The sequence below is a fragment of the Mobula birostris genome, chromosome 3 (assembly GCF_030028105.1).
Source record: "Mobula birostris isolate sMobBir1 chromosome 3, sMobBir1.hap1, whole genome shotgun sequence".
Taxonomy (NCBI): Eukaryota; Metazoa; Chordata; class Chondrichthyes; order Myliobatiformes; family Myliobatidae; genus Mobula; species Mobula birostris.
The window spans coordinates 94,411,978-94,556,156 of NC_092372.1; the positions used below are offsets into that span (position 1 = coordinate 94,411,978).

General features: G+C 40.9%; 2 protein-coding genes across 5 annotated transcripts in view; one reads left to right on the top strand and one right to left on the bottom strand.

Annotated features, from left to right (window-relative positions):
• Positions 1–18,863, top strand: part of ccni (cyclin I) — a 48,573-nt gene extending 29,710 nt beyond the window's left edge. Inside the window, exons 3-7 of one of the 2 annotated variants that reach the window (XM_072253060.1) lie at positions 3,545–3,679; positions 8,762–8,836; positions 10,565–10,705; positions 16,377–16,604; positions 17,230–18,863. In XM_072253060.1, coding sequence (XP_072109161.1) covers positions 3,545–3,679; positions 8,762–8,836; positions 10,565–10,705; positions 16,377–16,604; positions 17,230–17,679 — 1,029 coding nt within the window. In that variant the 3' untranslated portion in view covers positions 17,680–18,863. The remainder of the gene's footprint in view (positions 1–3,544; positions 3,680–8,761; positions 8,837–10,564; positions 10,706–16,376; positions 16,605–17,229) is intronic. The other variant, XM_072253061.1, reaches the window with a different exon arrangement.
• A 13,915-nt stretch (positions 18,864–32,778) lies between these two features.
• Positions 32,779–118,780, bottom strand: LOC140195173 (septin-11). Of its 3 annotated transcripts, none has more exons than XM_072253057.1 (10): positions 118,681–118,780; positions 89,292–89,412; positions 75,266–75,461; positions 71,921–72,107; positions 56,986–57,147; positions 56,577–56,673; positions 50,665–50,833; positions 49,694–49,826; positions 47,583–47,761; positions 32,779–37,807 (listed from the first exon to the last, which is right to left on the bottom strand). In XM_072253057.1, exons 1-10 carry the CDS (start codon positions 118,738–118,740, stop codon positions 37,792–37,794), a joined length of 1,320 nt encoding a protein of 439 aa, XP_072109158.1. In that variant the 5' UTR covers positions 118,741–118,780; the 3' UTR covers positions 32,779–37,791. The 3 variants fall into 3 exon arrangements, with proteins under 3 accessions (XP_072109158.1, XP_072109159.1, XP_072109160.1); XM_072253058.1 differs by lacking the exon at positions 118,681–118,780 and adding an exon at positions 118,010–118,124; XM_072253059.1 differs by lacking the exons at positions 89,292–89,412; positions 118,681–118,780 and adding an exon at positions 118,010–118,269.
• Between the last annotated feature and the right edge of the window lie 25,399 nt (positions 118,781–144,179).

A 144,179-nucleotide genomic window follows, 5' to 3' on the forward strand; every position in this document is an offset into this window, starting at 1 on the left:
GGAGGCATTAGTAATGATCTTTCAATAATCACTACATCATGGAATGGTTCTGGAGGTCTGGAAAATTGCAGATGTCACCCCACTCTTCAAGAAGGGAGGGAGGCAGAAGAATGGAAATTATAGGATAGTTGTCTGACATCAGTGGTTGGGAAGATGTTGGGCGTCAATTATTAAGGATGAGATTTCGTGGTACTTGGAGGCACACAATAAAATTGGCCTATTTTGGTCAGCATAGTTTCCTTAAGGGAAAATCTTGCCTGACAAATCTTTTGGAATTCTTTGAGGAAATAATAAGCAGGATTGACAAAGGAAAGTCGGATGTTGTGTAATTGGATTTTCAAAAGGCCTTTGACAAGGAGCCACATACAAAGCTGCATAGCAAAATAAGAGCCCATGGTATTACAGGAAAGATACTAGCATGGATAGAGCACTGGCTGATTGGCAGGAGGCAAAGATTGGTAATAAAGGGAGCCTTTTCTGATTGGCTGTTGCTGATTAGGTGTGTTCTGTTCTGCAGGGGTTGGTGGTGGGACTGCTGCATTTCATGTTGCATGTCAGTGATGTGGATGCTGGAACTGATGGCTTTGTGGCCAAGTTTGGGGACGATATGAAGATAGGTGAAGGCACAGGTAGTGCTGAGGAAGCTTGGAGGCTGCAGAAGGACTTGGACAGATCAGGAGAATTGACAAAGTGGCAGATGGAATACAGTGTGGGGAAGTGTATAGTCATGCACTTTGGTAGAAGGAATAAAGGCATAGGCTATTTTCTAAATGGGGAGAAAATTCAAAAATCTGAGATGCTGGGAGTTATGTTAATTCAGGTTAATTTGTAGCTTGAGTTGGTGAGGAAGGCAAATGCAATGTTAGTTTTCTTTTTGAGAGGACTAGAATATAAAAGCAAGGATCTAATGCTGAGGTTTTGTAGATAGGATGTTTCCTATGGGGTGGGGGGGGAGAGTCTAGGACTAGAAGGTACAGCCTCACAATAGAGGGATGTCCTTTTAGAATGGAGATGAGGAAATTCTTTAGCCAGAATTTGGTGAATCTGTGGAACTTGTTGCCACAAGTGGCTGTGGAAAGCTGGTTATTAAGTGTGTTTAAGGTGGAGGTTCATAGATTCTTGATTGGTCAGGACATGAAAAGTTATGGGGAGAAGGGAGGAGATTGGGGTTCAGAGGGAAATGGATCAGCCATGTTGAAATGGTGGAGCAGACTTGATAGGCTAAGTGGCCTAATTTTGCTCCAGTGTTTTATGATCTTGCCTTACAATTTCCACCAATACCTACTTATTCCAGTTCTTGGAGCTCCTCCCTGCCCAGTCACAGGAGATGCTAAGTTTATTTATTTGTCTCCCTTCTTTCCACAGCCTTATTTCCTTAAACGTAAGGCAACAATTTATTGCGGTCTTAGTTTGTGATGCTGCATTTGCATTAACAATGTAATTTCCTGTGTCTTGCTTGGACATTTGGTGACCAATTTATGAAACACTTCTGCTGACAAAAGTGATCCCAAGTCTCCCTGTGGATTTTAATTCATCCACTCTGATCTACTTGCAATTTTAATGAATCTCAATGTTGGCTTCACCATTAGAGGAGCAATGTTTCATCTTCTAAAATAACATATTAGACTTTCAGCATTCCAGATAATTAGCATTTATGGCTGTTTTTATTTACCAAAATTCCTTCCACATTTTCTTTGTTATTTCATGTGATTCTGCACTAAAACCTTCTTTAGCCTTTTATCATCTTACACTACCATCAATTAATCATTTTGTCTTCCTTCCACCTTCTCATGGGATCTTTTTTTCTCTCCTCCCCGCTTGTAATCTTGAAAATTGTCAATGTGGATGCTGTTAAAAATGTATTTTTTTTTGTTGATTCACGTATTAAAAGAGAAGGTATACAGATGAATATATCTCATTTTGTTGGGGATATTGGGTAAGACAGAGAAGCACATACCAATCCTCACAGAGGGATCAGAAGTGGAGAAAGTGAGCAGTTTCAAGTTCCTGGGTGTTAAGATCTCTGAGGATCTAACCTGGTCCCAACATATTGATGTAGTTATAAAGAAGGCAAGAAAGTGACTATACTTCATTAGGAGTTTGAAGGGATTTGGTATGTCAACAAATACACTCAAAAACTTCTATAGTTATACCATGGAGAGCATTCAGACAGGCTGCATCACTGTATGGTGGTGGGGAGGGGCTACTACACAAGACCGAAAGAAGCTGTAGAAGGTTGTAAATTTAGTCGGCTCCATCTAGGGTACTAACCTACAAAGTACCCAGGACATCTTCAGGATCGGTGTCTCAGAAAGGCAGCGTCCATTATTAAAGACCTCCGGCACCAGGGCATGCCCTTTTCTCACTGTTACCATCAGGTAGAAGATACAGAAGCCTGAAGGCACACACTCTGTGATTCAGGAACAGCTTCTTCCCCTCTGCCATCCGATTCCTAAATGGACATTGAAGCTTTGGACACTACCTCACTTTTTAATATTCAGTATTTCTGGTTTTTGCGCATTTTTTAACATCTATTTAATACATGTAATTAATTTACTTGTTTATTATTGTTTTATTTATTACTATTTTCTCTCTCTGCTAGATTATGTATTGCATTGAACTGCTGCTGCTACGTGAACACATTTCACGTCATGCTGGTGATAATAAACCTGATTCTGATTCTGAATTTGAAAGTTGATGTTAGTGTTTTATCTTGTGCATTCCAGGGGACTTTTCTGTTATTTTGTTTAACCTTATGGGAAATTAGACATTATGGACTGAATGAGAACCCCTTGGTTAAACTTCTGTGATTCAAGACAAATATATAGTTTTTGAGGGATTTTTCAAATTCCATAATGTGCTATTCTGTAAAAATTGTATCTCAAAATAACTGCACGTCATAGTTACCATATTTGTCCTTCCTTTTTGTTTTAATTCTGATGAAACTTACTCAGGTGTTTGTGTTGGTAAAAAGATATTTGGAGAAAATGATTGTTCTATGGGAGATGCCATTCTTAACTAAATACTGAATACTTGTAATTTAGACTGTTCATTTTCAGCTCTGTTTTAAGTTTCAAATGAATAAGACCTAAGATATTAAAAATGGAAAACATTAAACATTCATTGCCTCAAATCCACTTGCCTGCTCCCCATATTCTCTGATTCCCGCCGTATCCAAAATTCTATCAGTCTTAATCTTCGCTATATTTTGAGCATCCACAGTCCGGTTTTAAATCCTTAAACTTAACCTACTCGCAGAGCTAGAAAATTCTTTGACAGTGCAATTGACAGGGATTATACTGACGCTGAATTTTACTCTTATCTAACATAATTTTTAGTTAAGTGCAGAACTCCTGTTCAGATTCTGGCAAAGTGTGTTCACTATTCCTAGTCTACGGTAGGATGTGTCGAGATCCAATGTTGTTTTATTCTCTTGTTTTATGTAAAATATGCTTTTAACTTCTAAGGAATTTAGTGAAAGCAAGATTATTGTGTAAGATTGCATCTATATGAATCTGAGAACCAGTTTCTTCTCCCATTGCAGGACACGGATGTCTCTCCAGCACAGCGGGATGAGGTGATTCAATGGCTGGCTGAACTGAACAGCACGTTTTATTTTTATCCAGAAACCCTTTCTCTTGCCATCACTATCTTGGACAGGTTTTTGGCTCTGATAAAGGTAAGGAACTTGTGTTAAATCTCAAGGGTTTTCATTTAATTTGTGTTAACAGATGCATTTAAAACAGTGCAAATTAAAGCATTAAGTGCACATCTCTGAATAACCTAATGCTTGTCTTGTGCTGAGTTATTCTGGGACAGTGCAGACACTTCTTTCCAACCAGGATTGGTACTTTCTGGCTTGCATAGATTTGGTTATTAATTGCTGAATGTGAAACCTGGCTCCTGTGAGCCAGGTTTTTAATCAATATGTGGATAGCCCAACGAGAGGAGGGGCCATACTGGATCTGGTGTTGGGTAATGAGCCTGACCAGGTGATTGACCTTTCAGTGGGTGAACAGTTAGGGAACAGTGACCACAACTCCTTATCATATCATTCAGGATAGCTACAGGTAAAGGATAGGTGAAGGTCATTGTGGGAGAGTTTTAAGTTGGAGTAGGGCCAATTATGAGGGCATTAGGCACGAACTAAGAAGTGTTAGTTGGGAACATCTTTTCTCTGGCAACTGCACATCAGACATGGAGGGTGTTTAAAGATCAATTGCACAGAGTACAGGCAAGGTATGTTCCTGTTAGAAGGAAGGATGGCGATGGAAAAGATAAGAGAACCTTGAATGTCCAGAGAGGTGATGAGTTTAGCCAAGAAGAGAAAGGAACAGTATGTAATGCATTGGAAGTCAGGATCAAATTAAGCACGAGTATAGAAAAAAGAACTAAAGAAAGGAATTAGGAAAGCCACAAGGGGTCATGATAAATCCTTGGCAAGTGGGATTAAGGTGTAATGCACGCTCTTGGGAACAAGGGCAGTGAACTAGGGCAGAGTATGATAAAAATGTCCGATACTAAAACATGACTTTCAGATGAACGGGAGTGGCAGCTCAACGTCCTTGGGAAAAGGGTTGTGAAATAGATAAAATAGGAGGAGCCACAGGATTTTTGGTTAAGGATTAATTACAGGTTTGAGTTAAAATATACTTGAAAGCTCAACAAACCGAATGAAGGAACTAAAAGCAGGGACGGTACCCTAGTATCCTACTTTCAGATGAAGCAAATAAATTGCCATATCTCTTAGATATGAAATGATAGTTGGGGATTTAAACCATCTTGAGAGCTGGGATTGCACCAAAGTAAAGAGTATAGAAAAAGCAAAATGCATTCAGCTTTATTGTCTAAAACAAAATCAACAAAAATAGGTGGCACTAAAATTGGGATACACTGTACCCGAGGCTGCTGCTTCTTGGCTCCAGTAAACTAGGCTTAATCCTATATGTGTGGAGTTTGCATGTTCTCTTTGACCACGTGCATTTCCTATAGGTGTTTCATTTTCCTCCCACATGCCAAAGGTAGGTTAATTGGCTCATCTAAGTTTCCCCTGGGGTCTATATGGGTGGTAGAATCTTGAGGAAATGAGTACAGCATAAAATGGGATTAGTGTAAATGGGTGCTTGATGGTTGCCAAGGATTTAGTGAGTCGAAGGGTTCCATTTCCTTGGTGTGTAACTCTTAAATCTTTCATTCATATGGTTTTGGGGAATTACCAGGACAAGTGGAAAAGGTAGCATTGGGATGGTGTATTTGGGTGGTGCAGTTTGGTGAAAGAACAATAATAGATTGTAGTAACAGTTCTAAATTGTGACAAGTCGGATCTTTACCAAGACATAGTAGATGGAAACAGCAACGTCAAAATAAATCAGTGACAGACAGAGTGAGGCATTGAGGGGGAGGTTCTGAATGGTACACTACCCATTACAGGAAATAGCAGACCTGAGGTAAATGTAGGTGGGATAAAGGGGAGACTTGTGACAAATGCCAAGAGTGGAACAGATCAGAAAGTTTGGAAGGATATAGAAGATGCACAGAAGTGAAGTTACAAAAGGAACGAGGACGATAAAGAATAGGTATGAAAAGTTATTGGCAGCTAAAATCAAGGAAAAGTGAAGATGTTCCCTAAATGCATGACGGTGTTAAGGATCATAAAGGATTGAGACCAAAATAGTAGTCTGAATCTGGAGGCTGAAAACAGACCAGGAGGAAGTTGCATGAACAGGGAACAAGTATCTGACTAAACTTTGTTAAATGAAAAGTGTTTTGACAATGTGAGAATTTTAGCAATGTGACAAAATTTTATGTTGCTGATTGATTAATAAAAACCCTTGCGATCTAAGGAAAAGTGGTAAGTTAAATATTGCAGGATGCAAGTGTAATATTTAGCTGTAATTTCAGTGACTGGATTGCAGTGAACAGTGGCATTCCACAGATTTTATTTAGGACTAAACCCCTTGTATATTTAAAGGGTTTGGTATTGATACCGGTATGGTGGTTGATGGAAAGGAGGTAAATTCTGGATTCTAGTTAGGTGGGCACAAAAGGTGGCAAATGGAGCAGCATTCCAGCAGTGTGGAGTCGTGTGCTCGCAAGGGACAAGGGACATGATAAATTAGAGTATGTTGCTGAATAACTTTCTAGATGAATTTGTGATTGCAGTGAACGATAAGGAAGGTGGTTTAGAATGCTTATAGCATAGTTACTATTTGCCATTATTGGCTGAGACAATATAGAAGAGTCAGAAGGTTCAGTATATAGCGGTACAAATATCTGCTAGGATGGAAGGTCAAAAATGAAACCGTGAAAGAGTCAGGCACTATTTACTAGATCACCAAATGAGAGGCTAACAAAAAGAAAAGAAGTCAAATGTTAGGAACATAATCGATAACATTTTTCTGGTTTTCTGGTTGCTCCTTTATTTGTTGCTAGTTTAGGTGATTTTTAATCTGGGTGGCCTATAGGCAATGAACACTGAAGTGAACTGAAATGTACCTTTTGATTTTCTTTATTTTGTGTTCTGTGTTCTTTTTTTTTGTTGCCATTTGCGCAATGTGTTTCTTTTGCACATGGAGGTTTGATTTTTTTTTAACTGGGTTCCATGGTTCTTTCGTTTGTGGCTGTCTGTGGGAAGACGGATTTCGGGGTTGGATACTGCATGCATACTCTGATAATAAGTGTACTGGATCTGACTCTGATCCAATTTTTCTTCTACTCCCTTTAGTTATTTAAGCAGAGTACAGTTTCACGTAACTCCAGAAGGAGGGGTTTCGAGTTTAGTATTGGGAAAAAAGAATCTGTTTTCTGCTTAGATAACTGTAAATGGGGTAGAAGAAAATGTGGATCAGAGTCAGATTTATATCACTGACATACAGTATGACATGAAATTTGTTTATTTGCAGCAGCAGTAGAGTGCAAATACAAAAATCTCTATATTACAAATATCGGCACGTGGCCAAGTGGTTGAGGCATTCATCTAGCGATCTGAAGGTCGTGAGTTCGAGCCTCAGCCGAGGCAGCAGGTTGTGTCCTTGAGCAAGGCACTTAACCACACATTGCTCTGCGACAACACTGGTGCCAAGCTGTATTGGCCCTTGCCCTTCCCTTGGACAACATCGGTCTCGTGGAGAGGGGAGACTTGCAGCATGGGCAACTGCCAGTCTTCCATACAACCTTGTCCAGGCCTGCGCCCTGGAGAGTGAAGACTTTCCAGGCGCAGATCCGTGGTCTCGCAAGACTAACAGATGCCTTTTATATTACAAATACTGTGCAAAAAAGAAATAACAAGGTAGTGTGCATGGATGATTCAGAAATCTGATGGTGGAGGGAAAGAAGTTGTCCCTAAATTGTTGACTGTGAGCCTTTGGGCACTGTACCTCCTCCCTGATTAGGAACAAGAAGAGGGCATGTTCGAGATGGTGAGGGACCTCAGTAATGGATACTGCTGCTTTGAGGCACAGCCTCTTAAAGATGCCTTCCATCTCAGTGAACTTAGAACAAAAGATTTAGTGCAGTTATTAAAACTACTGATATAAATTATTAAGGATGTTTTTTTGGGTGGGGGGGAAGGAGAGAAATACAAAGCACCCCTAGGGTTTGTTTTTAGAAGGAACAATTGGGGAAAAAATTGGTTATGTAAAATGTATTAAGTTTTAGTTGGACTACTGTTGCGATTCTGGACTTTTTAAATTGTGAAAACAGCTTGTCTGTGAACAAATGTTCATGTATGTTTCCTTGAATCACTTTAACAAAATCTGGTCTCCTATTATTCTGCACTTCATTCTCCCAGTTTTCTATCAATTCTATTTGGTGGCTGATGTGCTACAACTCTCATTAAGAAAATGCACGGGGATCTTCCACTTTCCAATTTAGTGGAAGCAAGTGAACTCCAAGATACTTTCTGAGAAGAGAAGGATGCTGTTATAAATGAAAAGTTAATGTGAAAATATGGGCCTGAAGAGCAGCAAATTTTTAAAAATTAAACAAGGCTTTGATAGAGTAGATGTTGAAATGCTTCCATTTATGATGGAAACTAAGCTGTTAGGAAATTCAAAAGAAACTATCTCGTGCAAATAATAAGAATTTGTATGTAGCTGGGCAAATGGAATAATGCACTTAAGGGAAGCATCATGTGAGGGAGAATGGATGATACCTATATAGGTGAGATAGATACAGAGAGCAAGCTCCAATGAAACATAATGCCTGCACAGACGTTAGATCAGGTGGTTTGCTGCTTTGCTGCACGTTCTTTAAAACCATTAACTTGCTAATTTTGGTACTTTTAGTTATAAGGGCAGCTGCATTAACAAACTTGCATACACTAGTGTCACAAGTAAAGTGTCATTACTAGTTCTCTAATATATTGTGGAACCATTCCATTGTATTCCTAGCTGCCACTTATTACTTGACATGCTGGAGATATTTCCCTTGAAGTGTACTTCAGTAAGCAGAAGAGTACATATTCAGAATCATGACATGGCCACATAACTGCAGTAGTTTCATTTTTTTTTTAAGTCATGCCATTACAGAAACAGGCCCTTGGGGCTGCTAAATCTGCACTCTCAGTCACCTATTTACACAAATTCTACATGTTTCTTGTAATGTTTCTATTCTTCCCTATTCATAGACAGGAAAAACAATTTTCAACTTTAATCAGTATAAAAAAAGGTACACTATGATAGATTACTTGGAATTAAACTACTTAAATATGTTGCTCAATTTAGTACTTTGATTAATTAACAATACACTGCCTTATTTTTAGGCCCGTCCAAAATATCTGCGTTGCATAGCCATCAGTTGTTTTTTCCTGGCAGCTAAAACTAACGAAGAAGATGAGGTAGGTAACTTACCTTTTATATGTCGAAAAACAATTTTGTTCCTTTGAGAACTTTGAAGAGTGGCTTTCAAGGCTGATGATGCTCTAAACAGTATCAATTTCGATTCGTTGTTATGAGATTTATCAGCTGTGTGAGTGGTACTGTGGGCTTCAGCTGTTGTTGCTGCCTCATAGTTTTAGCAACCTGGGTTTGACCTTCACTTTCAGTGCTGTTAGTACAGGTTTCCCCCGCTATCCGAAAGTAGAGCATTCCTATGAAACGGTTTGTAAGCTGGAATGTCGTAAAGTGAATAAGCAATTACCATTTATTAATATGGGAAAATTTTTGAGCGTTCCCAGACCCAAAAAAATAACCTACAAAATCATGCCAAATAACACACAAAACCTGAAATAACAGTAACATATAGTAAAAGCAGGAATGATATGATAAATACACAACCCGTGGAAATACTTTTCTGCAGCACTGTCTAGCGCAGCGAAAATCTAGTGGAAGCAGTCTCGGCAGAAACACTCTCTCCAGTAACCTTTAAGCTACGAAGCTGCCAAATCATAACAAATAACACATAAAAATACATAGCCTATATAAAGTAGAAATAATGTATGTACAGTGTAGTTTCACTTACCGGAATCGGGAAGACTCCAATAAATTGCAGTTTCGTCACAGTTAAACACTTGCTTATACAAATAACCACCTGACGTAATCGGCCATCGCTTCTGATCTGGGCCGACATCTGGGCAACATCTGGGCAGCACCTTATTAATTAGCTTGTTTATTTCAGCTTTTCTCTTAAAGATGTGCTGGGTGCATTCCGACTACCACTGCATCACTGCATTCTTCGCGGCAACGTATCGGTCCGCGGCCCGGAGGTTAGGGACCACTGCTTAAACTATGAAGCTGCCCTCACCTCAGAAACCGATCAATCCACCCATGACTACCTTTAAATTCCACTTTCGCAACACTTTCATTACCATTGTCCAGTGCTTTCTGTTTCAGCTTATTAAAAAGACTAATTTCTCCTTAAGTGTAAGAAAACTTAACGGAACACCACGCTTTGTACACCCATCAATCCACTCAAGCAATAGACTTTCCATTTTACCCGTTATTGGATGCCGACTAAGAGAGACCACTTTGCTATGAGCAGAACCAACAGTAACATCGGCAGCTTTCAAAATTCTTTCTCTCTACGTATAAACAGTGCAAATGGTGGATGCAGGCAAGTTCAACGTGCAGACAATGTCCTTACTTCGTTCACCTCAATCAAAACGCTTAATTATAGTTTTACGCTAAGTGTAACACCCTTACGAGCTCTTTTAGGCTTTTCTGATACCTTAGAACTCATCTTGCTAATGGTTGCACAAACTAAATCGAGATAAAGCACGTGCTTAAGCACTGCCGGCTAGAATGCATTTCTGGGGGAGGAACTTGGCTGTTCGGGCACGCGCTGCCTTTTTTCGTCAGTGAAAACACCTTCTGTTAGCGAAAACAGGTAACTAATGTAGGTCTGTAGGTGTTGTAAAGCGAACGTTTGGAACACGGGCTACCTATAAAAAGATTTTTACATTTTCCCCAATGGATTTATGGGTCATTGCGTGTTTTATGGTTTCCTCCAACCTTCCAAAGGTCATCAGAAATCAGGGCACAGAATAGGTAAGAGAATCAAAATGGAGATGGGAGAGAGAGATATATATATATGTATAAAACAACAGTTGTGTATTTCTCCTCTACAGATAATTCCATCTTTGAAGGATATAGTAAAGAATAGCAGCTGTGGTTGTTCGTCTGCAGATATTCTGCGAATGGAAAGGATTATACTGGATAAACTGAACTGGGATCTACATACAGTGACACCTTTGGATTTCCTTCACATTGTAAATGCGTTTTCTTTGAATTTTCTTGTGCTTTTAGCAAGTAGCATTAGAATATATTGCCTCATAGCTAAAGCTTGCTGAATTTTCTTACAATACATTGTGATTGATTAGCTCTAAATCTTATTTATAAAGAATACCATTCCCTAATACTCTTATAATGTGGGCACCACTGGGCAGTTAACATTTATTTGGGCCTCTAATTGCACTGAGGAAAGTAGTGGTAAATCCTGCCTTGCACTGCTGCAGCTGGGATGAATATGATGCCAAGGTTAGGATATGGCGGCAGTAAAGGAGCAATCAATCATCTGCAAACATCTCCATTTCTGGCTTGTTTTGTGGGAAGACCGTTAATAGAGCTGTTGTAGATGGTATTGTCCTGAGAAGTTGTGAGCATGAGATGGTTGGGGGCCTCAGCCATAATTGTGTACAAAATGTCACTTCATGTGGTCAAGAACTTTCCTCCATGATATGCCTTCTGTTTACAGGCCTCTTGACCAGATGCTATATTAATGTTAGTCATTTAGTGGTGACTTCATTCCCACAACTCCGATCTTTTGCTTGCATTTGGATCAAGACTGTAATGTGGTCTGGATCCTAGTTGTACTGCTCATCCTAAGCTGTTGTATGTAGGCAAGTTGTGAATAGGTGCCAGTCATAATCCTGGTGTCAGCCCTGTCACTTTGGTGATTGATAGCATGCCAATATTTTGAATCTGTTTCCACTGCATAAGGCGCTAATGTTGTAGAAATAGAGTGGAATCAGTTGACCAGTGATTGAGGTAGTCATAGTCATACTTTGTTGATCCCTGGGGAAATTGGTTTTCGTTACAGTTGCACCATAAATAATAAATAGTAATAAAACCATAACTAGTTAAATAGTAATATGTAAATTATGCCAGTAAATTATGAAATAAGTCCAGGACCAGCCTATCGGCACAGGGTGTCTGACCTTCCAAGGGAGGAGTTGTAAAGTTTGATGGCCACAGGCAGGAATGACTTCCTATGACGCTCTGTGCTGCATCTTGGAGGAATGAGTCTCTGGCTGAATGTACTCCTGTGTCCACCCAGTACATTATGTAATGGATGGGAGACATTGTCCAAGATGGCATGCAACTTAGACAGCATCCTCTTTTCAGACACCACCGTGAGAGAGTCCAGTTCCATCCCCACAACATCACTAGCCTTACAAATGAGTTTGTTGATTCTGTTGGTGTCTGCTACCCTCAGCCTGCTGCCCCAGCACACAACAGCAAACATGATAGCACTGGCCACCACAGCCTAGTAGAACATCCTCAGCATCGTCCGGCAGATGTTAAAGGACCTCAGTCTCCTCAGGAAATAGAGACGGCTCTGACTCTTCTTGTAGACAGCCTCAGTGTTCTTTGACCAGTCCAGTTTATTGTCAATACGTATCCCCAGGTATTTGTAATCCTCCACCATGTCCACACTGATATGATAGTAATTACTATGATGCGAGTAAGCCCTCATAAAACGGGAAATCCTCTTGCTCCTTATTTGGAGATTTTGAGAGAGATAGTTATGAATGGCAATCCTTTGGAACATTTAGATTTTGGAATAGTTTCAGTAGGTTAGAAAGAAGTAAATGTAATATCACTATTTAAGAAAAGAATGAGATTGTGATTTTTATGAAGGGAAAATTATATCTGATAAACCTATCAGTGTTTTGAGGAAATGCCTAACAGGAAAGATGAGGGTAAAAATAAAATCAAATACTGCAGATGTTGGAGATCCAAAATAAAAACACAATTCTGGAAGTACTGAGCAGGGTAGTCCACATCTATGTTAATGCTTCAGGCTTTTCTCAGTGCAGTTGCAGTTGAATTGAAGGAGGCCTCATGCGGGTCTGGGAGAGAGAGATTTTAAAAAGGAGCTCTAGCAGGGTTTCAGCAGGGCAATTGTGATTCATTAGCAAGGGCAAATAAAAAAAGGCAGGGACAAAGCAGAAAGGCCATCTTTTGGAATGGCTATTGTATGTGTGGATCGGGGTTAGAGTGGGGAGGCTTTAGCAGGCTGGGGCAAGGTATGTATCTGGTGAGTTTCTGGTTAGTGCATAGTTAGAGTTGTGAGGATGGGCCCAGGGGCTATGTTGTGAGATGTTGGAATTCTGGGAGCTTCCAGCCTCCCGGGTACCAGGTGCCCTGAGCTGCAGCTCCTCAGAGAACGTGTTGAGGAGCTGGAGCTGTGGCTGATACAGGAAACTGAGGGGGTGATAGATAAGAACTACAGGGAGGTAGTCACCTCTAAGTTGCAAGAGGGTGACTGTCAGGAGAGGGAAAGGAAATGGGCAGCCAGTGCAGAGTATACCTGTGGCTGTTCCCCTCAATAATAAGTATATCATTTTGGATATTGTTGAGGGGGATGACCTTCTGGGTGTGGGGGAGGGGGGGTGTGGGGAGCTGCACCGACCAGGTCTCTGACATTGAGTCTGGTTCTGTGGCTCAGAAGGGAAGGGGGGAGAAGATGACTGTGGTAATGATGGGGAATTCTTTAGTTAGAGAACTAGAAGAGATTCTGTGGATGTGATAGAGAAACCCAGATGGTGTTGCCTTCCAGGTGCCAGAGTCGGGACATCTCGGATTGGGCCCACGACATTCTAAAGGGGGAGGATAAGCAACTAGAAGTCTTGGTACATATTAACACCAATGACGTGTGTAGGAAAAGTGAGGAGGTTCTGAAGGGAACACTTAGGGAGATAGAAAGCTGAAAAGCAGGGCCTCTAGGGTGGCGATCTCTGGATTGCTGCCTGTGCCACGTGCCAGTGAGGGTAAGAATAGGATGATTTGGCAGATAAATGTGAGGCTGCAGGGGGCAGGGTTTCAGATTTCTGGATCATTGGGATCTCTTCTAAGGAAGGTACGCTGTCTACAATAGGGATGGGTTTTACATGAACCCGAGGGAGACTAATATCTTTGCAGGCAGGTTTGCTAGAGGTGTTGGGGAGAATTAAACTAATTTGGTAGTGGGTGGGAACCGGAATGATAGGGCTTTGGATAAGGCAGTTGGTTTACAAGCAGATGCAGTGGGTATGTATTAAGACTGAAAGGAAGATGATAGGGCAAAATTGCAGTTGATGGGATTAGTTGCAATGTAAAAGGGTGACAGATACAGGACTGAAGGTGTTATATTTGTATGCACACAGTATATGAAATAAGGCAGATGATGTAGCAGTTAAGAGATTGGCAGGTATGACGTACTGGGCATCACTGAGTTGTGGCTGAAAGAAAACTAAAGTTGGGAGCTTAACATCCAAGGGTGCACATTGTATCAAAAGGAAAGATTTTTGAATCATTGGGCTGTCTTCCAGGGAAGGTGGGACTTGTACAGAAGGGACAGTTTGCACCTGAACTGAAGGGAGACTAATATCCCAGTGGGAAGGTTTATTAATGCTGCACAATGGGGTTTAAACTAGAGTTGCAGTGGGATGGGAACCGGAGTGCCAGAACACTTATTGGAGAGGTTTTAGAGACAGATATTAGTAAGACTTCAGACAAAGTTAGGAATCAAAAGATTGAGCATGGTGCGACTAGTGTCCAAAGCTGCATATACTTCAAGAAGTATCATAGGAAAGGTGGATAATAGTGCTGAAGATTATGTAGCTGGTTTACAAACAGAGGTAATGTATAGTGAGGAGAGGCTGTTAATAGGGCAAAATTGCAGTCAACAGATTGAGTTGCAATGTAAAAGGCAGACAAGATTGAAAAGGGTGAATACAGGACTGAAGATGTTGTATTAGAATGCGTGCAGTATACAGAATAGGGTAGATGAACTTGTAGCACAGTTACAATTGGCAGTTATGAATCATGGCTGAAAGAACATTATAGCTGGGAGCTTAAGGTCACATTGTATCAAAAGGACAGACAGGAAGGCAGGGGGAGAGCATTGCTCTATTGTTTAAAAAAAAAATGAAATCAAATCATTAGAGAGAGGTGACATAGGGTCAGAAAGTGTTGAATCATTGTGAGCAGAGCTAAGGAACTGCAATGGTAATAAGACCCTGATGGGAGTTGTATACAGACCCCAAACAGTAGCAAGGATGTGGCCTACAAATTACAACAGGAGGTAGACAAAAGGACAATGTTACAGTAGTCATGGGGACTTCATGTGCAGGTAGATGGGTAAAATCAGGTTGGTGCTGGGTTCCAGGAGGGGGAATTTCTAGAGTACCTACGAGATTTCCTTTCAGAGCAGCTCGTGGCTGAGCCCACTGGAGGATCAGTCATTCTGGATTGGATGTTGTGCAATGAACCAGAACTGATTAAGAGAGCTTAAGGTAAAAGAACCCTAGGGACAAGTGATCATAATATGATCGAATTCAGCCTGTAGTTTGAAGCAAAGAAGCTGAACTCAAATGTATCAGTATAGCTTGGTCCGAAGAGCAGAGACACACTGCAGCATGGTGCAACTAAAGGATGAGGAACATGTCCTTAATGTATTCGCTTGAAATGAATACCCACCTAACTTCAAAGCACCAACCAAGAGGCAACCAAACGGGTTGTCCTTCCATACAAAAGAAGTATCTCGGAAATGATGGCCCGACTGCTTCAAGAACATAAAATTTTGGTTGAGCATAAGCGAACAGCAACATTGCACACCCAAAGAATGGACCAAGCTATTGGACAAGATCAATGTGGTCTACAAAATTCAATGCGGGGACTGCAGCAAATATTATGTCAGCCAAACTGGGAAAAAACTATCGACAAGGATCCATGAACATCAACTGGCTGTGAAGCAACATGACTAATTCTCCCTAGTCTCTACCCATGAGATCGAGAGAGGCACAAGTTCGACTGGGTATCAGTGAAAGCCATCGTGCAAGCAAACACGCGGTTGCTACAGAATCCTTAGAAGTATGTTTTTTTGTGAACAATTCTGTAAACAGACATGTAGACCTCAACCCTAAGTCTCCTTATTTAAGAAAGCATGTGTTGACATTGGAGAGGGTTCAGAGGAGGTTCACAAGAATGGTTCCAGGAATAAAAGGGTTATGAAAAGTCCTGAAGAAGGTTCTTGGCCCAAAATGTCGACTGTTTATTCTTTTCCATAGATGCTGCCTGACCTGCTGAATTCCTTCAGCATTTTGTGTGTGTTGATTTGAATTTCTAGCATCTGCAGACTTCTTCATGTTTGATAGTGCTGGGCCTGTACTTGCTAAAATTTAGAAGAATGAGGGGGGATATAATTGAAACGCATTGAATGTTGAAAGGCCTAGATAAAGTGGATGTGGAAAGGATGTTTCCTATGGTGGGGGAGTCTAGTACTAGAGGGCACAGCCTCAGAGTACAGGGATGTCCATTTAGTATGGAAATGAGTAATTTCTTTAGCCAGAGGGTGGTGAATCTGTGGAATTCATTGCCAGGTGCAGCTGTGGAGGCCAAGCCAGGTCATAGGATGTTTTTAAGGTGGCGATTTATGGGTTCTTGCTTAGTCTGAAAGGTTACGAGGAGAAGGCAGGCAACTGGGGTTGAGAGGTGGTGCAGACTCAGTGGGCCGAATGGCCTGATTTTGCTGCTAAGTCTTGTGATCAAAGATCCTTTGGCAGAAGTTCCAGTGTTAGGAGCTGAGGATTCTTTTAAGTTTTTTTTTACTCGAGTCTTTCATAAAACATTTTATCATTAATTGAAATAAATCTTTATTCTTTTCAAATGTTTTAGTTTCATGCAATGATGTCTAGCCGTCCCCAGTTACTCAGCAACCAGCTGAAGATGAACCCAACCCAACATATTGCACTCCTTATTAGGCAGCTACAGCAATGTGTGGCCTGTCACCAGCTTCTGCAATTCAAGGGCTCTGCACTTGCCTTGGCCATCATCAGCCTCAAGCTGGAAGCATCAATTCCTGATTGGCTAGCTCTCACTATTGACCTCATGAAAAAAGCAAAGGTATGTTCTCGTTGATTATCTGGGGATGCTCACTTTTAAAAAAAAATATATCTGTAATGTAAATCAAATGTTTTTAATGGTATTTAGGCTGGGAATCAGAATACCTTTACTCTCATTCACAGTGGGACTTGTAAATTTGTTACAGTAACTGCAGCAATATTATTTTTGATGGGTGCAGTTGAGCATTTCTTGTGGAAAAATAAGATTGAAGACCCAAGTTACTGCTAATTGCAACAGCCTCATATTTGTATTTTAGCATGACATAAGTTGTAAGTGCCACTGAGTACATTTTAAATACCCATTGAACAACTTTGGGTAATAGGATTGATTTTTCAAAAAAGTTATTTAAATGTGTGTATTCATTGCTTCAAATGCCAGATAGCAAATTTCTTAATTGTTTAAAAAGAGAACTTGAAGAGGCTGAATGTAGTGTTTACTTTTACACATATGTAACATTATTGTAATTATACTTTGCGAAGAGTAAAGATTTCGGATTGTATACATTCTGATTATTAAATCAAATTAACCCAACCACCACTGATCATCTTTAAATCAGAGTGGTCAGTCAATGCAATTTGCATGTTTATTTTACATGATCAATAACACTGCACTCCTCTGTTTTCAGATCGATAGCTTACAGTTAATTCGCTGTCGAGAACTTGTGGCTCGACACCTTTCCACATTTCCACCTTCCCTACCACCCAATGCAGTGTACATCTACAACCCCTGCAAGCAAACCATGGTTTCATGTGGTAGGGGAGTGCTTAGGCTTTATTCCTCCCCTACCACAGAGCCAGAGTTTATCAAGGACACCACCAAAAGAATTGGCAGTACAGCAGCACTGTACCGATGCCTGCCTGCGTCTTCCACCTGCAAGCAAGCCTCGGCAAAACGCAAAGTAGAAGAAATGGATGTGGATGACTTCTATGATGGGATAAAGCGTTTATATAATGAGGATAGCAGTCAAGAAGTTGTGGGGATGGATGCGGTAACCTCAGGTTGTAGCACAAATCTGCAGGTTAAAGAGGGCAGTATCTCCCCATGTCCTCCACTTCATCCTGTAACAGTCATCTAACTGGGCAAAATGATTAAGGTTTAAGGCTGAAGCTGCTGTGACATTGAAGCAGATTTGTTGAAGGGCATACCTTAGCAGGCTGAAATGAAGTGAGCCAAACACTTTCATGCTGCTAATTTTATTCTAACCATTTATTCAAGCACTCATTTAAAAAGCATAAAAAGAAAATTAAAAAAATTAAAAGACCCAAAAACTGGAACAAAAAAAGGTTGTAGCAATTTTAAAGTTTTCTCTCTAGTGTTGTCAGTATAATTGCATCCATTTCTAAATCTTAATCTGTTTTGTGCCATCTGTTTCTTCTGCAAGTCCACAATTAACTGTGAGACACTCAATTTTATAAACTAATTGTTGCTTCCTGTCTAATTTTTGACTTGTAGTTCCTTGTGCTTATAGATATGTTTGATGTGCATGTTGTCTTCTACATCCTGACCTTTGCTGAGGAGGATTTTGGAGAGGAGGGTTCATGGAGCACTTCAGGATATATGATGTTAAACAAAATTGTCAAGCAAATTTTCTTGGGTGGCCAAGCTGCTTGCAAAAGTGCTGCAAGAGTTAAAATTGTTGGGAGGTTTTTGTTATGCACAGGAAAGAAATTTTAATACTGAAAAGCCATGCAAATGTGTTTTATAATGGAAACAGCACTTTTGAGTTTTATTTCCTATGATTTGGAAAATGTATTTTTGATTTAATCAGAAGAATTTTTTTTAAAAAAAAGGATGTTGTTGATTTTATGTGAATTCTGTATTTTATAAATTACTGAAGTGGTGTACCACTTTTTAGAAGATGCCTATTTATTTGCCCTTTAATTGAGTTATGCCACAATGAACTTGCCACAAATGTGCATCAATTTTGCTTACACAGAAATCTGAGCTTTAAATGTTTTATATTGAAAAGCTGTAGACATAGTTCATATCACAGTGGATTTCATTATCAGGAATTCATATAAGATCAATAATGATTCTTTGACGGCATTTATTTAAAATTAAACTTTCTTTAGCTCCACCATGCATTAATTGATCCTGGAAAATAAGTGATTGGTATTTTTCCTACTTGTTTCTTGAATCATCTGACCTGGTGGGCACAGTGCTCCCTCCACAGTCTGAAAAAAGGTACTGCATACTTTGAAGAATTGCAGTTGTACTGCTGAGATGCTTCTGGCAGCAATAAAATTGTCCTTGACTGAATGTTTTAGCTTGTTCTTTACTAACTGGTTTCTTTCAAAGAAATGTACTAAAGTTGAACAATTATTAAATTAAGGTCTTTAAAATAGACCCAAAATTATACATTCAGCATGAATTGTCAAATTTGCTTTAGTGAAACCAAATTTTTTTTTTTGTAATTTGGGCCATAACTCTTGAAATTCAAATAGCAATTTTTACATGTCACTATTTTGTAATCTCGAAAGTTGTTTTACCACGTTACTTTCAAACATACCTCTGCTGAAGTAAGCCGGAGATACAGTAAACACAAAATACACAGTAGATGCTGGATCAAAGCAACACGCACAAAATGCTGGAGGAACTCAGCAGGTCGAGCAGCATCCGTGGAAACGAACAGTCAATGTTTCTGGCCGAGACCCTTTGTCAGGACTTGGCCCAAAACGTTGACTGTTCGTTTCCACGGATGCTGCCTGACCTGTTGAGTTCCTCCAGCGTTCTGTGCATGTTCCAGAGATACAGTACTGTGCAAAAGTCTTCGATGCAGGTTAAAAAAATCTAAAGTGAAGATGCTTTCAAAAGGTGAAATGAAAAGTTTCTAAATATCAAAAACTTACTATAAAGAGCTATAAATACTAAAAGAACTAAAATCAATATTGCAACTATCCTTTGCCTTTAAAACTGCATCAGTTCTCTTAAACTGTTGTGCAGTTTTATACAAAAATTGGCTAGTAGTTTGTTCCAAGCATCTTGGAGAACTTGCCTCAGTTTTTCTGCAGACTCTGGCTGTCTCGTTTGTTTCTGATGCACCAGGTAATAACAAAGCCTTGATCATGGCTCTGTGGAGGCTATGCCATCTGTTGCAGAATTCCATGTACTTCGGCCATGTTTGGTGTTATTGTCCTGCTGCAGAATGAAGTTGGGACCGATCAGATGCCTCCCTGATGGTACTGCGTGATGGATGAGAATCTGCTTGTACTTCTCAGTATTGAGGATTCAATTAATTCTGACCAGATCACCAGCTCAATTTACAGAAATGTAGCCCCAAAGCTGCAGGGAATCTCTGTCATACTTCGGTTGGCTGCAGACATTCATCCTTGTAGCATTCTCCAGGTCTTCTATAAACAAATAGCTTCCTCTTTGAGCCAAAATTTTCAAATTTTGACTTATCGGCCTAAGCACTTGCTGCCATCGTTCAGGACCCCAGTCCTTGTGTTTTTGTGTGTAGCTGAGTCTCCTGGCTTTGTTTCCATTTTGGAGGAATGGCTTTTTGACAGCAACTATTCCATGAAGACCACTTCTGGCAAGACTTCTCTGGATTGTAGAGGGGTATAGTTGAGTTCATGGTTTCTGGAAGTGGAGAGCTGATAGAAGTGCTGGACTTCCGATTTAGAAGGGGCGTCAGTTTGATGTATCTCTTGTCTGCTGCACTGTTTCTGTGGCCAACCGCTGCGTTTCTGGACTCCAACCTTGCCCTTCTCTGCTTCTTCAGAAGAGTTTGGACAACATATCTTGAAACTCCTATCTGCCGCTTGGGAGAGACCTTACTGATGCAGGAAGACCACCTTGTATCTTGTTGCTATGCTCACTCTAGCCATGGTGTAAGAATTGAGGATTAAACTGTCATATCTGCCACACCCTACGCTCACCTTTTAGTTTGGTTATTGAAGCCGCCTACACCTTTTCTGTTTCAGCTAATCAGATTAGTTCATTCAACTAATTGTCATTGAGCATTAGCACCTGTTTGTTATCTTTGTTTTATCATGCACTGGTCGACATACTTTATTGTCGTCAAACAATTGATACGAGAACGTACAATCATCACAGCGATATTTGATGCTGCGCTTTCCGCTCCCTGAATTACAAATATTAAATATTAAAAATAGTAAAAATTAGTATTAAATTTAAATTATAAATCATAAATAGAAAGTAGAAAAATGGAAAGTAAGGTAGTGCAAAAAAAATCGAGATGCAGGTCCAGATATTTGGAGGGTACGGTCCAGATCCGGGCCAGGATCCGTTCAGCAGTCTTATCACAGTTGGAAAGAAGTTGTACCCAAATCTGGCCGTACGAGTCTTCAAGCTCCTGAGCCTTCTCCCGGAGGGAAGAGGGACAAAAGGTGTGTTGGCTGGGTGGGTCGTGTGCTTGATTATCCTGGCAGCACTTCTCCGACAGCGTGCGGTGCAAAGTGAGTCCAAGGACGGAAGATTGGTTTGTGTGATGTGTTCACGATCTTCTGCAGCTTCTTTCGGTCTTGGATAGGACAACTTCCATACCAGGTTGTGATGCACCCTAGAAGGATGCTTTCTACGGTGCATCTATAAAAATTTGGTGAGGGTTTTAGGGGTTACATAGGTTTTACATACCTATAAAGTATCAAGGCTTTTATTTGAAAAGTGGTCTATTGCTTAATGTTACTTTCTTTAATGAACTTATAAACATTTAATTTTTAGAAAATGAATGGAAATATAAAATTTGCTCTTTTTACTGATACTAATGCAGATGAAAATGAAACATCTAAAACAAATTATATTTAAAAAATTTAGGGCGCCTTAGACTTTTGCACAGTAAATAGCATTTTATTGTTAACATTTACGTTGAATTAGTGGAACATCACAAACACCAAGTTTTACACTAATTTTGTAATCGATCACAAACTTGAAGCACAGGAACATCAGAGCCAGAGAAAGTACAAATAAAATACGGTCAGTCAGATTATCAAAGCTTAAAAATTTGTGTTGTGATTCAAAAGGAATCATTGAACAGCTGATTTGCTAGGGTCAGCGTGATGACTGATGTATAAAAGTGAGATTTTGGGAGATAAATTCCTATACTACAGCGTACTTGCTTTGGCAGGTAGTAATGAATGTATTTTAGCCATAGCTTCACATGTACACGAAACCATATGCTATATGCCAGGTGGAAGAACATTAGATATTCTGACTGGAATCTAACCTCTGACATCCGAGTAGAGATTCTGTATTATACCAGTGTAGAATGACCACATGAGCTGGAGTTTGGTCACGGTACTGAAAGAATTTGGGCTTTATTGGTAAAGCTCTGGCATATTAAACATTTTTGAGCCATATAGACATAGGAGATGGGCTTTTAGATGTGCATTCATATCATTACAAAAACCAACTTCACAGCTTAGGATATCTCTTGCTGTTGAGCATTACTTGCTTTCACTACATTTGGAGATTGTAAGTTAAGTTCTTATAAATCTGGGTAGTCTGTGTACATCAGGTGCCACAGAATTCACATACTTCAATCTTGTTCTAATGATAAGGAGATCCCAGGTCAATTGGCAATCAGGCTCTTCAGTAGAACTAATATTAACAGGCTCCAGTTCCTAGGATCAGACCTGTACACATTATTTTAAGTGAAATTTAACTAATATTTGATGCCATTTTTAAATCTGCTTTTGAATTCTTGCCCTCTCAAAACAAGAGAAAATACTGAGTGGATTGCTTGATCTATGTCACCTGAAGGAGACAACTTTGACAGTACAGTACTTCCTGCAAAGGGGTTTACATCTGGTTCAAGGCTGTTTGAATAGGACCAGCTGGGATACAGCTGCATTCAAACTGCTGATGTAACACAAATGTATAGTTTAAACTGGCTAAAGTAATGAGTGGACGTTGATTTAACTGCAAAACATCATACTGACAGTTTAAGGTTCAAGAAAACAAATGATCATTTTGCAATCAAATCTGTGGCTTACAGATTTAATTTGACTGCTTATTACAAATCTAAATATTCATTACATTATACTTTTGTTTTGGCAAATTAACTACACCTATGACTCCAGACTAACTTGTTTGGTTATTTAAAATCCATATACTTTGCCAATAGAGTCTGTGCTGCCATTCAATCATGGCTAATCCTTTCTTCCCCCTCCTCAGCCCCACTCCCTGTAACCTTTTGATGCCTTATAGAACATAGAATAGTACAGCACAGTAAAGGCCCTTTGGCCCACAATGTTGTGCCAAACCTCAAACCCTGCCTCCCATATAAGCCCCCACCTTAAATTCCTCCATATACCTGTCTGGTAGTCTCTTAAACTTCACTAGTGTATCTGCCTCCAGCACTGACTCAGGCAGTGCATTCCACGCACCAACCACTCTCTGAGTAAAAAACCTTCCTCTAATATCCTCCTTGAACTTCCCAACCCTTACCTTAAAGCCATGTCCTCTTGTATTGAGCAGTGGTGCCCTGGGGAAGAGGCACTGGCTATCCACTCTGTCTATTCCTCTTATTATCTTGTACACCTCTATCATGTCTCCTCTCATCCTCCTTCTCTCCAAAGAGTAAAGCCCTAGCTCCATTAATCTCTGGTCATAATGCATACTCTCTAAACCAGGCAGCATCCTGGTAAATCTCCTCTGTACCCATTCCAATGCTTCCACATCCTTCCTATAGTGAGGTGACCAGAACTGGACACAGTACTCCAAGTGTGGCCTAACCAGAGTTTTATCGAGCTGCATCATAACATCGCGACTCTTAAACTCTATCCCTCAACTTATGACAGCTAACACCCCATAAGCTTTCTTAACTACCCTATCCACCTGTGAGGCAACTTTCAGGGATCTGTGGACATGTACCCCTAGATCCCTCTGCTCCTCCACACTACCAAGTATCCTGCCACTTAATTTGTACTCTGCCTTGGAGTTTGTCCTTCCAAAGTGTACCACCTCACACTTCTCCGGGTTGAACTCCATCTGCCATTTCTCAGCCCACTTCTATCAATGTCTCTCTGCAATCTTTGACAATCCCCTACACTATCTACAACACCATCAACCTTTGTGACATCTGCAAACTTGCCAACCCATCCTTCTACCCCCACATCCGGGTCGTTAAATAAAAATCACAAAAAGTAGAGGTCCCAGAACAGATCCTTGTGGGACACCACTAGTCACAATCTTCCAATCTGAATGTACTCCCTCCACCACCACCCTCTGCCTTCTACAGGCAAGCCAATTCTGAATCCACCTGGCCAAACTTCCCTGGATCCCAAGCCTTCTAACTTTCTGAATAAGCCTACTGTGTGGAACCTTGTCAAATGCCTTACTAAAATCCATATAGATCACATCCACTGCACTACCCTCATCTATATGCCTGGTCACCTCCTCAAAGAACTCTATCAGGCTTGTTAGACATGATCTGCCCTTCACAAAACTATGCTGACTGTCCCTGATCAGACCATGATTCTCGAAGTGCCCAGAGATCCTCTCTCTAAGAATCTTTTCCAACAGCTTTCCCCCCACAGACGCAAGGCTCACTGGGTCTATAATTACCCGGACTATCCCTACTACCTTTTTTGAACAAGGGGACAACATTCACTTCCCTCCAATCCTCCAGTACCATTCCCGTGGACAACGAGGACATAAAGATCCTAGCCAGAAGCTTAGCAATCTCTTCCCTCGCCTCATGGAGCAGCCTGGGGAATATTCCATCAGGCCCTGGGGACCTATCTGTCCTAATGTATTTTAACAACTCCAACACCTCCTCTCCCTTAATATCAACATGCTCCAGAACATCAACCTCACTCACATTGTCCTCACCATCATCAAGTTCCCTCTCATTGGTGAATACTGAAGAGAAGTATTCATTGAGGACCTTGCTCACTTCCACAGCCTCCAGGCACATCTCCCCACCTTTATCTCTAATCGGTCCTACCTTCACTCCTGTCATCCTTTTGTTCTTCACATAATTGAAGAATGCTTTGGGGTTTTCCTTTACCCTACTCGTCAAGGCCTTCTCATGCCCCTTTCTTGCTCTTCTCAGCCCCTTCTTAAGCTCCTTTCTTGCTTCCCTATATTCCTCAATAGACCCATCTGATCCTTGCTTCCTAAACCTCATGTATGCTGCCTTCTTCCACCTGACTAGATTTTCCACCTCACTTGTCACCCATGGTTCCTTCACCCTACCATTCTTTATTTTCCTCACCGGGACAAATTTATCCCTAACATCCTGCAAGAGATCTCTAAACATCGACCACATGTCCATAGTACTTTTCCCTGCAAAAACATCATCCCAATTCACACCCGCAAGTTCTAGCCTTATAGCCTCATAATTTGCCCTTTCCCAATTAAAAAATTTCCTGTCCTCTCTGATTCTATCCTTTTCCATGATAATGCTAAAGGCCAGAGGGGGGAGGTCACTGTCCCCCAGATGCTCACCCACTGAGAGATCTGTGACCTGACCCAGTCCCCTACTATTTCTGGAAGATTATTTATGTCCTCCTGTCTTCACTAAGGAGGACATAAATAATCTTCCAGAAATAGTAGGGGACAGAGGGTCCAGTAAGATGGAGGAACTGAGCGAAATACATGTTAGTAGGGAAGTGGTGTTAGGTAAATTGAAGGGATTGAAGGCAGATAAATCCCCAGGGCCAGATGGTCTGCATCCCAGGGTGCTTAAGGAAGTAGCCCAAGAAATAGTGGATGCATTAGTGATAATTTTTCAAAACTCGTTAGATTCTGGACTAGTTCCTGAGGATTGGAGGGTGGCTAATGTAACTCCACTTTTTAAAAAAGGAGGGAGAGAGAAACCGGGGAATTATAGACCGGTAAGCCTAACGTCGGTGGTGGGGAAACTGCTGGAGTCAGTTATCAAGGATGTGATAACAGCACATTTGGAAAGCGGTGAAATCATCGGACAAAGTCAGCATGGATTTGTGAAAGGAAAATCATGTCTGACGAATCTCATAGAATTTTTTGAGGATGTAACTAGTAGAGTGGATAGGGGAGAACCAGTGGATGTGGTATATTTGGATTTTCAGAAGGCTTTTGACAAGGTCCCACACAGGAGATTAGTGTGCAAACTTAAAGCACACGGTATTGGGGGTAAGGTATTGGTGTGGGTGGAGAGTTGGTTAGCAGACAGGAAGCAAAGAGTGGGAATAAACGGGACCTTTTCAGAATGGCAGGCGGTGACTAGTGGGGTACCGCAAGGCTCAGTGCTGGGACCCTAGTTGTTTAAAATATATATTAATGACTTGGATGAGGGAATTAAATGCAGCATCTCCAAGTCTGCGGATGACACGAAGCTGGGTGGCAGTGTTAGCTGTGAGGAGGATGCTAAGAGGATGCAGGGTGACTTGGATAGGTTGGGTGAGTGGGCAAATTCATGGCAGATGCAATTTAATGTGGATAAATGTGAAGTTATCCACTTTGGTGGCAAAAATAGGAAAACAGATTATTATCTGAATGGTGGCCGATTAGGAAAAGGGGAGGTGCAACGAGACCTGGGTGTCATTATACACCAGTCATTGAAAGTGGGCATGCAGGTACAGCAGGTGGTGAAAAAGGCGAATGGTATGCTGGCATTTATAGCGAGAGGATTTGAGTACAGGAGCAGGGAGGTACTACTGCAGTTGTACAAGGCCTTGGTGAGACCACACCTGGAGTATTGTGTGCAGTTTTGGTCCCCTAATCTGAGGAAAGACATCCTTGCCATAGAGGGAGTACAGAGAAGGTTCACCAGATTGATTCCTGGGATGGCAGGACTTTCATATGAAGAAAGAATGGATGAACTGGGCTTGTACTCGTTGGAATTTAGAAGATTGAAGGGGGATCTGATTGAAACGTATAAGATCCTAAAGGGATTGGACAGGCTAGATGCAGGAAGATTGTTCCCGATGTTGGGGAAGTCCAGAACGAGGGGTCACAGTTTGAGGATAGAGGGGAAGCCTTTTAGGACCGAGATTAGGAAAAACTTCTTCACACAGAGAGTGGTGAATCTGTGGAATTCTCTGCCACAGGAAACGGTTGAGGCCAGTTCATTGGCTATATTTAAGAGGGAGTTAGATATGGCCCTTGTGGCTATGGGGGTCAGGGGGTATGGAGGGAAGGCTGGGGTGGTGTTCTGAGTTAGATAATCAGCCATGATCATAATAAATGGCGGTGCAGGCTCGAAGGGCCGAATGGCCTACTCCTGCACCTATTTTCTATGTTTCTATGTTTCTATTTCCAAGTACTTGATCTAGTATGGCAATTCCCCTAGTCAGCCTGTCCACATACTGTGACAGGAATCCATCCTGGACACACTTAACAAACTCTGCCCCATCTAAACCCTTGGAACTAATCAGGTGCCAATCAATATTAGGGAAATTGAAGTCACCCATGATAACAACCCTGTTATTTTTGCACCTTTCCAAAGTCTGCCTCCCAATCTGCTCCTCTGTATCTCTGCTGCTACCAGGGGGCCTACAGAATAGTCATAGTCATACTTTATTGATCCCGGGGGAAATTGGTTTTTGTTACAGTTGCACCATAAATAATTAAATAGTACTTAAACTATAAATAGTTGAATAGTAATATATAAATTATGCCAGGAAATAAGTCCAGGACCAGCCTATTGGCTCAGGGTGTCTGACCCTCCAAAGGAGAAGTTGTAAAGTTTGATGGCCACAGGCGGGAATGACTTCCTATGACGCTCTGTGTTGCATCTCGGTGGAATGAGTCTCTGGCTGAATGTACTCCTGTGCCCACCCAGTACATTATGTAGTGGATGGGAGACGTTGTCCAAGATGCCATGCAACTCTTTTCAGACACCACCGTCAGAGTCCAGTTCCATCCCCACAACATCACTGGCCTTATGAATGAGTTTGTTGATTCTGTTGGTGTCTGCTACCTCAGAATACCCCCAATAGAGTAACTGCTCCCTTCCTGTTCCTGACTTCCACCCATACTGACTCAAAAGAGGATCCTGCTACATTACCCACCCTTTCTGTAGCAGTAATAGTATCCCTGACCAGTAATGCCACCCCTCCTCCCGCCTCTCTATCCCTTTTAAAGCACTGAAATCCAGGAATATTGAGAATCCATTCCTGCCCTGCTGCCAGCCAAGTCTCTGTAATGGCCACTACATCATAATTCCATGTATGTATCCAAGCTCTCAGTTCATCATCTTTGTTCCTGATGCTTCTTGCATTGAGGTACACACATTTCAGCCCTTCTACCTTACTGTCTTATTCTGCTTCTCTTTCCTCAAAGCCTCTCTATATGTTAGATCTGGCTTTACTCCATGCACTTCTTTCACTCAAGAACAAATCAAACTCTGCCTTAAATACACCCAACGACTGGCCTCCACAGCTGCCAGTGGTGACACATTACACAAAATTCACCAACCTCTGGCTAAAGAAATTTCTCTGCATCTGTTTTAAATGGACACCCCTCTATTCTGAGGCTGTGCCCTCTTGTCCTAAACTCTTCCACCACTGGAAATATCCTTTCCACACCTGTGTGTAGGCCTTTCAACATTCAAAAGGTTTCATTGAGATCCCCCAGCCCCATCCTTCTAAATTCCAGTGAGTATAGACAGTGATCAAATGTTCCTTGTATGATAAACCTTTCATTCCATAAATCATCCGTGAACCTCCTCTGAGTCCTCTCCAATGCCAACACATCTTTTCTTAGATGAGAAGGCCAAAACTGTTCGCAATATTCAAGGTGAGACCTCACCCGTGCCTTATAAGGCCCCAGCAGCACATCCTGCTCTTGTATTCTAGACCTCTTGAAATGAATGCTAACAAATGACTTCTGAAAGTCCAAATATACGACATCCACTGCATCCCCTTAATCTATCCTACTTCTAATCTTGAAGAATTCCAACTGGCTCGTCAAGCAAGATTTTCCCTCAAGGAAACCACGCTGACTTTGTCCCATTTTGTCCTGTGTCAGCAAGTGCTCCATAATCTCATCCTTAGCAACTGACTCCAATATCTTCCCAACCACTGAGGTCAGGCTAACTGGTCTATAATTTCCTTTCTGCTGCCTTCCAACTTTCCAGTCCTCTAGCACAATGCCAGAGTCCAATGAATTTTGAAAGATCATTACTAATTCCTCCATAATCTCTAGAACCATAGAAACTACAGCACAGAAACAGGCCCTTTGGCCCTTCTTGGCTGTGCCGAACCATTTTCTGCCTAGTCCCACTGACCAGCACATGGACCATATCCCTCCATACACCTCCCATCCATGTATCTGTCCAATTTATTCTTAAATGTTAAAAAAGAACCCGCATTTACCACCTCGTCTGGCAGCTCATTCCATACTCCCACCACTCTCTGTGTGAAGAAGACCCCCCCTAATGTTCCCTTTAAACTTTTCCCCCCTCACCCTTAACCCATGTCCTCTGGTTTTTTTCTCCCCTTGCCTCAGTGGAAAAAGCCTGCTTGCATTCACTCTATCTATACCCATCATAATTTTATATACCTCTATCAAATCTCCCCTCATTCTTCTACGCTCCAGGGAATAAAGTCCTAACCTATTCAACCTTTCTCTGTAACTGAGTTTCTCAAGTCCCGGCAACATCCTTGTAAACCTCCTCTACACTCTTTCAACCTTATTTATATCCTTCCTGTAATTTGGTGACCAAAACTGAACACAATACTCCAGATTCGGCCTCACCAATGCCTTATACAACCTCATCATAACATTCCAGCTCTTCTACTCAATACTTCGATTAATAAAGGCCAATGTACCAAAAGCTCTCTTTACGACCCTATCTACCTGTGATGACACTTTTAGGGAATTTTGTATCTGTATTCCCAGATCCCTCTGTTCCACTGCACTCCTCAGTGCCTTACCATTAACCCTGTATGTTCTACGTTGGTTTGTCCTTCCAACGTGCAATACCTCACACTTGTCAGTATTAAACTCCATCTGCCATTTTTCAGCCCATTTTTCCAGCTGGTCCAAGTCCCTCTGCAGGCTCTGAAAACCTTCCTCACTGTCTACTACACCTCCAATCTTTGTACCATCAGCAAACTTGCTGATCCAATTTACCACATTATCATCCAGATCATTGATATAGATGACAAATAACAATAGACCCAGCACTGATCCCTGTGGCACACCACTAGTCACAGGCCTCCACTCAGAGAAGCAATTCTCTACCACCACTCTCTGGCTTCTTCCATCGAGCCAATGTCTAATCCAATTTACCACGTCTCCATGTATACCTAGCGACTGAATTTTCCTAACACCTCCCATGCGGGACCTTGCCAAAGGTCTTACTGAAGTCCATGTAGACAATATCCACTGCCTTCCCTTCATCCACTTTCCTGGTAACCTCCTCGAAAAACTCCAACAGATTGGTCAAACATGACCTACCACGCACAAAGCCATGTTGACTCTCCCTAATAAGCCCCTGTCTATCCAAATGCTTGTAGATTCTGTCTCTTAGTACTCCCTCCAATAACTTACCTACTACTGACGTTAAACTCACCAGCCTATAATTTCCCGGATTACTTTTCGATCCTTTTTTAAACAACGGAACAACTTGAGCCACTCTCCAATCCTCTGGCACTTCACCCATAGACAGCAACATTTTAAATACTTCTGCCAGGGCCCCCGCAATTTCAACACTAGTCTCCTTCAAGGTCCGAGGGAACACTCTGTCAGGTCCCGGGGATTTATCCACTTGAATTTTCCTCAAGACAGCAAGCACCTCCTCCTTTTCAATCTGTACAGTTTCCATGGTCTCACTACTTGATTCCCTCGATTCCATAGATTTCATGCCAGCTTCCTTAGTAAATACAGACGCAAAAAAACCTATTTAAGATCTCCCCCATTTCCTTTGGTTCCGCACAAAGCCGACCACTCTGATCTTCAAGAGGACCAATTTTATCCCTTACAATCCTTTTGCTCTTAATATACTTGTAAAAGCTCTTTGGATTATCCTTCACTTTGACTGCCAAGGCAACCTCATGTCTTCTTTTAGCCCTCCTGATTTCTTTCTTAAGTATTTTCTTGCACTTCTTATACTCCTCAAGCACCTGATTTACCCCCTGTTTCCTATACATTTCATACAACTCCCTCTTCTTCTTTATCAAGAGTTGCAATATCCCTTGAGAACCAAGGTTCCTTATTCCTATTCAATTTGCCTTTAATCCTGACAGGAACATACAAACTCTGCACTCTCAAAATTTCCCTTTTGAAGGCTTCCCACCTACCAATCACATCTTTGCCAGAGAACAACCTGTCCCAATCCACGCTTTTTAGATCCTTTCTCATTTCTTCAAATTTGGCCTTCTTCCAGTTCAGAACCTCAACCCTAGGACCAGATCTATCCTTGTCCATGATCAAATTGAAACTAATGGTGTTATGATCACTGGAACCAAAGTGCTCCCCTACACAGACTTCTGTCACTTGCCCTAATTCGTTTCCCAACAGGAGATCCAATATTGCATCCCCTCTAGTTGGTCCCTCTATATATTGATTTAGAAAACTTTCCTGAACACATTTTACAAACTCTAAACCATCTAGACCCCTAACAGTATGGGAGTCCCAATCAATGTATGGAAAATTAAAATCCCCTACCACCACAACTTTATGTTTCCTGCAGTTGCCTGCTATCTCTCTGCAGATTTGCTCTTCCAAGTCTCGTTGACTATTGGGTGGTCTGTAATACAATCCCACTAATGTGGCCATACCTTTCCTGTTTCTCAGCTCCACCCATAAGGACTCAGTAGACAAGCCCTCTAATCTGTCCTGCCTGAGCACTGCTGTAATATTTTCCCTAACAAGCAATGCTACTCCCCCACCTTTCATTCCTCTGCTTCGATCACATCTGAAACATCGGAACCCTGGAATATTAAGCTGCCAGTCCTGCCCCTCCTGTAGCCAAGTTTCACTAATTGCTGCATCATAATTCCAAGTGTCAATCCACGCCCTCAACTTATCCGCCTTCCTCGCAATACTCCTGGCATTGAAATATATACACCTCAGAAGATTTTTTACCACCACTCACAACCTTTCTATCAGCGGATTTGCTTAAACTTTCAACATCATTTATTTTCACCCCAGCCACACTGTCAGCTCTGGCACTCTGGTTCCCATCCCCCTGCAAATCTAGTTTAAAGCCTCCCCAATAGCACTAACAAACCTCCCTGAAAGGATATTGGTCCCCCTGTGGTTCAAGTGTAACCCATCTCTCTTGTACAGGTCCCACCTGCCCCAGAAGAGGTCCCAATGATCCTGATATCTGAAACCCAGCCCCCTACACCAGTTCCTCAGCCACTTGTTCCTCCTCCAGAGCATCCTATTCCTACCCTCACTGGCACCTAGCACAGGTAGCAATCCTGAGATTACCACCCTTGAGGTCCTGCTTTTCAACTTCCTACCAAGCTCTCTAAACTCACTGTCCAGGACCTCTTCACTCTTCCTTGCTATGTCATTGGTACCGATGTGCACCACGACATCTGGCTGGTCACCCTCCCACTTCTATCGCTATGTCTTTCAGGACCCTAGGGTGCAGTTCATCTGGGCTGGGTGACTTATGTAGCCTTAGGTCTTTCAGCTTCTTGAGCACCTTCTCCCTTTTAATAGTAACTGCACTCACTTCTCTTCCTAAAAGCAAATCTAGGTGGTTATTTGCATTTTGCTGTACTGTTTAAGCAATGCTCTAATTTTTTTAAAATTTTGGAAAACAAAAGGCCAATGAGACTTCTTTTGACAACTTTAGGTTTAGATGTTTTGTCCTTGCACAAAATGTGATGCTTCTAATGGCTTTGAAGCTTTAAGAGAATTACATACCAGTACGCTGCAACACATTGAGGGCAACTATTCTTAAATAGTTCCTTTTAGGATTTCCATCTCTCTATTTTAGACAAGAACAAACTTAATTTTGGAAGAAATGCTCCCCCTTAATTTTATTAAAATACTTACTTCAACAAAGGAGTAAAAAAAAAGGATACTGTAAAAACTTCACTGTCACCCAAAAGAGATGCATGATGGAGTTTTGGTCTAAAATACTTTTAAAGGTGCAGTGTGCCTATGTTTGGAAAAGTTATATGTAACAGAGTTAAAATGGATGCAAGGGTCATTAATTTTGCTTAAAAATTTGATTAATTTGCATTTCATAGTTTCAATGCATTTTTATTGTTGCTGCAGCACTAGTTTTGAAATCCAAGATCTGAATTGCAGTGAGCAAGCCAGGAGAATTAAAGTTACATCACGAGGTGAGGCCAACATCTTCCTTTTCTGACAATGTGCAATTTTGACAGACCTCCAGTATACATTGTTGTATGGAGAAACTTCCTAGGTTGGGGATGAAATAGTGATTTGATAGCAACTGCAAAACAAATATCAAAATTGCAGCTATACAGAACTTAATTTATCCAGCTTTTATTTAAATTCAAAAGAAGACATCAAGAATCAAAAAGTTAAAACATTAGTGCATGAAAGATGAAAGTAAACAAGAAACACATAACCTAGAGTGTTTATCACATGGAGAATTAGGGTGAAGCTGTGGTTTAAAAGTCACTTTATTTTGTTGTAAAATTTCACTTTTCACAGTCTCCAAACAAATGTTCAAATACAGGATATCTGTTACAGGAAAGCATACTCAACTAGATCAGAACACCGCACATCTGAAAAGCCAGTGTGGTTATACTGGAGCACAATTTTCATCCAATACCACATCAGGATTGCAGCCTTCATATCTTCATTATATTTACACTGGCCACTAAACTAGAATAAACGTTATTTGCACTTTACCTGTTGCAAAATATTTAATCTTTATTAATGTAGAAAGGTGCATTTGAAGAGTAGTGACCTACAGGGCCTCACACCCAATTAAGTGATATTTAAGCTTGGTAGCTCTATATAGTTGGCACAGAAAAGAGGGGTTAAATGGCCTTTCCCCCCTGCACCCTTCACCTTTAATAACAATTCTTGGAAATGATTTCAATTATTGACCAAATGTTACATAAGTAAACAAATGCAACTGCTTCACTGATGTCAAGTAGTTCAGATGATGTATAAAGTCCGGAGACACTAAAGGTGATATTTTTGCAAAAAAACAACTAAAAGCATTTCACTGGATGCAATATTAATAAAAAGGTCCTGATTTAACATATTAAAACTTGAGCAAAAAAGTTTAAAAATTCAGTTATAAGTTTATTTTTAAAAAAAACCTTGGCCGCCTTCAGTTTCCCCTCTGATATCTATGTGACAATAATTATCACGCGTCAACATTTTGAGAGTTGATCGGTCTTTTCCCACTAAATCAATTTAGCATACATGAGTCTGAAATGTGTAATCAACTAAAAAAAAAACATGTATTTCTTAGGTAGTCTTTATAAGTGGGTTTAGGCTTACTTACAGAGATGAATTGAAAAGTAAAAATTGTAAGGCTATCAAAAAACAGGCCTAAACAAAAAGATTACTGCATGTTATCAGAGGCACCATGGTCTCCAATACCACAATAAAATTTTATATTAGACAGACCCCAAACTGAAAAGGTTAGGTGCTTATAAATATTGCATTGTCTGGTCTTGGTTTTATCATGTAGAATATTTTAGGATTTTCCTCCATATGAAATGTATAAAATACATATCTATCATGCTACAGTACAAGAAATGTAACCAGCAAGGAGCAGAGATAAAATGATGACCAAAGAAAGAATTCTTCTGCGTGGTGTGTGAATATATTGTAGCTCTTCTAAAGCTTTGGGTATCTTGTCCAGTGGAGAAGGGGACAGGCAGCAGGACAACTAGATAAAGAAGCTACAGAGGAAAGTTAAAGAAAGAATATTGGTTAAACAGTGGAGAGAGGGGGAGGGTGGGTAAAAACAAAGAGGAACAGAATAAATCCGTCTAAACACACTTTCAAACCCCAAGGAGAAACTAGGAAAACTGTGCACAAACGGAATTTCTTGAAAAGGCAAGTTGTTAAAAAAAAAAGCAAACATGATGACAGTCAACCTTTATTATTACCTTTAGTGGTGCAATTCATTTGATGCTAGCTTCCTTCTAATAACTTGGCAGACTATTAATCTGTAGCAGACATCACTGTTAGACCCAATCCTGACCCAGATGTAAACCACATTTTTTTTCTTTTACGTAGATTGTATCCTACTTGGTGTAATCGCAGTACCCCACTTTAGACCCATGAAGCTTAATTATAAACCAATGTATTTTTCGTTTAAGACCTGGAAGCTAATATCTTTGTTTTAAACTGAAGATAAGTATATCCCAAAATATCCCTTATGAGCCATAAATTGGAATTGACATACAATGTACTTTTCTTTGTCCTGTGAAGAGACAGATTTTCTCCCACCTGTAATCATATAGAATAGTGAATGCCAGAGAAATCCACAACATCAGAAATCTCTACCTACAATTTCACAGTCAAAAGCGTTAGGAGAATGTGTAGGTATACAGAAACAGTACATAGACTTTTTTCTGCAAGCACATCTAGTAAGCTGCATACAATGAACAAGGAAGGTTACTAGTTTACACTGATGAAACAAGACCACAATACAACTTCTCAATTTAAAGAAAAAAACACAAAATACACATAAGCACAAGAAAGTCACACAGGATGTAAATTATGCAGGTTCTGGGCTTTCACTTCTAGGAGCCAATTGTATTAGTGTTACAAGCAGCTGTGATACAATTATCTCCAATGCATAGGGTTTTAGAGGAATATTGAAAACACTTCACACACCACACAGGGGTCATACAAAAACATCTATCTGAACAAAATGCATCAGTGCTGGCACCATTATATTTATATGTGCTCTACAATACACAAATTGTGGATATAACAAATAGCTTAGTATTTTATAACAGTATCCAAATGAACTACTGTTACTCATGATCACCTTAAAAACCACAACAATGATGAAAGCATAGCTTTTGAGATCTGAAATATTTTAAGGATTTACTAATTTCTTCTCTTCCACCTCACTTGCTTCCCAATAAATTCACATAAAGAAAGCAGGAAGCATAAAAGTACATTGTGTACACATAGTTCACCTCTTTAAGAACTGCACATAAGCAATGTAGAGACATCTGGTTTGGTACACATATGTATGTAATGGTGCATCGTAAAGAAATAATTATATTTAGCAACAAGCTCATTTAAGATGTTGTTCATATGAATGTATTAAAATTTATATGCTTAAAGATTACCAGAGTGTTTACCTCATTATATATGTGGAGCACAATGAATGCAAAATAAAATATGGCAGCGCTTAATGTGCAAGGCATTTTACAGATAAACAGAAAGAGGAAAGGAGTGGGAGGCAGCTGGTGCAAGATATTAGTTGTTCTGGAACTGCTCTGAACCAAACTAATAAAATTAGCTCAGAGTACAGACTAGCAATCATTTGGGCTATATGCTTCAATTCTGAACATTAAAACTTCAACTCCCGTACTTACATGCAAGGGTGAAAGTACAATCCAATTAGATTTGTGGGATATTAGTTATTCCGTGCAGAGCCAAGGATTACTGTGAAAACAAGGCAGAAGATATACAGAAACAAAATAAAACAGATGCCAGGGTAATCAGCCAATATCGTCCAGGAAGGGTATAGAGCTAAAAGCATTCTCCTTTGACAAGCCCTCAAAATTATAGTTGCAGGATTAATTTTTAAATTTTACTGTAAGGTCATTAGGAAAAAGTGTAGTTAAGGACTTCATTAATATTGCTCCTTCCTCCCCTTCTTTTGGAGTGGAGTAGGTTTTCAAGCCAAAATAAGATGGCCTTTAATACTTTCTGACAAGTATTAGTATTTCAGAAGGACAATTAGTTATGTTACTCTTTCTCTTTCCAAGAGTCAATAAACTACATCATTTTCAGGTGTTCTACCTAGCTCACAGCTGACATTGAGGAAAAGCTCTGTCCAAATGAAGCAGACTGAAGGACTTGGTGGAATTTGAACTGAAGGTCTACAGGGTTAATTAAACAGTTTTGTTGGCATTGAACTATCAAACTATGTAACGCCTTTACCAGTATCATTATTTTTAGAAAAAGGAGAAAAACTAGTAAAATTAATACACTGATAAGAATTCAACCCCAAGAAGAAATACAAATTTCAAGATTACCTTTATACAGATTTAAATGGCAATCTGCAGTAACAAAGTCTTTTTAAAGACAGTGCCTTCAAATTAGATTCCCTCTAAAAAAAAATGGCATGTACCATTCAATAGATTAGGTCCAATTTACCAAACAGTATAATTTCACATCTTATAACATGTAGAGTTTTAAAGTAACTGGCGTGTGGTTAAAAGTTTGTGACTGAAATGCGCATAGTTAAAATGGAGGGCATTGTTAGGACTATTCATGCATACCTCAAGGTAGGTACCACCTCTCCTTGTCCAGAGCCACATGTATTTAGACAAAACGGAAACCTACCACTGAAAAGTGTGAGTCTGCGAAAATGGCACAATAATTCTGATGCTTGTTTTAATAGCAGTGGAGGAGAGGCATTACCAAGCCAGAAGAAAACAGATCAGCATCAGTAACAGAAGCAAATTCACATCTGGCATGAGGGAATTAATCAACCACTTGGGAGAGGGTTCCAAAAGGGAAAATTTGTCCAAACGGAAACACAGCACCAAGTTAGAGCAGCTTTAGTGCGTACATATAAAAAAGTACAAATAATATTTTAAACTCCACCTTATTAATGACAGAAACACACGTACATCAGAAATATATTCGTGGAACTAGGAAAACATCAGATTCATACAAATGATCCAAAATAAAATTACGTTACTTCTGAACCAGCCCATTTCTTGTGGTAACAACAGTAAAATCTGTGAATTAGTTATCTGCAAATTATTATGTCTGGATCTGATTTCTGTAAGATTCCAAATGGGAAAGGATCTATATACATCAGTCCTTCCCTGCAGAGTGCCTTGCCCTAATTCCAGCATACAAAATGGAATATGACAACTAGCCTAATATGTTAACTACAGTTTGATTTCAATTCATTAGAAACTTTACTTTTCCCCGAGCACTCAGAAACAAGGTGCACTCCTTTTTTCATTTCATGGAATCCACACTAAAGGATTTTCCTATTTTCCTATATTAAAAGACAATTGTTAATATTCTTTTAATACTATTTCTGTAAAAAAGAATGGATGGACATTTTGATGGAAGATGCGTTACAGCTAAGCAGATGGATAGGGTGGTATCCTTGACTTGCCAGGGTTGCTTATGTGAAGCTTGCACTGCAATCAAACAAAAGGAAACAAAACAAAACAATTAGAAATCATATGCTATAAATTAATGTGTAGCATTCCAATACAATCCCATAAGCAGCGATTAAAAATACAAACCATATTTACAAACAGCTGCCTTTAATTACAACTACAAATAAATAGCCTGAGAAATATAGCAAATTATGTTTCAAATAAAAAAGCACAGCTTGAGCTGGTAAATTCACATATTTAACAAACTCATGCAAGAATTAAGAGTGCCACTCATAAAACCCACAACGTCTACCAGACTAATCAAAATATCTTAAATTTCTAAACCAAAATGATGTAATGATCTTTATGTAGTTTCAAATGACTCTTTTACAGGCAAGAGCATTGAAGAGTGATTTCTTTATGTAATTAAATTCAGTGCAATGTTTCCTCACATTTAGAACCACTTGAGGAATGACTCAGTTCTATACTCCCTGTTACCTTAATCTTTAATATGTGGAAATATAACAAGTTAGTTCAGTAAGTCAGCAGAAATTCAAAATTACTGGGTTTGTTTGATTAGGTTTTCGTTCTAATGTCACATACTCCCTAGCAACTGCCATTGTTAAAATTGTACGTCGTGCTGAAAAGCACTGGATTTGATGACAAAGTCATCATATTAGAACATTACACAGCTGCAGATTAAAAACAGGAAGGGTACATGTAAGACAAATGTTCAAAAAGAGCATAGATTTAAACTATGAATATTAAAAATATCAAATGAGAGAAAATTGAAAGAATTTAACTTGAGGTCAGTACTGTTGATGATACAAATAGTAAAAATTTGGCCTCAAATTTTGAGAGTCTTTAATACAAGATGTATTAGGTGGATAAAGTATGTGAATTAGTCATAATCCAAAAGGGTTGAGGAATGACTGGTGCAGCCCTGTTTCTTGTTATAAGTCAGGCATGAGTATTGTAAAGTGCTTGGGAGACATTCCAGGTCCTGCCCTCTCCTCTCATCATTCAGGATCTAAGTTTCCAAAACAGTTGGTTGGATTGTTATTGCAAAACATGACTTGGACTGCTGAAGATGGTTACAAGTCTTGTCCAGGTAATGGACAGACTGCACCCATGAAAGAGCGTTTGGGAAACTGGCAGAATGAATGGGGATAGATTTGTCACCTGCTGTGGCGCTGCAGGCATCTTCTGCAGAGCTGTGACAGAGCCTTCATCTCCCCAGAGAATAGAAAGGATACGGTAGCTTAAATGCTGCTCCCATCCTGTGTATGTCTTGGATTCTGGCAGATTTACAAGCATCTTGTGATCCACACACTTCCCCATCCCAGGCTTGTGATGCTCACTCAAAATGGTGTCTTTTAGTAATAAATTATTTTAAAGCTTAGAGCAGTAATTGGATAGAGATTTTTGCTGGTAATTTAGACCTGTATGTTCAGTCATTTGAAATGCAAGGAGTGCTAAAACAACACAACCTACTATAAAAGGCCAAAAGAAGTCATGGCTCATCATCATGACACTGGTCACAAGTTAAATGCTTAATCATTTGTTACATCATTTGTTATAATTATGTGGTTTTGTCAGTTTTAGTCTTGGTTTGTCCAGTGTTTTCTGTGATATCTTTCTGGGGGAACATTGTATCATTTTTTAATGCATGCATTTCTAAATGACAATAAACGAGGACTGAATGTCCTCATAATCTAATCTAATCTAAATTTTAGGTGTTGCCTATTGAAAAGTTCTTAAACAGCAGCTGATTTAGAGTTTGTATCACAGCCTTACTGCAGTCTGCTTCCCCATTAGAGCTCAACCAATTGAACCTACTGTATTTCCCATTTCAAGAGCCCAAATTGTGCACGCTAATTGATTGGGAGTGGTCTTCATAGCGAAGGCCAATTGTCACCTGACTGGGTGAGAGCAAATGGGCTTTCAGACAAAGTTCACTCTACAGCAATCCGGTGGCAATCATGCAGATGTTTCCACTCGTGAGTTACAGGATGCCAAGGTCAACTGCAGTATTTTTACTTGTATCCGAATTAAATAAGCTCACTCAAACTAGGCAGAGTGGAAAAAATAGTCAAAGAGCATCACTCCAGCCAAGATTTGAAATTATTTCAATAATCTAGAAATGTTTTTGGAACCTTTTACAGGAAAAGTTACGACAGAAACATGATTGCACAAATGAAAATTAAGTTGACATAAGTTATCTATAATTTGATCACAATCCAAATTATAAATGGCCATTTTGGCAGCATCTTAAAAATTTACTTATTAGATATTTTTACCATTTTTGCCACAAGAAGTGAAGATATCTAGCAATGATTGATACCTTCGAACATTCTACCTGAAAACACCAAATTGTTCCAAAACCAATTCTGTATTACTGAAAGAATTTTAAAACCAAGTTAATGGTGTGGTCTTTTAACCTTTTATTTTTAAATCCATCTAGTTAAAGTAAAGTTGATGATTCAGAACTTTGGAGAAAAATAAAGGACAAAAGCAACTATTACAATTGGATATGTTAAAAATCAATGAATGAGAATGAGGCCTCAAACTACCCCCCTCACCCCAAGAAAAACAAGGGAGGTGATGGTTGTGAAAAAGAATTCTTTAAAAAAAATCATAATATGAATTATATGGATATAAATATATAAATCATTACATGGACACATCAAAATAATTACATATAAAAATTCCACAAAAGAATTATGCTGGAAGTGTCTGCTCTCTGACATGAGGAAATTATTGGAGTTCTTCAGAGGAGGGTGCAATAGGGGGGAAAAAAGCAAATCTTTGGGGGGGGGGTCAGAAAAGAGAAAAAAATTATGCTGTAATACAGGGAGAGCTACTATTGCCAGAGCTCTTCAAAGGGTCGTGGAACCTGTGAACTGAGAGCACTTCTTTTGGGATTATGTATCCAGAACTCAGCAAACTTTTGAGTTAGTGCCACATGGGAAGACCATGCAAGGAATCACTGAACAGTTAATGAACTGGATCAGAAACTTGTTGCATTAAAAGCAGAGAGCAAATGTGCTGTGCATGGTGACCACTGTGGCTTCCCCAGGGACTGGGATCGTTGCCATTTATGCTGCCTAGCAGTGATTCAGAAGTGCTTTCATATGCAAACTTGTCAGAATTGTGTGGGCAGCACAGTAGCGTAATGGTTAGTGCAACACTATTACAGCTCACGGCATTCCGGAGTCCAGATCCCAACTCCAGAGCTACGTGCAGATCTGCTTAGCGTATAAGAAACGTCTATGTGACATCTGGCTGCAGGAAACTACGTATTCAGATTAAAGAAAACAGAACGTATCTAATCGGGATATTCAAAATCCTCAAGATACTGATCAGTTGAACCAAACTAAAATTGTCGTGGCAAACACAAACACACAGAACTTAAACTCCTATTTCATACTGCGTGAAAAGGGTTCAAGGGGGAGTGTCCATTGGGGAAACTGAATTTGAGAACTTCAAGAGTGAGTAAGGGAGACATTCTGTAAAACAGCTGAGCACCCTGAACATGATAGTAATTTACTTTTCAACTCTAGCCCAGAGCAAAACAATTTTGTACTTTGGTTGTCCTCAAATTTCACTACATTTCAATGTGACCAAACATTAATTTTTATACACAGTATTGCATAAAGTTAGGATGCTAAAAGATCCAAGAACCTATCAATACGAACATGTTGTAGGAAACATGCAACAGAACATACTCTGAATGCAGTGCAAGCCATACAATTTTAACAGTCCTCAACCGTTAATGGTACGTTAAATTAAGCAAACAGTGAAATAACTAAAACAGCAAAAACAATGGTGTGATTGTTTAATTAACAAAATACTTTGGCGTGGTGAAACCTGATAAGCATATACAGCTGGAGACTCAGCCACAGCTGCTGCAGACCACTCCTATGCACCACTACCCCACTATAATAACAACCCCATTTTCCCCATCCCATGCGTGAACTTTCGTCCAAATCAGAAAAAGAATGCTTAAAGAATGGCAAGGATACAAATTATGCTTTGTTTTATCTTAATGTCACTAGCTCTGAACATTAGCAAAAGCAACAGCACCCAGATAATTTCAAGTTATTTCCTGATTTACTTTGATGTTCCTGTCTCAGCTACATATTCCAGGTTTCATGCTAGTTACATTGGAGAATGATGACATGCTATTCAGTTAACTATTTTTTCCTATTACTGAAAGTTTCCATACAACCAATTATATAAGCATCATCCAAAAACTAAATACAGTGGGTTTTGGTTAATTGGGACACATCAGTACCAGTACCTTTTGGCTCAATTAAGCAGCTTCCCCAAATAGCCAAAGTTTCATGAAAATAGTTTAAAAAGTATAAAAAAGCCAAACTACCATTTAACTGAGTACAAATTATGTATTTCAATGAAGTACAGAAATTAAAAACACTACCAATAATACTGCAGTACTATAAAACTGTGCATTAGTTCCTAATACTGTATTTATTGACGGAGGAATTTATTCAGTGCATGCTTCTGTGTTCTTCTGATTGACTGTAGATGAACAAAACCAGCGCAGACACCTAGTGGAGGTAATGACTGCCTTATAGAATGTTTTTGATAACTGCATACTCCAAATCTTCACTTTCATTGTAACATTCAAGATGATTGTCGCTACCTTAAAATTCTTTGCAGGTTCATAACTTGCTGAAGTAGTGAAATCGTTTCATTATCACTTCTGGTCATTTCTGGCATCTCCAAGCCTGAATGCTTGAAGCCACAGTGGGTAAGAGAATCCTGAATTGCCTTACTGCATATTTTTCGCGAATTATCAGTGACAAAAATCACAGCTTTTGGAACACAAACACATGCTACTGACACCATTTGAAAACCGTCTGCTTTAAGCATGGCGTAGTGTCTAAAGGCCACACAAGTGCACACAACTGATGCTAGTTAGAAGCTGTTCAGCAACAGTCTCCTGTCCCAATTAGGTGCCACATTGTCCCAAATAAGTGGCTGTCCTAATGAACTGACAGCCCAATTAACCAAATCCACTATATTTAAAAAAGATACATAGCGAAGACATTCCCAAACACTGCAGTTGTGACAGTGCATCTGTTTTTCTATTAACAAGGCAAGGAAATGGAATATGCAAAGTTATGCACCATGATTTCTGTACCTGAATTATTTTTTCACTATTATTTAACCAATATTAACTTTGGGAATGTCACACTTGAAACTTACCATCTACCCCACCCACACTCAAATATTTTTTGCCAAACACTGTCACATCTTCCTTCTGACACTAATTCACGAGTGCCATGTTGAATGACCACCTTGATCATATTAAAATCAATTTGGTTCTGTACAGATAAATAATCTGAACTAGAAGCAAGTCTCAACAACATCTACTTGATAGTTTTACTTTCCCTATAAAGTCAAAACAAGATAAAAGATAACCGTGCAACCTACAAAAGAATTTAAAGATCTGTAGGAAGATCACACACACGGGGAGTACATTATTCCAACAGACCGATCTTCTAATAACATATTGCAGTAAAAACAACTATATTTCTGATGACATTTACCAGATGTCAGAATATTAAAGGAAATTTTTCCTGATAGTTAGTCATTTAAGAACAGGATAGAGCAGGAGACGAATATTCTGGTTGAAGACAGAACAGAGTTGCCAAGCAATTTCTTTTCACTCAAATGAACAGAGAAATTATTTTAAGGAAACTAAGGATTTTCAGTGTATAAAGACCATAGAAGCATTTACACATAAACAGCTAAAAGATTAAACTGACTGAAGTCCCAAGCATCTTTTTAGGTATTTTATTCTGTTATAGAAACAATTGCTTAAATAGCTTAACTAATGGCCTAAATGCAACCAAGAAACTAAATTAATTTGAACACTTAAAGTTAACCTGATTTGGATATCAAACCTACCAACATCTTGATCTCTGTACTTGAACTAGGATTCTTCACTATAATTTCACTAACAGATAATTTTAGAACTACTGTACGTTCAGCTTGTCAGCTTACCTAGATTAATTTTGTTTTCTTTTTGTGCTGACCTCTCCCAAGTCTTCCTTCTGACACTAATTTGCATTGGTATCCTTTTTCTAAAACAGCAATTGAGCAAAAAAGAGACAGTGCAAACTCCATAAAATATCTGACAAATCTCTTTTGTTTTGCCCTGAAGGGCTCCTTTTTTAGTACATAATGGGATATCATAATGGGGCATTGGATGTTGGCCTTTTATTTATTTTTACTACCTGTAAGCAAACAAATCTCATGGTAGTATAACTTGTACTTCTTTGATAATAAACATACTTTGAATCTTTGATATCTTTGGATGCTTATATAGATATCAGTGACCTGGATGAAAGAATAGAGTTATGCACCAGGAAATCAAGAAACGACAGAAGTATGGGAGGCAGAGCAAATAATGCATGTGGGAGCAAGAATTTACAAATTGAAATTGAAGAAGCAGGGGCAAAATCATAGCAAATGGGAAGTCAAATGTGCAGACGTAGGTGGTTTTCATTCTGGTTGCAAAGATGAGAAATTACAAATTGTGGGACAAGATTTCAAAGGGTGGTGTGCACAAATTACTCAAAGCTAATGGAGAAGCATAAGACATTTTAATAGAACATTTCTCTATATCCTAGGCTGCCTGAGATAAAATTATTTGATTTTCAGCCTTCTATATTGATATCTCATCACAGGTAGGATGAGAACAGAATCCACATACTAAGCTTTCACTGCCTAGCACACTATAATCATTCCATGTTATATTTAATATAATTTGGTGGTTAGAGTTAAAACTTCATTATGTTTGCATTCAGCCTGAAAGGATTTAAAGGATTAAAAAAAAAAGAGAGAAAACATGCATCTAATATCCCAAAGCACTGGCTAGGGCATTGGAGATGATTCTCTTTTTGGCTTTGAATAGTATCACAGAAAACTTCCGTGTCCACCTGACAGCATCTCTGCAGATCATCTTATCCAACAATGTAGCACCCTTCACTGGAAAGCCAGCCAGGATTAACCAGGAAGATGAAGAATTACTCTTTTCACATGCCAAGGTGTAACCAAGTATTGCAGAAATATAGAATGTAGAAGTGCTGAATCAATTTCCTCTTTTCACGATGGAGAAAAATCACAAGTGTGTACACCTCAGAATTCTGAGACTGATGTTGTAAACCAAGCAGCTGACATTGATTACCTCATCCCTTTTGACCCAAGGAATACAAAACAAAATAATACACACACACATACATGAAAATCTGCAGATGCTGGAAATCCAAACAACACTCACAAAATGCTGGAGGAACTCAGCAGGTCAGGCACCATATATGGAAAAGAGTAAACGTCGAGAATATACACATGTACATTTTCATCTCTCTTCCAAAAGATGCTGCAGCAAGATATGTAATTTCAGAAGATAGAATACCAATAGTAATGGAATGCCAAGTCCAATCTAGTCCTTACCTATTATCTACATGTATGCTTTAGTTTGATTATGGAAGAGACTTCATAACTGAATTGTATGACTACACTACCTGGCTTTGCAACACTCACTGCCATACTTTAAGGAATGCACTTATCCTGTACGTCTTCAAGCAACTCCAGTGGAATTATATATAAAAAACACGCTAATGTGGTAGAGGTTTGTGTGCAGCATGCTCACAATGCAAATGGTAAGACAACACAGGCTACTCCTGTTATCAACAAGTGTTTTGAGTGGCAATAACTTGCGCACACTACTCATCCAGTTTCCCCCAACAGTTCTATACACCGGCCACACCAATTCAGCCAACACAAAGAAGGTGATAGGCAAACTACCTATTTGTTAATGTGGGTTCCCTGACAGCCATCATTCCCTATCAACTTCGAACATACAGTCCACTTAGAGAGGGTCAAGCAGATAAACTAAAAAGGGTTGTAGTAAATTTATTACAGAAATAAACTAAACTAAATAGAGCTTAGTGAATTAAAACAATAAAAATTCAGTTGTAGTAACTCATGGTAAAATCACTCACCAACCTAGGAATGCAAAACTGTTTCGAGGATCAAGTTATTTTGCATCAACTCATTGGCCATGACATCCCACTCTCCGTACATTTTTCACTAAACTCAACTACATTTTCACATCTATATAAACGGGTAAAAATTGTAGGGTCGATTAATAGGTCGTCTGTAATTCTTTGGGCAATCTCTGCATTACCAGCATTTCTCCTATAATACATATTTCCATAATGCAAACTGGATACAACATCATTAGTGAATTAGGAAACAATATTTGTATTATGCAGGCTGAACTGCAATAATGCAATCTTGATTGCCATCTAGAGAACCACTTAAAAGTTAACAAGCAGTAAAAAAAAACCTGTTTCTTGGGAAAAAATCTGTTCACATCTAACCTCTCTGCAGTAATCAGATGCCATTTTCTATTAACACAGGCTGCTAAATTAATTGTGGGAGGCCAATGGAAATGAAGAAGCACTTGCTTCCACTGATACTCTATGAAACCAGCTGCCTTTAGTAAGCTAAATTTTCAGTGACAAAATAAACTTATGACTATTAACAACCTTCAGTTTTGAAAAAAAAAACTCTGGCAAAAATAACCTTATTTTGAGTCTGAAATTCTCTAGCTATTGTTTTGCAATGCTATTTTCTATAACAGGAGATTCTTAGGAATACAGAGCAACCTGTACTTCAATTCATTTAAACTATTTTCAAATGCTGCCAACAAGAGACAAGATGGTCCCAAAACCTTTTGGCAGAAGTGATCCAAGCTGAAAGATGATCAGGTTAAGCTGGGAACTCGACCTCAGAATCTACTAACTGGGCCACATCACCATTTGTAGGGATGGTTGTGGCGATGAGGTTGATTTCCACAACTCTGCAGGCCCAAACAAGTGTAACTGTTACAGTAGCAGGGGCAAAGAATGCAAACTGCAACAATATAAAACAGGTAATAAAGATTCACAAGTTTATTTTACAAGAGAATTTTAAAGTTGTAAATGGTCTAATTTGCTATAAATAAATACAGTATCACAAAAAAGCCTTGATTTAATGGAAATTTAAAGAGAAGTTCTAGCCTTTAATATGAAAACTCAAATATTAGAATGTAGAGAAAGTCAATTGTAAATTGATTTTTGACCCAGAAAATATTTCTTTACCATCCAAGTTTAAGCCACCCACAGAAAGATTTTGACGATGACAGAAGTGGTATCAGAGCATAATACTTCCCTGAAAACACTCTTCAGAACCAACAATACAACAAAACCTCATTAACACTGCACAAATTATGCAGTGTCATGAGATTAGTATTCTTACATTTCAAACACCTCAATGTATGGAGTAAAATTAATTCCACTATTTCTTTTATATTTCACATTTAATTCTTTTAGTTATTTAGGATTACCCAAACCTTAAAGAAAACAGACAAAACTCTGCAGTAAGTTCACATTCAGTCCAGCTCCTGTTAATATGATGGATACTTACCCTTTAGAAATGAACTTTATTTTTCATAGTAATTTTTAGGAAGTGCAAGCAACCTACAGGGACATTTCTGCGTAATCTGGTCTCTTCTCATCTAACAAGACATGATATCTGCTTGAGGGAAAAGGGGTTAACACAATTCTCTCATATTATTGCTGCCAGCCACTTGAGAAGCAGGTTTTGATTTGCTTCCACTCCCACCCTTACCCTCACACCACTCTTCCTTTTGAGCTTTAAAGTCGGTTTAGGAGATCTTTGCAGTAAGTTGCAAAGATAAACCAGAAGCTTACAAATATACTGAAAATCGACATACTTTTTCTTGTCCTTTTTGGTTGTCTGGGAAGCTTGCTGAGCCTGCGATTGAAGCAACTGAGTTGCCGCTTTCCTTTTGTTGAAAGCATTCATTTCATCCTCCAGGTCCTTTTTCTTATCCTCTAGCTTCTTCTTCTCATCTTGATGAGTCTTCTTCAGGTTATCAAACTTCTCATGAAGCTGTGGATAGTAATTAAGTCACATGGTTCAAATGCTTCACGTGCACCAAGAAGTTGCAAAAATACACAGATACAGGATGGGCTGGATTAAATGTGAAATGACGTAGACCAGAAACCTAATGTGTAGATTCATGTCTTGTCATGGCAAACTGTGAAACCAAAGCTAAAATCCAGTAACTTACAGGGCTACTACAGAACAAAAAGGAAGCTGATTTAAAATTTGTCCACCTGTTGTAAGCCAACTAGATCATTTGTGCCCTTAAGGGAACAAAACTTGCTACCACTGTCTCACCCCTGACCTCTCAACTGACTTTCAAAATGGCAACAAGAATATTTAACCACTTACAATTGTCATAATTGCTCATCTATTTTTTTTTAATATACAACTTCCCAGCTACAGATTTTTTTTTTGCTGGTGATTCCTCAGGGAACTGCTGTGTGCAGGGCAATTCACTCCTAACCTCTGTGTCTGCCCTTTGCAATGTGAAAGCTAAGAATAAGCTGAGGTCTGACCTGCTACCTGGCTAAGGGACCAGCTCAGTTCCAGAGTCAGAGCACAGACATCCCAGACTGAGAGGGCCAGTCTCCTTGTGCATCCAGACCCTCACATAGTCTGGCTCAAGGGGCACAGCCCCTTTCATTTGGAAGAGGTTGCTAAACTTGATCAAGAAGTGCAAATGCTTTTTAGTTTCATTTAGTGTTTTCAATTAAAGTACTTTTAAATGTGAGAAATTAACAAGTCTCCTGATCTGTTTTTAGATGTCTCAGATATTTAATAAAATTGCAGGGCAGATGGCCTGGGGTGCATTTAAGGCCTAGTTGTGCTTGTGACTCACTTTGTCCTGTGGATAATTATAACAGCCAGGTTTCAGCAGGGCTGCAAAAAATGGTTGCAGGGAATGAAAGTGCAACAGGCCAGAGGTAAAAAAAAGGAAACTTTCTTTCTTTCAAAATGAAGGCAAAACATAACAATATACAAACGTAAATGCTAGTGCTCTATGCATGATTTTCTTGTCTGAAATCGATACACTGTGTCTGGCTTCCACTGTGGGAAAAATCCATTTATCAATCCCCACAAAAAAATATTTCAAGGTGATAAAGGGGCATTTAAAGGGGAAGGATACATCAGCAGAGCTAGTACAGTTACTGTTCACAGCTCCAATCTCCTAGGCTGCTGAGATGGCATTTGCACCATGACTATGTAAATATCCTCTATGGATCCCATTTTTCACCACATTCCAACGATTTATGGCTGAGCCTCTAATAGCGCTGGTGAAGCTCCGTGACTACTTCTCGGTGGCAAACACAGCAAAGGAAACCACTACATTCTTTATTAATAACACAAGCCAGATGGAGGTGGTGGGGCCCAGGCCCCATACCAAAGCAACAGAACTCGATGTTTGAACGAAGATATAAGCGCAGAGCCTGATTGCAAAGGTCAGGGTGTTGGGGCCGGAGACGTGGGGCAGGCCGGTTCAATACACTACTCTGCAACGCGGCTCTGTGCTGAACTGAGGTTGTGACTTCATGCCTGTGGATGGACTCTCTTTTGTGTACTTCAGTTCTGAATACTATTTGCTTGCTTTTACTGTTTGCACGATTTGTGTTTTTTTCCCCACTGTGCACATCGGGTGTTTGTCGGTCCTCTTTTTTTAAAAATGGGTTCTTTTAGGTTTTATTGTTTGTGTCTGCCTGCAAGGAGATGAATCTCAAGGTTGTATAATGGATATGTACTTCGATAATAGATGTATAGGTGAGTAATACTATCAGGCCAGGAAGAGTTAATAGGAAAGTGGAAAGAATACAAGATTAGTGTAGGATTAATGTAAATAGCTTGTTTGTCAATGCAGGCTTGATGGGTCAATGGCCCGTTTCTGTGCTGCTTGACTCCATGATTTCATGTTAACACGCAATTCAAGAGATACAATTATACCTCTTTCTCAGCCTCCTTCAGCTCAGACTCCTTCTCTTTTACCCTCATGACAAACATTTGTCTCATCTCTTCCTCCTTTTTCTGCAGCTCAGTTAAGAATTCATTTCTCTTTGCCTCATAGGTTTCCTGCAAACTTCAAAACAAACACAAGCAATTAGAAAGACTCAGTTTCTACACCAAGTGTGCACTCATGCTCTTCAGCAAAATCTACAAGGTATATTGCTTGCCTCATCCTAAATTTGGGATTTAAAATATAATTACTATCCATCGTGAAAATGAAAAGCCTTGGCAACAAAATTTAATATATGCCACAGTTGTTAAGAAAATGGAGTACAGAGATGCATTTTTAAACAAAAATCTAGTCACTGCAGACACATACAGTGCATTAACAAAGAACCTGGATTATACTCTGAGAACACACTGCATTTGCTAAAGACATCAACAATACCATTACCACACAGCTCAAAAACAAAAAGCTTCAACTGACAAATTTATTGTGAATATGATCATGTAAAACATATGCATACACATAAAAACAGAATCAGAATAAAATTACATACCTCTTATACAAGGATTTTGAAGGCAATGCATTATCTTTGCATCATATGATGTAAATACAGTGTTTCAGCACTGATCCCTGATATATTAGCTGGACAGTATTCTTCATCAGAATTAAAACTTAGAATTAACCATTTTTTCCAGAAATCAAAGCTCTTATGTGAAGTTATTCTAGCTTGCTGTGTATTTGTATAAGCTATCATATGTTCTTACTAAAAACTATAATCCAATGCCTTGCTATTATACAATGGCAAACCACTTCTGTAGAAAAATGTGCCATGAACAATCATGGTCATGGAAAGACCATGATCACCCATGTCATATAACATGGCACATAATGAACAAACGATGACACTCCATAATTTCATGCTCAAATTATCAAACCTCAACACTTAGATCTACTAGTTCTGTACCTGAATGGTTTGCTGTCAGGATCAGTGTCTTTAAATCCCATTTCCTCCAGCTTACATCGTCTGTATAGTTCATAATGACGTGCATGTGTCTGCTCCCTCAGATCCTCCATGTTTACACGAATCAGCATTTCACGGAGCTTCACAAAGTCACAGTGATTTTCATTTTCCACTATAAAAAGTTATTCATATTTCCCAAAATAGAAATAAAAGGAAGTAAATAAGACATTTGTTTTGGCAGCAACTGTTCTACAATTTCTAAAGCATATCAATTCGTTCCATAAATTATTGAAACTCAGATCGCAAATAAAACTTGACACAGTCCAGGAACAGCATCCAAGAATCAGGCTGTTATTCCTAACTTGAAGCATTATGTGCAGTTTTGGTCTAACTATAGGATGCGATTGCAATGAAGAGGATTCACCAGAATATCGCCTGGATTGGGGGATCTTAAGTGTGGGGAGGGAATGAAAAGGCTGGGCTTGCTTTTCCTGGAATGGAGGGGTGATCTGATAGAAAAGGCTGGGATGGGGTAGAGAGTCAAAACCTCTTTCCCCCAAGTTGGGCTATCAAAAACAAGGGCGGGGGGTGGAGATCGGTTTGGAGTAAAAGAAAGGATCTTAAAAAAACTATTTCAGTCTGAATGACAAGATTTTTTTTAAAAACACACACACACACACACACAGAGTGGTTAATGTCTGGAATGTACTGCCAGAGGATGTGGAATCAGAAACAATTAATCTAATTAAGAAGCATTTAGAGACTTAAACAGACAAGGTTTGGAAAGATACGGCCCTAATAAAGACAAACGTGATTAGTGCAGACAGGCTGGCCTAAGAGTCTGTTTCTATGCTGTTCAACTATGATTACACGTACTTTCTTAAAACCTTTATAGTACTAGTCCATAAACTTCGAGGGTGGTGGTGGGGGGGTGTCATGTTTGGGCATTACAGGCATTAACACATTGCCTACATGCAAATAGGATTGCATGCAATGGGATTGTGTAGGCAGGAAAGATCAGTTTAGTTAGCCATTTGATTACTAATTTGACACAACATTATGGGCCCAGGGTCCTGTTCCGGTGCTGTACGGCTCTATGCTCTGTTTTGTTGTATTTATCCATTTACTGTCCTTAAGGTGGCAGTGCTGAGCCACTGGCAGTCCTGGTGTCCGTGCTCCTCAAGTGGCACTGAATCTCACGTTTTAGATAATGATAAGGAAATCTATTAATATTCCTTTCACGGCAGGTTGATGTGGGATACATTCAAAACTCAGCAGTATGGCAAAAGGTCTTAGACCTAAATCATTAACTGTTTCTCTTTCCACAAATGTTTTCAGCCTTTTCTGTTTTTCATTTCAGATTTCTGGCATCTGCACTTTCCTTTGAATTTTCAGGGTTTGTGATTTGAAAGGGAACCTGCAGACCTGCAATTATCAGGCAGTTTTTGGACATTTTTCCAGGCTAGTTTATGAAGCTGAAATGCAGGCAGGGTTATTCAACTATACAACTTTGTAAACCAGATTTTTAAAAAAGGACCTTTACGCATTTAATAACCACAGGAATTACATCTGCATTAACCAGTGTGTAATACATTCCAGGCTCAGAATAGGAAGGCAGTTTTTCCCCAGCATCTTGGCTACTGGAGGCTCGGGAGGTGGTGTTGAAATGCCCTAGGGAAGAAACTGTATTTCATTCTCTGAACACAATGTGCTGGGGATGGAGTCTACGGGGTGCCAATCAAACAAGCTGGTTTGACCTGGATGATATCAGACTGTGCCAAATCAGACAAGTGAAGAATACTCCATCACATTGCTTTATGACTTGCGGCTAACACATTGAGAGACTTTGGGGGAGCATGGATCACTCACTGAAGGACACCCAGCTTCTGACATTCTTTTTGTAGACATGGTGTTTATGCAGCTGGTCCATGCGCAGATAAACAGGATAATAATTTCAAATTCTTTTTTCACAACAAAACAAACAAAATTTTTCTACAATTAGGTATTATGCTGAAATATACCAGATCTCTTCTCACTTGGGCTTAGCAAAGCAAATATTTTAAATTCCTTGTGTTTTTAAAGCTGTAATTTGAAACTGCCCAAGGATTATTCTGAAAGAAATCACCACTGAAACTTGCTACGGAGCAAGTTTTCAGATAATTTTCAGGCCAGTTTATGGAGCTGAAAGGCAAGCAGGGTTGTTTATACAACTTTGCAAATGCATATTTTAAAAAAAGACCTTTACAACATTTAATAATTGCAGGAATTATTACTACATTAGCCAGCTTGTAATGCATGTCATGCTCAGAAGAGGAAGGCAGCTTCCCCCAGCATCTTGGCCACTGCATCTGTAGCTCTACAGACTTTATCACTGGACATCACAATGAAGAATATGCCAAAACTACTATTTTATACCATTTAAAACTTACTCTAAAACAAAACTCAAGAATTTGATCCATTCACCAAGCTCAATATTTTACTACATTTGCACATAACCAGTAGTTTAAAGCTCTTGAGTAGAAGTGACAAGTACAAACCCCATTTCCAGAAAAGTTGGGATATTTTCCAAAATGCAATAAAAACAAAAATCTGTGATATGTTAATTCACATGAACCTTTATTTAACTGACAAAAGTACAAAGAAAAGATTTTCAATAGTTTTACTGACCAACTTAATTGTATTTTGTAAACATACACAAATTTAGAATTTGATGGCTGCAACACACTCAACAAAAGTTGGGACAGAGGCAGGTTTACCATTGTGTTACATCACCTTTCCTTCTAATAACACTTTTTAATCATTTTGGAACTGAGGATACTAATTGTAGCAGATTTGCAATTGGAAATTTTGTCCATTCTTGCTTGATATAAGACTTCAGTTGCTCAACAGTCCGTGGTCTCCGTTGTTTGATTCTCCTCTTCATGATGTGCCATACATTTTCAATAGGAGATAGATCTGGACTGGCAGCAGGCCAGTCAAGCACACGCACTCTGTGTCTACAAAGCCACGTTGTTGTAGCCCGTGCAGAATGTGGTCTGGCATTGTCCTGCTGAAATAAGCATGGACGTCCCGGGAAGAGACATTGCCTTGATGGCAACATGTGTCTCTCTAAAATCCTAATATACGCCTCAGAGTCAATGGTACCTTCACATACATGCAACTCACCCATGCCGTGGGCACTGATGCACCCCCATACTATCACAGATGCTGGCTTTTGCACCTTTTGCTGATAACAATCTGGATGGTCATTTTCATCTTTGGCACGGAGAACTCGATGCCTGTTTTTTCCGAAAACTAGCTGAAATGTGCACTCATCTAATTGTCATAGTAGCATGACGGTTTCTTAGGCAGTGCCGCCTGAGGGCTTGAAGATCACACTTATTCAACAGTGGTTTCCGACCTTGCCCTTTACGCACTAAGATGTCTCTGAATTCTCTGAATCTTTTCACAATATTATGTGCTGCAGATGTTGAAAGACCCAAGTTCTCTGCAATCTTGCGTTGAGAAATGTTCCTTTTGAACTGACTAACAATTCTCTCACGAATTTTGGCACAAAGGGGCGAGCCACGACCCATCCTTGCTTGCAAAGACTGAGCCTTTGATGGATGCTACTTTTATACCCAGTCATGATACCTCACCTGCTACCAATTAGCCTGCTTAATGTGGAGTCTTCCAAATCAGTGTTACTTGAATATTCTGTGCACTTTTCAATCTTATTTTAACTCTGTCCCAACTTTTGTTGAGTGTGTTGCAGCCATCAAATTCTAAATTTGTGTATGTTTACAAAATACAATTAAGTTGGTCAGTAAAACTATTGAAAATCTTTTCTTTGTACTTTTGTCAGTTAAATAAAGGTTCATGTGAATTCACATATCACAGATTTTTGTTTTTATTGCATTTTGGAAAATATCCCAACTTTTCTGGAAATGGGGTTTGTACTTGCTAGAGAAATTTCCCGAATAATTTGCATGCAAAACTGGGGAACCCCAAAATCAGCAGATATATGCATATACAATCAAATGATTACTCTCTTTAATTACAATATTTTGTAGGCACTCAGTGTACCAACTGGTACAACAAAAATGATGCTCCAACCAGCCCTTAACATTCGATCCAGAATTGGTTTATTTCTGTGAAAAAGGATGTTAACTTTTCTTAAAACATATAAAATTTATCAGTTAAAGTTTCCAATGCAGTTACAAATAATGATAGAGTTCTCTACTACAGTATTACTGAGAAGATAACTCGATTTTGCAATTGCCCTTTCCATTGTTGTTGACAAGAAACCCATGGAGGTTAGACAAATAAATTGTCTTGTAAAAGTATTCAAGCCCCAACCCTTTGTTCACATAAAAATGTATTACAACCAGGGATTTTGATAGATTTAACTGAGAAATTTTATTTGTGAATCACATACTCCTTTTCCACCACAGTAGAGCCCAAAAAAACAGAAGATTGTAAAGTGTGAAAAACTAAAAATACAAACACAGAAATGTCAGCAGTTCAGAAGTAGTCATCCCCCTTTGCTCAGTACTTGGTTAACAACCTCTCGCAGTTACTACAGTCACTAGGCTTTTTGGATAAGTCTCTGTTAGCTTTGTACAACCTGATGGAGCAAGGTTTTCCCCATTCCTCATTGCAAAATTGCTCAAGCTGTGCCAAGTTAGTTGGTGAGGTGCACAGCAATCTTGAAGTCCTACCAGAGATGTTCGATCAGGTTAAGGTCAGGACTCTGACTGGGCCATTCAGGGATATTAATTTTCTTCATTTGAAGCCACTCCATGGTTGCTCTGGCAGTGTGCTTTGGGTCGTTATCCTGCTGAAAGACAAACTTCCTCCCCAGTTTAAGCTTTCCGGCAGAGGCTAGCGAGTTTTTAATCCAGGATCTTTGTATTTAGCAACATGCATCTTCCCATCACTCCTGACCAGATTTCCATTCCCTGCAACTGAAAAGCATCTCGATAGCATGAAGCTACCTCCACCATACTTTACAGTAGGGATGGTGTTACCTGCCTGATGCACAGTATTAGATTTATGCCACACATATTGCTTGGTGTTGAGGCCAGAAAGTTCCAACTTAGTTTCATCCATCCACAAGACTGACTTCCACATCTTTACAGGATCTTCTAACTAACACTTTGCAAAATCTTTATGGGCTAGAATATGTTTTTTTTAAGCCAGGGCTTCTTCCTTGCCACTCTTTCACAAATACTCTTTTTGTGCAAGGCCTTACAGATTGTGGAGCCATGAACAACATCTCCAGATGCAGCCACTGACTTCTGCAACTCACTCGAGTGACTCTTAGCGTCTCTGTACCCTCTCTTACAAGTGCCATTCTTCCCTGGTAACTAAGTTTAGAAGGGTGGCCTGACCTAGGAGTGTGGCTATGCTTTCATAATGTTTCTATTTCTTCACTATGGACTGCACTGAGCTCGGAGGCATGTACTTAACTATTTGTGCTTAACTATTATCATTTTCCTGGCTCGTCTTCAATGCTCTTTTGCCTGCATTTTGGTTTGGTCTATTGAAAATCTACCACATTGTTGGACCTTACAGAGAGAGGGAGTATTAATTCTTATGAATTCAGAGAAAACAGACGATCCTCCAATTCTCTATATCAACAAATCCGGTGAGTTAGTAGGTAATACATTGCACCTGAGGAAAGTTAGCATAGTAATTATAAAATAGATGAATACTTTTTCTGACTCACAATTTTGGATTTTACTTTTTTAGTAAATCGTTGGCAGATTTTGGAATTTTTCTTTTGATTTAACATGATGCACAATGTTTTGTAGATTAGTTCAAAAAAATCCTACTTCAATGCATCTTAAATTTAGAGAGTAACATGCGGAAATACTCGTGGGGGCTGCTGGATACTTTTTCAAGGCACTATCTATCTTTTTATTCAAACATACCCTGTACTACTCCCCAAGGATATTGTCGAGCTTTTGCCATTTTATTCCCAATCTTTACTTCTTCGGTGCTGCCGACAACAGCAAATGGAAGATGACCCTGCAGAGAACAAAAGTGAAAGTGAGCTCTTCCTGAATCAGCCTACGAGGGAGCCAATGACAGCAATAACACTCCACTATTATTTCCCTCGATATACTTCCATCAAAACTCTATGGCTTTCAAGCAGAAATAATGGTTTAGGAAGAAAATATATAATTCTACAAAGACAATACTGCAACGTCCAATTCTATTAGACAAATATATTTATAAAATTCATATTTAAAAATATTATAATACACAAAATATTTATTTAGAGAATAAAAGAATTGGGTTATTAATGCTCATCTCAAGCAGACCAGTATTACAACCTACATTCATTGTTGAATTGATTTCTGCAACAGTTTCATCATCCGTTGGGAACTGGTAAATCTGTACGCCATTACTAACTAATTCACTCATGATTTTAATCTTGAATTTATGTAGTTCACTCTTTGAGATTGTGTCCGCTTTGGCAATGATGGGGACGATATTCACCTGCAAAAAGAAGAGAGAAAACTTGGTGTTTCTTTGTGCAATGATCACATCCTTACAATTGCATAATACTTCCTTCCACGCTTTAAGTATAACTTAATACCCCTCAACTGGCTCTTGAACCAGAGTGGATAACTTTACTTACCCCAACACTCAACTTCTTCCACAAACTATAGACTCACTTTCAAGGATTCTATAAACACGTTCATTTATTATTACATTGTTTTTTTTTCCTGTTTTGTATGTACAAAATTTGTTGTCTTCTGCATATTGTCTTTGTTTGTGTGCAGTTTTTTATTGATTCTATTGTGTTTCTATGTATTCACTGTGAATATCCGCAAGGAAATGAATTTCAGGGTAGTACTGGTGACACACATGTTCTTTGATAATAAATTTACTTTGAACTTTAAAATTATTGCAAAACAAAGAACTGAATTCAAATTGCACCAATTTCTGATTAATGTTGATCTGGTGAGCAGTTGCATTATTAACCCACTTTCACTTATGTTACAACCTAATCTATCCATGAAAGACAACCTTATACAAAGAACCTCTTTCTTACCTCCAGTTCTACCCTCTCAATAATATTTACTGTAAACAAAGGTGGTTTGTTCTTGATTAAAACTCCGTCTTCATAAGGGGTGAACAATGACCAAAAGCAGGTAGTTCCTCATGTCTTTCTAATCAAAACCCTGGCCTTAAGAGGACAGCTATTGAGGGAGAGAAGGAATTCGGGACTGAAGCATAGAGGTACATAGAGAGGCATTTATATGTTGGTGATGGTTTTAAATCATTTTCTACTGTAGAAGAACCAGTAGCATGCTAAAAGCAGCACAAGACATGTTGGCAAATGTCTAATCTTAGATCCCGCAACAGTGCTGAGGTCATGCAATGTTTCCCATCTGGAAAATTTGGTCAAAGAGCTACAGAATCTTGATCTTGGACAGGACCTCCCTCCTATGGAGCGCAATCTGGGCCCTGGATGGAACCACGTTACCAAGAGGTGGGGGGAGAGGGGGGGGCGAGGGAGAAAGATTTGAGAGGAAAAGACTGTGACTGTTAGGGACTTCTACTGCACCTCCAATCCAACTTCACAAGAAAAAGATTCACTTAAAGAATCTAAGGTATTGTGAGACTTAGAATATGACTTGCTAGAAATCACATTTTCTGTGATTATGAACCTGAATGTCATAGAATTTCACAAAAAAAAATATACACTCCACAAAAGCCATGATCCAAGATGGTCATATCGCTCACTAAGTGTGAAAAATATGTGCTGCAACTATTTTTTACATTAGGATGTAATTTTTATTTGTCAATGAACCTCCAAATCATATTTAGAACATGTCCTATGAAACCAGTGAAACTTTCAACGTATTTCACAGAACATAGAACAGTACAGCACAGTATAGGCCCTTCGGCCCACAATGTTGTGCCGACCCTCAAACCCTGCCTCCCATATAAGCCCCCACCTTAGATTCCTCCATATACCTGTCTAGTAGTCGCTTAAACTTCACTAGTGTATCTGCCTCCACCACTGACTCAGGCAGTGCATTCCACGCACCAACTGCTCTCTGAGTAAAAAACCTTCCTCTAATATCCTCCTTGAACTTCCCACCCCTTACCTTAAAGCCACGTCCTCTTGTATTGAGCAGCGGTGCCCTGGGGAAGAGGCGCTGGCTATCCACTCTTATATTCCTCTTATTATCTTGTACACCTCTATCATGTCTCCTCTCATCCTCCTTCTCTCCAAAGAATAAAGCCCTAGCTCCCTTAACCTCTGATCATAATGCATACTTTCTAAACCAGGCAGCATCCTGGTAAATCTCCTCTGTACCCTTTCCAATGCTTCCACATCCTTCCTATAGTGAGGTGACCAGAACTGGACATAATACTCCAAGTGTGGCCTAACCAGAGTTTTATAGAGCTACATCATTACATCGCGACTCTTAAACTCTATCCCTCGACTTATGAAAGCTAATACCCCATAAGCTTTCTTAACTACCCTATCCACCTGTGAGGCAACTTTCAGGGATCTGTGGACATGTACCCCCAGATCCCTCTGCTCCTCCACACTACCAAGTATCCTGCCATTTACTTTGTACTTTGCCTTGGAGTTTGTCCTTCCAAAGTGTACCACCTCACACTTCTCCGGGTTGAACTCCACCTGCCACTTCTCAGCCCACTTCTGCATCCTATCAATGTCTCTCTGCAATCTTTGACAATCCTCTACACTATCTACAACACCACCAACCTTTGTGTCGTCTGCAACAACAAAAGTTGACACCAAACGAGGATACTGGGCCACATCATTGCAACTGCAGATCGTAGTTGGGGCAGTATCTTCTAGCACGTACTGTCAAGCATTAGTAACTCTGCCAACGAGCTGTCAACCTTGCAACTTTGTCAGTCATCAATCAGTATGCCTTCCACTGAGCTCAGTATCCCAGTTAAACCTAGCTCATGTCAGTGTACAGTTCCCCTCCCAGGGATTCTGGCAAGCCCAGCAAAGAAATAGCTTGATGCAGTCATCAAGGATCATAGCATGAAGAAAATCTGAAGACTAAACTTTTTTTAAAAATAAAATGTCACGTGAATTTGTGGACTAAAAAATGAATACCATTTCTTGGTTCAGTGGAAGGATATCAGTCGTGCAGTCCAAGAAAAGTCAGTCTGAAGTACTCTCTCACACTGAGGAAGTCTTTCCTCCCAGCATTTCTTTCTCCTTGTATCAATGATTAGCTAGCCTTCAAGTCTGACAGACTACAGAATCACAAGGAATACTACATCTGAATGCACTTTGTTCTCCAATCCTGTCTCAAGAGCTGAGGAGTGAACTTTGGCATGTTTCACCTACACTGGCCCACAGCCAAAGTAAAACCCTTCACAGTTGTTACCGATCAGTTTCTATAGCTGCAGGTCTTTTTTACTTCCTGCATGACTGTATATTGAAGTTTGACATTATGTTCACATGGTTCCACTGGGATATGGTTCTGCAGAGTTATGTTACTACTGATGTATGGTTCATCTAAAGAAAAGTTCCAAGAGTGTGTATTACAGCTAGAAAACAACACTGTTAAAATGTGATTCTACTGGAGTTTGTTATATGGAGCTTCTAGTACTGTTAGGATGTCAAGTCAAGCTTATTGTTGTTTAGCTATACACATGTATACCTTCAAACAAGACATTTCTCCGAACCAGGATATAAAGCACAGTAGTATACCTAACACACATAACAACTTACGAAAGCAAGGATGAAATCTACAGATAGATTACACATAAAAAACAAACTAAAGTGCATAAATTAAATACTATAGAGAGAGTGCAGAGGAGATTTACAAGGAAGTTGCCTGGATTGGAGTGTGTGCCTTATGAGAATAGATTGAGTGAACTTGGCCTTTTTTCCTTGGAGCGACAGAGGATGAGAGGTGACCTGATAGAGGTATATAAGATGATGAGAGGCATTGATTATGTGGATAGCCAGAGGCTTTTTCCCTGGGGCTGAAATAGCTAACACGAGGGGGCATAGTTTTAGGGTGCTTGGAAGTAGGTACAAGGGGGATGTCAGAGTTAAATTTTTCCACACACAGAGTGCTGGGTGCGTGGAATACACTGCCAGAGAAGGTGGTAGAGGCGGATACAATATGGTCTTTTAAGAGACTTTTAGATAAGTACGTGAGCTTAGAAAAATAGAGGGCTATGCGGTAGGGAAATTCTAGGCACCTTCTAGAGTAGGTTACAGGATCGACACATCATTATGGGCCAAAGGGCCTGTAATGCGCTGCAGCATTCTATGTTTCTATATTGTAAGGTACAGAAAACAGATTAACCAGTGCCTCTTCGAATACGATGCGACAGGGAGTTCAGAAGCCTAACAGCCAGAGGGAAGAAACCGTTTCCCATCCTGACCGTTTTTGTTTTTATGCATCTTGTTTTATGTGGTTCGAAGTGCCATGTTAATGGGGTGTGGTTCTACCAAAGTATAATTCAGCCAGTGTACAATACTCTACTCAAATGTGGCACTATTCAGAAATTTTTCTGATGGAATTCATAAGAAAGGATATTCCAATTCACGCCTAACAAATTTTGCTTGAAGTACACTTCATACATCAATGTTTATCCATAATCCTACCTTACGGGTTTTTGCCCTTTATTTACCAAGGCTATCTGAATATAGAATGGAATTACAATTTTATTTCTTTGGTCCGTCTGTCAGATAGATAGGGGTAAGCCTTTAAAACTGAAACCCAATAGGGGTTTGGCTACAACAATAGAAAGGCAAAGAGATCGCATGTGGTGTGGCTGCAAGACTGTCATTTTAGGAGGTTTGGGCATTCACCTGACCTCCAAACATAGAAGTAGTTAAGAAATAGGGTTTTAAGGAACATTTTTCCAACATCTGAAAGGAACATTCCAAAACATTGTTTAGAGCTGGAATGCCACAGCTTGGGCCTAGGCTGCATTAAATTAGTTAAGAATTTGAAGGTCACAATGCTCTGCATAGTTGATGGAGGTTGCAGATACAGGTAGTGGCAAGGCCATGGATAGTTTTTAAAATGCAGATGAGAATTTTAAAGACTGGGATGCACACAGATCAAGAGCTACAATGGCTCGTTGAGCACAAGGGCGTTGGGAATAGGACACTGTTAAAGTTGAGAAGAGATTTTAGTAAGTTTGTGTGTGATACTATAACAGTACTTAGCATCCCTAAATGAACGTGTATGATTTAGTATGTTAGTACTCTTTAACGTGCTATTAGCAATATTAAAACCTTAGTTATCGAGAGAAATACAGTATATACGTAATCAAGGAATGGTCAAATATGGAGACCACCTGTGCAGCCAGTGGATCTGAACTGAAACATAATAGGGAGAGAGGATAAGGATGACGCACTTACTGACTAAATATCGGGCATAGGATAGAGGAGCAGAATTTGGCCAGAGTCCACCCCACCATTCAATCATCGCCCATTTATTATCTCTCAAACGCAATGCCCCGCAACCTTTGCTGCCCTCAAAATCAAGAACCTATCAACTTCCATTTCAAATATACCCAATGACTCTGCCTCCACAGCTGTCTATAGACACAAATTCCACAGATTCACCACCTTATGGCTAAAGAAATTCCTTTCATCTCCAATCTAAAGGGACATCCTTGTATTTGAGGCTGTGCCCACTGATCCTAGACTCTTCCACCATTGGAAACATCTGCTCCACATCCACTCTATCAAGGTTTTCCAATATTTGGAAGGTTTCAATGGGATTCTCACCCATTCTTCTAAATTCCAGCAAGTACAGGCCCAGAGCCATCAAAAGCTCCTGTCATATTAACCTTTTCATTTCCAGGATCACTCTCATGAACCACCTCTTGAACCTCTCCAAAACCAGCACATCCTTTCTTAGATATGGAGCACAGATGGCTCCAAATGCAATCTAACCATTGCCTTATAACTCCTCAGCTTTACATCTTTGTTTTTATATTCTAGTCGTCAACATTTCATTTGCCTTCCTCACTGCCGACTCAATCTGCAAGTTAACGATTAGGGAATCCTGCACTGGGACCCCAAAGTCACTCTGCACCTCCATTTTCTGAATTCGATCCGCCATTTAGAAAATGGTCTACACCTTTATTCTTTCCACCAAAGTACATCGCCCTATACTGTATTCCATCTGTCATTTCTTTGCCCATTTTTCTAATCTGGTCAAGTCCTTCCGCAGACCTCCTGCTTCCGCAACTCGACCTCCCACTCCACTAATCTCTGCATCATCTGCAAACTTGGCCAGAGCCATCAATTCCACTACCAGGTTATTAACATACAATGTGAAAGAAAAGTAGCAGACCCAACACCTAGCCCAGAGGAACTCCACTGGTCACCGAGTAAACTCTTCTCAGGCTTCCAGTTGGATACAGGTATCAATTATAAACACAAACAAGAGAAAATCTGTTGATGCTGGAAATCCATTAGTCACTGTCAGACAACCAGAAAAGGCCCCCTTTATTCCTAGTTTTTGCCTCCTGCAAGTCAGCCAACCTTCTGTCCATGCTATTATCTTTCCTATAATACCCTGGGCTCTCATCTTGTTTAGCAGCCTCGTGTTCGGCACCTTGTCAAAGACCTTCTAACTATCCAAATAAACAACCTCCACTAACTTTCCTTTGTTTATCCTGCTTGTTATTTCCTCAAAGAAGCCATGCTGACTTCAGCTTATTTTATTGCGTGCCCCCAGGTACCCCAAACTTCACCCTTGATAATGAATGTCATCACCTTACGAACCACTGAAGTCAAGCTAAGTGGCCTATAACTTCCTGTTAAAGAGTGGAGTGACATTTGTGATTTTCCAGTCCTCCACAAACATTCCAGAATATAGTGATTCTTGAAAGATCATTACTAATGCCTTCATGATCTCTTCAGCTACTGTAGCTCTTTCAGAACCCTGGGATGTAGTCCATCTGATCCAGGTGACATATCTACCTTCAGACCTTTCAGCCTCCCAAGCATCTTCTCCTTAACAATAACGACTACACTCATTGCACCATGGCACTATTGAATTTCTGGCATTCTGCTGGTGTCTTTCACAGTGAAGACTGATGCAAAGTATATATCCTGTTTGCCTGCCATTCCTTTGTTCCCCATTACTACCTCTCCAGCATCATTTTGCAGCCATCCACTCATCTCTCTTTTACCCTTAACTGAATGAATGTTTGGTATCCTCTTAAATTATTAGCTAACTTACCTTCATATTTCATCTACATTGGTTTCGTAGTTGACTTCCGAAGGTTTTTAAAAACTTTCTACCCTCTAGGTTCCCACTAATTTTTGCTACATCATAAGCCCTCTCTTTTGATTTTATGTCTTTGACTTCCCTCATCAGCCATGATTGCCTCCCTTTAGAATACTTCTTCTTTGGAAAGAACTGATCCTACATCTTCTGAGTTGCTACCAGAAATTCCAGCCATTGCTGCTCTGCCGTCATTCCTGCCAGTGTCCCCTTTCAATCAACTTTGGCCGGCTCCTATCTCATGCCTCTGTAGTTACCTTTACTCAAGTGTAATACAGGTACATCTGATTTTAGCTTCTCAGGGTGAATTCTATTGTATTGATTACTGCCTCTTAAAGGTTTCTTCACTTCCTATTAGTACTTCAAAGTGAGCCTGATTAGATTTGTCAGATGATAGCCAGAGACTCCAACAATGCCTAAAGAAATAAACAAACATTCAATAAGCGAAATGTAACGAAAGGTGTGAAACTTAGATTCACTGGAGAGATTAAAAGAAAGAAAGGCAGACAGAGTTTGGGCACATCACTTGTTTGCACCTGCCCACTTGACTGTATTGTGACATCCATTTAGTCTCACGAGACCATGGATCTGCGCCTGGAAAGATTTGCTTCAGTCTGTGTTGGTAGAGCAGCATCTGTTGAGGCTGTAGAGGCCCACACGGGAGTGACAGTCTCAGCTGCAGCGACTGCACTTGAAGGCGCTGTCCTCCAGTGTTGTCTTGGTGCTGTTTTCCCGATGACTGCGCTTTTCTTCAGCAGCAAGCCTCAGCTTCTCTTCTCCTCTTTTTAGACCTCTGCATAGTTCCAGCCTCCAGCGAGAGCAATCGCTTGCGATGTCCTCCCACCTCTCGACATTCATGTTCAGTGACTTCATGTCTCTCTTATCTTTGAAATGAAGATGGGGCCACCCTTGTGCTCTCTTAGGCCAGTTCCCTGTACAGCAGGTCTTTCCAGATCCTCCTGTCTGACATGTGGTGTACGTGGCCCAGCCAACAGAGACGGCGTTGCTGGAGCAGGGTGAAGAGGCTGGGTATCTGGGCGCGGGCCAGGACCTCTCTGTTGATGACTTGGTCAACCCACCTGATGTCCAGGATGTGTCTCAGGCTGCGAAGGTGGAAGGCGTTGAGACGCCACTCTTATGTGGCTAAACGCTCAAAACCAAAGGATCACAGTTTCAAACAACAACAAATGCATTTCATAAGAACTCTGTGAGGACAGGCCACCTGAGATAGGGTAACTATCAAACTCAAATTAAATAGGAGCCATAACAATACGTTAGTTTGAAAAATTTTGAAATCTTGATTATTTATATTGCATTCCCCAACCACCGGGCCGCAAAGCATGTGCTACCGGGCCATGAGGAAACAATATGATTTGGCAATATGAAACAATATGAGTCAGCAGCAGCTTTCCTCATTCCCTGTCATGCCCACTGCTGAAGTTGAACGCACGCAAGGTCATTACCTGCGCGTCATCCACGTCAGCGCGGGAAATTCAGCTCCTCCAGCTTGCAAGTGACAATGGGCTGAAAAGTATGTTTGACATAACATCTCTGCCGGCATTCTGGATCAAAGTCAAGGCTGAATATCCTGAGATAGCCACGAAAGCACTGAAAACGTTGCTTCCATTTCCAACATATCTCTGTGAAGTGGGGTTTTCTGCAATGAATGCAACAAAAACTAAATTGCGGAATAGACTGGATATAAGGAACCCCCTTCGAGTATCGCTGTCTCCCATCACCCCTCGATGGGACCGTCTTGTTGCAGGGCAACAAGCCCAGCACTCCCATTGATTCAGCGATGTTGGTGTGTTGTAATGATTTTATATGTTCATACGAAGAAATTATGCGCTGTGTGTTTAATATCCAAACGTTACTTAAAATGTTATGATGCTATTGACTTATAAGTGGCTTATAATTGACTTATCACTATATTCATGCGCTGTGTTACATAAAACCTAAAATAACACTTAACATATAGTAAAAGCAGGAATGATATGATAAATACACAGCCTATATAAAGTAGAAATAATGTATGTACAGTATACTGTAGTTTCATTGAACGGAATCACTAAAAACGATTTGTAGAAAAAAATCGGCTCATACACGCATGCCCACTGGTGCCCGCGCAAGGCTTCATGGTCATGGTAGTCTTTCTCGGGGTAAACACAACGTATTAGACTGCTACTCTTGTCTGTTGGCAACCCTACCCCCTCCCCCACCACGGTTGGCAAGAATATTGTCAATATTAAACCGGTCCGCGGTGCAAAAAAGGTTGGGGACCCTGCTTTATATCAACACTTCTTTTGGGAATTTTTTTACAATGGGTAAAAGATGAACATTTGACCATGGAATTGTATACAATAGTTATATAATTTGAAATATCTGAAGTGATCTGAATAGGCTGTTCCTTTTGATTAGGTTCAAAGTTCAAAAATGTTAAAAGTTCAAAGTAAAATTTATTATCAGAGTACATACATGTCACCACATACAACCCTGAGATTTGTTTTCTGCAGGCATAATTAGCAAATCCACAGAACAGAAACTATAAACAGGATTAATGAATAACCAACTGTGCAAATGCAAATATAAATCAATAGCAATAAATAATGAGCATGAAATAACAAGATAGAGTCCTTAAAGTGCGACCATAGGTTATGGGAACACCAGAAATAAAATGAGTGTAGCTATCCCCTTTTGTTCAAGAACCTGATGGTTGCGAAGTAGTAATTGTTCTGGAACCCGGTGGTGCGAGTCCTGAGGTACTTGTACCTTCTACCTGATGGCAGCAGCGAGAAAAGGGCACAGCCTGCGTGGTGAGTGTCTTTGATGACGGATGCTGTTTTTCTACGGCAATGTTTCATGTAGATGTGCTCAGTGGTTGTGAGGATTTTACCGTGATGTACTGGGCTGAGTCCATTACCTTTTGTAGGATTTTCCACTCAAAGGCATTTGAGTTTCCATACCAGGCCGTAATGTTTAACATGTAAATGTGATCACAATGACAAGTCACTACAATGTAACATAGCATTGTAGTAACTTTTAAATGAACAAGAATTAAAGCAATGGGCTTTCTTTATATAACTTTTATTTGGAGATAGCATGGTAACAAATCCTTCTGGCCCAATGTGCCTGTGCTGCCCAATTACAGCCATGTGACCATGAACCTACTAATCCCGATGTCTTTGATATGTGGGAGGAAGCCCACGTGGTCACGGGGGAGAATAAGCAACCTCCTCACAGACAGCCCCAGAATTGTAGCCCTGCTGCTGGCATTGTAATAACATTACATTAGAAACACAGAAAACCTACGGCACAATACAGGCCCTTCAGCCCACAATGCTGTGCCAAACACGTTCTTACTTTAGAAATTACCTAGGGTTACCCATGGCCCTCTAAGTTCCATGTACCTACCCAGGAGTCTCTTAATAGACCCTATCGTAGCCACCTCCACCACCGTCGCCGGCAGCCTATTCCATGCACTCATCACTCTCTGTGTAAAAAAAAACTTACCACTGACATCACCTCTGTACCTGCTTCCAAGCACCTTACAACTGTGCCCTCTTGTGTTAGCCATTTCAGCCCTGGGAAAAAGCCTCTGACTATTCACACGATCAATGCCTCTCATCATTTTACACACCTCTATCAGGTCACCTCTCATCCTCCGTCACTCCATGGAGAAAAGGCCAAGTTCACTTAACCTATTCTCGTAAGGCATGCTCCCCAATCCAGGCAACATCCTTGTAAGTCTCCTTTGCACCCTGTCTATAGTTTCCACTTTTTTCCTGTAAAAATTACCAGAACTGAGCACAGTACTCCAGATGGGGTCTGACCAGGGTCCTATATAGCTGTAACATTTACCTCTCGGCTCTTAAACTCAATCCCACGGTTGATGAAGGCCAATGCACTGTATGCCTTCTTAACCACAGAGTCAACCTGCACAGCAGCTTTGAGTGTCCTATGGACTCGGACCTCAACCCTCTGATCCTCCACACTACCAAGAGTCCTACCATTCTGCTATCATATTTGACCTATCAAAATGAACCACCTCACACTTACCTGGGTTGAACTCCATCTGCTACTTCTCAGCCCAGTTTTGCATCCCATCAATGTCCTGCTGTAACCTCTGACAGCCCTCCACACTACCCACAACACCCCCAACCTCTGTGTCATCAGCAAACTTACTAACCCATCCAGGTCATTTATAAAAATCATGAAGAGAAGAGGTCCCAGAACAGATCCCTGAGACACACCACTGGTCACCAACTTCCATGCAGAATATGACCCAACTACAACCACTCTTTGCCTTCTATGAGCAAGCCAATTCGGGATCCGCAAAGCAAGGTCCCCCTGGATCCCATGCCTCCTTACTTTCTCAATAAGCCTTGCATAGGGTACCTTATCAAGTGCCTTGCTGAAATCCATATACACTACATTTATTGCTCTACCTTCATCAATGTGTTTAGTCACATCCTCAAAAAATTCAATCAGGCTTGTAAGGCACAACCTGCCTTTCAAAAAGCCATGCTGACTATTCCTAATCATATTATGCCTCTCCAAATGTTCATAAATCCTGCCTGTCAGGATCTTCTCCATCAACTTACCAACCACTGAAGTAAAACTCACTGGTCTATAATTTCCTAGGCTATCTCTACTCCCTTTCTTGAATAAGGGAACAACATCTGGAACCTTCCAATCCTCCAGAACCTCTCCCATCCCCATTGATGATGCAAAGATCATTGCCAGAGGCTCAGCAATCTCCTCCCTCACCTCCCACAGTAGCCTGGGGTACATCTCATCCAGTCCTGGTGACATATCCAACTTGATGCTTTCCAAAAGCTCCAGCACGTCCTCTTTCTTAACATCTACATGCTCAAGCTTTTCAATCTGCTGTAAGTCATCCCTACGATCACCAAGATCCTTTTCCGTGGTGAATACTGAAGCAAAATATTCATTAAGTATCTCTGCTAGCTCCTCCGGTTCCGTACACACTTTTCCACTGTCACACTTGATTGGTCCTATTCTCTCAGATCTTGTCCTCTTGCTCTTCAAATACTTGTAGAATACTTTGGGGTTTTCCTTAATCCTGCTCACCCCAAGACCTTCTCAAGGCCCCTTCTAGCTCTCCTAATTTCATTCTTAAGCTTCTTCCTGCTAGCCTTATAAGTTTCTAGATCTCTATCATTACCTAGTTTTTTGAACCCTTCATAAGCTTTTCGTTTCTTCTTGACTAGATTTTCATCTTTGTACACCACGGTTCCTGTACCTTACCATCCTTTCCCTGACTCATTGAAACGTACTTAAGCAGAACACCATGCATATATCCCCTGAACATTTGCCACATTTAGAAAACCACAGAAAACCATAGAAAAACTACAGCACAGAAACAAGCCTTTTGGCCCTTCTTGGCTGTGCCATTTTCTGCCTAGTCCCACTGACCTGCACGCAGACCATATCCCTCCATACACCTCCCATCCATGTACCTGACCAATTTATTCTTAAGTGTTAAAAAAGAACCCACATTTACCACCTCCTCTGGCAGCTCATTCCACACTTCCACCACTCTCTGTGTGAAGAAGCCCCCCCCCAATGTTCCCTTTAACCTGCTTGCATTCACTCTATCTATACCCATCATAATTTTATATACCTATTTCTGCTGTACATTTCCCTGAGAACATCTGTTTTCAATTTATGCTTCCAAGTTCCTGCCTGATAGCTTCATATTTCCCATTACTCAAATTAAATACTTTCCTAACTTGTCTGTTCCTATCCCTCTCCAATGCTATGCTAAAGGTGATAGAATTATGATCACTATTTCCAAAATGCTCTCCCACTGTGAGACCCGACAGCTGACCAGGTTCATTTCCCAATACCAGATCAAGTACAGTCTCTCCTCTTGTAGGCTTATCTACATATTGTGTTAGGAAACCTTCCTGAACACACCTAACAAACGCCACCCCATCTAAACCCCTTGCTCTAGGGACATGCCAATCAATACTGGGGAATTTAAAATCTCCCATCATGACAACTGGGTTATTATTGCACCATTCCAGAATCTGTCTCCCTATCTGTTCCTTGATGTCCCTGTTACTATTGGGTGGTCTATAAAAAAAAAACACCCAGTAGAGTTATTGACCCCTTCCTGTTCCTAACCTCTACCCACACAGACTCAGTAGACAATCCTTCTATGACTTCCTCCTTTTCTGCACCCGTGACACTATCTCTGATCAGCAGTCCCATGTCCCCACTTCTTTTGCCTCCCTTCCTGGCGTTTGAAACATCTAAAGCCTGGTACACTCTAAGCAGCCATTCCTGCCCCTGAGCTATCCAAGTCTCTGTAATGGCCACAACATCATAGTTCAAAGTACTGATCCACATTCTAAGCTCATCTGCTTTGTTCATGATACTTCTTGCATTAAAATAGACACATCTCAAACCATCAGTCTGAGCGCATCCCTTCTCTATCTCCTGCCTATCCTCCCTCTCTCCAAGCTTTCTCTATTTGTCAGCCAACAGTCCCTTCCTCCGTCTCTTCAGATTGGTTCCCACCCCCCCAGCGATTCTAGTTTAAGCTCTCCTCAAAAGCCTTAGCAAACCTCCCTGCGAGGATATTGGTTGCCCTCGGATTCAAGTGCAACCTGTCCTTTTCGTATGGGTCACTCCTGCCACAAAAGAGGTCCTAATGATCCAGAAATCTGAATCCCTGCCCCCTGCTACAAATGCTCAGCCACGCATTTATCCTCCACCTCACTCTATTCCTATACTCACTGTTGCATAGCACAGGCAATAATCCCGAGATTACTACCTTTGTGGTTCTGCTTCACAAATTCCTTCCTAACTCCCTGTAGTCTGTTTTCAGGACCTCCTCCCTTTTCCTACCTATGTCATTGGTACCAATATGTACCACGACCTCTGGCTGTTCACCTTCCCACTTCAGGATACTGTGGACATGATCAGAAACATCCCGAACCCTGGCACCTGGGAGGCAAACTACCATCCGTGCTTCTTTCCTGCATCCACAGAATCGCCTGTCTAACCCCCTAACTATACAGTCCCTATCACTGCTGCCATCCTCTTCCTTTCCCTACCCTTCTGAGCCACAGAGCCAGACTCTGTGCCACAGGCGCGGCCACTGTCGCTTCCCCCAGGTAGGTTCCCCCCCTCCCCCAACAGTACTCAAGCAGGAGTACTTATTGTTAAGGGGTCAATCACAGGGGTACTCTCTAGTATCTGACTCTTGCCCTTCCCTCTCCTTACTGTTATCCACTGATCTGTCTCCCGAGGCCCCGGCGTGACTACTTGCCTATAGCTCCTCTCTATCACCTCGTCACTTTCCCTGACCAGACAAGTCATCGAGATGCAACTCCAGTTCCCTAACCCTGTCCCCAAGGAGCCGCAGCTCGATGCACATGGCGCAGATGTGGTCATCCGGGAGGCTGCGAGTGTCCATGGGCATCCCACATCCGACACCCAGTATAGAACACTGGCCTCACAGACATACTTCCTATTCTTCACAAGTTACTTACCTTCCCTCGACCTGTTATCACCAAAGCCTCATTGAGCTAAAGCCCCACTACTCTGACTCCCTCTAATCAGTCACTTGCTCTATAAAGCTGGCTTCTTTTTAAACTCTTCCTGCTGGTCTAACTCACTGACGTCCATGTGCCTGCTATGTTATTGTGCCACCCAACTAAATTATTCTTACCTTAATCTTATTTTTACGCTTAATTGTTTTTATTCAGAGACTCAACTACTTTAAGTAATTGAAAGGAAGACGACTACAATGTCATAACATTACTTCTATAGGAGTCAAACATTTAAAACACGAATGTTTAGTGTTCCAAGATACTTGAAAAAAAAATAGGAACAAGCTAAGAATTACAGTCCTACAATTTATATCAGCAAAGCCAATTCGACAATTCTTGTTACTTTCAAAAACACCAACATTTTCTCAGGAGATTTAGCAATCTATACATTGATAAAAGAAAAATAACATTTACCTTGCTGTCTAATTTTTTCATGGTAACAAGGTCAAGAGATTTTAGTGAGTGTCCTGTGGGTGCAATGAAGTACAGACAAGTATGAATTCTGGTGTCGTGATAATTGTAGAATGAACGCTTGATCTTCAGTTCTTCCTGAAGGTATGCTTCAAACTGTGCATCAATATATTCGACGATAGGCTTGTAGCTGGAACCAAACATGCGGTATTAAAAATAAAGGAAAATCTTTTCTAAACCGTAATTACTAGACAGACATATCAGACCATCTCAAAACCTCCATAGCTGATATAAATAAATATAAAATATGATATCGAAACTTTGACAATTAACCTCAATTAAGACAATAATTACGTTATTGGCATTTATCATGGAATAATCTGCTTGTAACACAATTTTTTTCTTACGTTTCCAAGATCTATTCATTGTCACAGACCCATTAGTACCAGAACTACTGTATGTCTTGTAAATCATCAATAACTTGTGGACGAAAGTATTTTAATAGCAAGGCATATTTGCATCATAACAACTTTTTCTGATTAGGAATCACAATTATACACAGCCATAAGTTGGCAAGAATTATTTTTCAGTTTAATCATAGACTATACATGTAAACTATATCACTTAACGAACACATAACTTGTTGCCCATTCTCTTAATTGCTAGAGCAATTTTAAATTCACTTTTCTGCCGTAGCTTCATCCCAATGGTATACATATTTCTTGACCAAGAGACCCATTCCAAGAATGCATGCTAACAAATCAGTAAGGGATAAGGGTTACAAATAAAAACTGCATCAAATGTTCCACAGCCCAAGATGCTGGTAAACATGGTAAATTTCCCAATTAAATGCATCAAGATGAGACAGCTTGATGTTAGAATAACCTTAATCATAGCTCTTTCCTTTTCTCACAGTAATTATGTAATCTTTCAATAAATTTCAAATAGTCACCAATTTATTAACGTCACAGTTTTAGCAGGAGATCTTGAAAAAGATATACTGGCATTAGGTATGCCAATTTTAAAGTTTTAAGATTAGCTTTTTTTGTCACACGTATATCAAAACATAAAGTGAAATGCGTTGTTTGCGTCAATGATCACAGTCCGAGGATATGCTGGGAGCAGCCCACAAGTGCTGCCGTGCCGTGTTTCCAGCGCCAAGATGGCACGCCCATAACTTACGAACTGTGTGTCATTGGAACGAGAGAGGAAACTGGAACACCTGAAGGAAACCCATGTAGTCAAAGGGAGAACTTACAAACTCATTACAGGCAGTGGGATGAATTGAACCTTGTTCATTGGCATTATCAAGTATTACATTAGTTCAGTAGTCCCTAACCACCGGGCCACGAGGAAACGATATGATTTGGCGGTGTGATGAGTAAAAAACAAATGTCGCTTGAGAGTTCCTTTAGAAAAGGTGGTAGGGGACATAAAAGGCCTAATGATGATGATAATGCAGAGACAGCTGAGGCGGAGACTACAAAAAAAAAGAAAGCTTCCTTCAACAGAAAATACGACGAGTCGTACATAAAATATGGCTTTATTGCGACTGGTGACTCACACGCTCCAAACCCCCTGTGTGTGATATGTGGAGACAAGCTGTCTAATGAGGCAATAAAGCCCTCAAAACCGCTTCAGCATCTTGAGTCCAAGTACCCTGCACTTAAAGACAAACCTGCTGAGTTTTTTGAGCGGAAAAAAAATGAGCAAGCGGAACAGAAGCAAGTGCTGAGAGCCACCACCTCCATGAATGCTGCTGCTCTGAGCGCGTCGCACTTAGTGGCTACTAAGGCTAAGAAATGTCTGCTTGAGCAGCTTTGCGAGGAAATGGATGCTTCTCAAACGCTTCTCTCACACACTGAAGTCAGGTGGCTATCAAGGGGGAGAGCCCTGGCCAGGATTTTTGAGTTAAGAGAGCAGCTACAGAGATTTATTTCAGGAAAAAAGTTACCACTGGCAGCACACTTCAGTGACAAGGAGTGGAAAGCAAAACTCGCTTATCTGTGTGACATCTTCAACCTGCTCAATGAACTCAATTTGTCACTTCAGGGGAGAATGACAACTGTCTTCAAGTTGGCAGACAAAGTGTTTGCTTTCAAAGCCAAACTGGAAATGTGGGGATGGTGAGTGGACGGGGGCATACTTGACATGTTCGCAACATTAGCTGGGACTTTGGGAGAGACTGAGGCTGCACCGTCCTTCTCACAGCTGCTGCGCGATCACCTATCTTCGCTGTCGACAGACTTCGAGCGTTACTTCCAACTGCGAATGACCCAAGACATGCAAAGGAATGGGTCCATGACCCATTTGTGAATGTCCCTGGTGAATCATCAAATGACAGTGGGCTGAAAAGTATGTTTGACATAACACCTCTGCCAGTATTCTGGATCAAAGTCAAGACTGGATATACTGAGATAGCCACGAAAGCACTGAAAACGTTGCTTCCATTTCCAACATCATATCTCTGTGAAGCGGGATTTTCTGCAATGAATGCAACGAAAATTAAATTGCGGAATAGACTGGACATAAGGAACCCCCTTCGAGTATCGCTGTCTCCCATCACCCCTTGATGGCACCATCTCGTTGCAGGGAGACAAGCCCAGGCCTCCCACTGATTCAGCGATATTGGTGCGTTGCAATGATTTTATATGTTCATACGAGGAAATATGTGCTGTGTGTTTAATATCCAAACGTTACTTAAAATGTTATGATGCTATTGACTTATGTGTCTTATAATTGACTTATCACTATATTCATGCGAGGAAAATATGCGCTGTGTGTTTAATATTAAATTCGTTAGATAAACCCTTTTAGAAATGAAATTGAGTGTATTAGCCACTTATAAATGACTTATCACCTATATTCCGGTCGTGATTAACACCTCCCCTCCCACCGGGTCGGCTGGTCTGCAAGAATATTGTCAATATTAAACCGGTTCGCGGTGCAAAAAAGGTTGGAGACCCCTGCATTAGTTGTTATGCTATTGTGCTGTCTTAGGGAACCGGTATGCACAAGATGGCAGTAGTAGGATTCAAACTATGTTTGTACAAAGACTGGAACCTTGATTCATTGCCTTAAGCAGTTCGGCTACTCTATTGCAATTTATTCCTCATACAACCACATCATCTGCTATCTTGTTGATTACACAGCTAACTGCTGGAAAGCAAGGAGTACAAGAGAGGACATATGAGGGCACACAGCTCTCCAGCTGATATATTTTGTGTGCTCAGTCCTACTGAATGTCCACCTGGATAAAGTAACAGGAGGGTGCTACCATCAGTTTCACCAAATTGTACATCTGAGGTTTCATTTTCAATGACAGTTATTAATATTCAAAACTCTTACCTGTCCTCCTTGTTTATCTGGTCCCCAAAGCCCACCGTATCTACAATAGTCAGCTTTAGCCGTACGTTACTCTCTTGTAATTCATAACTGCGTGATTTTAACCGGACTCCAGGTTCATTGTGGGATGCCTGTGTATTTTCAAATTTAGTATTGAACAATGTGTCCATTAATGTTGATTTACCAATGCCAGTTTCACCTAAAAGATATAAAACGAAGTAAATATGCCGTATTTTTCAGTTAATTCCTCCAAATTTATTCTTGGACTTATTACTGATGAACTAATGAAAGAAATATACATTTTGAAAGTATTCCATACATGAAAACTCAGTGACTGAACCAATTTTCAGAATGCCTCCATTCACCAAAAATGACTGTAACAGTTGAAACAAACCCTAGATTATTTCAATAAACAGCTCAGTTCCAAACATTATCACTTGCTTTATGCGTAAACGCATCATGGTATAACACGCGGCGTTCATATGTTTAATTATGTTCGTTTATATCAAAATAATTTCTAAGCTGCCTGTAATCCTTGGCAGCTTCTGCAAAAGTTTCATTCATACAGACCAACGGACAATCGGAAATCCAGAAGAAAATAAATGCATTTCAAAATTAGCAAACAAAAACTGAGTGGACAATTGGTTTATTGTTGTCACATGTACTGAGATAAAATGGAAAGCTTTTATTTGCATGCAGTCTAGGTGGATCAATTCAAATACATAAATCAATATGAAATGGAAAATCAATGCAGAATAAAGTGCAAGACAGAAGATATGCTCTAGGAACTCAGGTCAGGCAGAATCAATGGAGGGAAATGAACAGTCGAAGCATTGTTACAGTTACAGAGAAAGCTCAGTGCAGGAAGATAAAGTGCAAGGACCGTGAAGAGATAGATTGCAAGATGGAGAAAAACAATGAGATTTGTTCATGAATCCTATAAAAGCAGAGTAGAAGCTGTTATTGAACATGATGGTACATGTCTCGAGCTTGTGTATTTTCTGCCTGAGGGAAAGGGGAGAATACAATAACCAAAATGGCTATGGCATCAACCCACACCTGGACCAGAGGTCTCCATACCACACCCATTTCTGCATTTATCCAAACTTCCCAAGTGTTGCAACTGAACCTGCATCCACTACCTCCACTTGCAGCTTCTTCCACATTCTCACCACCCTCCAAGTGAAGTTGCCCCACAGGTTCCCCTTAAATATTTCACCTTTCACCCTTAACCCGTAACCTCTAGTTGTAGTCGCACCCAATCTCAGTGGGGAAAGCCTGATTGCATTTACCCTATTTATAACCCTCAATTTTGTAAACTCCTATCAAATCTCCCCTCATTATCCCACACTCCAGGGAATAAAGCTCTCACCTATTCAACCTTTCCCTATAACTCAGCCCTCAAGACCCAGTAACATCCTTGTAGATCTTCTCCATACTCTTTCAATCTAAATGATATTCTCCACACTTCCTTTCCAGTCATGTTAAGCAGTCTCAGCCTGAAACGTCAACTGTTCACTCCACTCTACGGATGCTGCCCAACACACTGAACACTTCCAGGTGTGTTTGTTTGTGTTTAGTGCACTGCACCTGATGGAAGCGCACATATTGATAGAAAGATCTGGACCTTGAAACCATCATTGATAATCTCATTTTTGTTTTGTTAACAATGATTTTCTTTTACTTGCTTTCAAAGGAATTAGCATTATTGCTTGCAGAGGTATAAGCAGCTTTATTAGATAATCAGGTTGGTGTACCAATGTTAAAACTGCCTTCGTATAAAAATGATAAAAGAAATTGTGTATGTTGATTACTTTATGTTGTTTCAGAAAACTGATGCAAGACTAATATCTACCCCTAAATAGACATTTAGACACCAAATTAATCATCAGATGAGGTTTTGTAAATTGGATACTTCCAGGGAATATAATGCACAGGGGCTGTGTTGGTTATAGATTTTATCAGTATTAAGTAGTCTAAAATTAACTTACTGACACTGAAGATATTTCATTAACACGACATCAGTAGGTTCTAAACAAACTGCAACTAATTATTTTGATATTTGTAATTACTAACCACATTTTGAAAGTAGAACAAATTCACTAGTGATAGATTACAGTAAAACTACGAAAGAAAATAATGTGTAGATTTGCAGTTTCCAGTGGTAATCTGGTATTCTGACCACACGCTGAGCAGTGAATACAGAGTACTCACATTGTGTAGTACTGACCATGCCTGAAACATCATTTAGAATTCTTAATGGGGCCACTCCGATTTCTGAAGAATCATTCTCAGCAGCTACATTGGTATGTAGGAAGTTAACTCTGTAGCATGTCAATTTTATCTTGGGGTTAGTGAATTTCAAAAAGCCTGAAAGCACGTAATACCAGGCTCAGGGACAGCTTCTAGCCTGCTGCTACCAGACGATTAGGTGAACTTTTATGATAAGATGGATTCTTGATCACACTACCTACCTCCTCATGGCTTGCACAACACTTTCTCTCTAACTGCAACACTATATTCTGCATTGTTATTGCTTATTTGCCCTTGTACTACTTTGATGTACTGGTGTGATGTAATGATCTATATGAATGGCATGCAATGTAAAACAAAGTTTATTCCCCCACTGTCCTACAGTACATGTGACAATAACAAACCAATTTACCCTTTCAGTAAAAGTGGGGACCTGAACTTCATATAGGCTGGTATTTCTAAGCTATCAACAGTCGACATCAGCCCATAACTGTTCAACTAAGTATACAAGTCAGCACACAAGACCACTAAATAGGAATTACAATTTGAATATTATTGTCACATAGCAAGGTACAGTGAAAAGCTTGCTCTGCATACTGTTCATACAGATCAAATCATAGCAGTGTATTCAGGTAGCACAAGGTGAAAGAATTACAGAATGTAGAATAAAGTGCACAGCTACAGACAAAGTGCAGTGCAGGCGAACAGTAGATGCAAGATCATTATGACATAGAATGAGAGGTCAGGAGTTCCTTTTATTGTGCTAGAGATTCATTCAATAGTCTTATAACGGCTGTTAGGAGCTGCCCTTAAGTTGGCAGTACATGCTTTTAAGCTTTTGTATCTTCTGCCTGGTGGGAGAGGGGAGAAGAATGTCCAGGGTGGTGGGATCTTTGATTGTACTGACTGCATAACTGAGCAGCAAGAAGAATAGTGTCCATGAAGGGAGACTTGTTTCCATGATGTGATGAGCTGCATCCACAACTCTCTGCAGTTTCTTGCAGTCACAGTTACCGTACCAAGCCGTGATGCATCTGGATTGGATGCCTTCCATATTGCATCAATAGAAATTGGTAAGGGTTCAATGGTGGTAATACCCAATTTCTTTAGCCTCCTGAGATAGTGTAGGCACTGCCAAGTTTTCTTGACCATGGCATCCTTGTGTTGGACCAGAACAGGCGATGTTCACTCCTCAGAACTATTGATGTAGAAGGAGTAGATGCTCCACCTTCCTTTCTGAAGACAATGACCAACTCCTTTTCTTTTTATTGACATTGAGGGAAAAGATGACACTATGTTACTAAGTTCTCTCGCTCCTTCCTGTAATCTAGCTCACCATTATTTGATATACAGCCCACTACAGTGGTATCAGCAAACTTGTAAATGGAGTTAAGAGAAGAATTTAGCCATGCAGTCATGAGAGTATATGGGAGTAAAGTGGGGGCCTTAGGACACAACCGTGTGGAGCACCAGTGCTGGGAATAATTGTGGCAAAGGTGTTACTGCCTATCCTTACTAATTTCAGTTCGTTGGTCAGGAAGTCAAGGATCCAGTTGCAGGAGGTGTTCACTCCCAGGTCTTGGAATTTGGTGATGTTTGCTTAGAATTATAGTGTTGAAGGCTAAGCTGTAGCCAATAAACAATGGTCAAATGTAGGTGTCTTTACCGTCCAGATGTTCCAGAGATGAGTAGAAAGCCACAAAGATGGCATCTGCTATAGACCTGTTTCAGCAGTCAGTGAATAGCAGTGGCTCAAGGTTGTCCAAGAGGCTGGAGTTAATGTGTGTTATTACTAGCCTCTTAACTGTATCCATGAATGATCATTATTTTTTTGATAGCAGTCAGATAGATTAACTTGAAATATATAACAGATAAAGTGAAAGGAAATAATTGCAGGTTTTATTTAAAGGAGGTATATGTTTAGACATGCTACTTTATTAAAATATACATTTTGAACATATGCATTTGGAGCTAATTCCTGCCTCCACATAACTTGAACTGCTTGGAGCTTAATGGAAAAAAGGCAAATGCTGCATTTTATCAATTCACTCGTCCTTTTTTTTGGCAGTATAAATTAAATGCATTATCCTACTTGGGTTTGGTACCCTTTATAAATACATCATTAGCTCCAAGCCCGTACTTGGAATAATAACAAAGAACAATGGACTTTGACTTTAACCAATCAATACTTAGCCCACAATAGGGAGGAGAATGATATCTTCCTGTGCTGAAATTTATTTGACAAGTTTCCTCATATCATGTTGTGAAATTCTTTGTCATATAATTTCATCACCACTTTCAAAATTACCACCTTCAAAATCCCCTTCAATTAATTTTAGTGTCAAATTTCCTAAAGTTCAAATTAAACTTTACACTCCACAGTAAGTTTAAGTTTGATGCACAAACTAATCCCAGTGAATTCTTACAAAGGGGCAGCAGTTCTTAACGTGCACTTTGTCACACGTGGATGGGTGACAAAGGGCATCTGTGGATGTCAGGCTGGCCCAGACCAGAGGGTCCCAACAGCCACGAGGGCCAGTAAGTCAGTGTGCCCAGAGTTTGAGTTTGGGTTCCAGTTATCACCTAAACCAGGGATCAATCAGGGTTCAGAAGTCAAAGCAGATGGCCAAAGGCTGGTGACTAGAGGCCCAGAGACCTGTGCTGATATTTGAGGACTGCCCATGCATGTGGGTGGGTGGGGAGGGAGGGAGGGAGGGAGGGAAAGGACTTGTTTTGCTGTTGTTCTGTTGCTGGCTGGTTGTGTTACGTCGTTTTGCTGAGCACCGTAGCAACACTTGCAGGCTGCCCCCTGTCCGCACCTTCTTGGATGTGCTGCTTTGTTAAAGCAAACGACACACGTTACTGCTGTTTCGATGCAAACGTGTGATAAATAAATCTGAATCAAAACAGGAACAAAACTACTTGAAAACTTAAGCATTTCTCTTTATATTCTCATTGACACTAAGTTTCCCCAATGATGCTTAGGATTTATTTATAACAAGAATAGTAAACGTTACAAAAACAAAATGTGAGGGAAGGCAGAACTCATTGGTCCTTGAACTTTTGTGATATAGTCCTTTCACAAAGACTGCATTTCTCTCATGGAAACAATCGGACAGGCCCTACATCAGCCCATTACAATGTATCCACTGTCTTAATACAAAACTTGTAATCCAATAGGGGTATAAGATTTCACCAATTTGAAGAACACTATTTCTGTAAAACATACATCATGCTAGATTAACATCCTTCAAAAATCTGCATGGCAATTCCTACAGTATGTTTGTGAATCAAGAGATCAGGATTCCAAGTGAGTTTTGATATTAAGAAATGTTGCAACCACAAAAATTTAAATTGATCAAGATGCTGTAAATAGGATAGAGACAGATGTATTTCAGGTGAAACATACCATAACCGATTTCAATACTTGCTAAACAAGACCATCAATCCTTCCAAAATCTTATTTAAAAGATGCTGGAACCCCAACGACCTGAAGTAACCTGAAATGTTAACTCTGCTTCTTTATACTCCCTGGCCAGCTGAGCATTTCCAGCACCATTTTTCATTTCATACATTTATACCGGGAACAGGTTCATGGGCATTAAGTATTTTCTTCAAGCAGCTGTTTCCGTTGATAGAATCTGAATGTAAACACGAGGAAAACCTGCAGATGCTGGAAATTCAAGCAACGCACATAAAAATTGCTGGTGAACACAGCAGGCCAGGCAGCATCTATAGGAAGAGGTACAGTCGACGTTCGGGCCGAGACCCTTCATCAGGACTAACTGAAAGAAGAGAGAGTAAAAGATTTGAAAGTGGGAGGGGGGGGAGATCCGAAATGAGGGGAGAAGATTGGGGGGGGGGGGGGGGGAGGGATGGAGCCAAGAGCTGGACAGGTGATTGGCAAAAGGGATATGAGAGGATCATGGGACAGGAGGTCAAGGGAGAAGGAAAAGGGGGAGGGGGGGAAGCCCAGAGGATGGGCAAGGGGTATAGTGAGAGGGACAGAGGGAGAAAAAGGAGAGAGAGAAAAAAAAACTCCTCCCACTCCTGTCTTCTATCATTTCAGATCTCCCCCACCTACTTTCAAATCTCTTACCATCTCTTCTTTCAGTTAGTCCTGACGAAAGGTCTCAGCCCAACACGTCAACTGCACCTCTTCCTAGAGATGCTGCCTGGCCTGCTGCATTCACCAGCAACTTTTTTTTTTGTGTGTGTTGCTTGAAATTCCAGCATCTGCAGATTTCGTGTTTGGTGTTTTTAAATTCACTACTGCAAAGCCTCTTCCGGTGATGCCTACACTGAAGAAGTTTAAATCTTCTCTTCGATGGGAGTTTAGTGAAACCCTCTGTCACTGCTCCCCATCTATAATTTCTTCGGCCCTTCAACTTTTCAACCACATTTTGACTCAGACTCGCTATTACAGCCATATATCCTTTCTTGGAATGTGTCTCTGCCATCAACTTACTCCAGTTGGCTTTAGGATTCGTTTTCAAGCCTCTCAATTTGGACCTTTTGAGGATCCCAGGTACCATTAATGCTCCACCTCCCCTTTGTACCCCATCCGTTATTTATTATTAAAAAAAATTCTCTTTTTCTCCTTCTGTCCCTCTCATTATACTCCTTGCCCATCCTCCGGGCTTCCCCTCCCCCTTTCTTTCTCCCTAGGCGTCCTGTCCCATGATCCTCTCATATCCCTTTTTGCCAATCAACTTTCCAGCTCTTGGCTCCATCCCTCCCCTTCCTGTCTTCTCCTATCATTTCGGATCTCCCCCTCCCCCTCTCAAATTTCTTACTATCTCTTCTTTCAGTTAGTCCTGACGAAGGGTCTGTGCCTGAAACGTCAACTGTACCTCTTCCTATAGATACTGCCTGGCCTGCTGCATTCACCAGCAATTTTTATGTGTGTTATCTGAATGTAATCTGGGTTTCAAACAGATTTAACCAGACACAATTTTGATTATTTTAATCCAAATAGCCAAGTAAATTTAGAAGATTGAACCATGTTGAAAACAGAATTAAATTTAGATAGACTTTACAGCATCAATGCAAACCATCAAGAACCACCAATGTAAATGTTTTTGAAAGGCAAAGAAATTTAATTGAATTCAGATAAAAACTTACTTCTATACTAATTAGCAATACCCTCAATATTTATCCCTTCAGGTTATTTAACAGCAGAATATATACCTGCTTCATATGGCAAAACCACAATGGCTGGAATGTCTGGGAGCAATTCAGAAGGTGCAGCATAGTCACATCCCAAAGATGAAGTATTCTAAAAAGGATGTGGCAGCAACTGTGGCTGACAAGGAAAGTCAAAGACAGCACAAAAGCAAATGAAAGGGCACATGATACAGATTAATTAGAAATTAGAGGACTGAGAAACTTTTTAAAAACCAACAGAAAGCAATTAAAAAAGGCATAAGGGGAAAAGATGAAATATGAAGGTAAGCTAGCCAATAATATTAGAGAATACCAAAGAAGATTTTTCAGATATATAAATGAGACGATGGTGAATATCAGACCACTAGAAAATGACAGTGGTGCAGTAGTAATGGGGGACAAAGAAATAGCAGATGAACTTAATAAATATTTTGCATCAGTCCTCACTATGGAGGACACAAGGAGAATGCCTGAAATATGAGTGTGTTAGGGGGCAGAAGTGAATGCTATTGTTATTACTAAGGAGAAGGTGCTTAGGAAGCTGAGAGTCTGAAGGTAGGTAAGTCACCTGGACCAGATGGTGTACACCCCAGGGTTCTGAAAGAGGTGGCTGAAGACACTATATGTAGGCATTGTAATAATCTTTCAAGAATCACTAGATTCTGGAATGGTTCTAGAGGACTGAACAATTACAAATGTCACTCTACTCTTTAAAGGGAGGAAGACAGAAGAAAGGAAATTGCAGGCCAGTTAGCCTAACTTCAGTGGTTGGAAAGATGTTAGAGTCTATTATTAACGAACAGGTTTCGTGGTACTTGAAGGCACATGACAAAATTGGCCAAAGTCTGTATGGTTTCATGAAGGGGAAATCTTGCCTGACAAATCTGTTGGACTTTGAGGAAATAACAGGCAGGATAGACAAAGGAGAGTCAGTGTATGTTGTTCATTTGGATTTCCAGAAGGCCTTTGACAAGGTGCCTCACATGAGGCTGCTTAACAGGAAAGATACTAGCATGAATAGAACATGGGCTGATTGGCAGGAAGCAAAGAATCTGAGTAAAGGTGGCCTTTTCTAGTGGCGTTCCGCAGGGGTTGATGTTGGAACTGCTTTCTTTCACATTATTTATCAATGATTTGGATGAAGGAATTGATGGCTTTGTGGTCAAGTTTGGGAACAATACGAAGAAAGTTGGAGCAGGGTGTCTGCAGAAGGACTTAGATTCAAGAGCAATTATCAAAAGGATGTATAAATTATATAATCTAGATATCTGCTTGCTCACAGATAGCCTCAAAATAACCTAATTAAAGAACAAAAACAAAAAAGACCAATACTTGATGCACCAAAAATCACAAATCATGCAAACAACATCCTGAACCAAATGGAGTGCTCAGAACCAAACCTGGGAGCAGCCCGGAGCAGACCCAAAGCCTTGTTATCTGTTAGCAGCATACAGCGCAGCCAGCCTCGGTGCCATGGAGATTGCCATTGAGGAGAACGAGCAAAATTGGCTTTTGTCCTGACTGACACTGTATTTTCAGTCTACCTGGGCCGGCGTGTCAATTGACCAAACAACGGAACAGCGAAAAGCTCTGACACCCTGGAGAAAGGAGTGGAGATCGCGGAGGATGAGCAAAATCTGCTCTCGCCTCTGATACAGGCTAGCATTTAAATTGTGTAAACAGTGTATCGTACTTCGCACTAGAACCCAACTACAGCGAAAGGCTCCGGGCCTAGACCATGCTGCCCAACAACTTGCTCCAGGCCCAGATTTCCTCACCCAGCCCAAAGCTGCTCTCAAGCTCTTCGAATCAGCTTAGCACCCAGAGTGATCCAACTTCACACCCAGGCCAGTCATACGGGCACCAAATCACCTCCACCCGGGCCAGGACTCCTCCTTTTGGCACCCAGAGTGATCCACCTCGCACCCTGGTCAGTTGTACAGGCATCGGAATTCCATCAACAATAATTCTGCAACAAACCATCTCGGCTCCTCCCCCGAACTCTCGTCGCCATTGTCCACCCCTTCACTTTGTGGCAATAATTTAAACACAATTTACCTCAGAAAAGGTATTTTTAGTCATGTTTTAAGTCAGATCTTTTAGCTTTTTCACTACCAGAAAGCTGTTGTTAACACATTCAGTAGCATCATCTTAAATCAGAAGTTTGGGAATTGGCACCAAGATAGCAATTGGAATATAGCGCAGGGCAGTGCATGTCATGCGCTTTGGTCAAAGACAAAGGCGTGGACTACTTTCTCAATGGAGAGAGAAAAAAAATCAGGAGGTGCAAAGGGACTTGAGAGTCGTGATGCAGAATTCCCTGAAGGTTAATGTTCAGATTGAGTCTGTGGCAAGGAAGGCAAATACAGTGTTTGCATTCATTTTGAGAGGACTAGAGTACAAAAGCAAGGATGTAATACTGAGGCTTTATAAGGTATTGGACATAACTTCCAGGTGATGCAGGAGTTGGTTTTCTAGGTTAAGGGATTTTTTAAAAATTTCCTGTTAAACAAGTTTCATAATCACTTCCTTTCCCTTGTAGGTTTACACTGGAGTTTGTCTTAATACACGAATGCAGCATTGTAAATACCAACTAACAATTTATACACCAAATTTAAAGCTGCTTGACAAACAGCCTAACAAGTCATGAGGCTAGCTTCAGCAGGCTGTTTTCCATTCACTGCTGCATTCATGATGAAGAATAAACTGAATGCAGGGGGGAGATACTTTAATGTAGAGCCTTTGTAATAGTCAACATTCACTGTGCTACCAATGCACAGAAATAATCATCCAAGACACAAAACATCCAATCTTCACATGAACGTTATTAAAAATGAAATTGAATTTCCTTTACATGAAAGGAATAAAACCACATCTGGAAGAGCATTAATATTTTAATTTGTATTCTATTTGATTGCATCAAAATACAAGTAAAATCAGTGTGATATTCAATGCCAAATTATGCTCTTTAATTTTAATCATACTTTGTATGGTTCAAATTCTGCGTGGCACAATGAATATATTGGTTTCAAATATGGAATCATTTCGAATGCTGTATGAATTTTGAATAAGACTCTGACGTTGAGCCTTTCTTTTTTAAAAAAAAAATGGTGTAAACAATTTTTTCACAAAAGTGGCTGCGTGCACACCAGAAGTTCAATAAAGAGAAAAATATTTTATTCGGAGATTGAGATGATTTGGCATGTCACCAAAAACACTCAAATTTCCACAGATATAACGTGGCGAGCATTCGAACCAGCTACATCCCTGTCAGGTATGGGCGGGGGATACATCACAGGATTGAAGTAAACTGCAGAGGATTGTAAACTTAGCTCCATCATTGGCTCTAGCCTCTGTAGCATCCAGGACGTTTTGAAGTAGCAGTGCCTCAAAAGGGCAGCGTCGGACTCCTTATCAGCCAGGTCATGCCTTGTTCTCACTGTTATCATCAGGAAGGATGTACTGCAGCCTGAAGGCACACACTCAGTGACTCAGGAACAGCTTCTTCCCCTCTGCCATCCGATTTCTAAATGGACATTGAACCCATGAACATGACCTCACTACTTTTTGTTCATTTTTGCACTATTTAACAAAATAAATACACACACAGTAATTCAGATTTTTCTATTATGTATGGCATTGTACTGCTGCTGTAAGGTTAACAAGTTTTGTGACATATGCCGGTGATATTAAATGTGATCCTGATTTGATGTCATGGAGTAGTCATTCACAGTAGATATTGGGTGGGGGAAATGAATATTCTTTAGTACTCCCACAAAACTCTATATTCCTCCTCATAAACAAAAATATTCACCTAACCAGATAGACCTCATCCAATGTTATATCTAGGGCAACAGTGATGTGTTTGATCATTGAGGCTTTGCTACATCACAAACCTCCTGCTCACTTCCTAATGGGACCCAAACTCTGTATCTTGAATCAATATCTGCATGGATCAATACTGAATGTGTTTTTAAAGGAATCATAGGGACAAGCAGAATTCCACATTTGCATGACTCGCTGCCAATTGAGCTGATTTACATGTACAGAAATTAATGCTAATGAATCGAGAATTTACAAGGTTTCAGTTAGTAGTAACAAGGCCAAGCAGCTGTCCACTCAAATCATACATTACCACAGTTTGCAGACTGTTTCAGTAAAATGATATGAATAAAAGCAGCACTGAGCCTCCTGGAACAAGCCTGTCCCACAGCATTTGATACCTGGGCCATATTTGGAAGCTATCCAAAAGTACTTTTACTTTGTTCCAATCAAAAGGGATTTGCTATGTACAACAAAAATACGAAGATCCACAAGTCAAAAACCTCATGATCAGTCCAGTTAAATAGTTCACCGTATAAACAGAAGAACACACATGGTGTAAGCTTAATTTACTTATTTTTTTTTAAAAAAAGAGCACTTTAGAGTTGAAGTAAATCAGATATTGCAGTGGTGAGAACTCTGAGCATCATGGCCGACAGCACACTGTGGGGGTAAAAAAAGAACATGCAGACATCCAACCTGTGATTAGAGGTTTATTGAGATACACCACGGAGTAGGCCCTTCTGGCCCTTTGAGCTACACCACACAGCAATCCCCTGATTTAATCCTAGCCTAATCACGGGATAATTTACGATGACCAATTAATCTAGCAACCGGTACGTCTTTGGACTGTGAGAGGAGACCGAAGCAGCCAGAGGAAACCCATGTGTTCACGGGGAGAACATACAAACTCCTTCCAGGCAGTGGTGGGAATTGAACCCGGGTCACTGGTAATGCAGAATGCTCTGCAAGCCACTACACTACTATGCTGTCCCCTGCTTCTCATAATCAGATTAGAAATTATCTTAAACTATCCCCCATTGGCCTACCCCATCTTTTCATCTCATTTGGAGTACACATGAACATGTGACCTGTACAGATCAGTTACAGACCATACAGCCTTTTACAGCTGAAGCTTCAACACTCATGCCTTTTTGTGGAGAACATCACTTCTGTGCAGCACCAAGACTGCTGCATATTCAATAATACTACCTTCTAAGAACATTGATTTATAAATATCTTGTGACTAACAGTGTCTGATTTCAACAATTTGAGCAGCAATTGCTTGGCCCAGCTTGTCAAAAACGATCCTCTTCGAGACACAGAACGCTGCAGATACTGACACCTGGAGCAAATAAAGTTGCTGGAGGAACTCTGAGTCATCAGCACCAAAGAGGCAAAGGGATGGTCATGTTTCGGTTGTGATCCTACATCATTCTCTTACTAATAGAAAAATCTTTGGATTTCTTTCAATTACCACTTTTTTAAATGCCCATTTTTGCTTCCCTAATTTAACTTTTAATTTTCCTCTACTTTTCTAAATTTTCACCAGTACAAAGCATCTCTTTTTATCCTTTCTTACTCTTCATCTATTTTGGTATCCAGGGTCAATATCAATGTTCCTAGAAGGTAGTATTATTGAATATGCAGCAGTCTTGGTGCTGCACAGAAGTGATGTTCTCCACAAAAAGGCATGAGTGTTGAAGCTTCAGCTGTAAAAGGCTGCATGGTCTGTAACTGATCTGTACAGGTCACATGTTCATGTGTACTCCAAATTTACTTTCTAACACAGATTTACTTTCAAGCAGTCAATTCTAGGTATTTTTGAAGACTACTCAGATGTCCAGATAGTTCTTCCCAGCAAAGGAAGTTGGTCTTACCCCAATATATGACCCTTTTCCCTATTTCATGCATCTTTCTCCGTATCCATGTCCAGCCTAACTGAATTAGGATCTCAACCACAAAATGATCTCCTTCAAGCTGCCCAGATTCATTCCCTAAAATGATTGGAACACCACTTATTGGGCTTTCAACATTCATTCTGGTTAATGAAAGTTCTCCTGACTGCAGCTTAAGAATTCCGTGCTCTTTAACCTTTTTATAGTGACTGATTCCTAGTTAATATTTGGTGCCTGCTTCTCAAAAATCACTTGTCACAGGTTTGCCAATACATTTGTTCTTCCATTGCTGCAGACTGCTTAGATGTCTATATTACACTCCTAATGGGGTCATTGGAGGACCCTAACATTTTGTTCCTTCACACATTTTGTTTCTTTAACCATTATTGCTGCACCCCCTCTCATTTCATTTCCTCCTCCATCTTACCTGAAAATTATCTAACGATTCGGATACCATTCTTGTCCTTCTACAATCCATGTCTCAATTACAGTTAAAATATCTCTCCATCTGTCTAACTCAGCCTTAAAAGTTTTTACATTATTCATTATACTCCTTGCATTAAGGTATAAAAGCAAGCAGCACAAATAAAATCCTTGCGTAGCTTTCAACCTTTGTTTCCATTATCTTTCAAAGTTCTACTTTTGGTTTTCTACCTCCAGCTTTGCTTGTTCCCTTCTAAATCCTTGTTCAGCTTCCAATCTCCACAACAAATCATCTTCAACCAAACTCTCAGCTGCATCAGGAAACCTGCCATCTAAAATACTGGCCCAAGCCTTCTTCAGGTGCAACCCCTCTGTACATTCTTCTTTCAAACACCAAAAAATTATGGAGTTAATGATAACTGCACAACACAAAAAGTAGTTCTCTCTCTCTGCAAAATGTTACTCACCTACACAAAGGATATTGAAACAGAACCCTTGAGTTGTTGACTTGTTGACCAGCTGATCTGGAAGGCTATCAAATCCCACATGACCAGCAAGATTCAAATTTCGCAAGTCTTCGCCCTGAGACTGCAAAAAAAAAAAAAAAAAAAAAAAAAATTCAATAATTTTAGTAACATTGAAGAGCTATGGGTCATTAGTCAGTTGCACAAGCTCTTTGGGCTATTTACCACCCTAAAGACAAAAACAACATACTTCACCTACTGCAGATGTCATGTGTACCCAAACAAAGCACAATTAAATGCCTCAAAGGTCAACGTGGCCATACAGCAAAGCATCAATTTATAAAATGATAGATATTTCTAAAGCTTGGTTCAAAATATCCATCGATTGCTGCAAATTATAATAAAAAAATCAGCATGTAAATGCACTGAACACACCCATGTGTCAAACTCTACAAGAGCCAAAGTAAGCATTTCCTCAATGCATACATACAATAAATTTGCATATGGTTCTATCAATGACTTCTATCAATCTGGCCACCTTCAAACACAGATTATGGGCAACATGACGCCCATTCAGTTCCTGCTGTTTTCTTGGTCAGTTAGTTAAATCATAGTTCATCTTTACCTCAACTACATTTCCCAGCCACAAGAATTACAGTCTACATCTAACAAAACACATCTTTTTCCAGTCTTGAAAGTGGCCTTCATTTTTTTGTTCATGGGCTTGGGCAAAGGAATGTGAAATGTCTACTGTGCAAGAGCCACAAGTGGAAAAAGACATTTTTAAAAATGAAATGGCTAAATTTTTGAAAACATTGGCCATGAGTTTCCTCCTTCCCAATGCACCCATTCATGAGCTAAGTGATAATTTACTTTGAACAAAGTACATAAATAACACCATATACAACCCTGAGATTCATTTTCTTGCAGGCATACTCAATAAATCCATTAAAAAAAAGCATAAGAATCAGTGAAAGACGCACCAACTGGGCATTGAACCAGTGTGCAAAAGTGTGAACACAAAAAAAACCAATATAAATTAATAAGCAATAGAGAACATGAGATGGAGAGTCTTTGAAAGTGAGTCCAGTTTGCAGGAATATTCCAATGACTGGGCAAGTAAAGTTGAGTGAAGTTATCCTCTTTAGTTCAAGGGCTTCGTGGTTTAGAAGTAATAACTGTTCCTGAACCTAGGTCCTGAGGCTCCTGTACCACCTCCTTGATGGCAGCAGCACAAAGCGAGGAAGACCTGGGTGGTGGGGTCCCTAACGATGGATGCTGCTTTCCTGTGACAACATTCCATGTAGACATGCTCAATGGAGGAGAGGGCTTTACGTGTGATGGTCTGGGTTGCATCCACTACACTTTCTGTTCAAGGGCATTTGTGCTTCCTTACCAGGCTGTGATGCAGCCAGTCAATACACTCTCTGCTACACATCTTTAAAAGTTTGTGAAAGTTGTAGGTGTCACACTGAATCTTTGCAAACCTAAGGAAGTAGAGGCGCCACGATGTTTTCTTTGCAATTGCACTTCTGGGTCCAGCACGTAACAGGTACTCCAAAATGCTAACACAGAGGAGCTAAACCTCACCACCTGCTGAGGACTGGCTCATGGACAGTGGTTTCCTCCTCCTGAAGTCAATGGTCTTGTTGCCATTGAGTAAGAGGCTGTTGTTGTGACACCACTCAGCCAGATTTTTAATCTCCCTCCTATATGCTGGTTCATCACCACCTTTGATTCAGCCTATGACAGTGGTGTCCCTTAGCCACACAGTCAGAAGCGTAAAGCAAGTGGAGTGGGGGCTAAGCTCACAGCCTTGTGGTGCACCTGTGCTGATGGAGATCGTGGAGATGTTCTTGCCCATCCAAATTGACTGGAGTGTGCAAATGAGGAAATAGCAGATCCAATTTCAAAAGGAGATTTTGAGGACTAGGTTTTGAAGGTTATTCATTAGTTTTGAGGGATGATAATATTCAGTGCCAAGCTGTAGTCGATAAAGAGCATCCTGACATGTGCACCTTTGCTGTCCAGATTTCCAGGGTTGAGTGAGGAGCCAAGGAGATGGTACCTGCTGTGGACCTGCTGCACCAGTATGAAAACTGGAGTGGATCCAAGTCGATTCTCGGGCAGGAGTTGATATGTTCCATCACCAACCTCTCAAAACACCTCATCACTATGGATGCAAAAGCTACTGGATGATGGCATTGAGGCAGGTCACATTTCTCCTTAGGCACTGGTACAAATGAAGCTTGCTTGACACAGGTGGGTGCCTGTGAGAAATTAACGATCTTAGTGAACACTCCAGCCAGTCGATCAGCACAGATCTTTAGTACTTGGCCAAGTACCTCATCTAGGCTGGATGCCTGATGTCTGCCAGCCTTCAGAGACTGAAATCACAGGATCACTGGGGGCTATGGGAGTTCGTGACAGTTCCTCCATGTTCCCTTCACAAATTTAAAAAGGAGATACAAGCAAACAAGTGCTCATAAAGCTCAAACACCTTCTGTAAATTCTGAGATTCTGCCAACAGTAACAAGACGACATACAGGAGTGATATAGATAGGCTGTGGGTGGTGTTGCAACAGTCCCACACTCAGTGTCAGCAAGACGAAGGACCTGACTGTGGGCATCAGGAAAAGGAAGTCAGGAAAACGTACAGTCTTCAGAGAGATCAGTGGTGGAAATTGTGAGCAGTTTCATGTCCCTGGGTGTCAACATCTATCTTGAGCCCAACAGACTAATGTAATCACGGGGGCAGCACACCAGTGGCTATAGGTTATTAGTAGTTTAAGCAGATTTGGTGTGTCACATTATTGCACAGTTCTATAGATGTACGATGGAGAGCATTCTGACTGGTTGGGCCACAGTCTGGTATGTAGCCATCAATACTGCAGAGGGTGTAGACTCAACCAATTCCATCACAGGAATAACCTTCCTCACCATTGAAGACATCTGCAAAGAGGTGGTGCATCCATCATTAAAGACTCTCACCATCCAGGACATGTCCTCTTCTTGTTACTACCATCAGGGAGGAAGTACAAGAGACTGAAGACTCATACTCAAATATGTTATAGAAACAGTTTCTTCCCCTTCACCAGATTTATGAATGGTCCATGAACACTACCTCAATATTCTCCTTTGTGCTATTATTGTAACTTAGCAATTTTCATATCTTGCACTGTACTGCTGCCTCAAAACAATGAATTTCATGACACGTCAGTAATAATAAACTAGACTTTGCAATTAACCCAATCTTCCCCATGTTGTGTGAAATTTGCTTCTTCAAAAAGATTTGTGGCCCCACTTTTCAAGCTGCTAGACCTTGTCCTGATATAACCATATCTCTTCCACATGGCACAGTTATAGCTCATCCACTCCTGATTATATCCATATAGTAGAGGCAAAATTAAGTGGTGACAGTTAACATAAAACACAATTCTGTCCCTTAAAACAAAAATCATGATAACTGTACACATGACTAGCCCAAAACACTAATAAAGGTTTGCAAATGGATTTGTATACAAAGTCAACAACAGGCCAATAGGAAGGAAAAACGTTAACAAGGAGAATAACTTGGGAAAAAGTTTGTACACTGCCTTAATCTTGATTGTTGTTGTGGAATACTGAATGCGGATACATCTGCAAACAGCTTATTACATTTAATCTACAAAAAACTCCAATCTAATAACAGCATTTCTTGATGAACTAGTTTATCATATGCTCTTGCTTAAAAATTGCAATAATGCTGTGTTTTCACCTCAAGTGGCACAAAAACTTTACAAACTTGAAAAGGTACTTTAGGGAAGTGCAGTCATAATTACAATAGAGGAAATATAACAACTCATTTGCTACCCACTGGGCTACAAATGACACTCAAAATTAATATGATGCAATTGTTAAACGAAGCTCATATTTATCACTTGGCCAATCTCAACATAGCAAACATTTCTGTTTAATTATGTTAAACATTTAAAATATGATTTCTGGAACACTGGGAAATGAATAATTGTGTACCTTTTGCAAGCCAAGTTCTTTAGGCCACAAAACCAAATTTTTCCTCAAGATAATGTTGTTAAGTTTATTTTCAGAAAATTTGCAAATATGTGGGTTTCTCAGTATCTGCAAAAGTCTAACAATGCAGGGATGTTTCTTTATTCCAAGACATGTTTATACACAAAACGAAACACGGGAACTGGATGGAGATTACAGAGACACTTGGCTGCATGAAACCTTTTGCAGTCATTTGCAAGTTAAATATAAAAAAAAAGCCTGGACTTTAAGAATTGCAGGCAGGAAAACGTACTTCCTGACAACCAACCTAGACCTAAATTTTATATTCACTTTGCAGCTGTACTAAACCCACTTGCATAAATAAGTGAAAATAATATACTTTTTGAGTCAGCGCCAACATCTTTACAATCAGCTCTAACTCCTTTGGGAAGGAAGTGGGGCTGAGAGAAGAGGGAAGATCTTTCAAGTTTGAGCATTATCCAGAGACTTGTGCAAAAATAAAACTTGTATGAGGTGCCACATCATCCAGGCGATCTCTTTTGCTCCAGCAGTATTGGAACACGATTTTCTAAAATAACACTCTAAATGACTGTCCAGTAACCTCTTAGAATGTCATGGGAGAATACGCAGAAATCAGAATTGGAAGCACTGACAACTTAACTGAAAGTACAAGGCTGGAGTTGCTTACAACCATTAAACAGTGAAGGGACCAGAGGATACTTAAAGCATGAGCCTCAAATCTTGGTTATAGGCTCTTGAAGTTCAGAGAATCAAATTCTGTTTGCTATTTACTTGTTGAACTATATGAATTTCTAGGTAAAGACCTCCCCCACCCCCCCAAACCCAATTTGGTCCGAAGGTTCAAAACTAGATTTTAAAACGTGCAATAGCAACTTAACACACAACCCTGGATCTCCTCATTAGTGTATATTCAATTGCCATACAAAAGGAGAAATTTGATCACCCTTGTAAAGAGTAGAGAATTCTGAGGAATGTGGCTACCCTCTCAATTTGTAGGAGACAGGAAATACCGAAGTGCCCCAGGATAAACAAGGACGCAAATTAACCAGATACATTTAAAGCCTAACCAATTAATACCAGATAACTGTTTCAAATTACCACATGCCAACATATCATTGTTTGGGCTACCACTAAAAAGGAACATCAGCAAAATTTAAGGAAGAACAGATGTACATTCCACAGCTGACATGCAAACTTCATTACAGCGACCCTGATGTGACAAACAAGCTCGGAAGAATTTGTTCTGAGCCAAAATGAAAACTGTGGAAGGCCACGTATATTTTACTGCAAAGTCAATCCTTGGAGGCTTCCACAGTTTTTTAAAATGCCTTTGCTGTACCTCTTGGAAAATGAATTTTAGTCATTTGGCGGCAGCTGAGAAAGACAAACTGATCAAATTCAAGAGTATTACAAAACTCCTGGATTTACATTAATATGGAAATTCAGAATAAAAATGTTAAAGTTAAATTCTAAATAGTGTCAATTTAACTAAAAGAGCACAATTTTATTCACTAAAATGTTATCCAAGTAGATTAATATCCATTCACGATTTCAATGGAATTAGTTTTTAAAACTTGCACTAAGTTCACTGTTTTTGCTTTCGGTCATACTTTCCATATTCAGCACGTTCACTCAACTTCCATCATACTAGTTTTCACTGAAGCACAAAGTCACCAGAGTCAAATTCCATTGATCGTAAGAGTCACATAATTGTAAGTACAAACAGAAATTTTGAAACGTTAGAAGTTCCTAAAACTCTAGCAATTATGCCCTATTGTTTGGGGCCTATGGCAAGATACAGCTCTGTAAATAACAGAAGCTCCCTAGCAATCAGAAACTCGTTCTTCATTGAGTGAGTGCTGTCAGGCTCTTTGGCTACAGAAGATAGCAGAGTCCTACCAACTCCATGCAGTTTTCCTTCATAGTTTGCTGTGGTGACTCAAGTGCAGAAACAGAGGTTGAAAAGTCTAGCAGAAAAGAAAAAAAAACAGCAGAGATGTTTGACATGGTATTCGGTACCCAAGCCCTTCAATGTTCCTCATCCGGATATGGAAAAGGGGTGGGGATATGCATAGGAAGTAGGAGTCCAAAAGAACAAAGTTTTCAGTGTAGATAAAGATGTGGGCTGCTGCCATGGACAGATGTGAAACTAGCTTTTACTATATGGAACTTAGGAGAGAATCCAAGCAGAAGATCTTTGTATGGGTCTGGGTTTATGAAGGGGTGAAGATGGAGGTCTACTAGTATGGAGTGGGCCATTTTGATAAATCAATACAAAGCAGTAATATGTCAGAAACGGGATTAAAACAATTCAGAAATAAAAAGCTTTGCTGATATTAAACACATTTGCAAGTACAAACCAGAAAGGCAGCAGCTGGAAGAAAACTGTAAAGTCCAAACTGTGATTGATTATATGCACAAGATAGTAAAATAACAATGTTATGAACTGTAAATATTCCCAAGAACTGCAAGAGAAATGAGTCCTTATAAAACAACATTAACCTGAACTGGAAGTGCCAGGAAGGAAAAAAAAACTGAAGAAATAGCTTTTCTTTAAATTTATGAATATGAGCAGAGCTGGCATGGCCAACTTTCATTGCACGTCCCCAACTACTCTCTAGGTGACAAGCCACCTTAATGTGCTGCAGTGCCCAAGGCAAAGATGCTCAAGGACAGGAGGGAGTTCCACAATCAAGAGATTAGACCCAAATGAAGACAATGGGGAACAGGTATTTAGAAGACATAGACTTCTCACACATCTGCTAGCCTCCTAGTGGTTACGGTTGTAGAATATGGAGGTCTACTCTAAATAGCAGTGGTGCATTTTCCAGAGGTACACTCTGCTACTATAATCTGCCAGTAACAGAAGCAAAGAATGTTCATAACCTTTATCGAACAGGCTACCTTGACCTGAATGAGGCCAAGCAGCATCCATCCAGGAAAGTAGAGGGCATTTCATCATTCTTCTGACATGCTTTGTAGTTGGTAGAAAGACTCTGGAGAATCAGAGTCATTTAGAGGCCTGCTTATATAGTCTAGGTAATTATGAGCTCGATCCAATTAGGTTTCTAGTCAAGATTTACAGTTTAAATTATATTTAGGGAGGAAATTTGCATAGAGTTCATATTCATCTTAAGGAAATCAGTAGATTTAAACATACTGAATTAGTACACTTGTCCAACAGAACGATAATACCAGTACAGGTCCATTTACCTCATATGCACACACACAAAACCTTACTGCCCTCCCCTTCTACACAGAATTATGGAAATCATTCACGGGCCATGACCTTACGGATTTTCACTACATTAGTAGAATTAGTAGATATCAAATTCAGAAAGGAAACCTTTGTCTGAACAATCACCTCTACCACTATGAGGAAATAACAGCTTTAGTGAATTGCAGAAGGCCCTGTGCCTAGGGAGGAAAGATAAGCCCAAAGATAATCCATGCATGGCATTGAAACAGCTAAAATGCAAGCTGGAAAGTATCCACAATTCTTCACAGACGAGTCAAACAGAACTGGCAGTGGATGGTTAAGCCACTCAAAAGAATGACAACATGGATGGCAAACAAAATATTGCAGGAAGAATTTGTTCTGAGGCTTGCGAGCACGCCGCAAGAACTGTTGTAGACCCACAACACTCAGGGCTTGTCTATCTAGCGTGTGAAGCCTGGATTCGGCAGACTGCGCGGAAGAAACCATCACTGGTTCAACGGGCAGAAAGGTGATTCTCAGCAATGCGTCGCGGAGCGCTATGAGGGCACAGTGAGACACACAGAACACTGCTGGCCATCCACTGCATCCTGACCTATCTCCAGCCGTCTCGACTATGTCTTGCCACTGGGTCCAGATAGGCCGGGACGAGAGAGTGAGGCTGACGACCTGCACAACTCTTCCTCACTTTAATCCAAGTCAAGCACAAGTCATGACTTCAAACCCAACGCGGAAGAAAGTGATGGTGCTCAACCTTGGCACATGGAGCGCGAGAACTCTGCTAGATAACATCAAGGCAGACAGACCAGAGAGAACTGCACTGGTTGCAAAAGAGCTAGCTCGCTACAACGTGGACATAGCAGCTCTCAGTGAAACACGCCTAGCAGACAAGGGCCAGCTGACAGAACGTAGTGGTGTGGTGGATACACATTCTTCTGGAGCGGTCGCAGCAGCACTGAACGCCGAGAAGCAGGCGTGGGATTTGCCATCAATTCTAACCTCGCCCGTAAACTCACCAAGCACCCAGAGAGCATCAACGACCGCCTGATGACACTTCAGCTCCCACTTGCAAACAAGAAGAGTGCTACGCTGATTAGTGCCTACGCTCCCACCATGACCAACCCAGATGACATTAAAGACAAGTTCTATGAAGAACTCGACACCCTCATCTCAGCAATCCCACAGTTAGAGAAGCTCATCGTTCTCGGGGACTTCAATGCAGAGTAGGGACAGACTACCAAACCTGAGAAGGGATCATTGGAAGACACGGCACTGGCAAGTGTAACAGCAACGGCCTTCTGCTCCTCAAGACATGTGCCACACCTTGTCATCACCAACACCCTGTTCCGCCTACCCACCCGTAAGAAGACGTCATGGATGTACCCACGCTCGAAGCACTAGCATCTGATTGACTACATCATCACCAGGAAGAGGGACAGGATGGATGTCAGAGTGACGAGAGCCATGTGTGGTGCTGACTGCTGGACCGACCACCGCCTCATTGTGTCCAAGTTCAGGCTTCGCATTCTGCCCATGAGAAGACCCCAAGGGCAGAAGACTGCAAAGAGGCTGAATGTCTCCAAGCTGAAAAGCAGCAGGGTTGCAGAAGAATTCGTCGATGACCTTGAAGGCAGACTGCCAGACACACCACAGGAAGACGGGACCAGCGTTGAGGAACAGTGGACAGCCTTCAGAGACGCTGTCTACACTACCGCCCTTGAACATCTCGGACCAGCAAACCGAAGAAACCAAGACTGGTTCAATGAGAATGATGAAGAAATACAGGCACTACTAACGGAGAAACATCAACATTACAGAGCACATCAGAACGACCCCACGTCGCTAGCCAAGAAAGATGCCTTTACCAACGTAAGAAGAAAGGTGCAGAAAAAACTTTGCGAGATGCAGGACAGCTGGTTCAGCAAGAAGGCCGATGAAATCCAGGGCTATGCAGACAGCCACGACATAAAGCGCTTCTACGATGTGCTTAAGGCTGTACATGGACCCCAGTCCTCTGGCTCCTCACCTCTCCTCAACGCAGATGAGACACAGCTGCTGACAGAGAAGAAGCAGATTCTGGATCGGTGGGCTGAGCACTTTAACAACGTCCTTAACTGCCCTGCCGACATCAACGACGAGGCCATTGCCCGCCTGCCCCAGGTAGAGATCAACAAGAACCTCGACACCCTCCCCACAGTAGATGAAGTCAGGAAGGCAGTGAAGCAACTCTCCTGTGGCAAAGCACCAGGACCCGATGCAATCCCTGCTGAGGTATACAAAGCAGGAGGCCCTGTCATGATCCAAAAGCTGACTGTACTCTTCCAGTCCATGTGGAAAAAGGGACAGGGCCCGCAACAGCTGAAAGATGCCAGCATAGTCCACATCTACAAGAGGAAAGGCAACCGCTAGTCTTGCGACAACCACCGAGGCATCTCCCTCTTGTCCACCACGGGGAAGATTCTGGCCCGCGTCCTGCTCAACCGCCTTCTCCAACATCTTGAGCAAGGTCTGCTCCCAGAAAGCCAGTGCGGCTTCCGTGCTGAACGTGGGACCGCGGACATGATTTTTGCTGCGCGCCAACTCCAGGAAAGATGCCAGGAGCAACACAGCGACCTCTTCATAACTTTGTCGATCTAACCAAGGCTTTCGATACAGTCAGCAAAGAAGGCTTGTGGAAGATCATGGAGAAGTTTGGCTGCCCCAGCAAGTTCATCACAATCGTCCGGCAGTTCCACGACGGTATGATGGTGAAAGTTCTGGATGACGGCGACGAGTCGGAGGCCTTCCCAGTGACAAATGGCGTCCAACAAGGCTGCGTTCTTGCCCCGACTCTGTTCAGTATGGCATTCTCTGCCGTGCTGACAGATGCCTTCCGTAACTACGAAGAAGGAATCCACGTCAGGTACAGGACTGACGGCAGGTTGTTCAACCTTAGGCGCCTGCAGGCAGTTACAAAGATGCGAGAGACTGTCATCAGAGACTTCTTGTTTGCTGATGACTGTGCACCCAACACCAGCACAGAGCAGGAGATGCAGCGTGAAATGGACTGTTTCTCACAAGCCTGCGACAACTTCGGTCTCACTATCAGCACCAAAAAGACCGAAGTTACGTACCAGCCTGCCCCAGGAAAGCCATACCAGGAGCCGCGCATCACGGTGAAGGGCCAGAACCTCCAGGCAGCCGACAACTTCACCTACCTGGGCAGCATACTCTCTCGCGCAGTGAACATAGACGCTGAGGTCAACAACAGGATTGCCAAAGCCAGCGCCGCCTTTGGGAGACTCTGTGAGAACGTCTGGGAGCGGAGAGGACTCAGCCTTACCACCAAGCTGAAGGTCTACAGTGCAGTGGTTCTTACCACCCTCCTTTACGCTAGCGAGACCTGGACTGTCTACAGCAGACACGCCAAACAGCTCAACCATTTTCACCTGAGCTGTCTCCGCAGACTCCTCCACATCAGGTGGCAGGACAAAGTCCCCGTCATGGAAATCCTGGAACGAGCTGGGCTCTGCAGCGTCTACACCCTCCTGCTGAAAGCCCAAGCCAGGTGGGCTGGACATGTGGTCAGAATGCCATGCTGCTGTACGGAGAACTGTGTCAGGGCAAGCGCTCAGTCCGGGGGCAGAAGAAACGTTACAAAGACTGCCTGAAAGCGTCCCTCAAAGGCCTGGGTTTCGACATCAACACGTGGGAGACGCTTGCCCTCGACCGTCCAGCTTGGCGCAGCAAGCTCACCACAGGAGCCCGTGCAGCTGAAGTCAGGCGCATCATCGAGGCGCAACGAAAGCGTGCTGTGCGCAAGGCCCGAGCAGCATCCATTGCCACGACAGCACCCACCCACTTGTGTCCCACATGTGGGCGAGCCTTCAGGGCCCGGATTGGCCTCATCAGTCACCTCCGGACCCACAGCCACCAATCTCCCATTTGACTTTGAAGCCATGGTCATCTTCGACTACGAAGTACGAACAACAACAACAACATTGCAGGAAGTCAGCAAGTCCAGCAGCATCGCTGGAGAAAATTAAACAGTCAACATTTCAGACAGAGACCCTTTATCAGGACTGGAAAGGAACAGGACAGAAGTCAGAATAATGTGGGGAAGGGAAGTAGTACAAGGTGATAGGTGAGAACAGTTGAGGTGGAGGTGAGGGGAAATGAAGTAAAAAGTTGGGAAGTGAGGAAGTTATAGGTGGAAGAGGCAAGGTCTGAAGAAGGAACTAGTAGGAGAGGACAGTAGACCATGAAATAAATAAACCTGTTCATTACCCCTGGCTGGCACCCCACCTCCTTCCCTTTATGCCATGGTCCACTGTCCTCTCCTATCAGATTTCCTTCTTCAGCTCTCTTCCACCCATCTTCTCATCATTTCCCCCAACCCCACCACCTTCCCCCTCAACTAGTCTCACCTAACACCTGCCAACTTGTACTCCGATCCCTCCTTCACCTCCTTAATCTGGCTTTTATCCCCTCGTTTCCAGTCCTGATGAAGGCTCCTGACCAGAAACCGCAACTCTTTATTCCTCTCCACAGATACTGCTGACTTGCTGAGATCCTCCACCATTTTGTGACTTGCTCATGATTTCCAGTGTCTGCAGAATCTCGTGTCACTGAAAGTCTCAACAGGCAAAGTGAGCAGGGAATGGGATATACTTCAGCCTTAAACACACATTATACAAGCAACAATGGAAACAGAAATAGTGAGATAGTTGGAAAACAGAGAGAGGAAAAAAAAAATCAAGGTTTTCACTTCAGTATATAGTACTTGAACAGCAGCTGGTCAGGATGGAGGCAGTAATATTAAACATATGAAGCTCCTTCAATGTCAACTTTGTGGAAAATCATCCCTGCAATAATTAATTCTAAAATTTCTAAAGAAAAAGCAGAAGTGTTTTAAATAAGAAAACCGTTCCAAGAGCAATCAAACTTCATATCCAGTCCCTCCAGATGATCACAGGCTTGCCACTGCAGCTTCTAAAGAAAAATTCCAACACTAGGAGCTCAATTTCAGCTCTCTGGTTTCCAATTGTGGGAAACTGGTCAGGGGTCGAGAGTGTCAACATGGTTCATTCCCATCAGTGCTTTTTGTTGCAGCTGTTACAGCTGACCTAATACTTTCATTTTTCTCTCACGTCCATTCAAGAATTTCCAACTGCAAGTAAAATAAAAGCCTTCATGATTGGTGCCAGAGCAGTTTTCCTAGATATAGATTAACACTATGCAAAGTGCTGTGGCTTGGTTAAATTATACTAAGTTACTTGAATCTCAGTGGCATGTATTCACATTTTCCAATTTGTACAACAGACTTCACTCCAAATCAAAATTTTTGTTGTTTATGCACTGAAGTAGCTCATTTGAATCTCTTGCTGCACACACTCATCCAACACGTGCAGCAGAATAAAAATGCCTGCAAACTGTTTATCCCACTTTGATTGAAAACCAGACAAGGCCATGATATAGTTTCTAATATGAACCAAGTTTGTAAATCTGAGCGAAAACAATAGCAAAAATATATTACAATCAACTCACTAGTTTTATTCTGCGGCAAACAGTGAATACATGCATAGAGGAAAGATGACAAGTGATCATCTTTGCTGGGTAAATGACAAAATAGAGTTGGAAAATGATAGCAAGATGGAGAAGAGAAAATGAAGGAGAGCAGTCAATGTTTTCACTAATTACTATTGCATACTGGATGGTTGCATCACGGCCTGCTATGGAAACACCAGTGCTCTTGAACAGAAAGGCCCACAAAAAGTAATAGATATAGCCCAAATCATCACAGGTAAAGCTCTTCCCACCACTGAGCACATCTACAAGGAGCTCTGTTGTGGGAAATTAGCATCCATCAAGAAGAGCCACCACCAACCAGGCCACACCCTCTTCTTCCTGCTGCCATCAGGGAGGTACAGGAGCCTCAGGACTCACATCAACGGGTTCAGGAACAGTTAGTACCCCTCAAACATCAGGCTCTTAAACCAGAGTGGATAACTTCACTTACCCTAATACTTAACTGATCTCACAACCTTCGAACTCACTAAGTATTTATTACTTACAGTGCCTATAAAAATTATTCACCCCGGGCCGGCTGATGGCACAATGACATTGGCACTGGACCCGGGAGTGGAGTCATTGGGTATATTTAAGGCAGAAGTTAATACGTTTTTGATTAATCAGGGCATGAAGAGATATGGGGAGCAGGCAGGAGATTGTGGCTGAGGGGGAAATGGATCAACCATGATTAAATAGTGGAGCAGTCTTGATGGGTCAAATAGCCTGACTCTACTATATCTTGTGGGCTAATCAGTGTGAAATCCAATCCACAAATAACAAACAGGTATAAATCAGGAATACAGGATTTCAGCTACTGAAGTATATTCTTTCATATACAAAACAGAATTCTAGAAGGAACACAAAGTCATTGGAAGTACATTCATTTCATTCTCTGCTCCAATTGCGGCATTATTTTTCTCTTCAGCCACTCTTCATTTCAGTTATTTATCGCAAAATTATTCAGTGGAAAAGTCAGTTATAAAACGTTTTCAGATGGCTTTCCATTCAATTAAGGAAGCCTCAAATTTCATCCACATTCCATAGGATTTCTCTGGAATAAATCCAAAAAATTCACAACATTCTTTGCTGAGTGTTTAATGTAACAAAAACCACTCATTAAAAAAAAATCTCAAACCTTCAACCACTCAATACCAGCAACATACCATACATTGTTGGGAATATATTTGCTTGACACAACTCCACAAATCTGAATAATTGTTAGATCTTTATCACATAACAGCTAGTATTTTCTCTTCAATTACTGAAAAGCACTTCAGTTACTATGCGACTTTTTTTTTTTAAAAAGTGTACTCCTCACCACTATTTTTCCTCAAAACAGGTAACAGAAGGGAACATGATATAGAATCACATTTAGAAATTCAAGAATATATGCCGATTTGTTCCAAGAATAATTCGTACTGTTTTTATGAGATGCTGACATTGCGATACTCACCTCTACCCCACACCCACTATTATTTATACTGAAGGTACAGTTATAATATCACATCTACACCAAAAAAAAATCCAGACTCTATACCACTGCTGAAGTCTCTATGGTGACTAAGTCTTCAGTTGTGGTGCTCTCCAATGGCAAAATCTGGAGTGTGCTTTATACTGAATATCCTTTATCACTCACCATTTGGACTTCATTCCAATATCATGAAAATAGAGTTAAGGTCCACTTCTGGCAGCTTTTCCTGCTTACTGTTTATGAGTATTTGTCCTTGCATTAATACCATCACCACTTCCTCCCGTTTTTAAAGAGCATTTGCTCTTTACCCAAGTACAGTTCCATTGAAATCAATAAATCTTCAAGTGCAAACCAACATGGGAAACTCACAAGCAAACTTAATGCTATGCAAAGCCAGCTGGCAGGGAAGCTGCAAGGGGACGAGAGACAGCCCAAGCACAAATCTGCATGGAATTAGAAATATGAAAAATATCAAGATATCCACTTTATTTTTAAAAATATGAATTTTCAGATGGCAAGAGAATAAAGGTCAGCAGAGTTCTGAGGAATGTGGGTTGCAAGCATTCGCTACAGCTTAGCTCTTCATTTTGTCCATTCACATATTCTCTCTGGAGTTTTCACACAACAGCATTCAGGCCAAATGACAAGTGGGCCTTCCACTAGGATCTAGTGATCCAAATGTTAAATTCTGATTACTCATCCAAAATGGCAATTTTAACTCACAGACCGATCCCAAATGACCACCCAATCACAACAACTTAAATTTTAGGCAACAAGACGACCAAAACTATGCCATTCAAGCAGCATTTGTGCAAAGAGAAACTGTTCAATATTTCAAGCCAGAGACCCTTCCTCAGAATTGGGTGCAGGGTGCAGAGAATAAAGTGGAGTGTTTAGTTTTCAAAGTAAAGCTGGGGAGAAGAGAGAAGAGGTGTGCAAGACAAAAGGCTACATATAGATAGGTTAAGATAGACTTGTAATAACCACCAGCAAGACATTTTACTGAAACGGCAAAATAGAGGCGCAAGCCCAACAAAGCCAAATGGCAGAACAGTTCTATGAAGCTGCAAAGTTCAAAGACAGTGAAGTGATACTGAAAATGCTGTTCCTCTTTTATGCTGTTCCTCACTATGACAGAGGTGGCCACAGAATAGGATTGAAAATTCAAATGGCGTGCAACAGGAAGTTCAGGATTATCACTACAAACAGAAGACAGATGCCCTGCAAAAGTATTCGTCAAAGCTTTTCATTATGTAGACAATTTCAAGAACACATTTTATATTTGGCAATAAACTTCAAAAGTATTCATTGAAATTTCAATGAGAGTTCAGAAAAATATTCAGGGAATATGTAAAGCTTTTTAAAGCCATTTACTATATATCATTTTCCTGATTTTGCCAATTACAAAAACAAAAGAAGCAACGTGATAACAAGAAAGATAGCTCAGATCAACACGTGGCTGAAGGCATGGTGCAGGAGGGAGGGCTTCAGATTTATAGATAATTGGGCAGTTTTCCAGGGAAGGTGGGACCTGTTCCAGTGGGACGGTTTACATCTGAACTGGAGGGAGACAAATATTCTTGCAGGTAGGTTTGCTAGAGGCACTCCGGTGGATTTAAACTAGATACAAGGGGGGAGGGGAAACAGAGTGTAGGAACAGATGTAGTGAAAAAGGAAGAAAAAGAAAATAGTAAAGTTGTTTGTACCATTGGTGATAAACAGAGTAAGAGGTGGAAAATTTCTTAAATGCATTTATTTTAATGCTAGGAGCATTATAAGAATGGTCGATGAGCTTAAAGCATGGATTGATACCTGGAAGTATGATGTGGTAGCTATTAGTGAAACATGGTTACAGGAGGGGTGTAATTGGCAACTAAATATTCCTGGATTGCTTCAGGTGTGATAGAATTGGAGGGACAAGAGGGGGAGGTACTGCATTGCTTGCCAGAGAAAATATTACAGCAGTGCTCTGGCAGGATAGATTACAGGGCTCGTCTAGGGAGGCTATTTGGGTGGAACTGAGGAATGGGAAAAGTGTAGTAACACTTATGGGGGTGTATTATAGACCACCAAATGGGGAGCGAGAATTAAAGGAGCAAATTTGTAAGGAGATAGCAGATATTTGTAGTAAGCACAAGGTTGTGATTGTGGGAGATGCCCATACTGTAAAAGGGCTGGATGGTTTGGAGTTTGTAAAATGTGTGCAGGATAGTTTTTTGCAGCAATACATAGAGGTACCAACTAGAGAAGCAGTAGTGTTGGATCTCCTGTTAAGGAATGAGATAGGTCAGGTGATGGAGGTTTGTGTTGGGGAGCGCTTCAGGTCCAGTGATCACAGTTTCAATATAATTATGGAAAAGGATAGGTTTGGATCCAGGGTTGAGATTTTTGATTGGAGAAAGGCTAATTTTGAGGAGATGCAAAAGGATTTAGAAGGAGTGGATTGGGACAATTTGTTTGATGGGAAGAATGTAATAGAGGAATGGAGGTCATTTAAAGGTGAAATCTTGAGGGTACAGAATCTTTATGCTCCTGTTAGGTTGAAAGGAAAGGTTAAAAGTATGAGAGAGCCATGGCTTTCGAGGGATATTGGAAACTTGGTTCAGAAAAAGAGAGATTTCTACAGTAAATATAGGCAGCATGGAGTAAATGAGGTGTTCAAGGAATATAAAGAATGTAAAAAGAATCTTAAGAAAGAAATTAGAGAAGCTCAAAGAAGATGAAAATAAGGTGGCAAATAAGGTGAAAATAAATCCCAAGGGTTTCTACAGTTATATTAATAGCAAAAGGATAGTGAGGGATAAAATTGGTCCCTTAGAGAATCAGAGTGGACAGCTATGTGTGGAGCCAAAAGAGATGGGGGGAAATTCTGAATAATTTCTTTTCTTCGGTATTCACGAAGGAGAAGGATATGGAATTGTGTAAGATAAGGGAAACAGGTAGGGAAGTTATGGAAATTATGATGATTAATGAAGGTGAAGTACTGGCACTTTTAAGGAATATAAAAGTGGATAAGTCTCCAGGTCCTGACAGGATATTCCCTAGGACCTTGAGGGAAGTTAGTGTGGAAATAGCAGGGGCTCTGAAAGAAATATTTCAAATGTCATTAGAAACGGGGATGGTGCTGGAGGATTGGCGTATTGCTCATGTGGTTCCATTGTTTAAAAACGGTTCTAAGAGTAATCCTAGCAATTATCAGCCTGTAAGTTTGATGTCATTGGTGGGTAAATTGATGGAAAGTATTCTTAGAGATGGTATATATAATTATCTGGATAGACAGGGTCTGATTAGGAACAGTCAACATGGATTTGTGCGTGAAAGGTCATGTTTGACAAATCTTATTGAATTTTTTGAAGAGGTTATTAGGAAAGTTGACAGGGGTAAAGCGGTAGATGTCTAAATGGACTTCAGTAAGGCCTTTGACAAGGTTCCACACAGAAGCTTAGTTAGGAAGGTTCAATCGTTAGGTATTAATATTGAAGTAGTAAAATGGATTCAGCAGTGGCTGGATGGGAGACGCCAGAGAGTAGTGGTGGATAAATGTTTGTCAGATTGGAGGCCGGTGACTAGTGATGTGCCTCAGGGATCTGTACTGGGTCCAATATTGTTTGTCATATACATTAATGATCTGGACGATGGGGTGGTAAATTGGATTAGTAAGTATGCAGATGATACTAAGATAGGTGGAGTTGTGGATAATGAAGTAGGTTTTCAAAGCTTGCAGAGAGATTTAGGCCAGTTAGAAGAGTGGGCTGAAAGATGGCAGATGGAGTTTAATGCTGATAAATGTGAGGTGCTACGTTTTGGTAGGACTAATGAAAATAGGACATACATGGTAACTGGTAGAGCATTGAAGAATGCAGTAGAACAGAGGGATCTAGGAATAATGGTGCATAGTTCCCTGAAGGTGGAATCTCATGTGGATAGGATGGTGAAGAAAGCTTTTGGTATGCTGGCCTTTATAAATCAGAGCATGAATATAGGAGTTGGGATGTAATGTTAAATTGTACAAGGCATTGGTGAGGCCAAATTTGGAGTATTGTGTAAAGTCTGGTCACCGAATTATAGGAAAGATGTCAACAAAAGAGAGAGAGTACAGGGAAGGTTTACTAGAATGTTACCTGGGTTTCATCACCTAAGTTACAGAGAAAGGTTGAACGAGTTAGGTCTTTATTCTTTGGAATATAGAATACTGAGGGGGGACTTGATAGAGGTATTTAAAATTATGAGGGGGATAGATAGAGTTGACGTGGATAGGCTTTTTCCATTGAGAGTAGGGGAGATTCAAACAAGAGGACATGAGTTGAGAGTTAAAGGGCAAAAGTTTAGGGGTAACATGAGGGGGAACTTCTTTACTCAGAGAGTGGTAGCTGTGTGGAACGAGCTTCCAGCAGAAGTGGTTGCAAGTTCGACGTTGTCGTTTAAAGTTAAATTGGACAGCAATATGGACAGGAAAGGAATGGAGGGTTATGGGCTGAGTGCGGGTCGGTGAGACAGGTGAGAATAAGAGTTTGGCACGGACTAAAAAGGGCCGAGATGGCCTGTTTCCATGCTGTAATTGTTATATGGTTAACACCCTTAAAGAGGTATCACAGGCCTCTATTATTTAACCTCCCTTATATTTTATGGGCTTCAATCTCATTCTACCTTTACAACTCAAGTTAATGCCATGTCCACTGCAGTGCTGTAAAGAGACCTCAGGAAGCCATACAGCAAGGATAACAACTTCACATGGGTCTGCTCCCCAATGCTGCCAAGTGGAATTTTGTTTCTCTTATTTTTTTTTGGTCTATTGGATTAATAGGGAAAACACAGTAGCACAGATATAGAACCACTGCCTCACATCTCCAGTGATCCAAATTCCATCCTGGTATCCAGTGCCATCTCTGTGGCATTTACACATTCTCCACATAACCAAGTGATTTTCTCTGGGGTGCTCCGGTCTCCTTGCTGATGCCTAACACTTGCTTGTCCGTAGGTTAGCTGGCCACCGCAGTTTTCTCGGTGTACAGGCAGGTTATATAACTTGTGGTGGGTGGGGGTGGGGTGGGGGAGACTAATGGGAATGTGGAGAGAAAATGGGATGAGAGCAAAAAGAGTGCTTGATGATAACTGCAGAAATGATTGGCCAGAAGACCTATGCTAATGACTGTACTGAGGCTGCTAAGAAAAACAGCAATAAAATGAATCTTTACACAAGGATAAAAGTAATCCAAGTTATAGATCATCAAAATATCTCTCAGACAAGATCTACCCAGCTTACCTGGCACCAAAAGCAAACCTAAACATACAAGATTTCTGTCAAAGTTTTTTTTTAATATTGGCAAGTGATTACAACACAAATGTGGAGACCAGACAGGAGAGATTCAAGTTCACATCAAGACCATTATCTAATGAAGATTAAGACGATAACATGAAGATCCTATCAGGACAAAGACAAGACTGAAAAAAGAAACTGCATTCCATTGGGCAGAAACTTAAAAGTGACAATGGTGCATCACACCTGGAAGGAGGATAGTCATTAGCTAAAAATTCCTTGACGAATGACTATTTTAGATCAGTGTTTTACAGTACAGAAACAGACCCTTCAGGCTACACTCTGCACTAACCATCCATTTTAATTTATCATCCATTGATATCACTTTTTTTAAAAATATTCCCAGATGCTACGACACACTAGCAACTTACAGTGGCCAATTACTGTACCAATCAGTACCCCTTTGGAATATGGAAGAAAACCACATGAGGAAATTCTCACAGGAAAAGGGACAATGTGTAAAGTCACGGACAGCATCCGAGATCAGGACAGAACCTGAGAAAGCAACACTACTACCTTTGCCTTTACACCACTGGCATCTAAAAGTAATTCATAGGAACAACCTCGCTGTAATTTAAAAATTAATTATTGATAGATTTTATCTGTATATAAATCTTTTAAAACAGTAGAAAAGTATAATCAGAACCATATTATCACCAGGAATTGAAAATATAAAGTGCCCATTGCTAGCTACACTCAGCCACTTCATTATGTACATCTGGTCTTTAATGCAAATATCTAATCAGCCAATCATTTGGCAGCAATTCAATGCATAAAAGCACGCAGACGTGTTTAAGAGGTTCAGATGCGGTTCAGACCAAACATCAGAACAGGGAAGAAATGTGTTCTAAGTAACTTTGTGATTGTTGGTGCCAGATGGGGTGGTTTCAATATCTCAGAACTGCTAAACTCTTGGGATTTTCCAGAACAGCCTCAGGAGTTTACAGAGGATGGAAATTAGTAAAAAAAAACAAAAAAAGCATCTAGTAAACAACAGTTCTGGGGGTGGGGGGGGGGGGAGAGAACTCCTTGTGAATGAGAGAAGTCAGGAGAATGGCACAAGCTGACAGGAAGATGACTGCAACTCAAATAACCACGTTACTACAGTGGTATCAGTGGTATGCAGGAGAGCATCTCTGAATACACAAGTCAAATCTTTAAGTGGAAATCCACAAGAGTTTGCACAAATCGTGCAAAAGCAAGCAAATAACACTCAGAACTGAAGTTCATGGGGAAAAAAGCCAGGAGCTTGTGAGTTGCAGGCCACAGCCTCAGGGATGAGGAAACCTCGCAAAGCAGTGAGCTGAACACCAGCCCGTCCTTGGTCTCCAGTTGTGACCCTTGACCTTTTAAATTTGGCCTGTGTTTAAATCAGTCGAACAGCAGGTTGTTCCCTGGCCTTGGGCCCTGATATCGTTGCCTCACCTATGTCCTGCTGCTTCAAGTCACCTCCAAGGCCACTCCAGCAATGGCCAAACACTGGCTTGTTCCTCACTCTTTGGCTTGGGCCTGGGCCTGGGCCCCATCACCTCCATTTGGCCCTACAAGCCTCACTGCAACCATCCAGCACCTTCTACACTTTAGTTCACACCACAAAAATGCCAGGTCGGACAGGCAGCTCAAAAGCTCAATTCCAAAGGGAAGTTACATGTAATTGATTGCAGCGATTGTTTGAAAAAGATTGGAGATTAATAGTTGTGTTCGCTGCCAGCATGTCGTCACTGTGCTTCATCAGCACCATCTTAAACCAGAATTCCTGAATGCCCTTAAGCTACCTTCTTGAAGTCCTGCAGTTCTTCTGATGAAGACGCTCTTACGGTCCTTTGCAGGAGGGGCTCCATGAGTTACAGCTAGCAATGAAGTCTATGGAATGAGTAACTTCTGGCAACCACAAATACCTTAACATGAAATATAACTCTAACCTTCTCCTTTTACATCCATTTAGCAGGGTTGCTTAATGCCACACAAGGTTAAATGCTACCTTAATAGTCAAGAACCATTGCTTTTACCCCAATCTCTGGAATTCAGCAGTTTGGTCCACATTACTACAAAAACTGTGTAATGAAGTCGAGGTGAAACAAACTCAGCAACAGAGCAGGAGTTCCCAACCTGCGGTTCACAGACCCTCTGCTTAATGATATTGGTCCATGATCCCCCACCCCACCCCCTGCAAGAGTGAGATTAGTGAGCAATTAGTGACTTAGTGCACAGTTGACAGCAGCACCAATTAGTTGCTGAAAATCGAGAGGCTGATTAGCAGGTAATTAGGTGGACAATATTATCGTACTTTTTGTGAAGAGGACACACCTGGGCAATTTTACATGTTGTTAGGTAAATGCTCTAACAGTATTGAATCAACTTAGTTAGAGGCATAGCTAATTTTGAAGCACATGCCTTAAAAGTACTAAAGGCAGAACGTTACCATATTCTTTACTGTATCCAGTACACTCAACTGTATCTTGACATCACCTGGAGTGAATCAAATTGACTGGAGACCACTTGCTGACGTTGGGGATCTCAAGATGAAGCAGAGATGAATCATCCGTGTTTGGCACTTCCTGCCGAATATAACTGCAAATGATTCATCTTATTTTTAGCACTCACATGGAGGCCCGTCATCACTGAAGATAGGAATGAGGCTTAAGATTTAAGGGTTAAACAAAGTCAGTTTGCATAAATTCGAATGAACATACTTTTGAAAGCAGACTTCAGTACGTGACCTGGCCTAATACTTGGTGAGGGTGTGCTGCCAAGTCAAGGACTAGTCATCCTCAACTGTACAACCACAGTATTTACATTTTCCCAAGTGCTTGATTGATTCTAAAGTTCATGAAGTCAACTTAAATGCAAATGGCTTCTTCCCAACTCTATATTTTTAATTAATACAGATAACAAATTTGCTAGAAAAGGCAGTACTATCAGTTAGGGAAAAAAAACTTCTCTTGGCAGGCAGAAAAGAACTATACGACACAGAAATACAGCACTGCCCAAGGAGATACTTCGACTGTTGACCTGCCTGAAAAGTGAAATACTACTGTTCTCCACTAATACTAGATGAGCAACTGGTTCAAGCAGACCAAGACAACCCTAGTTTCAAACCCAACCCAAGCCAGAGCTGCTTAAGCTTTGAGGGTAGTCTTGGTAATTATCCAAAAAGTAATAAAAGATAAATCATCTTCAGACCCTTCAGTTAGTGTGCTGCAAATCAATCTGCCACAGTGGATATTCTTGGTTATTATTAAACAGGAGAGTTCAAAGACACTTCATAAGCATTGGCTGTGAATTACAGAGCATTGCAAGGGCAAGAAAAGCAAGGAAAAATCAGATAGGTGGGCAACATCAACTCATTGAGTTGCAGAGCTTCTTCTAATATCACAAGAAAAATGAGAAACCAGCAGTGAAAGGGTAAGGTAAATACTATTTATAATCCTAATGAGCACCAATGGGTTAAACAGAGTAGATATATTCCAATCAGATCACGCATCCCACATAATATCCTCCTTTCCTCGTCAAATAGTATGCAGCGCATTCTTTACAGAAACTCTTAGAGATGCAATATAAACTCATCAATTGAAAATAAAGCAAATTTTGAAGGGAACTCATAACGAGAATTTTCCCAGCAATGAGCCATGTTAATAAGTACAATACTCGGCTTGTGCTCTGAAGTAATAACAGACAATAGATTGGAGGAATTACTGTCATTCAAATTGGAAATTAATAAAGCCATTAATCAAATGGTAAGGAGATAGGAAAATTTGTTGAAAATATCTACATAAACACATTTCTCTTATAGGAATCTTAACACTTCTTGGATTTAGTTGGCATCTTTGAACCTTGATATAAATACTTGAGTTATACAACCAAACTAAAATGGATTAAATGTGCTCAGGCAGGAAGTAACCATTATCATCACGACAAAAATTTAATGCAATTCTCTCCACCTCTTTCCCTCCAACCAAAAAGTGACCCTTTTAATGAGCATGACTATAATATATATATATATATATATATATATATATATATACACACACACATACACACACACACACACATACACAAACTCTCATCTTTTGTAAGTGTATGGTTAATTCCTGAAAAACACAAACCAGCATTACAGTCAACTCTGCTTCCCCTTCCCATTCCCATTCAGATATGTCCATACATGGCCTCCTCTATTGCCATGATGAGGTCAAACTCAGGTTGGAGGAGCAACACCTCATACACCGTCTAGGTAGCCTCCAGCCCATTGGTATGAACAGAATTCTCCAACTTCCGGTAATTCCCGCCCCCTCCCTTCCCCTATCCCTGTGTCACTCGACCCCCTCCCCCAGCTGCCTATCACCTCCCTCTTGGTTCCGCCTCCTCCTACTAACCATTGTGTTTTCCCCTAATCTTTCTTCACCTTTCCTGCCTATCGCCTCCCTGCCTCCCCTCCCCCACCCCTTTATCTTTCCCCTTACTGGTTTTTCACCTGGAACCTGCCAGCCTTCTCCTTCCCACCCTCCCCCACCTTCTTTATAGGGCCTCTGCCCCTTCCCCCTACAGTCTTGACGAAGGGTTCCGGCCCGAAACGTTGACCGATCTTTTCCAATGGATGCTGCCCGACCTGCTGAGTTCCTCCAGCGTGTAGTGAGTGTTATAGTTGCCACTGTCAGCAATTTCAACTTCTGCAGCAATGCAAGTCAACTATCATGTTACTTCTGGCGCTATGGAACTCTCAGGAAATGCCCACCAAACCTAATGGGGGGAAAAAAAATCTGCATTCATTCTGTTCACACAAATCATTCAAGCAGCTCTTTGGGAAACAAAGGGCACAGTCTGAAGGCAAAGAAAAAAAATTAGATGACTAAATTAAGAGAACATCTTCCCCTATAAAAGTAATGGTACCATAACTCAGCTATCTTATCATTTCAACAGAAAGGATTTGGTGATGGCAGATAACTACAAATACAAAAAATATTGCATTTACAGAGCACTTTTTGTGACTTCAGGATGGCCAACTGTTAAGAGTATAATCATTGCTATAGCCAACCTATGATCAAGCTGCCTGAGATAGAAAGCTGAGAGCACATTGATTGCCAGCCCATTGACAAGTCCCAAAGCTGCAGTCCACCTCCCAAAAACTGCACAATACAACTGAATTGTTCATTTATATTTTCTATTCTGGCATCAAGCATTTGAATCACCAGAAGTCTGTCATGGATAAAGTGTGCTTCCAGAGACACTTATATTACTTTGTTTCATAGGTTTAACCACCCTCATTACAAATTTAGAGGAAACTTGAACTAATTTGGATTGAGTGGGAAGATTTACATAACAGCTATGGAGCAGGAGAGTGAGGCCTGCAAACTACAACAGTGAAAGCTCAAAGTCTACAGAAAACTCAAAAGCTCCCCCTCCTTTCCTAGCAACTCTGGGCCTCTACTTAATTTCCCTCCACTTCCTTCTCTTTGATACAATATTTTCTGGTTTCTATCATTATTCCCACTTTGATTTACTTTATTAAACTTACACAATTGAAAGCAGTGAATAAGCACAACAGAAAAGAACATTCTCCATATGTATGTTTTTCCACATTAGACCAATACACATTCCACCATTAAAACAAGCAAAATTCTGAGAGTCATGCCTTAGTATTATTGGCATGCATTGTTAATCTTATTTTATTGGCAGTTATAGTATGCAATGCAGACCAAACACAACATTCATTTGTAATTTAATGTGTCAAGTCATAACCAATCAAATGGCACTGCTCAGAAATTTAACTTTTTAAAAAAAAATAACACAATCTTGGCATTGTTCAATGGTTGAACATAAACTGGATTTTTAGGAGGGACTTGTAAATTTCCAGGAATCAAATAGACTGTTTGAAGATACTGGACAACACTAAAACAAGATACACACAAACTACCCACTTGCTATGTGGAAGAGTTAAAATCTTGCAGTTTTACACTGATTTCCCTCATCCATGTTTATATATGGATATAATAGCATATAGTAGCAAGTTTATTTTTTTAATTTTTAATCTGATGATTCATAGAGACATGTGATCATTTATTATAGTCAAGCTATAAAAGGAAGTTGAGAGTCAAACTGCTATGGGTCTAGAGCTGCTAATCCCTGTGCTTAGAATCTAGATGGGAATAAAAATAATCTGTTTTATTTCATATTCACCATTATAAAAATATAGTTTTCTAGTCCAGATTTAATTCGTGAATTTAAATATCCCAGTTCCCTCTACAAGATTCAAATTTGTCTCTACAACACTAGAAATTGAGCTACGTTGCATTTACATTCCCCCAACTAAACATGCTTTAGTCCCATTATTGGAAATCTTGCACAACTGACTAACGTATTTACTTAGGTTAATTCCATTAACGAGGAATTTTTTTTTCTATAAATCAAATCAAGCAAATCCCTAAATAAGTAACATACCTTTTTTGTGCATCGGGCCAATTATTCCCTCCTGGCCTGGTCAAAAGACTATTTTCCTTTACTCTAAGTGCATCAGAAGAGTTTTTCTATTTTAAGACATACACATCTGCTATACTCAATAGTCACTAACAGTCAGGAATTCCAATGGGTGGTGATATTCTTCTCAGCCAGATGTTTAAATGATACAAGCTTCATAGCATATCCGAGGTAGAAAGTGGGGGAAAAAAACTCAAGTGTGATAGATGTCCAACTCTAATTATCTGGTTGGTTTGACAGGAAAGAGGGAAATGATATGCCTGACAGGTCCATCTCTTGCAGTGATGAAACCCAGCTTAAACAGTCCATCCTGTCTCAAAGTCCAACAAAACTCCAAAAAACATCTTAACTTCTGGTTTCTTTAAGGTGTAGCTCTGGCTTCTGGGGTTCAATTTCTAATGACTCTACTACTGCTTAAAGCCTTCAAGCTTCTAATTATCCAAGCAAGCTCAAGACTGAAAACAGAGTGGAAAGACATGTAGTTATAACTAAATGATTAACTTTTCTCTTCCAAGTTTTAAGCAATGAACTGATCAGTTACTTTAGTTAAAATGGATGTCATGTATCATGACTGCTGATTAACAGATACCATGCTGTGCTCCCACATTGAAGAGTAAACAAAAAAACCATTAAATGGAAGCCAAAATTACACACACACACTACAATACCAGTTACCCAAAGCAGTCTAAAGACCACATTTCTTTTGCCATTTGAACCAGTTGGCCAAAATTTGATGAAGGATTTACAATGCTTAAATATTTTAGAACTTCATTTTAGTTACATTTAAGAATGTGCATCCAACTCACACAATTCCGTGTTTGACTTGAAGACTTGCAGCAACTAAACAAAACTGCTGAAAAATGATGTCCACTTTAAATTTAGAAATTTTGAAACTCAAAAAGGTATTAAGTAAACTCAGTTCCTTGGACTGACAGCCTTATTTGACAGTATCGCCAAACTGTAATTTTATATACAACTTATGAACATAATGTTCTTTTTACTTTATTCTTATTACAGAATAGAATATTTTGTTCTGACATTAGCTTAATTTTTCCAGAGTGATTGAGCATTTCTAAACTAGAAGCCAGTGCAGGTCAATTCGTAGGCTGATAAGAGATCAAGTAAGTTGGGTCTCGAGCTGCATTTTTGGAGGAGTTCAAATTTGCATACAAGAGAAGTCACTTAGATGTGTGTTGAAACAGTCAATGTCAAAGAACTACAAAGCCATGGACAAGTTTTAGCAGCAACTGAACTGAGTGAAGAACAGAATCAATTTGACAAATCAGCTCTTCAAGCTTCAGAAAGGCCACATTGTTCTATCACTTCATTATTTACACAGTTCTCTGCTTCTATTGCTAAAATGGTACCTCACAATACCAACAAGCTTTACTAACACTTTTTAACACCTCCTTCTACCTTCTGCAAAAACACTGACTAGAGCAACACAGCCCATGACCTCTCCTGCACAAAGTCAGTCTGTGAAACATCCCAGCCGTCCTAAAAGCTTCAAGATCCTTTTGCTTATTTCAAAAATCTCTCTGCTGCTCCACAATATCTTAGTGATCTTTAACTCTACATTCCTGGCCACATCTTACATTTATCTCAGCCCACATCACTCATTCTATACTCTCTCTACTTCAGCAATGCACTCTTATCGCCCCACCCCCACGCCAGGCCTGCTCCATCATTTCCTTTTGTGTTTCCAGAGAAATACGTTTTTACTATTAATCTTACAGGGAGCATTTTATCCCTCCCTCACTGCGTACGTGCACAAGCTGTTGAGTGTTAATTTAAAGACCAATTCAATCAAGCCTTCCTGCCTAGATTCATCAGTTTTATTTTATTGATGCTGCTGTCAGAGGGCATTGTAGCGTTATTTTTTTAAGATGATCAATAATTGCATATTATCTAACTTTTAATTTGGCTCCACCCGATCTCTCTTCCCCCCTCCTTTTTGCCAAACCAATGGTATTCAGAGGCCACATGTCAAACGGAGAGTAAAATTAATTCAAGATGCACGTTTGCATATAACCGTGCAGACAATCCTATCTGCGTCTCAATACAGAGAGAAATCAAATGAAAAGAATCTAGTTTATAAAATAGCAGAGAAAGTTTTACACCAGCCAGTAACCTTCCTTTAGAATTTTTTTTTACAAGAAAATAAAATTACAGAAACTCAAGTGCCTAGCTTGCTAAGTTCAAGAGCTGAGTTCGCGAGTACAGGCCCTCGGTTTCTCAGCTTCCTCCGACGATAGGAAGTCTATTCAGCACTGAGGGGCGAGGCAGGCGGACGCGCATCCCATCCTGTTTCACCCACTAGAGAACTGTGGTCTTAACAGAAAACTCGTCTCCAATATCGCTTTATGTAAAAAAAATACAACATTTCAGCGACGCCATTAACCCTGGGTAACGGAAAGGAGACTGGGCACGTCAACCTCGGCCACCTAATTGCTAATACATTTTAAAATATATATATCAGGCAGCTTTCGCCGAAATATTTAAAACGCAATTTTTCCAACTGAAGCAACTAATCGGGCTGCAGTTTTTAACCCCTTAGGCGCTGCCCTGCGACAGCCCATCAGGCTAGTTAACGGTATTTCAGATCGCCGACAGGAGCCCAGTCACGCTCTGCAGCCACACCGATGAAAGGAATGCGCACTCACGGGTTTCCTTCCGGCGACGGCAGCCATCCCGTCCGCTGCCGCTGGTGCTCACACGACGCTCGGTCTGTCGGTCGGACGAACAGACGCCTCGCGTCGCCTCCTGTCCCGGGACTCGCAGCCCGTCGGTTCGCGCAATATGGCACCCCGCGCCCCAGCGACGGAGGGTGCGGCCGGGTCCGCGGCTGCAACTTGTCCCGTGCTGCCCGCCTCCTGCAGCAGGGTACCTCCGTGCGGTGGGTTTGTTCCGATCGTAGCAACAACCCCGGTGGGGGACAAGCCCCGCGAAACGCCGTCACGGCAACTTTTAGAGGGCTAGAGGAAGCGGACACCCCTCTCGGCAGCCTCGACTTGCTGTGGTCCACGGGAGGAGGAGGAGATAAACAGACACTTGAATGCCTCTCCTGGAAGTTCAGTGTCGGTGGCTCTTCCTCCGCAATATTTCTTCGGAATTCTAAAAACACCTTAAATAACAGAATGTTTAATGCGCTGCCGCTTAATGTACCATTCAAACCACATATTTGGATAATCAAATCATTTCGCTTTGCATCACGGGTGTATGCGTTAACTTCATGGAACACATGCTAAATCGTTCATTTCCGACAATATAATCATTATCGTTAACGAACCCAAACTTAAAGATGCTAGAAATATGAAGCAAAAGCAGGACATACCATGTGTGAGTCACACGGAGCCCATCCGTATACTTGAAGCCTTCCACGATCGGCGGACATCACAGGGTTTTGGTTGTGTCATCGGCTATGCGCATCAAATATTAATTGAATTGGCGTAGAGTTTTAGTTCAAATGGACCACTCGCGGTAATGATGCTTCCTCGTAGAGAATGCGTTTTATTTTAGTGTGTACAGACGGAACCTCTCAGTTAATCAATTTGAAGTAGCATGAGGAGAGCAGCCACCTTCAGATGTATATGTAAAGATTTTTAAAATTATGATTTAAAATGAGTAACAGCGGGACCAATGTTATAAAGAAATCTTTATAATTCATAAATAATTGATCAATGTGCAAAGTTCAAGTTTTAACAAATTCCAGGATTGATGGGGAAAAACAATATTTGGACAGAGTATTGCTCCTGAGAGTCAGCTTGAAATGTACAACTTTAATAGTTCTATCGTTATACACTCGCACGTGGCTAACGATGATTTGTTAAGGTACAATACAGGCAATCAGTATTCATGCGATCGGCAATCTCAAAACGAGCAGTTAGGGGCCCGAGTATGGAGGGGACGCAGCCAATCAGCAGATGGGTGCAGAATTGAGAGAGTGTGCAGCTCTTTCGGGATCTGGGGAGGTCGTGGTGAGGTTGGAGCGGTGGACTGAGCCGGCTGTTGGGAGTTTACCGTCAGGCAGGAAGCGACGGAGAAGACAGGGGAAGTGTTATTGGGTGATAGGAGTTGTGTGGAGGAAGGCGAGTTGTGACGAAGGCAGAAGACAGGATTTAAATTTTTAAAAAGTTTAAACTATTGTTGCGTTTTGAATGTGGTACTGTTTCTGATATCAATCCAATTAATCTAGGAGTGGGGGGGACAGTAGGATATACTGTATTCGGGGTGCGAAACCTTTGAGAGATGAAGCACTCTTAGTATTTTGTAAAAATAGTAAGCAATGTGAGAAAGCTTTGAAGTTGAAAGCTATGAGAGGACGAAAAGTAACTCCAAGAGATATTGAATGATAGTGGATGTGGGGAGTAGTCTGGGGAGTGCTTCTAGATGTACCCATGGACTAAGTTAAAAACAATTTAGTTGTTGGGAAAAGTTATGGGTGCTAAATGTTTCATGGTGAAATTAGAATAGATGAATGTTGTAAATTTGATTGGGGGGTGAGTTGTTGGGTAGAGTTAAATTAGGTTATACGAGTCATATGGTTTGAGTCTATCACTTTTTATTGTCATTTCGACCACAACTGCTGGTACAGTACACAGTAAAAATGAGACAATATTTTTCAGGACCATGGTGCTGCATAACAATACAAAAACTACACTGAACTACGTAAAAAAAAACACAAAAAAACCCCACTAGACTACAGACTTACCCAGGACTGCATAAAGTGCACAAAACAGTGCAGGCATTATAATAAACAAGACAATAGGCACGGTAGAGGGCAGTAGGTTGGCGTCAGTCCAAGCTCTGGGTATTGAGGAGTCTGATGGCTTGGGGGAAGAAACTGTTACATAGTCTGGTAGTGAGAGCCTGAATACTTCGGTGCCTTTTGCCAGATGGCAGGAGGGAGAAGAGTTTGTATGAAGGGTGTGTGGTGTCCTTCATAATGCTGTTTGCTTTATGGATGCAGCATGTGGTGTAAATGTCTGTAATGGCGGGAAGAGAGACCCCGCTGATCTTCTCAGCTGACCTCACTATCCGCTGCAGGGTTTTGCAATCCGAGATGGTGCAATTTCCGAACTAGGCCGTGATGCAGCTGCTCAGGATGCTCTCAATACATCCTCTGTAGAATGTGGTGAGGATGGGGGGGGAGTGGAGATGGACTTTTCTCAGTCTCCGCGGAAAGGAGAGATGCTGCTGTGCTTTCTTGGCTATGGAGCTGGTGTTGAGGGACCAGGTGAGATTCTCTGCCGGGTGAACACCAAGAAATTTGGTGCTCTTAATGATCTCTACGGAGGAGTCGTCGATGTTCAGCAGAGAGTGGTCGCTCCGTGTCTATGTGTTGCCCCCTCTGAGATGTTATCAATGCCAGAAGTTTGATCGGGTATCGACTGTGTAAGGTGGTGTGGTGGAGAACAAGATTATGGCAATTGTGGAGAAGGTGTTAGGCTAAACTGTAGCTACTGTGGAGGAGAACATAGCTCTGATTATGCTGGGTGTCCTGTATATCAGAAAACTGGAAGTGCAGTATGTTCGGGTGGAAATGGGCATTTCATATGCAGAAGCTCAGCAGAAAGTACAGAAGACAGTGTCAATGTTTTCTGAATATTAGTATCCAGAATACAGATAGTTTAAAGATGTTGTGTAAAGTGCACAAAGTCGATAAACTGAAGTTTTGTCACTTTCATGGCAGATGTGGCAAATTGTATAGCACAAATTTAAAGCAGAACAGAAAAAAAATTAAAATTGTATTAAGAGCTGCAGAAAAACAACTAGAGATGAAAGACTTAACTCTAGAAGTTAATGATCCCTTACAAGGAGAAGTAAATATGCAGACTTCAAAGGAGGGTTGGTAATGCCTTTTTCTAATCTTATGCCGGAATGCTAGAAGCCTGTTAGCTAATGGTCAAGAGTTTAAGAAATTTATTGAAGATTTACCAAATAAACCTGATGTTATAGGTTCACAGGAAACCTTGTCCAAGTTTTAAGATACAAGGTTATATTGATAAAAGACATGATTGGAAAATGGGCAATGGAGGAGTGGCAACCTTTGTCAGAAAAGGGATAGCATAGAGAGTTTTGGAAATTGGAGTTATTTGAGTGAATTGTGGTTGAAAATGGGGAAAATGAAGTACAGATAATATATTGTTATAACCCTTGTGAAAGGTTAACACTTGATATATTGGAAAGCGTGGGTGGCAATGGGAAAATTAAAGATATGATGGGGAGATTTTAATGTGGGGTTGTGTGTATGGAACGGTAGTGGAAGAGCTTTGGGGGGAAAGTGGTGTGCTTGAATGATGGTTCAAATACAAGGCTAAATCTAGCAACTCTTTCTGCTACTAATCTTGTGCTAGTATCTGAGGATATAACAAGAATGTATAACTGGGAAGGGTATAATGATACAACAGTGAGGAGTAAATACAAGGCTAAATCTAGCAACTCTTTCTGCTACTAATCTTGTGCTAGTATCTGAGGATATAACAAGAATGTATAACTGGGAAGGGTATAATGATACAACAGTGAGGAGTAATCATTTCTGTAAAGTGAGAATTGATGTGTAACAGGAAAGGAGATTGTATCCCCAGATGGAATTTTAAAAAGGCAAAATGGGATGTATTTGATGGTTTAAGTGAAAGTAGATTTCCTGATTGTTTGGTTTTGGAGGATATGGAGTTGAGTAGTAATACCTTGTGCTCTGCACTCAACTCAATAGCTGAGGAATCGATTCCCAGATTGTTGGGAGATAATAAAGGGAGAGATGTTCCTGGTGGACATATGAATGTAAAGGAGCTGTGAAGGAGTGGAGTACAGCTTTTAGGGAAGCTAGGCAGTGTCACTCCTATTTGTCTTTCATACGATATAAAAGAGCTCAAGCTATAGTTAGAAAAGTAGTAAGATGGGGAAAGAAAATGTATTGGAAAATGCAGTGTGATAGCATTGGGAGAAAAAGACCCAGGTAGGGAAAGTTTGGGGTATGATAACAGAAGATGGAGTGTTAGAAAACTTGATGCATTACTGGTTTTGTATGGTGGGCAAAGGTTGCCAATAATGCTGCTTTTTCAGAGACAGTAACTGCAAAAACATATGTTAGTGTACATAGTTCAGCCAATTTGGGTAAAGAAGACAGGCCTTATCAAGAAATAGTTTTGACAAGCAATCCTCAGATTGCCGAGTGGGAAAAAGAATGTTCAAGTTCCTGTCTGGATGTCAATTTTGCATTGTCTGAACTTAAAAGGGCTATTAATAGTGCTGATCAGTCATCACCTGGGAAAGATGATATTTGTTATAGTATGTTTACACGGTTATCAGATTCAAAACTTGTATTGGTTTTGAAATTGTTTCAATACAATATGGGTTGAAGGGTGACTTCCTGATTCCTGGCAATTACCGGTTGTTATCCTGATAATTGAAACTTGATAAGGATCAATCAGATCCTTACAGTCGTAGACCTATTTCAGTAACTGCATGTGGATGTGCAAAAATGAAACAAATTGTTATAGCAAGGCTTTCTTATTTGGTGGAAGGTAGTGGAAAATTAGCTGTATACTAATCTGGATTTCGTAAAGGGAGAGTGACCATGGGCTCGGTGTTAAGTTTAGAATCCGATATTCGTAAGGCCCAAGTTAATGAAGAACAGTGGTAGCAGTTTTATTTGATGTAGAGAAAGCTTATGAAATATTATGGACACAAGGGTTGCTGCTTAAACTGGAAAAATGGGAATTGGTGGTAGAATGTTCAAGTGGATTCAAGGTTTTTTGTGATAAAGATACAAGTTAGGGTGGGAACAACATTTTCTAAGTATGAGATAGAGAATGGGACTCAGGGGAGTGTGTGTAGCCCACTCCTTTTTAATATTATGAATAATGATATTTTCTTAAACGTTGGCTCTGGCATTTCCACATTGTTTTATGATGATGGCACACTGTGGAAAAGAGGCAGGAATATAAATTATATCGAAGTTGCTGGTGAACGCAGCAGGCCAGGCAGCCACTTTGATGTGTGTTGCTTGAATTTCCAGCATCTGCAGAATCCCTGTTGTTTGAATATAAATTATATAGTTAGGAAAACGCACACAACTATTAACGGAATGGGGACATCGGTGAGGGTTTAAATTTTCTGTTGCAATGACTCAAGTTATTTGTTTTTCTAAAAGGAACATTGCACCCACAATTGATCTCAAGTTGTATGTTAAGTCTCAAACAAAAATCAGTGGTAGAGTTTCTAGGTATGTGGATGGACACAAGGCTGACATGAAAGGTGCATGTAAATAAAATTCTAGAGAAGTGTTAAAAAAGCCCTTAATGTGTTCAAGTGCCTAGTTGGTTGTGATTGAGGTGCAAGTAGGAAGTCACTTAAATGTATATTGCTTTAATCAGATTGCTTTGATTATGGCTGTGTCGCTGGTAGGTCAACCTCACTAGCAGTCTTAAAGCCCCAAGATAAAGTTCAATCTTAAACAGTGAGATTATGTTTTGGTGCGATTAAATAGTCCTGAATTTCAGCATTACTGGTAGAAATGGATGAAGAACTTGTATATCTGTGCAGGTTGCAGTTAGCAATGGTTTGTTGGGTTAATGTAAGAGAACATAAAGTTGGTTGTCCAATATTAGTAACACTAGTAGAGTGTACTGTATTCATAAGATCTTCAGTTTTGGGTGGATGGAAAATGAATGGGCGCAAAATCTTGGTTGTTCAATGTGGACGATGGTCCCAGTGCACCCCTTTCTGTCACTGCTCCATAGTTTTTTCTCTTTGCCTGTGGCTGACTTGGGCCTTCAGGAAAAGATTAAGATGAAGAATGATTGTATATCAGTGGCACAGATAATTCAGCAATATATGCAAGGTAGATATTATGGATTCTTACATGTCTACACAGATGGTTCAAAAGATCCGGTGACAGATCATACAAATGTTTGTTTCAGAGCTTTAGGTGACTATTAAGAAAAGATTATCAAAGTATCAGTATTCACATGTGAGATAATTGTTATCATTTTAGCCTTGGAATGGGTCAAAGGAGTAAGCTTTGATTTTTCTTGGTCTTGACATCTATTAAAGCAGGTATTTCAAATTGTTGACCAGACATTCTTCTTGAGATTGGACAACATCTGTTGAGCCTGCAGGATCGAGGTCGGTCTATACATTTCATATGGGTTACTGTCCATGTTGGGGTTGAAGGAAACAGGTGGCAAACATTATTGCCAAGCAATCATTTAAAATTAAGGATATAAACGTAGTGGTGCCTTTGCATAAAGGGGAGATGAAAAGCATAATTTAAGAAGTCCATTCAATCACCATGGCAACAAAGTTGGTATCAGGAAAAGAAAGGATGGCATTTAGATAAAATTCAGAGGGTGTAGGAACTCAACTGGGAGCTAAGTATAAAAGGAGAGAAATTATACATAGACATTTACATATTGGACATACTAGGTTGAATAATTCCCTGTTCAGAATTAATAAGCATGATACTGGCATCTGTAGGATGTGTACTTGTCAAGAAATAGGGTGCAGCATATATAGCTCAAATGTAGTTCCTATTGGGTACAAAGGAAACATCTAATTGCTAAATTGAGATCTTTGGAACATAGAAACAGAAAATAGGTGCAGGAGTAGGCCATTCGGCCCTTCGAGCCTGCACCACCATTCATAGAAACATAGAAAATAGGTGCAGGAGTAGGCCATTTGGCCCTTCGAGCCTGCACTGCCATTTATTATGATCATGACTGATCATCCAACTCAGAACCCTGTACCAACCTTCTCTCCATACCCCCTGATCCCTTTAGCCACAAGGGCCATATCTAACTCCCTCTTAAATATAGCCAATGAACTGGCCTCAACTGTTTCCTGTGGCAGAGAATTCCACAGATTCACCACTCTCTGTGTGAAGAAGTTTTTCCTAATCTCAGTCCTAAAAGGCTTCCCCTTTATCCTCAGACTGTGACCCCTCGTTCTGGACTTCCCCAACATCGGGAATAATCTTCCTGCATCTAGCCTGTCCAATCCCTTTAGGATTTTATACGTTTCAATCAGATCCCCCTTCAATCTTCCAAATTCCAACGAGTATAAGCCTAGTTCATTCAGTCTTTCATCATATGAAAGTCCTGCCATCCCAGGAATCAATCTGGTGAACCTTCTTTGTACTCCCTCTATGGCAAGGATGTCTTTCCTCAGATTAGGGGACCAAAACTGCACACAATACTCCAGGTGTGGTCTCACCAAGACCTTGTACAACTGCAGTAGTACCTCCCTGCTCCTGTACTTGAATCCTCTGAATGCCAGCATACCATTTGCCTTTTTCACCGCCTGCTGTACCTGCATGCCCACTTTCAATGACTGGTGTATAATGACACCCAGGTCTCGTTGCACCTCCCCTTTTCCTAATCAGACAGGGTTTAACGTGTAAAATTTGTTAGGATATCTTTATAGGCATCCATTGGTCTTGTGAGACCATGGATTTGCACTTTGGAAGGTTTCCAAGGCGCAGGCCTGGGCAAGATTCTATGGAAGACCATGCTGCAAGTCTCCCCTCTCCACACCACCGATGTTGCCCAAGGGAAGGGCACTAGTGCCGATAGAGCTTGGCACCGGTGTTGTCGCAGAGCAATGTGTGGTTAAGTGTCTTGCTCAAGTACACAACACGCTGCCTCAGCTGAGGCTCGAACTAGCGACCTTCAGATCACTAGACCAACGCCTTAACCACTTGGCCATGCGCCAACACAGGATATCACTGCCATTGTAATGTATATATGTGTGTATTTGACTTTCTGAAGTGTATTGGCCTTTTTGATGTTATTTGAGTTTTCCTTTGGAGGGGGGATCTAGTGGATATACTTCCTGTCTCTGCTCCACACTCCAACTCAGGTGGAGGTAATGCACTTTGTATTTGTCTGCCAACTGCCATTAAACTTTACAAGATGATAAGAAAGGTTAGAAAAATGACAAGATCAAAATGTGCTGAATTATTTTAATGTTTAATTTTTGAATCTACAGCATTGGAACAAGCCTTTTGGTCCACTTGTCCATACAGAACACTAATTACCTATCCTTATTAATCCCATTTTCCAACACTTGGCCTCTAGGTATCTATACTTTGGAGATTCAAGTGCTTCTGGAGATATCTTAGTATTGTGAGAATTTCTGTGCTCATCTCCTTCCACCAGGTAGTGTATTCCAGATTCCAGTTGCCGTCGATCTGGGAGAAAATTCTTCCCCACTATAAAATCATAAAACATAGGAGCAGAATTAAGCCATTCAGCCCATCAAGTCTGCTCCGCCATTCCACATGGCTGATCCCAGATCCCACTCAACATCATACACCTGCTGTCTCGCCGTATCCTTTGATGCCTTGACTAATCAGGAAATGATCAACTTCCACTTTAAATATACCCATGGACTTGGCCTCCACTGCAGTCTGTGGCAGAGCATTCCACAGATTCACCACTCTCTGGCTAAAAGAAAATTCCTCCTTACCTCTGTTCTAAAGGGTCACCCCTCAATTCTGAGGCTGTGCCCTCTAGTTCTGGATACCGCCACCATAGGAAACATCCTCTCCACATCCACCCTATCTAGTCCTTTCAACATTCGGTAGGTTTCAATGAGATACCTCGCATTCTTCTAAATTCCAGTGAGTACAGGCCCAAAGCTGCCCGACACTCCTCATATGTTAACCCCTTCATTCCTGGAATTGTCCTTGTGAACATCCTCTGGACCCTCTCCGATGACAACACATTCAGTGCATCGAGCTGCAGCTCCTTAGGGACTGTGTTAGGAAACTGGAGGTGCAGCTCGAGGACTTTCATCTGGTTGGAGAAAGTGAGGAGGTGATAGATAGCTATAGGCAAGGGCAAGAAGGGCAGGAGTCTGAGGCTAGAGAGCACCCCTGTGGCTGTACCCTTGACAATAAGTACTCCTGTTTGAGTACTGTTGGGGGGGGGGGGGGGTTGGTACAACCTACCTGGGGGAAGCAACAGTGGCTGTGCCTCTCACAGAATCTGGCTCTGTGGTTCAGAAGGGTAGGGAAAGGAAGAGGATGGCTACAGTGATAGGAGACTCTATAGTTAGGGGGTCAGACAGATGATTCTGTGGACGCAGGAAAGAAGCATGGATGGTAGTTTGCCTCCCAGGTGCCAGGGTCCAGAATGTTTCTGATCACGTCCACGAAGGTGAACAGCCAGAGGTCATGGTACATATTGGTACCAATGACATAGGCAGGAAAAGGGAGGAGGTCCTGAAAGCAGACTGCAGGGAGTTAGGAAGGAAGTTGGGAAGCAGGACCACAAAGGTAGTCATCTCAGGATTACTGCCTGTGCCACGTGACAGTGAGTATAGGAATAGAATGAGGTGGAGGATAAATGCGTGGCTGAGGGATTGGAGCAGGGGGCAGGGATTCAGATTTCTGGATCATTGGGACCTCTTTTGGGGCAGGAGTGACCTGTACAAAAAGGACGGGTTGCACTTGGATCCCAGAGGTACCAATATCCTGGCGGGGAGGTTTGCTAAGGCTGTTGGGGAGAGTTTAAACTAGGATTGCTGGGAGGTGGGACCCAAACTGAAGAGATGGAGGAAGAGGTGGTTGGCTCACAAATAGAGAAAGCTTGGAGACAGTGCAGGAGGGAGGATAGGCAGGTGATAGAGAAGGGATGCGCTCAGACCAATGGTTTGAGATGTCTATTTTAATGCAAGAAGCATCATGAACAAAATGGATGAGCTTAGAGCGTGGATTTATGAAGTGGCCATTACGGAGACTTGGATGGCTTGGGCAGGAATGGTTAATTTGAGAGCCAGGCTTTAGATGCTTCAGAAAGAACAGGGAGAGAGGCAAAAGAGATGGGGCGTGGCACTGTTGATGAGAGATAGAGTCACAGGTGCAGAAAAGGAGGAAGGCATGGAGGGATTGTCTACGGAGTCTCTGTGGGTGGAAGTTAGGAACAGGAAGGGGTCAATAACTCTACTGGGTGTTTTTTTTATATAGACCACCCAATAGTAATGGGGACATTGAGGAGCAGATAGGGAGACAGATTCTGGAAAGGTGTAATAATAACAGGGTTGTCATGATGGGAGATTTTAATTTCCCAAATATTGATTTGCATGTCCCTAGAGCAAGGGGTTTAGATGTTGTGGAGTTTGTTAGGTGTGTTCAGGAAGGTTTCTGACACAATATGTAGATAAACCTACAAGAGGAGAGGCTGTACTTGATCTGGTATTGGGAAATGAACCTGGTCAAGTGTCAGGTCTCTCAGTGGGAGAGCATTTTGGAGATAGTGATCACAATTCTATCTGTAGCCCCCTGGTAAGCCTCAGGCTCACTCAGCTCGCTTTCGTCCAGGGGGAGCAGGCGTCGGCCCCGCCAAAGTGGATAATCAAGTTTGTGTGGATGCTGTGTGATGTACCCCACCACGCCAAATAACAGACAGTACACCATATGCGATTAAATGATTACACTTTATAACTTTGACTATGTAGATAGTAAAGGAACAAAATAAGAATTGTTTAACTTTTTTTAAAGAAAAGAAAAGGTGCCATTATTATTAACCAGTTCGTGCACACATCGTTGGAGCTCTTATAGAACCGGGTCCCCCTTCCTCCAGCCAATGTCCCCCGAACTCTGCTGACCCATGAATGGGACCACCCTCGGTGATCGACCAAATGCCCTACTCAAGTCTGTCTGTGTCTCCTCTCCTCGCCAAAGACCCTGGGCCTCGGACTCCCGCTCGGGGTCCGTTCCATCGCCCAGCTTACAGCATCGTGTCTCCTCTCTCTGTCCCCATCCGCCTTCTGCCCAAAGCCTGTGAAAATAACAGCTTACAGACACACAAGAAAGAATCACATCTATCTCAATTGGTTAGCAAATGAATACAATTCTCGTTATCAGTAATTATAACCCAAACAAGCTGCTAGAGAGAGAACCACTGTCCCAGCAGTTAACATCACAGAGAAGCCATTTTATTTTTAACATGACAAAGATGCCATTTTATTAGCCTTAGCAGTAACATAAAAGAAGAAACCCCTTACATATCTCCTTTACCATAGCATTGGAGAGGGATAGGAACAGACACGTTAGGGAGACATTTAATTGGAGTAAGGGGAAATATGAGGCTATCAGGCAGGAACTTGGAAGCATAAATTGGGAACAGATTTTCTCGGGGAAATGTATGGAATAAATATGGCAAATGTTCAGGGGATGTTTGCATGGAATTCTGCATAGGTACATTCCAATGAGACAGGGAAAGGATGGTAGGGTGCAGGAACTGTGGCGTACGAAGGCTGTCAAGAAGAAAAGAAAAGCTTACGAAAAGTTTAGAACACTAGGTAATGAAAGAGATCCAGAAGATTATAAGGCTAGCACGAAGGAGCTTAAGAAAGAAATTGGGAGAGCCAGAAGGGGCCATGAGAAGGCCTTGGCGAACAGGATTAAGGAAAACTCCAAGGCATCCTACAAGTATGTGAAGAGCAAGAGGATAAGACGTAAGAGAATAGGACCAATCAAGTGTGACAGTGGAAAAGTGTGTATGGAACCGGAGGAGGTAGCAGAGGTACTCAATAAGTACTTTGCTTCAGTATTCACTACGGAAAAGGATCTTGGCGATTGTAGGGATGACTTTCAACGGACTGAAAAGCTTGTGCATGTAGATATTAAGAAAGAGCACGTGCTGGATCATTTGGAAAGCATCAAGTTGGATAAGTCACTGGGACTGGATGAGATGTACCCCAGGCTACTGTGGGAGGCGAGGGAGGAGATTGCTGAGCCTCTGGCAATGATCTTTGCATCATCAATGGGGACAGGAGAGGTTCTGGAGGACTGGAGCATTGCGGATGTTGTTCAATTATTCAAGAAAGGGAGTAGAGATAGCCCAGGAAATTATAGACTAGCGAGTTTTACTTCAGTGGTTGGTAAGTTGATGGAGAAGATCCTGAGAGGCAGGATTTATGAACATTTGGATAAGTGTACTATGATTAGGAATAGTCAGCATAGCTTTGTCAAGGGCAGGTCGTGCCTTACAAGCCTGATTGATTTTTCTGAGGATGTGACTAAACCCGTTGAAGGTAGAGCAGTAGACGTTGTGTATATAGATTTCAGCAAGGCATTTGACAGGGTATCCCATGCAAGGCTTATTGAGAAAGTACGGAGGCATGGGATTCAAGGGGACATTGCTTTGTGGATCCAGAACTGGCTTGCCCACAGAAGGCAAAGAGTGGTTGTAGACAACAGGAATTCTGCAGATGCTGGAAATTCAAGCAACACACATCAAAGTTGCTGGTGAACGCAGCAGGCCAGGCAGCATCTCTAGGAAGAGGTGCAGTCGACATTTCAGGCCGAGACCCTTCGTCAGAATATAAAAGGCCTGAAACGTCGACTGCACCTCTTCCTAGAGATGCTGCCTGGCCTGCTGCGTTCACCAGCAACTTGGTGAAGTGGTTGTAGACAGATCATATTCTATATGGAGGTTGGTCACCAGTGGTGTGCCTCAGGGATCTGTTCTGGGACCCCTACTCTTCGTGATTTTTATAAATGACCTGGATGAAGAAGTGGAGAGATGGGTTCATAAATTTGCTGATGACACAAAGGTTGGAGGTGTTGTGGATAGTGTGGAGGGCTGTCAGAGGTTACAGCAGGACATTGGTAGGATGCAAAACTGGGTTGAGAAGTGGCAGATGGAGTTCAACCCAGATAAGTGTGAGGTGGTTCATTTTTTAGTAGGTCAAATATGATGACAGAATATAGTATTAATGGTAAGATTCTTGGTGGTGTGGAGGATCAGCGGGATCTTGGGGTCCAAGTCCATAGGACACTCAAGGCTGATGAAACAGTTGACTCTGGTTAAGAAAGCATACGATTCATTGGCCTTCATAGATCGTGATATTGAGTTTAGGAGCTGCGAGGTAATGTTGCAGCTATATCGGACCCTGGTCAGACCCCACTTGGAGTACTGTGTTCAGTTCTGGTCACCTCACTATTGGAAGGATGTGGAAACCATAGAAAGGGTGCAGAGGAGATTAACAAGGATGTTGCCTGGATTGGGGAGCATGCCTTATGAGAATGGGTTGAGTGAACTCGGTCTTTTTTCCTTGGAGCGACGGAGGATGAGAGGTGACCTGATAGAGGTGTATAAGATGATGAGAGGCATTGATCGTGTGGATAGTCAGAGGCTTCTCCCAGGGCTGAAATGGCTAGCATGAGAGGACACAGTTATAAGGTGATTGGAAGTAGGTACAGAGGAGATGTCAGGGGTAAGTTTTTTACACAGAGAGTGGTGAGTGCATGGAATGGGCTACCGACGACAGTGGTAGAGGCAGATACAATAGGGTCTTTTAAGAGAATCTTGGATAGGTATATGGAGCTCAGAAATTACCTAGGGCTACCCATATCCTCTATTTTCCTAAGGTAAGGACGTGTTCAGCACAGCTTTGTGGGCTGAAGGGCCTGTATTGCACTGTAGGCTTTCTATGTTTCTATGTTCTATTCTTTCTGAGATATGGGGACCCAAAACTGTTGACAATACTCCAAATGAGGCCTGGCTAGTGTCTTATAAGGCTCAGCATTATCTCCTTGCTTTTATATTCTATTCCCCTTGAAATAAATGCCAACATTGCATTTGCCTTCTGAGGACTCCTAAGTTCCTCTGCACCTCTGATGTTTGAACCTTCTCCCCCTTTAGTTAATAGTCTGCACTGTTCCTTTTACCAAAATGCATTACCATACATTTTCCAACACTGTATTTCATCTGCCACATTTTTGCTCATTCTTCCAATTTGTCTAAGTCCTGCTGCAATCACATTGCTTCCTTGGCACTACCTACCCCTCCACCTATCTTCATATCATCAGCAAACTTTGCCACAAATCCATCAATTCCATTATCTAAATCATTGACAAACAATGTGAAAAGTAGTGGTCCTAGTACTGACCCCTGAGGAACATCACTAGCCACTGACAGCCAACCGGAAAAGGCCCTTTTATTCCCACTCGCTGCTCCTGCCTGTCAGCCATTCCATTATCCATGCCATTATCTTTCCTGTAACGTCATAGGAATTTACCTTGTTAAGCAGCCTCATGTGAGGTGCATTATCAAATGTCTTCTGAAAATCTAAGTAAATGACATCTACTGCCTCTCCTTTGTCCACCCTGCTTGTTCCTTTCTCGAAAGACTCTAACAGATTTGCCAGGCAAGATTTCCCTTTGCAGAAACCATGCTGACTTTGACTTATTTTATCATGAGTCTCCAAGTACCTCAAAACGTCATCCTTAATAATAGACTCCAAAACTTTCCCAACCACTGAGGTTAGGCTAACCGGCCTATAATTTCCTTTCTTTTGCCTTCTTCCTCTTAAAGAGTGGAGTGACATTTGCAATCTTCCAGTCCTCTGGGACCATGCCAGAATCAAGTGATTCTTGAAAGATCATGACCAATGCATCCGTTATCTCTTCAGCAACCTTTCTCAGGACTCTGGGATGTAGTCCATCTGGCCCAGGTGACTTATCCACCGTAACACCTTTGAGTTTGGCTAGCACTTTCTCCTTTGTAATAGCAATAGCACTCACTCTTGCTCCCTGACACTCCAGGACCTCTGGTACACTGCTAGTGTCTTCCATAGTGAAGACTGATGTAAAGTACCCATCTGCCAGTTCTTTGTCCCCATTGCTAGTTCATCAGCATCATTTTTCCTGTGGCCCAATATCAATTGTCAACTCCCTTTTACTCTTTATATAACTGAAAATATTATTGGCTAGTCTGCCCTCATATTGCATCATTTCCCTTCTTATAGCTTTTTTAGTTGCCTTTTGTTGGATTTTAAAAGCTTCCCAATTATCCAGCTTCCCACTCACTTTTGCTACTTTATATACCCTTTCCTTGGCTTTTATGCAGTCTTTGACTTTCTTTGTCAGCCATGGTTGCCAACTCCTGCCATTTGAGAATTTCTTCTCCTGTGCGATATACCTACCCTGTGCCTCGTGAGCCATTCCCAGAAACTTCAGCCATCTCCGCTCTGCCATCATCCCCACCGGTATCCCCCTCCAATCCACCTGGGCAAGCTCCTCTTTCATGCCTCTGTAATTCCCTTCATTCCATTGCGATACTGATACATGTGACTTCTGCTTCTCCCTCTCAAATTGCAGTATGAATTCAATGATATTATGATCACTGTCTCCCAAGGGTTCCTTTACGGTAAGTTCCCTAATAAAATCTTGGTTATTACACAATACCCAATCTAAGATAGTCTTTCCCCAGGTAGGCTCAAGCACAAGCTGCTCTAAAAAGCTATCTTGTAGGCATTCAACAAATTCCTTCTCTTGCATATTGAAGTTCCCATTACAATTGTGTCATTACCCTTATTACATGCCCTTTCCAGCTCCTTTGCAATCTCAGCGCCACATCTTGGCTACTATTTGGAGCCCTATATATTATTCTCATAATTTTTTTTTACCCTTGCAGTTTCTTAACTCCACCCACAAAGATTCAACATTCTCTGACCCTATGTCGCCTCTTTCTAAAGATGTAATTACATCTCTTACCAACAGAGCCACACCACCGCCTGTGTCTTCCTGCCTGTCCTTTCAATACAAAGTATATCCTTTGATGTTAAGCTCCCAACTATGGCCTTCTTTCAGCCACGACTCAGTGATGCCCACAGCGTCATACCAGCCAATCTCTAATTGCACCACAAGTTCTTCCACCTTACTCCGAATGCTACGCGCATTTAAATACACACCTTCAGTCCTGCGTTCTTTGCCCTTTTGAATTTTGCCTCTGTGGTACAATTTAACTCTTTGCTTTGTCTGTATTTGTACCCAGTCATTGTCTTGTCCTTCCTTACATTCATGTTACACCCCTCATCTACTTGTAAACTTTCTGGTTTATCCTCAGCTATATCATACTGGTTCCCGTCCCTCTGCAATATTAGTTTTAACCACTCCCGACAGCTCTAGTAAACCTTAGTAAATCTGCCCACAAGAACATTGGTCCCCTGATATCAACATGGAAGATTCTAAGAGGATTGATGGGATGTATGCAGAGATGATTTTTTTTCCTCTTGTGGGAGAATCTGGAGCTATAGCTCACTGACCTCATTAAGAGCTGTGTGGATGAGTGTTTGCCTACGAGAGCATACCATACAGACCCAAAGCAAAAGCTATGGATGAACCAGGAGATTTGTAGTCTGCTGAAGGCTAGAACTGTGGCATTCAAGCCTGGTGATCCAGGACTGTACAAGAAGGCCAGGTACAACTTATGGAGGGCTACTTCAAGAGCAAAAGAACAATTCTGATTGAGGTTAGAGGTGGAATTGGATGCACGTCAGCTCTGGCAGAGTTTGCAGGCCATTACTTCCTACAAAGCGAAACGGAACATCATGAATGGCAGAGATGCTTCACTCCCAGACGAGCTCAACGCCCTTTATGGTCGCTTTGAAAGGGAAAATAAAACCACAGAAATGAGGATACCTGTAGCACCCGGTGGCCCTGTGATCTCTTTCTCAGAGGCCGGTGCCAGAACGTCTTTCATATGGGTGAACCCTGACAGGCACCAATGTTGTACCTGGCAAGGCTCTGAAAACCTGTGCCAACCAACTGGCAGGTGTGTTCAAAGACATTTTCAGTCTGTCATTGTCACAGTCAGAAGTTCCCACCTGCTTCAAAAGGGCAACAGCCACACCAGTGCCCAAGAAGAGCAGGGTGAGCTGTCTTTACACTATCATCCAGTAGCACTCACATCTATGGCGAGGAATGCTTTGAGAGGTAAGTTATGGCTAGAATCAACTCCTTTCTCAGCAAGGACATGGACCCACTGCAATTTGCCTATCGCCACAATAGATCTCATTTGTTCTTCAAGCAGCCTTGGATCACCGGACAATACTAATACTTACGTCAGGCTGCTGTTTACTGACTACAGTTTAGTATTCAACAAAATCATTCCTACAGTTCTGATCAAAAAGCTCCAGAACTTGGGCCTCTCTGTCTCCCTCTACAACTGGAAATAATATATCCACCTTGCTGATAATCAATACTGGCACACCTCAGGGATGTGTGCTTAGCCCACTACTCTACTCTCTCTATGTACGTGACTGTGTAACTAGGCACAGCTCGAATGCCATCTATAAATGTGCTGACAATGCAGCTGACAGAATTTCAGAGAGTGACAGGTGTACAGGAGTGAGATATACCAGCTGGTAGAGTGGTGTCGCAGCAACAACCTTGCACTGAACATCAGTAAGACCAAAGAGCTGATTGTGGACTTTAGAAAGAGTAAGGTGAGTGAGTAAACACCAGTCCTCATCAAGGGATCTGCAGTGGAAACTGTGAGCAATTTCAAGTTCCTGGGTGTCATCTACCCTATCTAGTCCAACATTTCAACATTCGGTAGGCTTCAATGGGATCCCCCCACCTCCGGCATTCTTCTAAATTCCAGTGAGTACAGGAGCAAAACTGCCAAATTCTCATATGCTAACCCCTTCACTCCCAGAATCATCCTCATGAACCTTCTCTGGACTCTCTCCGATGACAACACATCCTTTCTGAGATATGGGGCCCAAAACTGTGGCCAATACTCCGAGTACAGCCTGACTACTGTCTTATAAAGGCTCAGCATTATCTCCTTGTTTTTATATTCGTTTGCCCTAGAAATAAATGCCAATATTGCATTTGCCTTCTTTACCACAGACTCAACCTGTAAATTAACCTTCTGGGAGTCTTGCATGAGGACTCCTGAGTCCCTGCCGATCTGGTGTTTGAACCTTCTCCCCATTTAGATTATAGTCTGCACTACTGTTCCTTTTACCAAAATGCATTACCATACATTTTCCAACGCTGTATTTCATCTGCCACATTTTTGCTCATTCTTCCAATTTGTCTAAGTCCTGCTGCAATCACATTGCTTCCTTGGCACTACCTACCCCTCCACCTATCTTCATATCATCCACAAATTTGCCACAAATCCATCAATTCCATTATCTAAATCATTGACAAACAATGTGAAAAGAAGCGGTCCCAATACTGACCCTTGAGGAACACCACTAGTCACTGGCAGCCAACCAGAAAAGCCCTCTTTTATTCCTACTCACTGCCTCCTGCCTGTCAGCTGTTCCGTTATCCATGCCGGTATCTTTCCTGTAATGCTATAGGATTTTAGTTTGTTAAGCAGCCTCGTGTGTGGCACCTTATCAAATGCCCTCTGAAAATCTGAGTAAATGACATCTTCTGCCCCTTCTTTGTCCACTCTGCTTGTTCCTTCCTCGAAGAACACTAACGGATTTGTCAGGCATGATTTCCCTTTACAGAAACCATGCTGACTTTGACATTTTATCATTAGTCTCTAAGTAGCTTGAAACCTCATCCTTAATAATAGACTCCAACACTTCCCCAAACACTGAGGTTAGGCTAACTTGTCTATAATTTCCTTTCTTTTACCTTCCTCCCTTCTTAAAGAGTGGAGTGACATTTGCAATCTTCCAGTCCTCTAGGACCATGACAGAATCAGGTGCTTCTTGAAAGGTCATGACCAATGCATCCGTTATCTCTTCAGCAGCCTCTCTCAGGACTCTGGGATGTAGTCCATCTGGTCCAGGTGACTTATCCACCTTAAGACTTTCGACTACCTTAAGGCTTAGCACTTTTTCCTTTGTAATAGCAATGGCACTCACTCCTGCTCCCTGACACTCATGGACCTCTGGCACACTGCTAGTGGCTTTCACAGTGAAGACAGATGCGAAGTACCCATTAAGCTCATCTGCTATTTCTTTGTCCCCCATTACTACCTCACCAGCATCATTTTCCAGTGGTCCAATATTAACTCTCACCTCCCTTTTGTTCTTTACATAACTGAAAAAAAACTTTTGGTATCCTGTTTTATATTACCTCATATTTCATCTTTTCCCTTTTAGCTTTTTTTGTTGGATTTTAAAAGCTTCCCAATCATCCATCTTCCTACTCACTTTCGCAACCTTATATGCCTTTTCCTTGGCTTTTATATATTCAGTAACTTCCTTTGTCATCCACGGTTGCCTACCCCTGCCACTTGAGAACTTCTTCCTCTGTGGGACACATCTGTCCTGCACCTTGTGAACTGTTCCCAGAAACTTCAGCCATCTCTGCTCTGCCATCATCACCGTGAGTATTGTCCTCCAATCCACCTGGGCAAGCTCCTCTCTCATGCCTCTGTAATTCCCTTTATTCTATTGTGATACTGATACATGTGAGTTATGCTTCTCCCTCAAATGGCAGTAGGAATTCAATCATATTACAATCACTGCCTCCTAAGGGTTCCTTTATGTTAAGCTCCCTGATAAGATCTGGGTAATTATACAGAACCCAATCTGAGATAGCCTTTCCCTGAGTAGGCGACTATTTGGAGGCCTATATATGCTTCTCGTAATTGTGTTTTTACCATTGCAATTTCTTAACTCCACCCATAAAGATTAATTATTCTCTGACCCTATGTCACTTCTTTCTGAGGATGTAATTCCCTCTCTTCCCAACAGAGCCACACCATCACTGCCTGTCCTTTTGATACAAAGTGTATCCTTTGATGTTAAGCTTCCAACTATGACCTTCATTCAGCCAGGACTCAGTGATGCCCACAATGTCATACGGCCAATCTCTGATTGCACCATGAGATTGTCCACCTTATTCTGAATTCTATGTGCATTTAAATACAGCACCTTCAGTCCTGCACATTTTGCTTTTTGAATTTTGCCTCTGTGGTACAATATAACTCTGCATTTGTACCCAATCATTCACGTCTTTCCTACATTCATGTTACACCCATCATCTACTTGTAAACCTGCTGGTTCATCCCCAGCTCTATTATCCTGGTTTCCATACCGCTGGTGTATTCGTTTAAACCGCTCCCAACAGCTCTAGTAAACCTGCCCACAAGAATATTGGTCCCCTCAGATTCAAGTGCAACCCGTCCCTTTTGTACAGGTCACACCTGCTCTAGACGAGGTCCCAATTATTCAGAAATCTGAACCCTTGCCCCTGCTCCAATTCTTGAACCACACATTTATCTGCCACCTCATTCTGTTCCTATCCTCACTGTCACACGGCACAGGCAGTAATTACTGCCCTTGAGGTCCTGCTTCTCAGCTTCCTTCCTGACACCCTATATTCTGCTTTCAGGGCCTCCCTCTTTCTTCCTATGTCATTGGTACCAATATGTACCACAACTTCTGGCTGCTCACCCTCCCTTTTCAGGATATTGTCGACATGTCCAGGAACACTGTGGACCCTGGCACCTGGGAGGCAAACTATCATCCATGTTTCCTTTTCCTGTCCACAGAATCGCCTATCTGTCCCCCTGAGTATAGAGTTCCCTATTACTGCTGCCATCCTCTTCAGTGCCCTACCCTTCTGAGCCACAGGGCCAGACTCAGTGCCAGAGGCAACAGTGCCTGTTGCTTCCCCCAGGTAGCTATACTCAACCGTACTCAAAACTGACTACATTGTTGAGAGAGACAGCCACAGCGGTGCTGTGCACTATCTGATGTTCCCCATTCCCTCTCCTGGCAGTCACCCATTTATTTGTCTCCTGTAGCCCTGGGGTGATTACCTCCCTGTAGTTTCTGTCTATCACCTCTTTACTTTCCCTAACAAGCCAAAGGTCATCAAGCTGCAGCTCCAGTTCCTTAACACAATCTCTAAGGAGCTGCATTTCGATGCATCTGGTGCAGATGTGGCCATCAGGGAGGCTGAGAGTCTCCTGGAAATCCCACATCAGACACCCAGAACAGAACACTGGCCCTGTAGACATACCCCATATTCTCTCTAGAGTTGAATAAGAAGTTAGGAATGAACTCTCCTTGTCTCCGCCTGTTCTTGCCAAAGCCTTACTACCCTGCCTCAGACTACTCCAGTGACAGCTCCCACAATGACTTCTCCACCAGACGGTATCTCTCTTTTATAGGGACTGGGTTTCCCATTGTAAAGCTTTGTCGGACCTGCGCAGGAATGCTCCCGTTGCATCTGCATAGTACTCCAATCAATGACTCCCGTTGGAAAAACTTGCTGCTTTTTCAAGCTCTTTGTCGGACCTGTGCTGGAATGCTCCTGTCGGATCTGCGTAGTACTCCAACCCTCTTAACACTCCCCTTCAACCTGTGCTCTCTGGTTTTAACTACATTTGCTAATTTGTCCCAACTAAATGTTTCTATTGTCTAACCCCTTCATATAGCAAACCCAACCTATCCTCACAAATGAAACAACCTGTCACAGGCATCATTCTGGTAAGATATTCCTGTGTGATTGTGCTGCAATGCACCCAGCATAATAACTCCCTTACTTTTGAGTTTTGCAACAAAAACTGGACAAAATATTCCAGTTTTTACCATAACGCATGCTCTCGATATTTATTAATTTGGTATTATTATTTTGTTCTGTATTTGCACAATTTCTTGTATTTTGTCCGTCTTTGTGTACAGAATTGATTCTATTTCTTTACTGTGATTGCTCGCAGGGAAATTAACCTCAGGATAGTATATAGTGATATGTATGTTCTTTGATAATATCTTTACTTGGAACTTTGCATCTCCCTACTTTCATATTTGATGTCCTGGCTGATGAAGGCAAATGCCTTCTTACTTATCTATGTCAACACTTAGCGCATTCCATAAATGTGAATTTAGCGAAGGATGATCCCAGATATCAGATCTGATATTTAAACCTGACTTGCCCAACAACTTGATCGTGAACTTTTTGTTCCATTTTACCCACCTAGATATTTTTCTCCATCTCTTACGCCATTGTTCTAACACGCAGTAAGCCATAATCATTCATCACTCTTTTCTCTGCTGGCATTCAATGTTTCTTGTTTAAGCAAAACATCAGTCTTAATACGTTCACCTTTAGTTTCAAAATCCTGGAGTTTTCCCTTCCTTCAGCACCATCAGCCTTCAGTTTTGGCCTTGATCAATTCCAGATTTAATCACTTGTGGTTATGCGCTCAGCTACCAAGGAGATCTTGCTCCATCTCACACCACATCTTTCCTTCAGTACCTCAGAACCTACCTTTATAACCAACCTTTGATCATTTGTCCTAATTAAGACAATGAGAAAAGTAAGAGCCAAAAATTGCCAGGGAAAGTTTTGATTGAGAATGCTTTTGCAAGTGCTTAATGTTGCATTTTACTACTTTAAAGGTGGAATTTAAGTATAATCTATAATTCTTGTTACCACACTCTTGCTAGAAGATCTTCAATATGAAAGTCTTCCCTGTGCCATCTAGTTATCGAGTACCCATTGCCTGTTGCACCATTGGTGTTTAGGCAGCAATGAAGGTCCTCCATCTCTGGCGGTGTTTAGGGCTTCATTCATCATGCCAGTAGCTTCTCCTCAGTTTTCACTACTGTCAACTGGGTGGAGACTCAGGAATACCGTCACACTCAGATGTAGAAGGATTCTTCATTGCTGTTTCCATAACAATTTTTGTTTTATTGGTCAGGATTGTTAAACCTGAGCTGAACCTCCGAACCTGTGGGGATCAGTGGACCACTCTTAGTCTGGCCTCTACCCTTTGACCTGTTTAGCATGGGTGATCCTACCAAGAGCCAAAGCATAAAGCTCTGACTCCAGCCGACAGAGCTCTTTGGGTCCAAATGCAATGATAAGGTTGTGATCCTCTTGGAGGAGGTATTGAGTGAACATAAGCAATTATTACATCAAGTGTGCATTGTTCTCCACTCCCTAGTTTGGCTTCGTTATGGTTAATGGAACTGAATCTCAGAAACAAGTACCCTCACACAGCTGCTCTGACTTTGTATATTTAGTGCTGTCAGCTGAATTTCAATTTCTACACTGTGGCATTAAACCACAAATCCAAATCATTTATTACATTTATACTGTTGCAATGCCACCATCAGCAAACAAATTTTTATGCTAGGGTGCCATCTTAGTTAATATGTAATATTTGCAGATAAAGTCTAAAATTAATCCACTAAACCAAGAGGACGGCAGGAAAATCTAAAGCTCAGCTGTGCAGCAGTGGCTTTTCAATGATCTACTCGTGTCACTCCTTTAATACAACCTCATTTCATAAATCCCAATACGGGCAAAATTCCAGGAAGTTAACTTGTGCTTTGCTCGTGGTTGATCAGCAATGAACTGAAGAGGAATTTCTTTAGCCAGAGGGTGGTGAATCTTTGAAATTCATCGCCACAGACAGCTGTGGAGACCGAGTCATTGGGTATACTTAAAGGGAGGTTGATAGGTTGTTGATAGCCAAATGTTATGGGGAAAGGCAGGAGAATGGGATTGAGAGGATAATAAATAAGTCTTTGTGGAATGGTGGAGCAGACTTGAAGGCCCAAATGGCCAAATTCTGCTCTTATAGCTTTAATTATACTGCAATGAAATATTCTAGAAATACTTTGCTCCTTGATTACAATAACAATTTTCAAAAAATATCAGCACAGTGTGGTATAGATCCAAAATTCACCACCATTTCATCATTGAATTATTTGGCATTTAGTGAAGGCATATAAACGTTTTTAGGCATCTCAAATATTGACTCGGTTCCAAGTTGCTTCCATTCACCGAAACAAGTACTACAATACAAGAATCATACTAACAACCATAATTAGAAATGGAACTGACTGTAATTAAAATGATTACTGAAACTCTAATTAAATATAATTATTAAATAGCAGGTATATGACTAAATGGGGGTTTTGAATTACAATTTGGATACTAATGAAATATAATAAAGAATTTGTACAGCTTAACATAATTAACAAAGATAAGGGTAGTAAGACTTCAGGAGAATGTTATTAAGTTGGTGAAATGGGGAGATTTTAAAATTTGCTTGCAACCCACAACTGTGAGATGCATTAATTTGATAGGAAGAAATTTTTAAAAAGCAATATTAAACAGATTATACAATTTTAAGAGGAATGCGCGAATAGGGAAGACTAATGCGTGACTGTCCAGAATTGTTTGAAGGAGGCTGACAAGTAGAAAGATTGTTAAAAGGGCACTCAAGATCCTTTCCTCCAGTTAAGAAAATTGATAAAGGCAAAGTGCTAGATGTGCTTTACATGAGCTTTTGCAAATTTCCACATGAAAACCTGGTCAAGAAGCTTAAGGCACAAGGGATCCGATGGGTGTTGCCAAACTGGATCCAAAATTGGCTTGGTGATGGGAAACGGAGGGTAGTGGTAAATGAAATCTGTAGCAAGTGATATACCGCACTGCTGGGATTTTGTTGATTGTAAAGTATTTGGGTGTCAATGCGGGCAGAATTGTTAACAAGTCTGCAAGTGAAACAACAAAAAATTGTTTGATATATAGTGAAAAAGGTTGTCCCAGGATGCAGTGGGGCACAGTTGGAAAGTTGATTGTAGCAGTGGTTGATAGAATTCAATCCAGAGAAGTGTGAGGTAATGCACTTTGAGATCAATGTTCATTATAGAACATATAGAATAAATGGCAGAGACCTTGGGAGCATTGATGTGCAGAGAGAGCATGGTGTATAAGTTCATAGCTCCCTGAAAGTGTTGACACAGGTGAATAGCGTATTGAAAAGAGTCAATATAAGAGACAATATTAGAAATATATTTAAGTATAAAAATTGGGGCTGTCATGTTACAGTTATACAAAACCTTGGTTAGACCACACTTAAGAGTATCATGTGCAGTTCCGGTTGCCTCACTACAGGAAGGATGTGGTAGAAATGGAGGGAGTACAGATGAGAATCACCAGATTGTTGCCTGGAATGAAGGGCTATATTTATAAAATGAGATTGGTTGGGAAGATACAACGTTGCACAAGTACTTGGATAGGAGGGATACAAGCCTAATACAGACAAATGGGATTAGCATAGACGGGCATCACTGCCAGCTTCGATAAGGTGTGTGGAAAGGTTTTATTGCTATGATTACAAAATTGTTTAAATCTTGGCATTAGTTTATTATTGTCACATGTACAGAGATGCAGTGAAAAACTTGTCTGGCATACTGTCCATACAGATCAAATCATTATACACTGAGGTAGAAGAAGATAAAATGATAGCAATGCAGAATAAAGTGTAACAGCTGCAGAGAAAGTTCACTGCAGGTAAACAACAATGAGCAAGATCATAATTAGGTAGATTGTGAGGTCAAGAGTCCATCTTGTTGTACTAGGGATCCATTTAATAGTCTTATTACAGCAGCTGGTGAATGCTTTGAGACTTTTGTATCTTCTAACAGATGGGAGAGGAGAGAAGATAGAACGGCTAGGTTGGGTACAATCTATGATTATGCTGGTTGTTTTTATGTTGGCAAGCAACATTTGCACCACAAATACGTAGGCAGTGACTATCTCTAACAAGCAAGAGTCTAAGGATTTACCCTTAATATTTAATGACATTATCTTTTTTTAAATTCCTCAACATCAATTTTCTAGAAGTCACCTTTGACCAGAATCTTAACTAGCCACAAGAGCAAATCAGAGAATGGATATCTCATAGTAAGTGGCTCCATTTCTGACATAGTGTCATGTGGTTATAGAGCACTACAGCACAGAAACGGTCCATTTAGTTTGCTTGGAAGCATTTCCAATAAATATGAGGTGCAAGTCAAGAATGTGATAGAATACTCTCTACTTGCTGGAATGATGGTAGTTCCAACCAGAGAAAATCAAAACCATCCAGGAAAAAGCAACCTGCTTCAATGGTGCTCCGTCAAGTTCCCTAAATATTCATTCTCTCTCACAGTGGCTGTAGTGTGTTCTGTCAACCACATACATTGGAATTAATCACAAAGGCTAATCCAGCATCACCTCTCAAATTTTCATCTTCTACCACCAAGAAGGTCAAGGGCAGCAGGAGCATAGGACCACCACCACCACCACCGCCAGATTTTTGTAAATTGTAG

Excerpts from the sequence above, each read along its gene's own strand:
- LOC140195173 (XM_072253057.1), bottom strand. The coding sequence starts at position 118,740 with ATGTCCGCCGATCGTGGAAGGCTTCAAGTATACGGATGGGCTCCGTGT. Across the intron at positions 72,108-75,265 it reads CAGATAAACAAGGAGGACAG|CTACAAGCCTATCGTCGAAT; the intron begins GTAAGAGTTTTG and ends GTTTGGTTCCAG. Across the intron at positions 56,674-56,985 it reads AAATCAATTCAACAATGAAT|GGTCATCTTCCATTTGCTGT; the intron begins GTAGGTTGTAAT and ends TGTTCTCTGCAG.